At 46.7% G+C, this 144,179-nt stretch overlaps 1 protein-coding gene across 1 annotated transcript; it reads right to left on the bottom strand.

Annotated features, from left to right (window-relative positions):
* Positions 1–73,288: 73,288 nt before the first annotated feature.
* On the bottom strand, positions 73,289–137,528 carry LOC144773670 (uncharacterized). The gene is made up of 2 exons (XM_078658822.1): positions 137,399–137,528; positions 73,289–75,659 (listed from the first exon to the last, which is right to left on the bottom strand). Exon 2 carries the CDS (start codon positions 74,947–74,949, stop codon positions 73,414–73,416), a length of 1,536 nt encoding a protein of 511 aa, XP_078514948.1. The 5' UTR covers positions 74,950–75,659; positions 137,399–137,528; the 3' UTR covers positions 73,289–73,413.
* Positions 137,529–144,179: the final 6,651 nt, after the last annotated feature.

Here is a 144,179-nt window from a genome sequence, read left to right as displayed (position 1 = left end):
TTGCATTGATGTTGCGATACTTTCCATATGATGAATAGCGGCCAGCCTCCGGGTTGTGTGCAAGACGCTGTGTATAACTGAAACTTTAATAAACGTCTTTAAAAAAAAAAAAAAAAAAAGATCAAATCATCTTTATTCGGTTTCCGTTATTTTTTAAAGCCATAAAAGTACGTAAAAACACAATAAAAGTTATTTTAAAATTCACATTCTTTCTGATATCAAAGGGTATTATAAAAACATGTTATCAGTGCATTTTATTTCGGAAAGGCTATTCAGTAACTATTCAAAGGTTCATTCGGTGCCTGACACACAGTTTAAGAAACTGTACAATAGATTTTGCCATCAGGTTGTTTTCCAATAGCTGTAAGACCAGATAGGCCGGGCGGCATTTACGGATCTTTAGAACCTTTAATAGTGGTGTTATCCACCGCCTACGTAATGGTACATAAAATTTGCAGAAAAAGAGGACATGAATTGTGGACTGTAAAGACATTGAATCGCAAGGACACTCAGAAACATTGTGTGACCAATCATTTTGGTTGGGGAATAAAACCATGTAATGAAATAAATTAAACCTGAAACGGGTGAGAAGGTATCTTTCATATTGAGTTAGATTGTACTGAAGATATGGTTGGATAGTTGGGACAGACTGGATCAGTAAACATTGCTGGACTGATGGCTTCCCTATTTCGCCCAGCAACCGCAATTGAGATAGATGTGACAGACATAGTGTTTTTAGTTCTTTTTTTGATATGTCTGTCACCGATAAGGGGTCGTCAAAAAATCTCACATGTCCAATATCGGTAAGAAATGTCTTGACATAGACCAGCCATCTTATTTTTCTCGTGTTCTCAAGTTTCATACAGTCCAAGACTATTGTTCTTGTAAGCTGGCATTGATCCGTTGCCCAGATTCTGCGCCACAACATGATCGGTTGGATTTTAATAATGTCAGAGATATAATCCATGCCAAGTTCGAGATGGCACCCATATGTAGTTGTACTTTTCGGTACGGCCAACAGAAATCTTAGGAAATAATTTTCAACTTTTTGGAGCTGGTCTACATTTGCCCCTCCCCAAACCCCTGCACCAAAGGTTGCTGTACTGAGACATTTGGCATTGTATATTTTTATCATCTCGGTCGGAGGTCTTTTACCGAGCCGAAGGGAGAAAGCCTTTAGTGTACCGACAGTTCTTATGAAGGCCAGTTTACGGGCATTGATGGCTTCCTTCCATTTAAATGCCTCATCAATGATGATGCCAAGGTAAGGATAAGTATCTGTTCTTTCAAGGGGTAAGTTGTCCACGTAGATTTTCTTTGGTTTTTTCCCCTTTATGCCAGCGTGCATCACATATGTTTTCTTTATGTTGACTTTTAAGCTCAAACTGGTCATGAAGGAGCAGTAGTTGTTCAATACCCGTTGGAGCTGGATTGGGGTTCGGGCGAGGATTACCGCATCGTCGGCATATAATAATGCTGGAATCTGCCGACGACCGACTGCTGGAAGGTCTTTTACACCTTTTAACATTGTAGCCTCTAGCCCATTGGTGTAGAGCGTAAATAGGAAGGGGGCCAGCACGCACCCTTGTCTGACCCCCTTCTGTATTAAGAAACTCTCAGTTAACTGACCACCAGTCCCAAATCTAACCTTTCCCGTGGCTCCGGTATATAGTTCACGGAGAAAATCAACTATTGGTGGGTCAATCCCCATTTGCAGCATTATTGACCATAATTTCGAGTGTTTGACACAGTCGAACGCTGCTGTGAGGTCGACGTAAACCATATGTAGGGACGATCTTTTTGCGTCTAAGTACTTTCCGGCCAGTAGTGTTAAGTTTAAGGCCTGATCAACTGTGCTCAGTCCTGTCCTGAACCCATATTGTAGGTCCGAGATTGCCCCGTGTTCTAACGACCACTCCTGGAGACGATCAAGAAGGACGCGTCCTGCCATCTTTCCGATCGAATCCAGGAGGGAGATGGGCCGGTAACAGGAGGGGCTGTCTCTGTTACCTTTTTTGAAGATGGGGACGAGTATTGAAGTTGACCAGGATTCAGGAAGGCCAATCTCCTTCGCCGCGTTTAATACTTTAGTAAGCAGTGGGCACCAGAGGTCAGGTATGTATTTGTAAAGGTCCATAGGAACCGAATCTGGCCCAGGTGCTTTGCCTGATTTCGCAGTTTTTATGGCCTTCATCGTTTCATTAAATGTGAAATGGAGAGCTAGTGGGTATTTCACTGGCGGAAGGGGGTCCAGATGTTCCAAGTCTATAGATTTATCCTTACCAAAGACCCCTGAGAAATGTTGCACCCAGTCCCCAGCATTTATAGCAACGTCTAGTGAGGGGACATCGTTCTTTTCTGTTAGAAAGGGAGTTTTCAATATCTGCCAGAAAGCAGCGCTATCTTTTTGAGTGCTGCTTTTCTGTAATTCAGTCCATAAGTTTGCTTGGAGGTCCTTTTTTCTCTTTCGGATTGCAAGCGTGTAGGCCTTCCTTAGTTTAATCACCTCCTCTCTATTTCTTTCTTTTTTGGCTAGGGCCTTCTTTAAATTAGAATAAGCTTTTGTACATTCCGTGGTGAACCATCCCTTTCTTGTAGTCCTGTTTTGTGTATGGGGCTTAGTTAATTATTTTCTTATGTTTTCCACAATGTCGGTGTAGTTAGTCAAAATTTCATTTGGAGTTGTGGAAGGATCTAAGCACCTATCTATTTCATTTTTACATGTTTTAATTATTCTCGCATTTACAGTTTCCTGATCTAATTTGCCCCATTATAAGGTGTAACCGTTTAATCTGTCCAGTGTTAGTGCTTGCTGGTGTAAGAGGCTAGAGTGTACCCTGTCTAGCTTATTCTGATGTTTAGGTTCCAGGAACGTCATTCTGATGGGGGAATGATCGCTAAGTGCATTGTCGAGCACTTCAAAGGTCTTGATATTATCTGCTTTGTTTATGGATACTAAAATATAGTCTATTAGGGTTTTGAAACCTCTGCCGTGAAAGGTTGGAGTGAATTCAGTTGTGGGCATTTTTATCATATTGGCGAACCCTATGTCTAAGTCAGTCATCGTAGCCTATATGTTACTGCCCTCTGCGGTGTGAACAAAATGAGTTAGAGTGTTTCCTTCTTCGTCTGTGATCCCGCAAATGGGGGTATCGCATCTGTTACATAAATGGAGATTAAAATCTCCTCCCCAGATTACTGTGTGGAGATCCTTTGCGTGTTTTGCTTTGAGGTCGTTTACTAGGTGGAGAATTTCATTTAAGGCCTTAGTCAACTCTATTGAACTCATATTATTATAGAAATTAATGATAGTGTAGACCTCTTGTCTGGTTCCACGTATGTTAATAATCTGAAAGTTCTGACCTAACTTTACGGAAATTATTTCACGACAAGGCCAGAGATTGGAAATATATGTTATTAGGCCCCCTTTACTTCTGCCTGAATTGGATCTTATGGCTTGTGAGAAGTATGTTTTGTAGCCCAAGAGATGAATTGGGTCATTAAGCCATGTCTCCTGAAGGCAAATTACGTCGTTCGAGTTTACCAGGCTAAAAAAGCTTTTTTCAGTGTATTTTGTAACTAGCCCCGCCACATTCCAGAATAACAGCCTTTTGTCAGAGTTATCACCAGTTAGAATGGATGTCGTGCTCTGGGCACTAATTTCTTCGGATTGGCTTGATTGAAACTCAGGTGTCGGGTTTAAGACACTTTCCTGCGACTCTAAACCAGTTTGTGGTGAAGAGGGAGGACTCGTGGGGAGCTTGGAAGGGCGTTGCTGCTCTTGTGTCCGATCTGCCATTTTTTGAGTGTTTATCGTCACAGTTAGTTCGTATGACCAATTAGTTGATGTAAAAGAAACCTTGTTGGGTGTAATCTTTTCGGGATACTTGACTGATTTGTTGAGTAAAACTCTGTTATTAAGAAGGGGAGTAGTGACATGCTTCTGTGGTGGTGGTCAGTCGACCATCTCTAAGCAACTGTAGCTGTTGAAAGTTGGTATACCACCCCATGCATCCCTGTAGGGTAATTGTTGGCCTCTCCTACCATAGATATTCCAGTCACCCCGATCTTTGTTTTCGTGCCCTCATTCTCCATGGGACCAGCCCCTTTGGGTGTTTCCATTATACCAGTCTCCCTGGCTCCAGCCTCTTTGTCCGAGCTCGGGCTGGTTCCATGACCAGTTTGAAGACCAGTTAGGGCCTTCGGAATAATGACCTTGATGGGGGTAAAAAAAATGATAGTCGTTTAACATTTATTCCTCCGCTGCTACCTAGTGAGTCCCAGGAGCAGATGTAATCAACTGCACGGGGGTTCTCAAAATTGACTATTATGCAGTCGCCCGGGATAGTTTTTGGTTGATATCCTATCCATGGGGCCCTTCTTACTGTGGTAATTTTAGTAACGTAATTATGCTGATTTGGTCTGTTAGTATTCAGCCAGTGGCGAGTTTTATTTAATAAGGACCAAGTTGGTTCGTCTATGTCGTTAAATATAGCTTATATAGCATAAAATAGCTACGAAAGGGGCAGCCTCCGGTGGGAGGTTTACTGGTTTGGGCCATCTCTTCTTTGTACGTTCTGGCTTAGTATTATGCCTCTGGGGTTGTTCATTTAGGGGGGTGGTTATTACGAGTGGTCTGGAAGGGACATTTGCTGACAGCGCATTTTGTGGGTCTGGAACCTTTTTTGGGAGTACTTGGGGAGTCTTAGTTTTTGATGTATCTGATAGATTATTTGAGTTTTTCACAGGATCTCCTGACCTAACAATTGGAGTATTTGTTACAGTCGGGTTATTGTTAGATGATTGTACTGAATTGTTGGATGGTTGTGCTGAATTGTTGGTTGACTTTGCATTATTAGATAGGGGCTTAGGACCGCCCAAGTTTGGCAGCCCTTGACTTCGTGGGTTTGTGGGTTTTTTCGAGATGGCAACTAGTATCGCTACTTGCTTCTCGATAATTTCAAGGCTTTTTTGAATTGGTTGTAGCTGATGTTTAACTATTTCAGCTATCTCTTTCGCCAAGGTGTGTTGTGGCTCGAATTTTTTATTGCTCTTAACTGGAAGAGAAGCTGGATTTTCTAGATGAGTCTTGTTAGAAATAGCTACATTTGAATGATCGTCGGACATGACAACGTCAGAGTTAATATTCCTGTTAGCTTCTGTTATTTCGATGGATTTTTTGTTGTCCTGACTATGCTCATTAGTACTGTTGGACTCACGAGATTTTTTAGGGTGTGAATTATGTTGTAAGGATTCAGAGGTTACAGTGTCTTTGATTGCTTGTTTTTTTTAAATTGTTTTCTTATATTGCGGGTGTTTCGAGATTGCACCCTCCCTTAACCCCCTAGATTCGCTCTGTGTAGAGTCAATTTCCATTAACTGCGGGCTCGCAAAGATGTCAGGGGTATGCTCAAGGCCCTGAGTCAGTTGTGAATCCGATAATAGTGAGGATACTGACAAATCAATTGAATTGGGGATGACATGGATATCCGCACGTGTTCCCGGTGCGGATGTGTTTATTGATTGTTTAATTGGAGTTTGTGCTTGAGCCAATATTCCCATTGAGGAGCGTCTTGCTTGATCTAATTCATAAGAAACTCGTCGGTCAATCAGCATTACAGTTTGGTCGATAGTTCGATTGACTTTCGTAATAAATTGATCTATTGGACCTACAGATTTTGCCATGTTTTTGAGCGTTTTACTTCTAGAGCCCCTCGGTGACATTGTGTGTGCTTAAACAGGGCAGATGACGAATTTGAATTAGCTATGGACTATGCAGCAGGAATGGTGTTTATTCCCCTTCTAGTCGGTGTGTAAGGCCTTTAATAGAGAGGTACCTTATGTTAGTTGTTAGGGGATGGCCCCAGCCCGGTCTCCTCCGGTCTGTGACGGGCTAGGACGGGCCCGCCCTTGGCCCGGGCTTCGCCCGGCGTCCCGCGAGACGGTGATGGTGCCGTATTTATGCGCCTCCAGGCGCTTACAGATGAGGCGGACCCCAGTAGGGCTGCTGGGAGTTGTGGTCCTGCCCCTCGCCGGTCTCCTCCCGGCGGCTCCCGCTCCAGTTGGCAAAAGGGCGAGGGAGCGGCTGGAGACTGGCGGGCGGGTCCGCAGTGGGCTGCAATTCTTATCCCTGAATTATTAATGAATTCTATACTGCAACAGCGGCAACACGGGCAAGCAAAAGGGATTCCACTTGTTGTAGTGGTGGCGCCGTATTTATGCGCCTCCAGGCGCTTACAGATGAGGCGGACCCCAGTAGGGCTGCTGGGAGTTGTGGTCCTGCCCCTCGCCGGTCTCCTCCCGGCGGCTCCCGCTCCAGTTGGCAAAAGAGCGAGGGAGCGGCTGGAGACTGGCGGGCGGGTCCGCAGTGGGCTGCAATTCTTATCCCTGAATTATTAATGAATTCTATACTGCAACAGCGGCAACACGGGCAAGCAAAAGGGATTCCACTCGTTGTAGTGTTGGCGCCGTATTTATGCGCCTCCAGGCGCTTACAGATGAGGCGGACCCCAGTAGGGCTGCTGGGAGTTGTGGTCCTGCCCCTCGCCGGTCTCCTCCCGGCGGCTCCCGCTCCAGTTGGCAAAAGAGCGAGGGAGCGGCTGGAGACTGGCGGGCGGGTCCGCAGTGGGCTGCAATTCTTATCCCTGAATTATTAATGAATTCTATACTGCAACAGCGGCAACACGGGCAAGCAAAAGGGATTCCACTCGTTGTAGTGGTGGCGCCGTATTTATGCGCCTCCAGGCGCTTACGGATGAGGCGGACCCCAGTAGGGCTGCTGGGAGTTGTGGTCCTGCCCCTCGCCGGTCTCCTCCCGGCGGCTCCCGCTCCAGTTGGCAAAAGAGCGAGGGAGCGGCTGGAGACTGGCGGGCGGGTCCGCAGTGGGCTGCAATTCTTATCCCTGAATTATTAATGAATTCTATACTGCAACAGCGGCAACACGGGCAAGCAAAAGGGATTCCACTCGTTGTAGTGGTGGCGCCGTATTTATGCGCCTCCAGGCGCTTACAGATGAGGCGGACCCCAATAGGGCTGCTGGGAGTTGTGGTCCTGCCCCTCGCCGGTCTCCTCCCGGCGGCTCCCGCTCCAGTTGGCAAAAGAGCGAGGGAGCGGCTGGAGACTGGCGGGCGGGTCCGCAGTGGGCTGCAATTCTTATCCCTGAATTATTAATGAATTCTATACTGCAACAGCGGCAACACGGGCAAGCAAAAGGGATTCCCCAAATGAACCCCACTTTATCCCAGGGATCCTCAGGAAGAGGAACACGATTTAGAAGGGTAGAAAGAGTCTCCCTTTTTTTTTTTTAACATTTTAGTTTTCAGAACCAGATAAAACAGGTACAAACAAAAAAAAGTAGTCGAAATACGATAATATTGTACAATAAACAATTACTTCCATGTTTGATTTGTTTTCATTCTCATATTGAGAGGGAGAGTGAAATAAAAGTGAAGAAAACGATAAAAAAAAAGAAAGAAAAGAAATGAAAAGAAAAAGGGCAGTGAATAGACATATAAAACGACATATTAGAGTAAGTCATTATCATACTATCACACTGTGCTAAGCCTCCTCCTCCAATTAGTGATGGCTTGCCAGATCGCCATACCACGCATAGCAGATCTTAGCCCTCTGGTGGCATAGATGGCACTTTCCTGATTGAAGACCCCGAGAAGACGTGCTAACCACATTTGAAAACTCGGTGGATCTGAGTCTTTCCACCGTGCTGCTAGTATTACCCTGAGGACTGCCGAGCTTATAAAAAGCATGTCCTCTTCTTCCCTGCTCAGGTTTAGTGTATTATCAGTGCCTAGCAGATATAGAGTAGGGGAGTCGGGTATTTTATGGCCAAACACTTTCTCCCAGAATTCACAGATCATTTTTTTAATAAGTGCTAATTGGTCGCATTCACAGAGCATGTGAATAAGCGTTGCAGGACCTTTAAGATATCTGGGGCAATGATCGTTCTCTCTTTTGCCCCAGGCATATAATTTGGCCGGAGTATAGTATAGATTATAGATAGTTTTATAGGTCTGGGCTTTTAAACTAGCTGACATAAGTAGTCGTGATGATAGGCAGAGACTCATGTCAATATCTACATTCTGATTGTCAAGTCTGTCTGCCCACGCAATTTCTGTATGTTCTAGAGCATCTTGTACCTTATCCAGTAGTTGACCATAGATTGTACCTATTCTTGCTGTTCTTTTAGCGATGGTATCGATAATTTCAATTTTCTCCAAGTTAATATTAGGATCCTTATGTTTGAGCATAGTATGAATCTGCAAATACTTAAAGTAGTGCCCATTTGGAAGATGACATTTTTGTTGTAGATCTGTAAAGGTATAAGCCTCATTCGCACCTAGAAAGTCGCCAACTGAGGTAATTCCTACAGAATGCCATTTCTTTGCGATAACATCGCTCCCTAGTTCGGGAAGAAGGTTAGAATGCCATAGGGGAGAATACCTATTAAGCTTTGGGATGTGCATATACTTCGTAATCCTTAACCAGATTGTCCAGGCACTCGTGATAACTTTGAATTTATTTTTCTTGTAATAGCTTCTCTCTACTTGTCTCAGAAAAAGACCTTTAGCTTTTTCCCTAGGGATAGCTCGTATATAGATAGAATAGGTGCATCCTCCATGGTCTACGAGCTAGGATTCTCATAAAGAAGGGGGCCATCTGTTGGAGAAATGAAGCCCAGAGATATAGCAGATTGTTTGGAACTGCTAGTCCACCTTTGTTCTGTGGTAGTGACAGAAGCTTCAAGGATCTTCTGGTTTTGCCCTGTTGCCACATAAATTTGGACATAAGAGAGTCTAGAATTTTGAGGACCTTTTCTTCAGGCATCAATGGAATAGCCCGAAAAAGATAAAGCACCCTTGGCAAGATATTCATTTTTAAAAAGTTTCCTCTACCAATTATTGACAGCTGTAAACTATTAACCAGATCTAGGTCTTTCTTTACAGTGTTTAGTAATGGCTCATAATTGAGTTGAGAGATTTGTGTAACATCGGGCATATGCTAACACCTAGGTATGTAGCATTATTAGTTTTCCTTTGATCATTACAAATAATGTTATCCGTACATAGGATGATTGTTTTTTCTTTATTCAGAGAATATCCAGAGCAGCGTCCATAGGCTTGCATTACTGCCTCTATTTCTGATATTGCCACAGAAGGATTAGGTGTTAGTACTGCAATATCATCGGCATAGGCCAATACTTTGGTTTCAAATTTGTTAACAACTATAGGTGTGATTAGTGGGTTCTCTAAAAGTTTCAAAATTAAAGGGTTTATATACAGGGCAAATAATATTGGAGAACATGGACAGCCTTGGCGTGTGCCTCTGGATACTCTAATTATACTTGATTCAGAGCCCATTATTTGTAATTTTGCTATTGGTTTAGAATACATAGCCATTATCGACTTGACAAATTTGGGGCCGAAATTATACTGCGTCAGGGCAGCCCATAAGAAATTCCAGGACACCCGGTCAAAGGCCTTTTCGGCATCCAGAAGGATCATCGACATCTGGCCTCCTGTTGCAGACATTACATCAAACAGGGAGATTGCTCTCCGAGTATGGTCGGTCGTACCTTTGCCGGGAATACACCCGTGCTGCCATGAGGAGACCAGATGTTCGACGACCCGTCCAAGCCGGATGGCCATTATTTTAGCGTATAATTTGGAGTCAGAATTGATTATGGAAATTGGGCGATATGATGATAATTGATCCTGAGGTTTGCCCTTTTTTGGAAAGATAATTATATTTGTTTCTCTCCATGAGGTGGGTAGGATACCACTCCATTGGGTCCCTAAAAATAGATCATATAATAGTGGGCCCAGGGTATGACTGAGAATTTTATATAGTTCCAGAGGTATTTTATCGGGACCTGCCGCCTTCCCAGAAGCCAGTGAAGACAAAGCAAGCTGGACTTCTATAAGGGTAATTTCTTTCTCGAGCTCTTCTCTGGTATTATCATCTAAAGTCTTGTTTACCTCTGATTGCTCAAGAAGATCTTTCAAGAACAAGTCTGCGTCTGCACTGCTGGTTCTGTTATCATCCTGGTAGAGGGTCTGATAGTATTGTTGAAATGCACCAATTATTTCTGGTGTTTGTGTGAACGTCTGCCCTTGTGATTGTATCTTTGTGATGGCATTATGGAACATTTGCTGGCGTGTATGTAGTGCGAGATGTTTGCCAACTTTCTCCCCGTTCTCGTACACTTCTTTCCGGTGTGCTTTATATGTCTCAGCAGCTTTCTGAGTCAAGCCAGAGTTAAGCTCGGTTTTTAACACTAGCAGGCGGTGCATAGCTAGTTTCCCATTTTCGCCTTGAGCTATTTGTGCCATGTGCTCTTCCTCGGCTCTGGTCAGATCAGCCAATTGTTGATGATATCCCATATTGTTTTGCTTCTGTATTCTAGCTTGATAGCTCGTAGTGGGCCTGAAAAATTGAACCCCACTTTATCCCAGGGATCCTCAGGAAGAGGAACACGATTTAGAAGGGTAGAAAGAGTCTCCCAATGTTTGTCCGAAAGAAGACACTCAGCACAGGAATCAATCATCTTCCTGACCTGTGCGTCCATGGAGGGCCACCTATAATTTTTTTTTATCTTTGACACGTTTTCGGGACACCTAAATGACCTTGATAAGAAGTTTGAATAATGGTACTGCATAAAACCTCAGGTGGAACGAATAAGTCATGACGCATGTTATGAACCACAGATAATTCATCAGCTGCGTTTGCAAAGGACCTTAACTCAGGCGATAAAATCCTGCGTTCAGGCCATTTGTTAGAAATAATACTTTGGTAAGTGTAGTGTCATTGTCGTAGGCAGTGTTCCGCTCGCTTTCAGAAATGGGTGGACAAACAGAGATGGCATCAATAGCTGCAACCACACACTCAACATCATCAGCTTCCGCAGGAACCTCAATAAAAGACATTCTCGACAACGTCAACCCTGAAGTTTTTTCTGCCAGGAATGTGTTTGATAAAGTAGAACTCCTGAAGTTTAGAAAGTAGCCGGACAAGTCTGGCAGATGCGTTGTTAGAGGTGCTATTGGAAAGCATATGCATAAGTGGCTTATGATCTTTATAAATCTCAAACTCACGACCCCAAATGTAAGACTTGAATTTCTGAGTGGCCCAAACGCAAGCCAGAGCTTCCTGCTCAATGGTACTGTACCTGGTCTCAGCTCATTGAAGTGCCCTTGAGGCAAAAGCATCAGTGTGTCCTGTGCCTGCCACCCATTGCCCACCCACGGCTCCCAAGCCAGTAAGGCTAGCATCTATAGTGAGAAAACAATTATGACCATCTAAAAATGGATTTAAAGCTGGAGTCCTCAATGAGTTTCATAACCTGTTCAAAAACTTTCTGTAAATTCCCAGACCAAATAAACTTTACCCCTTTCCATAGAAGAGCTCTCAGAGGTTCCACAATATGTGTATAACCTTGCACAAATTTAGCATAATACTCTGCTAGACCAAGGAAAGAGCGCAAAGCATATCTGTCATTGGGAGGTGTAGCATGTCTGATGGCCTTTATAAGAGAGAACTTGGGTTTAATGCCATCAAGTGAAAGAGTATGACCTAAATACTCCAGTTCTGGAACAGCAAATGTACACTTATCTTTCCTAACAGTCATTCCAGCTTTCTCAAGTGCTTGCAAAACCTTGACCAGTGTTTTATCATGTTCCTTGGCATCACCAGCATACACTAGAATATCGTCTTGGTAGGCCTGTACTCAAGGAATGTCGAATAATATGGTGTCCATTAATTTTTTAAGACGCTGGCTGCAGAAGCTAGACCAAGGGGTAGCCTAAGATATTTGTAGGCACCAAATGGTGTAATGAATATAGTCAGCTCCTGAAATTTTAACGAAAAAGGAATCTGGTCATATGCCCATTTTAGGTCAAGTAGGGAGAAGTACCTTGCACCACCTAAATTAGCTAACAAATCATGGATCTAAAGTAGGGGATGACAATCCACAAAGATATTGTTATTGAGGGAGCGCAAGTCGGCACATAATCTGACCTCGCTTGACTTTTTGCGAGCTAGAACTATTGGAGAAACCCATTCAGAGGAGTTGCAAGATGTGATTATCTTTTCATCACATAAGTTCTTTAGTACCTTCTTAAATTCATCCCTTGCACTCAACGGAAGAAAACAAACATTATGTGACAGGTTAAGCATTAGATTTGAGGCAGAACTCTGCAACAAGAACACAATCACTTCAGAGAACCATACACGACTGCTTTAAAGTCAGCTTGAGGTGTGAATCCTTAAGGAAATGTACCAAACAAGAATATTCATAAGAATTTCGAGTGCATGTGAAGGGTCCTTGATCACTGACCCCCGTACTAAATCCAGAGCGCGTATCCTTTAGCCTCTGCACATGATTCTGAAATCCTTATCTGTCCTTAAAATTGCGTTATTTCTCATAGCTAGTCATTTTCCTTTAGCCAAGGCATTCCTATTAAAAATTAAATTGCTAGGGTGTACTTAAACAACTAGATGGTGATGGGCTTGCAAATCTTATTTGATAAATGTCTGGGTTTTTGGAGGGAGAGGAAACTGGTATTGGACACCTCAAAGATAAAATATATGGTGTTCGGTAAAGGAAGGGGTGGTCTACGGGAGATTAAAATCCTACAAGAACCTATGGAACGGGTAAAAAACTTTAATTATCTAGGCATAGGCCTGAACGAGACACTTAGCTGTGAATATCGATTGAGGAAGAGCTTCCTAACACTATGCCATAGATCTAAATCAATATTAAGATTTTTTAAACAATCATACACCCAACCCCTCTCTCCGGCTCTAGAAATTTATCATGCAAAAGCCCAAAGTGGTGCCCTGTATGGAGCAGAGATTTTGGGGTACACTTCCATTACCAACCTGTGAGAACACCTTTGCTGGGGCTCTCATTTCGCTACCTAGCACAACACCACTCACCCCACTTTTTTGCGACCTTGGGTTAAAGAGAATTGGCGACCTGGCTGCCTTGAGAACCCTAACCTATTGGTTGCGTCTATGGACGACTCCCCAATTAATTGATTATCGTAATTCCTTACGGGAGGTCCTGGTGATTAATGACGCAAAATATCTACCATGGTTTAAACAAACTACTGAATCTGTTGGGCTTATGGGAGCATCCAGATAGGGCCACCAGACGTGATACTTTTAGCCTCAAAGCTATGTATTAGAAGGTAGTGGGGGAGCATTATAACAATAATTAAACTAGTGGCCAGTTAACATCTAACTTTCTAATTATAAAATCATGTTCTCTATTTGAACCCTTCCTTGATTTGATCTTGCCCCCCTCGCCAAAAGTTTATATATTAGGTTCAGATATGGCAACTTGCTCCTGAAATTCCCAGGGAAAGAGGCGGTTGGCCTAGTTTTAGATTCTTTTCCTGCCTGCACCAAAGTTATTGAAACTGAAGAACATGACATGTTTTGTTCTTTAGTTCCAAGTATCGGCAGATACGTAGAAGGCGGATAAGACCAATTTGCCTCAACTTGGGTGCAAGGAGGTACCAGATTGCGCTTAAAATTTTAAAAACAGACACCTCAGGGACAATATTCTTTACTCTTATTCATTTCCTATTTTCCTCCTGGATAATCTTCGAAAAGCTTTTATCACAGCTGTGATGTTACATTTAGTTTTCTTATTCTGTATATGTATTTTCAATTTAAGTCTTGTAAATATGGTTTTGTATCTTATAAGCACTGGCAGCTGCTTCTATATACGATTAGGTCGACCATATTTTTGTCTTTTTAACTTAGACTTGGGATTGTCATCTGTACTAGTCAAGAGCCCCACTCATATAGGAGGTCATATGTTGGACCCGATTTTTACTAACATCGAGGTGTCCAACATTGCTGTGCCTACCCCTATAGCTTGGTCGGATCACTTCCTGGTCAATATGACTTTCTCTATTCCTACATCTATATCTTGTACTATTCAGCGCTCTGTTCTTAAAAGACCATGGCGTAAGCTTCGTCTAGAAGACTTTCATTCATTGCTGGGATCTGACCCTTTGGGTCCTGTTGGCAACGTCGAGACAGGCTATGATTCCTTCTGTGCATGGCTCACTCGGGCATTGGATATACTTATACCTGCTACCTGGGTTAAAGGTCGCACGCAGGATGCCAACCCCTGGTACAACGACACCTTAGCGGCACTAAAAAAGACCTGTAAAAGACATGAACGAGAGTGGAGGAAAGAATATTCCTCTGCAAAAAAAGCCTACTACTTATCAGAGCTTAAAGCCTATCATAGGGCTATTTGTAGGGCTAGGGCGGAGTATTATGCCGCCGAGATAAAACTTAGCTCTAATCCAGCGAAAGTCATTTTCAAGATTCTTAAGGAGCTGAACACTAAGAAATCTTCCAAACTTATTCCCACATCTGCAGCCCAATGTGAGGAACTTGCCTCCTTCTTCGTAGAGAAAATTCGAGGTATCTATCTGTTGGACCCGGCCTCGTGGCGTGGCCCGTCTCTGTCCCTCAGAACCCTGCGAGCATAGGCCTGCACCCTGAGCCCCTGCGCAGCGTCCCCGCGAGAATAGCCTGCACCCAGCAGCCTGGTCGCCTCACCCCCGATGAGCCCGAACCCCCGTAAAACCACAACCAGGCCGCCTGTCCCCGTCCCGCTCCCGGCTCCGAGCGCCTAACATTGCATGCCCCACAAGGCCCGGACGCCATCTTCCCTTCCCGACATCCCTGTCTCCCTGGGCCTAGCGGGACCCCGGCCCCAGTGAAACCCAGCCTCCAAAGGCGCGCCAGTCCCGGCTGGGGGGTAAAGGGCTCCCGAGTGAGATAAGCCAGGGAGTTTTGAGGGCACCTCCGGCCTCCACTGAGAGGCTGGTATCTGTCACACCTTTGGCCCTCCCCTGTGGCCCAATTTCGATCCCCCCTCTGGCCTCCCCGAGGGCGGGCTCCAGACCCGCTGGGCGTCTGGGAATTCCCGGACCCATCTTTCAAAGGGATCAAAGAGCCCACCGCCGGACCTCGCCAACGACCAGCCCCCTGGACTTGAGACCTCCGCCTGCGAGGGTCCGGAGATCAAAGAGCCGAAGGACTATAACTGGGCCCGCCCGACAACTAGCGGGCAGTTGTATCTTGGACCTAAAGCCCTGCTAATCTGATCGCGGCTGACCCTAAGAAGACTCATCCTGAACATCGGAGCCCTGCTGACGCTGTCGCGGCCCGAGCTGAACTAGTAACCATCGGAGCCCTGCTGACGCGGTCGCGGCTCAAGCTGAACTGAACCATCGGAGCCCTGCTGACGCTGTCGCGGCTCAAGCTGAACTGAACCATCCGAGCCCTGCTGACGCTGTCGCGGCTCAAGCTGAACTGAACCATCGGAGCCCTGCTGACGCTGTCGCGGCTCAAGCTGAACTGAACCATCCGAGCCCTGCTGACGCTGTCGCGGCTCAAGCTGAACTGAACCATCGGAGCCCTGCTGACGCTGTCGCGGCTCTTCACAAACTTCTCCAGATCGAGTCCTGCTGACCTCGTCGCGGCTCGAGGAGTACTCTGGTCCGGCCGGACCATCGAGAGCACTATCACGACCGAGCCGACTCGACGGAGGTGAAGCAGCCCGTACGACCATCATCCCGTACCCCCCGGCTCGAGGATTGAGAGCTGTGCGTAGGGTACGCCTCGTACTGTCCCAGAGACTAAAAGACTGTCCCGCTTCCCCCTTTCCGAATCCTCCAAGACTTTGTGGTCCCTTGACCCCTGTGTACATAAGAGTGCTATCTCGCTATTTGCTTATATAAAGATCTTGTTACTAAAACCCACCGGTGTGGTGTCTGTTCGTAGTGTGGTGTGAGCTCAGTGTGTACGATCCTAGACCCGAAGTCCTCCCCGGTGAGGACCTCACAATCAAGACTCGGCAAGTTCTGTGGGAGAGGTGGGTCCGGGTGTGGTCGGGTGAGCACAACCTGACCCTCGGGGATCGCCCTTCCTGCATTGGTGGCAGCGTCGCGATAAGAACCTACGTCTAGGGATCGTACAGTACTGACACACTACCCGAACGAAGAAGCAGCCATGAGCGTCACAGCCGACAAGACCACCTTCCAGATGGAACTTCTGGGAGACTATTCGCACCGTGAGCTCAAGCAATTCTGCAAGGATCTCCGTATCCCGTCAACGGGATTAAATACCAAAGAGGACTTCCAACAAGCTCTAACAGCCTGGGTGGAGGCCGGAGCACAACCTCCAGCACCGACAGAAGCCGATGGGGGGGGGGGCCCCTCTGACCGAAACCCACGCTCCAGAGCAAGAAAGAACAGAGTCCCCGACGCGGACTCCCAGCACGGAGAGAGGTCTATCTCCAGAAGAGATGGCCGACCGAGAACGCAACCGAAGCCACGAGCTAGAACTAGCCCGTTTGAAGATGGAGGGAGAACTCAAGCTGGCCGAGAAAAAGCTAGCCATCGAGCAGTTGCGGCTGCAAGGAGAACTGGAGGAGAAGAAGCTCCAACGAGAACATGACGGAAAGAAGCTCCAGCTGGAGCACGAGCGCAGCCTATTGGAAATAGAACTAAAAGCCCGGAACGAAGGCAGCAAAACAGCAGCGACCCGAGAGGCCATTCCCCCGGTGGAACCCAAGGTCCACATCCCCAAGGACGTGGTCAAAGAATATTATAAAAACGATGACATCCAGCAATGGTTCAAGGCCTACGAGGTCGCCATGACCTCCCACCGAGTTCCGCAGAAAGATTGGGGAGCCGGGCTGTGGGGTCGATTCCTGAGTGAGGGGAGAGACACCCTACTCGACCTACCGTCTGCCGAACAGACCTCCTACAGCCACATGAAAGAGGCCCTCCTCACAAGGTACGGGCTCACCCCAGAAATGTACCGCCAACGCTTCCGAGACTGCAAGAAGATCCCCGGCACCACCTGGGTAGAATATGTCAATTTCTACAGCCGGGCCCTGGAAGGGTGGATCAAGGGCAGCAAAGTATCCACCTTCGAGGGGCTCATGGACCTCATTGCCTACGAACATTAGTCCCTGAATTGCTTTGTAGAACTCCAACAGCACCTCCTGGACAGCAAGTTGGCTGACCCCCGGAAGCTGGCCGTCGAGGCCGATCGCTGGGTAAGCACCAGAGTACCCCGGGGGCCCGGGGGAGACTCTGGCCGAAATGAACAGGGGTCCTCCCGCCAGAGGAGAGGAGGGAACCAGAATAGACAGAGGGGTTCCCAGGTAGGGTCCCCGCGTAGTCCCCCCGGAAACCAGCCCGGCACCTCGCCTCCCACAGCGCGCGCAGGGTTTCCCCCAGCTAAGCCAGGGCCCGAGCCAGCCAAGCCTGCTACCATTGCCAGCAACCAGGGCACTATGCCAATGACCCCCGCTGCCCGTTGTTCAAAAAGCCTGCCGCTGCAGGCCCCCCAGCGCGCCACATCACCTCAGTAGCCCTAGAAGAAGAGGAGGGAGAAGAGGAGTTCGGGGGAGCTGACCCCGCAGCCATGATGTTAGTATCCCTGGGTGATAGAGAGATGGTCCCAGGAGCCCCCCTACCCGACAATACCGAGAAGTATCGACAGCAGGTGACTGTCAATGGCCATCACATAGGGGCGCTCCGAGACACGGGGGCCAGTATCACTGCGGTGAAACGGCATCTAGTAACTGAAGCCCAGATTGTCCCCCACATCTCCTGCAGGGTGATCGCAGCCGATAACTTCGTCCGCACCTGCCGGATAGCTCAAGTCCCGTTCGAGTGGGGGGGCGTCTCTGGGGAGTTACGAGTGGCAGTCCGCTCTGACATGCCCGTGGACTGCCTGCTCGGCAACGACCTAGAGAGCTCCCCATGGCAGCGAGTTGAGAAGAGGACCCACCTGGAGATGGTGGGCCTGCCCGAATTGGCCTGTGTGAGTACCCGGTCGATGACCGCCCGAAGAATCACCCCCGCAGGGGCGACCTTAGAGGCGGCCCCAACGACCCCTGCGGACCCCGAGGTCTCTGAACCCTCCGAAGCCCCTGAACTGTTCCCCGGGGAGAGCTTCCCCTCCGGCGCAGGTCCCCTCGGCCCTAGCGTCGAGTCGACCCCGAGTCTGGACGACCTTCCTGAGCTGGCCCAGTGGCGCCAGGAAGGGGGACCGTCCCGTGAAGAATTCTGCCTAGAGCAGACCTCCTGTCCCTCCTTGGTTGGGCCGCGGCAGCAGGCCGCCACCTAGGCCGCCGGTGACCAGTCCGGCTCCCACTTTGTCTATTGGGAAAACGGCCTATTGTATAGCGAACAAAAGTCCTCCGAACTAGGGTCCGGCCGATTGCTGGTGGTCCCCCTACGCTTCCGCGGCTTTCTCCTGAACCTGGCCCATGACGTACCCCTGGCGGGACACTTGGGACAAGACAAAATGTACCATCGCCTGGTCACCCACTTCTATTGGCTGGGCATGCGCTCCGATGTAGAAGGCGACTGCAAGTCCTGCCCCACGTGTCAGTCCAGCGGAAAGAGCGGAGGGAAGCGCAAGGCTCCTCTCCAACCCTTCCCCGTGGTCAGTACCCCCTTTGAGAGGGTGGGAATCGACATCGTGGGCCCCCTCGACCCCCAGACCTCCTTGGGGCACCGCTTTATCCTAGTGCTGGTGGACCATGCCACCCGCTACCCCGAAGCCATTCCCCTCCGGACGGTGACGGCCCCCATGGTGGGGCGGGCCCTCATGGCCATCTTCTCCCGGGTGGGATTCCCCCGGGAAGTTGTCAGCGACCGAGGGACAAACTTCATCTCAAAATACATGAAGTCCCTCTGGCAGCAATGTGGGGTGACGTACAAATTCACCACCCCATATCACCCCCAGGGGAACGGTCTGGTGGAACGCTTCAACCGGACCCTCAAAGGGATGATCATGGGTCTCGAAGAACCCCTGAGACGTAAGTGGGACGTCCTCCTCCCCTGTCTCCTCTTCGCGTACCGCGAAGTCCCCCAGAAGTCTCTGGGGTTCAGCCCCTTCGAGCTGCTCTACGGGCACCCCGTCCGGGGACCCCTCACCCTGGTCAAGGAGGGGTGGGAGGCGGCGGCCCCAGAGCCCCCTCCCAATGTGTTTCGATACATCTTGGCCCTCCGGAACCAGACGAGGAAGTTCCAAGAGCTGGCCGAGGCAAACCTCGAGGCCAGTCAAGAAGAAATGAAACGGTGGTATGACCAGAATGCCACTCTGGTCGAGTTTCAGCCCGGACAACAGGTCTGGGTGATGGCCCCCGTAGAGCCCTGTGCCCTGCAAGACAAGTGGACAGGGCCCTTCAAGGTGATCGAACGCAAGAGTCAAGTGACCTACCTCATCGATGTAGAGTCCCCCAGGAACCCCTTGCGGGTCCTTCACGTGAACCGCCTCAAGCCCCGGTCCGAGTTGAGTTTGCTCCTCGCCACGGACGATGGGGAAGAAGAAGAAACGGAGCCTCTCCCCGATCTCCTGTCCACGAAAGAGAAAGATGGCTCCGTAGAGGGAGTGAATCTCTCCCCCTCCCTCTCTCCAGAGCAGCGTGGGGACTGTCGCCAGTTGTTGGGACAGTTCTCAGACCTCTTCTCCCTCACCCCTGGCGTCACCAACTGGTGCGTCCACGACGTGGACACCGGGGACAGCCCTCCGGTACGGCACAGAGCCTACCGCGTCCCTGACCGAGTCCGGGCCTGTATCAAGGCAGAGGTATCGAAGATGTTGGCCCTCGGGTGGTCGAAGCCTCTGACAGCCCATGGGCTAGCCCCGTGGTCCTGGTTCCAAAGGCAGCCGCCCCCGATGCTGTTCCTGATCTGAGGTTCTGCGTTGACTACCGCGGGCTCAACGCAGTCACCCGAACCGATGCTCATCCCATCCCCCGAGCCGACGAGCTTATCGATCGCCTCGGGGCTGCTCGCTTCCTCAGCACATTCGACCTGACCAGTGGATACTGGCAGATCGCCCTCACCGAGGGAGCTAAGGAAAGGTCCGCTTTTTCCACCCCGGATGGTCACTACCATTTCCGGGTGATGCCCTTCAGGATGAAGAACGCCCCCGCCACCTTCCAGAGGCTGGTGAACCAGGTCCTGGCGGGGTTGGAAGAGTTCAGCGCTGCGTATCTGGACGATATCGCGGTGTACAGTTCCCACTGGCCCGAGCACCTCCGGCACCTCCGGGCGGTGCTGACCGCCCTGAGGGGGGCAGGTCTCACCATTAAGGCAAGCAAGTGCCAGATCGGACAAGGGTCCGTAATCTACCTTGGGCACCAGGTCGGAAGCGGCCTCGTAGCCCCCCTCCAGCCCAAGATCGATGCCATCGTGGCCTGGGAGGCCCCCACGACCCAGACGGAAGTGCGGGCGTTTCTAGGGCTCACGGGGTACTACCGCCGGTTCATCAAGAGTTACGGCAGCATCGTAGCCCCCCTCACGGAGCTAACCTCCAAGAACCAGCCGAAGAAAGTCAGCTGGACCTCCGCCTGCCAGGAGGCGTTCGAAACGCTGAAGGACGCCATGTGCACCGCCCCCATCCTACAGGCCCCCGACTACTCACGAGAGTTTGTAGTCCAGACGGACGCGTCCGAGCATGGCATCGGAGCGGTCCTGTCCCAGGTGAACGAGAGCGGCCTAGACCAACCCGTAGCATTCATTAGCCGGAGGCTACTCCCTCGAGAACAAAGGTGGAGCACCATCGAGCGAGAGGCCTTCGCGGTGGTTTGGGCCCTGAAGAAGCTGAGGCCCTACCTGTTCGGTACTCACTTCCGGGTCCAGACCGACCACCGACCCCTCCGGTGGCAAATGCAGATGAGAGGGGAGAATCCCAAATTGCTGCGCTGGTCCATCTCACTCCAGGGTATGGACTTCACTGTTGAGCACCGGCCTGGTGTTGACCACGCCAACGCAGACGGCCTGTCCCGATTCTTCCGCCTCAGCGAAGAGAACTCCCAAGAGGATGGGTAGTTCTCCTCGCCTTCAGCTGGGGGGGACGCGTGTTGGACCCGGCCTCGTGGCGTGGCCAGTCTCTGTCCCTCAGAACCCTGCGAGCGTAGGCCTGCACCCTGAGCCCCTGCGCAGCGTCCCCGCAAGAATAGCCTGCACCCAGCAGCCTGGTCGCCTCACCCCCGATGAGCCCGAACCCCCGTAAAACCACAACCAGGCCGCCTGTCCCCGTCCCGCTCCCGGCTCCGAGCGCCTAACATTGCATGCCCCACAAGGCCTGGACGCCATCTTCCCTTCCCGACATCCCTGTCTCCCTGGGCCTAGCGGGACCCCGGCCCCAGTGAAACCCAGCCTCCAAAGGCGCGCCAGTCCCGGCTGGGGGGTAAAGGGCTCCCGAGTGAGATAAGCCAGGGAGTTTCGAGGGCACCTCCGGCCTCCCCTGAGGGGCTGGTATCTGTCACACCTTTGGCCCTCCCCTGTGGCCCAATTTCGATCCCCCCTCTGGCCTCCCCGAGGGCGGGCTCCAGACCCGCTGGGCGTCTGGGAATTCCCGGACCCATCTTTCAAAGGGATCAAAGAGCCCACCGCCAGACCTCGCCAACGACCAGCCCCCTGGGCTTGAGACCTCCGCCTGCGAGGGTCCGGAGATCAAAGAGCCGAAGGACTATAACTGGGCCCGCCCGACAACTAGCGGGCAGTTGTATCTTGGACCTAAAGCCCTGCTGATCTGATCGCGGCTGACCCTAAGAAGACTCATCCTGAACATCGGAGCCCTGCTGACGCTGTCGCGGCCCGAGCTGAACTAGTAACCATCGGAGCCCTGCTGACGCGGTCGCGGCTCAAGCTGAACTGAACCATCGGACCCCTGCTGACGCTGTCGCGGCTCAAGCTGAACTGAACCATCCGAGCCCTGCTGACGCTGTCGCGGCTCAAGCTGAACTGAACCATCGGAGCCCTGCTGACGCTGTCGCGGCTCAAGCTGAACTGAACCATCCGAGCCCTGCTGACGCTGTCGCGGCTCTTCACGAACTTCTCCAGATCGAGTCCTGCTGACCTCGTCGCGGCTCGAGGAGTACTCTGGTCCGGCCGGACCATCGAGAGCACTATCACGACCGAGCCGACTCGACGGAGGTGAAGCAGCCCGTACGACCATCATCCCGTACCCCCCGGCTCGAGGATTGAGAGCTGTGCGTAGGGTACGCCTCGTACTGTCCCAGAGACTAAAAGACTGTCCCGCTTCCCCCTTTCCGAATCCTCCAAGACTTTGTGGTCCCTTGACCCCTGTGTACATAAGAGTGCTACCTCGCTATTTGCTTATATAAAGATCTTGTTACTAAAACCCACCGGTGTGGTGTCTGTTCGTAGTGTGGTGTGAGCTCAGTGTGTACGATCCTAGACCCGAAGTCCTCCCCGGTGAGGACCTCACAATCAAGACTCGGCAAGTTCTGTGGGAGAGGTGGGTCCGGGTGTGGTCGGGTGAGCACAACCTGACCCTCGGGGATCGCCCTTCCTACACTATCAATCTTTTATTCCTCAGAATGTGTCTGACTACAGCCCTTCTTCGAGGCTCAGCCCAGCTTTCCAACTGTCTGTTATCCCTGAAATCTCCCGGGAGGACTTTCACAAGCTTACTCTGCGCATTAAGTCCGGTTCTCCGGCTGATCCTCTCAAGCCGGCTCAGTTCAGAGATTCGTCTCTGTGTTGCCTGCCCTCGCTATATAATCTTATTAATGCCTCCTTTTCAACAGCTATTGTTCCAGTCAAATGGAAGCAGGCATGGGTCTCTCAAATACTAAAACAAAACACCTTAGACCCTTCAAAGCCTGAAAACTTTAGACCTATCTCCCTTCTTCCTTGGGTTGCGAAGATTGCGGAATCCCATGTTAATTTAATCCTTACCAACATATTGAGTGCCAATAAGATTCTGGATGAAACTCAACATGGGTTCCGCCCAGGTCATAGTACGGAGACGGCTCTCCTGGCCATGACGGAACATCTTCGCTCTACTCTTGACTTGGGTCAAACGGCGGCACTGATCCTATTGGATCTGAGTGCCGCCTTTGACACAGTCTCCCATCAGATCCTACTTCAACGGCTCGAGGAGGCAGGGATTACGGATAAGGCTCTGGCTTGGTTCAGATCGTTTCTGACGGAGAGGTCATTCCGTGTTTCCACTCCCCCTTTTCTCTCATGGGCGCATGCCATCGAACAGGGCGTTCCTCAGGGTTCAGCTGAGCCCCACCTTGTTCAATCTTTATGTGCAGCCACTGGCTGCGGTCGCCAAAAAATGGGACCTTACCATCGTCTCATATGCGGATGACACGCAGCTAGTGGTTGCCCTTAGGCATGGTATTGATTCGGATCTTACAAGATTCAAAGCTGGTTTGGCTGATGTGTCTAAATGGATGACTGCCAAATGTCTTCAATTGAATGCTTCTAAGACCGAGGCGCTACTAGTTGGTAAGAACACTCACCTGTGGGGAGATCATTGGTGACCTATTACCTTGGGCAAAGCTCCTACGCCTAAGACCGAAGTTAAAAACCTGGGGGTCTGGCTAGACTCTTCCCTCAGCTTCTGTATGCACGCCAATAAGGTTGCCGCCACATGTTTTGGCATTTTGGGCAGCCTGAAGCCTGTATTAAAATTCTTTGATCCTGTTACTAGGCAGTTAATTGTCCAGTCTACGGTTCTGTCCAGACTGGACTATGCTTGTTCGCTGTTGTTGGGAGCTAATCAAGCTGAAATCGTTCGTTTGCAACGTATCCAAAATGCGGTGGCCAGAGCCTTAGTTGGCCTCCCCTGGTTTAGCTCCATTTCAGCCACCATCTGGAGGCTTCATTGACTCCCGGTAGCCCAGCGAACATAATTTAAGACCTTATGTATTTCGTTTAAAATTCTGAGATTGTCTGCCCCCAAAATGCTTGGATCCTTGCTGACTTGGTATGCTCCCACTCGGACTCTACTCTCGGCGAACCAGAACCTAGTTACAGTGCCCAGGATCAAGCGCAGCCGTGCTGGCCAGCGCTCCTTCCGCTTTTTAGCAGCAAAACTTTGGAATGCCCTGCCAGCCCACATTTGTGAAGTGGAAGGGCTGTTAGAATTTAGGAAATTGATTAAGACCTACCTTTTTCCTCTTAGGTAATTTCTGTGTTTCTGTTGTCCCCTCTGCCTATTCTCCTTATCTGGAATCAGCGCCGGGACGCCCCTTTGCTGGGGCAGCTGAGCGCTCTACAAATTTATGTAACATAACATAACATAACTTGAGAATGTAATGTTTTAATACCTTTTTAAATGTAAATACACCAATGTTTTATTCTTGTATACTTTGATGGTTTTTGTACAAATGATCCAATAAAGTCACATGATGATGATGATGAGTGCACAGCAGTGCCGGCTGAATGACCAGGTTCCAAGGTTGTTGGAAGCGATAATGAAGGAACAAGTGGCCCCAAGCTCCCAAGGGCAGGTGTCTGTGTTACGTATGTCGCAGGCAGCAAGGCTTGGAAACCAAAGACGGCACTGATAGGAGGCACAGGTCTCTCTTCAGACAGATTGACAAAGCCAAGTAATGCACAGTGTTTGAAAGCAGTATTTATAGTCTGACCCTGTGCCTCATGGGAACAGTCCAGCCCGAACTGCCAAGCTGGTGAAGGATTCAACCCAGATCTTTTGACTGGGTGTGAGTGTTTGATTGGTTCAGATGCTCCGTCCATCACCACCTCTTTTTGTACCGCTTTGTTCGCCATAAGTTGGCAGGGTATGTATGCTCAGACGTGAGTCCCTTGCTCACTTTGCCACTGGATTCAAGCAAGCCGGGCTGAAGACGGCTGGAATGCCAGAAACCGGTCCTCGGAAGCTTGTTTCCGATACAGGGAAGGCATGGCTTGGCAGTTCGGGCTGGACTGTTCCCATGAGGCACAGGGTCAGACTGATTTGCATACGACCATGTCTGAACTGGGGTGGCAGAGTGGGCTAAAGAACGGTGATGGATTAAACCCAGATCTTTTGACTGGGTGTGAGTGTTTGATTGGTTCAGATGCTCCGTCCATCACCACCCCCTTTTGTACCGCTTTTGGCCACCATAAGTGTGGCAGGGTATGCTCAGACGTGTGTCCCTTGCTCACTTTGCCACTGGATTCAAGCAAGGCGGGCTGAAGACGGCTGAAATGCCAGAAGCCGGTTCTCAGAAGCTTGTTTCCGGTCCAGGGAAGGCATGGCTTGGCAGTTCGGGCTGGACTGTTCCCATGAGGCACAGGGTCAGACTGATTTGCATATGGCCATGTCTGAACTGGGGTGGCAGAGTGGGCTAAAGAACGGTGATGGATTAAACCCAGATCTTTTGACTGGGTGTGAGTGTTTGATTGGTTCAGATGCTCCGTCCATCACCACCCCTTTTTGTACCGCTTTGTTCACCATAAGTTGGCAGGGTATGCTCAGACGTGAGTCCCTTGCTCACTTTGCCACTGGATTCAAGCAAGCCTGGCTGAAGACGGCTGAAATGCCAGAAACCGGTCCTAGGAAGCTTGTTTCCGGTCCAGGGAAAGCATGGCTTGGCAGTTTGGGCTGGACTGTTCCCATGAGGCACAGGGTCAGACTGATTTGCATATGGCCATGTCTGAACTGGGGTGGCAGAGTGGGCTAAAGAACGGTGATGGATTAAACCCAGATCTTTTAACTGGGTGTGAGTGTTTGATTGGTTCAGATGCTCTGTCCATCATCACCCCTTTTTGTACCGCTTTGTCCCCCGTAGCGGCATGAACCCACATTGGTCGGGGTGGATCAAGTTGGTGAGGTTGGGCCTCAATCGTTGGGCGAGGACTGCAGCGAATATTTTAACCTCTGTATTTATGAATAGAATTGGGCGGTAGTCTGCACATTTGGAGTAAGGCAGTTGTGTTTTAGGGAGAACAACAATGGTGGCGACATCTGGTTCAGGAGGAAAGAGCCCTTTTCGCGGGCTTCAGCAAATAGATCAAAGAGGTGTGGGGCGATCGTCTCTCGGTAAGCAGCATAGTTCTCCTGTGGGAGATTGCAGAGGCCTGGGGTTTTACCAGGGGAGGTGCGTGTTATGGCATCATTGATTTCCTCACGGGTAATCGGGAGGTCTAGATCAGCAGATTCAGCTGCGCTGAGGCGAGGGATGCGAAGGTGACCCAAGTTCAGCAGGTCCGAGAGGGAGGTTTCAGGACGATGCGCAGAGTATAGCTCACAATAATATGAGGCAAATATCTGGGCCATTGCTAAGAGGGAACGATGGGCAAAGCCACCGGGTCCTTAATTGCCAGAATTATACGGTTAGCCATGGGATATGTAGCGAGTCTATGTAGGATGTTCCCCTTCTTATCCCCCCAGCCGTACTCCCTCGCTATAGAGGATCTCCACAAGAGCTTGCCAGCATCCAAGGAGAGTTGTCAAATTTTGCCACTCAGTTGTATAAGTTGTCTGAATCTAGTCTCAGGCTTTAGGAGGGCGCTTCTCGAGGACAAGCAATTGGGCCTCTCGCAGAGTGATCTGGTTAGTCTGATTATGACGCTTGAGCTTCAGTTGGTCCTTGGCGAAGCACAGATGGTGGCTTTGCCTGCCTCCCACAGGGTACCCGGGGATGGAACAGAGCCAGTGTTGGTGAGTCAGTCAGACAGTCAAATTCACTTTATTCGGTTAATTAAAACCATAAAAGCATACTACAAATGTACAATAAAAATATCCAAGAAGTGTTGTAAAATTCAATCCAATTCATCAATGCACACATTAAAAAGAAATCTCATCAAGTTTCTAACAGCAGACACGAATTATGATCACATCCTACTTTCCTCTTAATTCTAACAGCAGCAGGTAAAAAGCTAGCAATACTAAAAATTTCCCAAGCGTTATTTAACATTTGGAGATAAATTAAGGCCGGTCTTGCCTGGATAAATCCTTTACCTTTTGAAATAGGAATTATAAATCGATTTCGAATATGTAAAAAATGTTCATAAAATAAAACAAAGTGCATGTCCTGAGTGGACAAATTGTCACAAGTAAATACATTTAAATCCTCCAACTTTTTCCATCCCTGGGGTTCAGCAAGTAGCAAGTGCAATTGATTCGCTCTAAATCGAACCAGGAGAAAACGATGCTGCTGATTTGACACTATTGTCAAATAGAGCTCAATCGTTAATGTTTTGCATATCAACTGGTGTGCTCGCACAAGAAGCGTATTTAGTTCTTTCTGCTCTCTATTACTTTGGGATATTTGAACAAACATGTTTTTAGCCCACAATATGTCTCCCGTAACCATTTTTTCCGAAGAACTAAGCAACTCAGGGCTCCCTAAATATATAGCAATCTTTTTTACAAAATTCAACCATGGAATACAACTAACCATGTCAAGAGATAAACAATCACGGATAATATCACGATTCATCCCAAGCTCAGGGTTAATCCAAATACTAATCCACTTAAGCAGAGGAGCCACTTATATGGTATCTGAAATGAAACCAATGCCCAGCTCTTGATGAATGATATAAGTGGAATTCGAGGACGGAACAGATAGCAAATTTCTTAAAAAATTGTTTTCCACAATTTGGATATCCTTAGTATTCCTCTAACCCCAGAGGTCAGATCCATCACTCGCATAGCAAGACATTTGGCCTTATTGATGCTTAACATAGCTTTGATGGGTCGAGAGCCCAATCTACTCGCAAAATCTAAGACGGCAATAGTTGATCTTGCCATTATATTTCTTTTGGCCTGCATTTGTGGGATCGAAGACCCCCTTTCATCAAATAGCACCCCTAGATATAGGAATGACCTTACCAGAGTAAGTTCATTCCTCTCACAAGAGTGAGTCTTATATTTCTTGGGCTTGGACCCCATAATCATGATGTGAGATTTAAAAAATGTTTACGTCCAAGTCCAGGGACTACATAAAAGTGGTTAAAAGATGCTGTAAAACATTCGCCGTTCTAGCTAAAAGGTCAGTGTCATCCACATATTGGATGGCCGGAATAAATTTCTGTCTTAAACGAGGGATATCCATGCTAGCACCCGATAAACTTTCATCAAGATTGTTAATGTATGAAGTAAATGAAAGTGGGGCTAGAATACAGCCCTGTCTCACTCCCTTAATTATACGGATGTTGCGTGTTAAGTTACCTTTTTGATCAAATCTTACTGTGGCTCCAAGATCTTGATGAAGATCCGCTAAGAAATTTACAATGTTCTCATCTGCTTCAAGCTTCAACAGTAAGTGCCATAGCTTAGATCTATTTACTCGGTCAAAGGCCGAGGAGAGGTCCATAAATGCTAGATGTAAAGTACCCTTCTTCACGATAGTATATGTGAAGTGAAAAAGGCTTTATTTCGATACGTAAATATCTTAAAAGCAATACATTACAAAATGCAATTTCAAGAATTAAAAAAATTACATACAGTTATAATTTCATAAAACAGTCAGATAAAAATACAATAAATAATTAAAATAAGATTAAATTGAGATGGAAAGCCTTTTTGCTCGAATCATCCAAGCCCATTTTAGGAATTTGGAGACAGCGCAGACAATAAAAGGGGAAGTATCAGTTAATAAAATGCGGAGAGCCACCAAATGTTGTCTAGTGCCAAGGAGCCTGCATAGTGGTACCAGCCAGCGCTTCCTTGGGGCACGGTAGTCGGGACATTCACTGTCTCAACCCTTGTAAGACACCGCACAGAAAGCTGAGGGCTGAGCCGTTGGGGATCTCCACCTAGACACCAAGTCAGCCAGAGGTAAGGTGCCCACTCTGAGTTTAAAATAGAGAACCCTATCCAGGGGAATGGAGATTAAGTCCAGGTAGGGCTCAAGTGCTACAACGTCTTTAATTCGTAGAAATGCAGCGGTTGAATTGCAATGGCGGGGATAGCAAATGAGTTTGTTGGTTACCCAGTCCCAATATATCTTTTTTAGGGTGGCTTTTGGAGGGGCAGAGAGGGTAACCCAGCAGTTTTCCAAGCCCAGCTCCACCAGGAGGCTCTTGATGTCCCTTAACCATTTTATGCGATGCCATCCTTCCATTGCAATTACTTCGGACAGGCCAGCTGCGTAGGAGGCTAGCTCCGGTACCCTCCATAAACGGGCCCACAAGAGCAGAGGCCGCAATCGCGCCTGGTCCGTGATCGATTTGCAGCCCGTGTCGAGAAGCACTGGGACAGTAGGTGTGCTTGTTGGAAGTAGCAAAAGATCTTTCAAAAATTTGTTTTCTGCTTTACCCAGTGCCTCTAAGTTTGTGGAGCCCCACAACTCCGCCCCATACAAAGCCGCTGGAACCCCTCTGGCTTTGTAAATGTCTATTGCTGGGGAGATACAATGTTTAGAGGAAGAACGATGTTCCCTGAGTATGGCACCTGCCACCCTTTTATGGTTAAGTAACATCTTATTAATGTGTGGGGTCCAACTCATAGAGTTACTAAGGCGAATCCCCAAGTAATCAAACTCGAGGACCCTTTCCAGTGCGACAGAATTTAGAAACGGGGATGGCCCAGGGTTTTTTGGAGGGTTCATGGATAGAAATTTAGTCTTGTCCACATTAATTATGAGGCCCCAGAGGGAGCAAAACTCCTGGAAACGAGTGAGGAGCTTTTGGAGACCCTGCGGTGTTTTGGCGATGAGCAAGGTGTCGTCGGCAAAGAGCAAAGTTGGTATATTTCCCGGTCATCAGAAGCAAATTTAGGCATTGATCAGTGGTACCTCTCCCCTTCCTAAAGCCATACTGTAGATTGGAGAGAATGTTAGCGTGATCCAGCCACTCTGCCAGTACCGCTCTGCCTAAGACCTTCACGGCTGAACCAATCAAAGAAAAAGGGCGGTAACAGCGCAGATCACTTCTTAGTCCCTTTTTAAAAACTGGTACTATTACTGATAACGACCAGGACTGTGGTAAGCCAACTTTACAGGCACTATTAAAAAGATTAGCCAACAGTTTAGACCATAGAGGTATATTCGTTTTAAAGAGGTCAACAGGAACCCCATCCGGTCCTGGGGCTTTACTTTTAGACATTAGGGCCGTGGCTCTTGCTATTTCACTATCTGTAAAAGTGAGAGAATATTTTTTTGCTCGAATATATATAGGATCCTTAGATTCAGTATCTTCCTGGTCCCCATATATAATTTTAAAATTACTAACCTGTGGAATCCTTCACTATGGTGTGCCATCCCTGTGTATGTGTGACTTGCTGATTATAGAATGTTATGCTTAGAATCCTATGATGTAGTTATGTTGATATTCTAATTGAGGGCCAGTACTGAGTCAGTTACTGCCCGCCTGTGTCTCCTGTGGATGAGATCCTTACTTCTTGAGATATAAATAAAGAAACCTTATCATCATCCTGAATTTCCTGATTTACTGCTTCTTCACATAACCCAATCCTTTTTTTTATATTACATTCAAATGTAGTTCCTCTATCCTTTGAAAAAAATGGTCTATTAACAAGACTCCAAAAATGTACTATTTTTTAACACATCAATTGAGGTTAATTCGTTAAAAGCATCATTCTTCATGTCGGTTTTATGAGTCTTTATTTCCAGTTTATACTCAGCAATCTTGGTCTTATCTTGTGGACTAGATTTTAAAGAACCCATTAAATTCCGATGTGCCACTGGGCACCTGTGATCGAACCATCTTTCTTCTCCATGTGTGTGTTCTTTGCAGGAATACGAGAGATCCTTTGCTACCTGCTTACTAATTATGTCATAGCCTTTTAGGACCCTATTATCTCCTACCCCACTATCACAACACAACTCCATTTCCGGACCAACTTGATGGACTAATTCATTACAAAAATCTTCTGGAATGATCATACTCCATTTTAGTCTACGGCCCTGGTCTGTATTCTTAATTGCTGCTGAGGCAACCCATGTGTTGACTTTAGACTTAAGGGTGATACCCCTCCTCAAAATCTCTTATTCTGGCTTTAATAATGTAGTAAACAGTGCAACCAAACAAATTTCACAGTTAATGGATAAAACTGCATTCTCAAAGAAAAATCATGCTTGGGCAGTGATTCGATCTTATCAGACGCTTAAACCACAACCATACCCGTTAGAACCCTTTTCACAACATAAAAAGCATTATCTGACAATGTTACGGCTGGGGTCAATCCCCACGAAGGATTTAACCCCTAATTGGAAATATGCATGGCTAACAAAAGAATGCCGTCTGTGCGGACAAGGAGAAGAGTCTTTTACATCTCCTATGCATCTGCCCCTCACTTTTAGAAATTCGGAAAAAACAGATGCGGACATGCAGAGCCGCAGTCACACAATGCCTTGGAGTCCGCTCCATCGAACTATCTTGTAAAGCCATCACGCCCTGGAAAATGGCAGCCAAAGAATTAGATAACAAACATGAAGGAACTAGAGCGGCTCCGTCAAGACTGCCTGGACCTTTTTCTTCTTTTGCACTGATATCATTTCCCGTCTCCTTGCTCACAGTACCGCCTTGCACTGCTCAAAATCGCATTGACTATATATGTATAATTTGCGTACTATCTATTGATGATGATACAGTACATGACAGCATCGTGTTTTAATCTTTTATACCTTTTTAAACCCTCATTTTTAACATCTTTGTACTAATGTGCTTTATTCACTCTTTTATGATTTTTAACGACATCAAATAAAAGTATTTTTGACTGACCCTCCTCAAAATCAAATGTATGGGATTATGATCACTGAACTGAGACCATAGGGCTGTGTATTCCTTGACATATACTTCAAGGGTTGTATTTATAAAAATGTAGTCAATAGTTGTTGTGAGAGGTTAGCCTGGCATATGATGTCCACTAGTTCTAGTGGCACCTTGCACCAGTCTAATCGACCCTTATTTATGGTGGTTGTAAAGTCAACCTTATAGACAAGCTATCAAAGGGGTAGGACCAGCAGCCTTAGGCTAAGACTTCAGTAGGCGAGTTAAGCAAGTTGTTTTACCAATTATAATCCCTTGAATGATCAAATGAAAAGACACCACACAAGGTAGATATCAAATATATATGTATTTATTCTAAACACAACCCCTCTGGACTCTTTATGAGGTCAGAGGTAAAAATACAATACAAGTCACACAGTTATTACACAATAAGTTGCACAGTATACGTTATGCTCTAGGGGCCTCACTAACAATATACTAATAAAGTGGTATAAGTACCACATGAGAGTTAGAAAGCAGGCCTAGGGCCTGTAGAATCGCTGGGGCAACACTGAGCAACCAAAGGTTAAGAAGTAGGAGACCCACGGGAGACGTGTGCAGTGTCTAAACACAGGCACAGATACCCATTGACTTTCTATGAAGTTCGTGAAAGTTACAAAGTTACAAGTTAAGAACACTTCTGGATGGACTAGGACAGAACCCTTTTAGACTTAGACACTAGGAGGGCCAATACCCTCGAGACTACCGGAGAACTCGTGTTACCTCACCCACGGAAGCCTGGTGCATAGGTGTCTTTTGATGTCGGGTTTCGTCGTCGTATTCTATGGAGAGCTGCAAAGAAGTGCTGCAGGCGACCAGAGGAAAAGTGTCCGGGTGGATCGGAGATGTGAAGAACCTGAAAGCAGAGGGGACAGAGTCTGGGTCACTAGCCAGTGACCAGGAAGGAACCAGGCGATGTCGGGTGCTTTAAGGTGAAGAAGGTGAGTTTGTCTCTTCAGCCACGAGGTCCAGGAGGCATCGACGATGACCAGGAGCTGGATTCGAGCTGGCCCACGGTGGCTCTAGATAAATGCAGCGTCAGTATCTGGATTGGACCCAACAAGCCTTGGCAACCGCAACCCATGCAGGATGTCGAAATTGGCTCTGTTGCAGACCAGCAAGGTCTGTGGCGCTTCTCCTTTGCAGGGGAGCTGGGGCAAGCCTGGAGCAACCAGGATCGCAAGTCAGATTCAAGATGGCGTCTTCAGGGAGCTCACTAGCCAATGGGCAAGGAACTGGGAAAACACGTCGAGCACAAATATAAAGGCGGGGCCCACGGGACACCCGCAGAGTGTGGGGGCCTGGGCTTTGGGTCAAATGATGCTCGGTGCTGGGGCTTCTCGTACCCCAATGCAGAACTTACTGAGGCTTCAGGAAAGGAGGGCAGGTAGCAAAATGCAGGATGTCCAAGATGTCCGGTCCCACGTCTCTCGTGTCCGCCACGGGTCTCAGCTTTGCTGTGGATGTGGGTCAGGTTCAGGGAAGTCTGGAAGTCTAGTTCTTGAGTCACCTAGTCTTCAGATTCCGGCGGGAGCCTTGAAACTGCAGACCGGCAAAGTTGCTGTTGGTGCCTGTTTGAACAGGGTGGTCACTCCTTGACCACAAGGGAGATGTCTTCAATCTTCTAGTCAGAATAGAATGTCGAAGGTCCAAGAGTTCTGTATCAAAGTTTTGTTCCAGGATAATCTAAAGTCCTGGGGACACAGCTCCTATACTTATACTAAGGATGTGGGCTGGATTACCTGTCTAGGTCCCTCCTATGCGTGGACCTGAGAAGGGGGTGGTTACACCCCTTTCCCTTTGTCCAGTTTCACACCAGAGCTGGGGCTGGAGTGCCCCAGCAACTGATTTGAACCGGGCTATGCATGGAGCACCTTGTGTGCCCCAGGTAGTGTCTAGATACATTCACTGAATGCAGCCCTCCCTGCCCCAATACACAAAACCCCTGTCTGGGGAGGTGCTGGCACCTCCCTGGACAGGAAACCTATTGTCCAGGCCTCCCCTGCCGGAGTTTCGTCCAGCAGCAGGAGGTCAGACTCGTGTCTGTGGCAGCAGCATCCATTTTGTGATGCTGAGGCTCTGTTTAACTTTAACCGGGTAAAGCAGTAACTTACATGCCTTTTACCTCTAGAAGGGGGGTTAGTATTTCAAAGTGTTTGACACCTTACATGACATGTTTTGATAAAGCCAAACCAAAGTTAGCATTAACCGCGAAGATTATAATGCCCTTAAGAGTATATGGTATGGCTATATCATAGAACAGCTATAAGGAGATGGTTCCGAAAGCTGCAGAGGGGCTCAGCCCATGCTAGGGCACCCTTTCACATAAAACCAAGCACTCTGCCTCCAGGATTGTCGAGGCCTACCATAGGAGTGGCTTATAGGTGTATATGTGTATATGTAAAGGTAGATATAGGTATACTATATCAAAGGAAGGGGTGCTTACCCCACCTTACCCAGGCTGTGTGAACAAACCTGTGGTGTCAGTTTGGAAGGCAAACCAGGAGTGACACAATATATGCTGCAGCCCCTGGTAGGCCTAGGGTGCGCCTATGCCCTGGGTACCTAGGGTGCAGTATACAGGGGCTGACAAGGGTGACCCAGTAACTAATCAGGTATGTACCTAAAGTGCATGGTATCAATTTAAAAAGAGAACAGCTGGGCTGTGGATCTGATTAGCAGGCGCACAGCCACACTAAAGTCGAAAAAGCAGAGAATCACAGCAAAAAATGGGGGTGACCATAGGAAGCAGACCCTACTCTCCTACACAGCCCCCCCTCAAACGCAGGGACATTAAACTAACCTTGACCAGTTGAGTCTTCATGTTCTAAGTGGAAATATCTGGAGAGTCCATCTGCATTGGCATGGTCAGTCCCAGGTCTATGTTCCACTGTAAAGTCCATCCCCTGTAGGGAAATGGACCTCCTAAGCAGTTTTGGATTTTCACCCTTCATCTGATTTAGCCACAAGAGGGGCTTATGGTCTGTCTGAATCCTGAAGTGAGTACCAAACAAGTATGGCCTCACCTTCTTCAGGGCCAACACCACAGCAAAGGCCTCCCTCTCAATAGCTGACCAACGTTTCTCTCTGGGGGTCAGCCTTCTGCTAATAAAAGCTACTGGCTGGTCTTGACCATCTTTATTCAATTGTGAAAGCACAGCTCCCACTCCCAACTCAGAAGCATCTGTTTGAACAATGAATTCCTTGGAGTAGTCTGGACTTTGCAGAATAGGAGAAGTGCACATGGCCTGCTTCATGTCATCAAATGCCTTTTGACAGCTTACTGTCCACTGAACTTTCTTTGGCATTTTCTTGGAAGTTAAGTCATTAAGGGGTGTCACTATGGAACCGTACCCCTTGACAAGTTTCCTGTAGTACCCAGTCAGGCCCAGGTTAGCTCTGACCTGTGTCTGGGTGGTTGGAGCGGTCGAGTTCTTTATGGTCTGGATCTTGCTCTGCAATGGTTGAACCTGGCCTCCACCTACCAGGTGGCCGAGGTACACAACCTTGCTCTGCCCTATCTGGCACTTGGTAGCGTTGATAGTTAGGCCTGCCTTTTGCAGGGCCTCCAAAACATTCTTCAGGTGGATCAGGTGATCTTCCCAAGTGGAGCTAAAGACAGCAATATCATCAAGTTAAGCTGCACAGTAGTCATCCAGACCTGAGAGGACTTGGTTCACCAACCTTTGGAATGTGGCAGGTGCATTCTTCAAGCCAAGGGAATTACCACAAACTGATAATGTCCTCGTGGGGTTGAAAATGCTGTTTTAGCTTTTGCATCATCAGCTAGTCTGATCTACCAGTAACTGGGCGACATCTTACTACATACAATCCTGCCCACCCTCATGGCTACAGATAAGAGCTTAGCAGCTTCTCTAAATATTGTCTCGCTAATCGTTAAAGGGCTTAATCACCCAGTGAAACGTAAAAAATGTTTAGACTATCTGGTTAAAACTAAAGGTGATATAATTCTCCTACAGCAGACTAAGCTGTCCCAGGAGGATGCGGAATACTTTAAACACCACTGGACCTCCCACACATTATGCTCCCCGGCAGTTAACAAAATAAGAGGGGTGATCACGCTTATCGCTAAAAAATCAAACCTAGCCCTGATCTCTCACTCTATCGATTCTGAGGGCAGACTAAGCATTGCTCACCTTCAAAGAGATGAGGACCATATTTACGTGGCAAATATCTATGGGCCTAATGCAGACCTCCCTGAATTCTGGGAATACGTCTCAAAAGAATTAGAGAACATCCCCCATGATGAGCTCCTGGTGGTAGGGAGGGACCTTAACCTTCCACTTGATCCCCTACTAGACAGGCAGTCTAAGTGCGTGTATCATCCCTCACGCTCTCATGTGGCATTAGCAAGATTGTGCGCTAAATTCCACCTGCAGGATTCGTGGCGTCTCCAACATCCGGACGGACGTGACTACACCTTCTACTACCCACCCCACAACTCTTACTCGAGAATAGATTATTTATTGATTTCAGACCGATTTACGCACCTTATCGATGAAACAGGTATAGCCCCTATCCTGGTGTCAGACCATTCACGTATTCACATGAAACTTGCAGGCTCACACACACTAATCCCTCCAAAACTTTGGCGTCTCAACGAGGAGATATTGCTGGTTCCAGAGAATAAGAGACTTATTGAGACAGCCATACTAGAATACTTTGAAATAAACTCCCGACCGGAATCAGAGGTTGCAACAGTATGGGATGCATTTAAAGCCACAATAAGGGGTACTCTAATAGGAATCAGGGCTCGAATGAACAAGGAGTTAAATTCGGAATTAGACTCACTAGAAAAAGGAATCAAACAATTAGAGACGCAACACACCTCTAATTTAAATGATAAGGCGTCTGTTGACCGACTGACTAACCTGAAATATAAGTATAACGCCATACTAAGTAAACGTGCAGGGGTCTGGATTAATAAGTTCAAGGCACAGAAGCTCTGCGAAGGTAACAAGGCAGGGAAACTCCTGGCGTCCTATCTTAAATACAAAAGGAAACAATTCCACATAACCTCTATTAAAGATCAGTCCAATACCACCTTCACCAAACAGAAAGATATCCTTCGCACTTTCCAGTCCTTCTATGAGGATCTCTATGAAAACAAGAACCATTTTAACTTGGATGAATGCACTAAATATTTGAATTCAATCCATCTACTCCGTATATCCGAGGCTAACAAGACTAAATTAGGGGCCCCATTCACACTTAAAGAAATTTCGGCCGCGATCAAAACATTAAAGAACAACAAGGCCCCAGGGCCTGACGGCTTTACGGCTAACTTCTATAAGACCTTTGAAGACCAACTTAACCCCTTACTCCTAAACCTATTACAATCTTTCTCAATAAACAACAGAATCACCCCCACGATGAGTGAAGCAACAATAATAGTTATACCAAAGGACGGAATGGACCCACTGCTGCCAAAGAACTATAGACCGATCTCCCTCATAAACTTAGATTGTAAGATTTATGCGAAGATACTGGCCTGAAGACTGAATTCCATTTTACCAACCCTAATCAATAACTCACAGGTGGGGTTCTTAAAACACCGGTTATCCAATGACAACACTAGACTCCTATGCCATGTACTAGAGAAATCGAAACTTTCAGATGTCCCCGCTGTGGCAATCACACTTGACGTGGAGAAGGCATTTGATAGGGTGTCATGGCTCTATGACACCCTATCATAGGGCCATGGCCCTATGATAGGGCTATGATAGGGTGTCATGGCCAGTGCATGCAAATATTTAACCTAGGAGACGCATACATTGATATGGTTATGGCACGTTATGCCTGTCCTTCCGCAAGGATTGCCATAAACAGCTCGCTCTCGGAACCATTCCAACTTGAACAAGGAACTAGACAGGGCTGCCGCTTATCACCCGCTCTTTTCCTTCTGGCCTTAGAGCCATTCCTTCGCGGTATACAGCAAAATAACAACATCAGCGGAATTGCTTTTGGTGACACGAAAGTCAAGCTTGCAGCCTACGCAGACGACATTTTGGTGGTCACTGAACAGCCAGATACCTCTATAGCTGCTCTGATGGAATCTATAGAATCGTACTCCACACATTCGGGGTATAAGCTAAGTTAAACCTCTCAACATTTTCACCAACAAAGAGTTGCTAGGCACATCGGGACTGGCTTGGCAAAGTAGTCACATCAAGTACTGAGGAATAGAATTTGGCAGCTCCATTGTCGAGACCCTCCAGCACAATGAAACCCTGACCCTAGAAAAAATTTAAAAACAACTGGATGGTTGGTCACCCCGCTTCATCACTTGGTGGGGCTGACTTGAGACTGTCAAGATGATGGTTACACCACTAGTAAACTAGCTAGTCACTATGCTCCCTCTGATGCTGTCCCAAGAGTTCCATCATAAATTAGACAAGGCTCTTACCAACTTTATCTGGAAAGGGAAAAAAGCGCGTATCAGCCTTCAGAAGCTTAGACTAGATAAGTCCTTAGGCGGAGTCAATCTTCCTGACTTAAAGAGATACCAAATAGCCTTCTTAGCTAAACAAGGCTCATACTGGCTGTCCCCCCCCCGTGGACTACTCGCCTGTGTGGTTAGACATAGAAAGAGCTCTCCTGGAAGATATCCATCCCATCTCGATCCTATCAATGAGGGCGAACCCAATCCCTTGCTCGAAACACATATTTATTAACACCAAGCTAGCCTTACTTAGAATTGACAGACTGCTAGACACGTCAATAAGAAAATCTAGATGGGAATCGCTCTGGAAGAACCCTATCATCACATACAAAATCAAACCACTGTATAACCAATCCTGGATTAAGAGTGGTATACTATTCCCCCCCAACTCTTCGATTGTGCCTACCCGCTGCCCTTTACAGGAATTCAATCAAAATTTGGGATTACATTTTCCGATTTCTATATAATCCTAAATATAAAATCAGCCGTTACAAAAGCTGGACTGTCCCCCACACCTTCAGCCCTTCTAACATTTTTCTCCAGCCTAAATAGAATAGGCCACCAGGTTTCAAGATTATACAAGCTACTGAGCCCACAGGCCTCCAAATTGAACGAAGCATCTACACAGTTCTGGTCCTCTCTCGCCTCTTTTACCATCTCTGAGCCGGAGTGGTCCACGACATGGAGATCCTGTATGAGCCATAAAATAAGCCCTACGCTATCACAAACCAAGTTCTGGCTCTTACACAGGGTCTTCTGGACACCCGCTCGCCTCTATGCCCACAAACTCAGCCCCGACGCATTCTGCTGGAATTGCAAGTACGCTGAAGGATATTTAGACCATCTCGTCCTCCAATGCGACTGCGTCTCAACCTATTGGGACAAAGTATTTGACTTCATTCACAAGGTCTTTAATATCACGCCTACCAAGGAACTCCCTTACCTTGCTTTTGGCTTTGTGAAAGAAACACAACTCCCGGAACCTGAAAGAGCCCTACTAGACCTCCTACTCATGGCGGCGGTTAAGGTCGTCCTAAATAACTGGAAAGACACCAAAAAAGCTAGCTATGCTTGTTGGTTGAACTAGGTGATTAACCTCCCAGGGGGGGGGCAGACAACATCACTCTCCAAACCACACCCTGGCAACCCTCACAAAGAAGAATGTGGAACTCACTTGATCTGTACTTTGAAACCCATAAACCTTCGTGAACTTACCAACTCCCCAAGCCTCCCGTACTTCCCGGGTTCCCAGTCAATCTTGCACAACACGCACTTCTCGGGATACACTGATAAGGTCGAACCTGCTCTGCTTCATCGTGGCACACCACCATCCTTTTCTCCTTACCTCTTTCTTTTTCTTAACTACGACTATCCTCGCTTTCCTTTCCTCTCCTTCTTTCTCTCTCCTCTTAGGGCTACATCTCATTTAGGCTTCTTAGTTGAGTTATGATACTCGTATAATACCCAGACTCTTCTGAATGATAACAATCGCCATCATGGTTAACCATTCATTTGCCGCTGACCGTCACCTTTTTATTATATGTTCTTACTTTTGTTCTGATGTACGCTCACCTGCATATGTAATGTATACACAGCATAATTGGTTGTACTGACATTTCCAATAAAACCTTTTGAAATCAAATGTACTCAAAAACTTGGCAGATGCCAATCTGTCAATGAGTTCATATGCTCTTAGTATTGGATGGGCATCTGTCCTAGTGACAGCATTGAAGCCTCTGTAATCCACGTAAAACCTCATCTCTCTCTTACCATCTTGGGTGTGAGGTTTAGGCACCAGGACTACTGGACTGCCCCAAGGGCTCTCTGAGGGCTCAATGACTCCCAACTCCAACATCTTTTGGACCTCTGTCCTGATACAGTCCCTGACATGATCAGGTTGCCTGTAGATTTTACTCTTGACGGGTAGACTGTCCCCAGTGTCCACTTCATGAGTGCACCAGGTAGTCTGACTTGGAGTCAAAGAAAACATATGTCTGTAGGACTGTAGAACTTGTCTGCAGTCCTGCTAGTGTTGGTCAGTGAGGCTGCCAGCTAAGGCCACACCATCAACTGAACCATTATCAGGGTTCTGAGTCAACAGGTCTGGGAGAGGAACATATGGTTTCAATCTGTTGACATGAAGCACCCTGTGGGGGCTCCTGGGAGTTCCAAGGTCAACCAAGTAGGTGACTTCTCCCTTCTGCTCAACAATAGTGTGGGATCCACTCCACTTGTCTTGGAGAGATGCTGGGGCCGCAGGCTCCAACACCCACACTTTCTGTTCTGACTGGTAAACAGTCAGCACAGCATTTTGGTCATGCCAGGCCTTTTGCAATTCCTGACTAGCCTCAAGGTTTTTGGATGCCTTTTTCATGTACTCGGCCATCCTGGAGCGGAGACCAAGTACATAGTCCACAATGTCTTGTTTGGGAGGTTTGAGAGGTAACTCCCATCCCTCCTTCACCAGCCACAGGGGTCCTCTACAGGATGCCCAAATAGAAGTTCAAAAGGGCTGTAGCCAACCCCCTTCTGTGGGACCTCTCTGTAAGCAAACAAAAGGCAGGGCAGTAGAATGTCCCATCTTCGCCTAAGCTTTTCAGGTAGACCCTTAATTATGCCCTTTAAGGTCTTGTTGAATCTCTCCACCAGACCATTGCACTGTGGATGATAGGGTGTGGTGAACTTGTAGTTCACTCCACACCCCTTCCACATAGCAGTCAAATATCCAGACATAAAGTTTGCACCTCTGTCTGAGACAACCTCATTTGGAAAACCCACTCTTGAGAAAACTCCGAGGAGGGCTCTTGCCACAACAGGTGCTGTTGTGGTCCTTAGGGGAATAGCTTCTGGGTATCTGGTGGCATGATCCACTACTACCAGAATAAACCTGTGCCCAGAGGCTGTTTGGGGATCCAGTGGTCCAACAATGTCAATCGCTACACGTTCAAAGTGAACCCCCACCACAGGTAGTGGTATTAGGGGGGCCTTTGTGGTGCCACCTGATTTGCCACTGGCTTGGCAGGTGACACAGGAGCGACAAAACTCCTTGGTGTCTTCTGACATGTGAGGCCAGTGAAAGTGAGGGACAAGCCTGTCCCAAGTCTTGCTCTGGCCAAGATGTCCTGCAAGGGGAATATCATGGGCTAGTGTGAGAAGGAAGCCCCTGAATGCCAAAGGTATGACCAACATCCTGGAAGCACCAGGCTTGGGGTCTCTAGCCTCTGAATACAGGGGCCCGTCATCCCAATAGACTTTGTGGGTCCCACTAGCATACTCAGCAGCAGCTTTCTGTCTGAGGGGTTCAAGAGAAGGGCAGTCTAACTGCGCCTGCCTCAGATCTGCCCTAGAGGGCCCCCCGTCCCAAGAAACTCAACATGATCAGGCTCAAGCTCTTCTAGGACAGTTTCCTCCTGGGTCTCACAATCAGCTTCCTGTGAAGTTTGACTCTCTTCCTGAGGCAAGGGGTAAGGCACTGCCTTAACCCTACTGCTTCTCCTCCTGATAGGCAACTGGTCCATTGTTCCAGAATCCAGTGCCAGTTCAGTGTTGCTATTTCTGACCTGTGACCTAGTCACAGCAAGGACATGTGCAGATATTCCTAACATCCCTGCATGGGTCCTATACTCCACTTCAAACCAAGCTGAAGTCTCCAGGTCATTGCCAAGCAAGCATTCCACAGGGAGGTCTGAGCTAACAACAACCTTTTTGTGGCCAGTTATCCCTCCCCAAGAGAAATTAACAATTGCCATACTGTGAGTGGTAGTGACATTGCTAGCATTGGTCACTAGGTACTTTTCACCTAGTATGATATGTCCAGGGTCCACAAAGCCAGGTGTCACCATTGTGACCTTAGCACATGTGTCCCTGTAGGCCTGAAAAATGTTGTCATTAATTAAAGGAGTCTGTCTGTACTTGCCCAAGTTATTGGGACTCACAGTAGAGGGCATAGCCATGTCCACATCACACACAAGAACAGTTTGAGTTGGTATTCTGACTAGGCCAGAACCCATCTCAGTTCCCAGGGTTAACCCTACTACACCCTTCTGTTGAGAACCACCACTATTAGCTGTACTAGGGGAAACAGTTGCCGTAGGGACAATGGTGGCTAGAGCTGCCTCCTTCTTGGTGCAATCACTGGTCCAGTTAGTATTTACCTTACATACTTTGCACCATTGTTTCTTAGGACATTCTTTCTTTTTAGGTTGTTGGGGACCCCCATCATTAGAAGCTTTTTGGGGACCTTGAGAAAACTTCTGGTCTTTTGCTTTCTCCCCACCCTTTTGGTCTTGCTTCTTATGATCACCACCTTGGTTCTGTACCTTCTGCTTCACCCTGGTTCTGACCCATGTGTCTGCCTTCTTTCCCAATTCATGGGGAGAGGTCAGAACAGAGTCAACCAGTTGCTGATGCAATAACTGGTTCTGACAGTTGTTAAGAATGTGTTCTCTCATAATCAAATTATACAATCCTGTATAGTCATTGACCTTACTGCCCAGTAACCAGCCTTCCAGATCCTTAGTAGCACAATCAACAAAGTCAGTCCAGTCCTGAGTCTGTGCCTTCTGGGTATCTCTGAACAGCAACCGGTACTGCTCAGTGGTTAAGCCAAACCCATCTATCTGAGCACTCTTCAGGACAGTGTAGTTGTCAACATCCTCATCACTAACTGTCAGGAGCTTATCTCTACCTTTGTCTGCAAAGGCGAGCCACAAAATTGCTGCCCACTGACTCTGGGGTACCTGCTGTACTTTGCAAGCCCACTCCAAAGCAGTTATCCACTTGTGGATGGCATCCCCACACTTGTAGGGATGGACAAATTTGTTCAGGTTTTTATGGTCATGAGACCTTTCCCTATCTCTAGGAATTATGCTGCCACCAGTGGGTTCTAACCCACTCACTTTTTTCTCTCTCTCCAGAGCTAGGGTCTCTTTTGCAAGGGCAACTTCTTGACTCTTGATCCTAAGCTTGGCCTCTCTCATCCTAGGTTTATGCTCCCTCCTCTGAGGTGAAGGCATTCTCCTCAGAGCAGAGGCATCAGACCCCACTGATGAATCAGAATGACCAGATGCACTGGAAAGTGATCTGGGTCTTTTGTACTCACAATTAGGCCTACTTGGGGGTCTGGATTGGATCCTTCCTTCTCCAGTCCCATGTAGTCCTAGGTTATAGTTCCCTGACCTACCTGGTTAGCATCCACATCATCATCAGAATCCCCTGGGTTCTCACCAGTGGGATCTTCTGTTGAGGGCTGGCCCCCCTCTGTACTACCTGGGTGATCTGGGTTGGATGCCTTTTCTGCATCATACTCCACTAAAATATCTACCAGGTGGTTAAAGGCTGGACTCTGTCCTTGTCTCCGTCTTCTGACTGAACACAGGCTTCTCAGTTCATGAAAAGTGAATGTGTCATACTTAGAAGGCACCCTCTGCGTTTCTTCTTGAAGAGGTCCACTAGGGCCTGCTTCCAAGGACATTTTTTAGTGAGGAGTGGTGTGTGCACCTACCTACACTAAATGGTTTCCTACTAGAACCTCTCTAGGAGTTGTAGTCAGGATGTGCTAGGCCCTTACCACCTACAACTACTAAGTTCAGTAGAACTTATGTATATCTAAGACTTGATTTATATGTACCTACAGGTTCCTTGATATGATCTTTCAGATGATATTACAAGATCATTTGGTAAAACAAATTGCAAGCTCTTATCCCAACCGCTGCACACCAATGTGAGACGTTAGCCTGGCATATGATGTCCACTAGTTCTAGTGGGCAACTTGCACCAGTCTAATTGACCCTTATTGATGGTGGTTGTAAAGTCAACCTTATAGAATGCTATCCTAGTGGTAGCATGAATCCGCAGTCTTCAGACTAAGACTTCAGTAGGCGAGTTAAGCAAGTTGTTTTACCATATATAATCCCTTGAATACCAAATGAAATGACACCACACAAGGTATATATCAAATATATATGTATTTAATCTAAACACAACCCCTCTGCACTTGTAATGAGGTCAGAGGTAAAAATACAAATACAAGTCACACAGTTAATACACAATATGTTGCACAGTATACGTTATGCCCTAGGGGCCTCACTAACCATATACTAAGAAAGTAGTATAAGAACAACGGGAGAGTTAGCAAGCAGGCCTAGGGCCTGTAGAATCTCTGGGGTATACTAAGCAACCAAAGGTTAAGAAGTAGGAGACCCACAGGAGTCACGTGCAGTGGTATGTGAATGTCACCGTCCTGAGGCGAAAAGCCGGGACTTGCTGTGCGAGACTTTTGTTGGAATTGTTTATTTTGCTTTGAACCTTACTAAAATTGTATCTTTATTTAGCGCCGAAATTGTTTTTAAACTTTTAAAACTCACTTGTTGCCTATCGTTAGATACAGCGTGTCTCTCCCCTTGGTTTCAGACTCAGGTCCGCCCACTTTGCTCGTGAGTCTTGCCAGTACCGCCCCCTTGCAGCCGAGTAAGCGCTGTTTAGGGTCCCGCCATCTTGGGTGAGGAGCAAGGTGAGGGATAGCAGACTAGTGCTAAGCCCCTCCCGCCCTCACGCCCTGGCCAGTACAAAAGCGCCACAGCCCATGCCCCACAATGATTGCTATTGTGAGTGGTATGTGAATGTCACCGTCCTGAGGCGAAAAGCCGGGACTTGCTGTGCAAGAATTTTGTTGGAATTGTTTATTTTGCTTTGAACCTTACTAAAATTGTATCTTTATTTAGCGCCGAAATTGTTTTTAAACCTTTAAAACTCACTTGTTGCCTATCGCTAGATACAGCGTGTCTCTCCCCTTGGTTTCAAACTCAGGTCCGCCCACTTTGCTCGTGAGTCTTGCCAGGACCGCCCCCTTGCAGCCGAGTAAGCGCTGTTTAGGGTCCCGCCATCTTGGGTGAGGAGCAAGGTGAGGGATAGCAGACTAGTGCTAAGCCCATCCTGCCCTCACGCCCTGGCGAGTACAAAAGCGCCACAGCCCATGCCCCCCAATGATTGCTATTGTGAGTGGTATGTGAATGTCACCGTCCTGAGGCGAAAAGCCGGGACTTGCTGTGCGAGACTTTTGTTGGAATTGTTTATTTTGCTTTGAACCTTACTAAAATTGTATCTTTATTTAGCGCCGAAATTGTTTTTAAACTTTTAAAACTCACTTGTTGCCTATCGCTAGATACAGCGTGTCTCTCCCCTTGGTTTCAGACTCAGGTCCGCCCACTTTGCTCGTGAGTCTTGCCAGGACCGCCCCCTTGCAGCCGAGTAAGCGCTGTTTAGGGTCCCGCCATCTTGGGTGAGGAGCAAGGTGAGGGATAGCAGACTAGTGCTAAGCCCCTCCCGCCCTCACGCCCTGGCCAGTACAAAAGCGCCACAGCCCATGCCCCCCAATGATTGCTATTGTGAGTGGTATGTGAATGTCACCGTCCTGAGGCGAAAAGCCGGGACTTGTTGTGCAAGACTTTTGTTGGAATTGTTTATTTTGCTTTGAACCTTACTAAAATTGTATCTTTATTTAGCGCCGAAATTGTTTTTAAACTTTTAAAACTCACTTGTTGCCTATCGCTAGATACAGCGTGTCTCTCCCCTTGGTTTCAGACTCAGGTCCGCCCACTTTGCTCGTGAGTCTTGCCAGGACCGCCCCCTTGCAGCAGAGTAAGCGCTGTTTAGGGTCCCGACATCTTGGGTGAGGAGCAAGGTGAGGGATAGCAGACTAGTGCTAAGCCCCTCCCGCCCTCACGCCCTGGCCAGTGCAAAAGCGCCACAGCCCATGCCCCCCAATGATTGCTATTGTGAGTGGTATGTGAATGTCACCGTCCTGAGGCGAAAAGCCGGGACTTGCTGTGCGAGACTTTTGTTGGAATTGTTTATTTTGCTTTGAACCTGACTAAAATTGTATCTTTATTTAGCGCCGAAATTGTTTTTAAACTTTTAAAACTCACTTGTTGCCTATCGCTAGATACAGAGTGTCTCTCCCCTTGGTTTCAGACTCAGGTCCGCCCACTTTGCTCGTGAGTCTTGCCAGGACCGCCCCCTTGCAGCCGAGTAAGCGCTGTTTAGGGTCCCGCCATCTTGGGTGAGGAGCAAGGTGAGGGATAGCAGACTAGTGATAAGCCCATCCCGCCCTCACGCCCTGGCGAGTACAAAAGCGCCACAGCCCATGCCCCCCAATGATTGCTATTGTGAGTGGTATGTGAATGTCACCGTCCTGAGGCGAAAAGCCGGGACTTGCTGTGCGAGGCTTTTGTTGGAATTGTTTATTTTGCTTTGAACCTTACTAAAATTGTATCTTTATTTAGCGCCGAAATTGTTTTTAAACTTTTAAAACTCACTTGTTGCCTATCTCTAGAAACAGCGTGTCTCTCCCCTTGGTTTCAGACTCAGGTCCGCCCACTTTGCTCGTGAGTCTTGCCAGGACAGCCCCCTTGCAGCCGAGTAAGCGCTGTTTAGGGTCCCGCCATCTTGGGTGAGGAGCAAGGTGAGGGATAGCAGACTAGTGCTAAGCCCCTCACGCCCTGGCCAGTACAAAAGCGCCACAGCCCATGCCCCCCAATGATTGCTATTGTGAGTGGTATGTGAATGTCACCGTCCTGAGGCGAAAAGCCGGGACTTGCTGTGCGAGACTTTTGTTGGAATTGTTAATTTTGCTTTGAACCTTACTAAAATTGTATCTTTATTTAGCGCCGAAATTGTTTTTAAACTTTTAAAACTCACTTGTTGCCTATCGCTAGATACAGCGTGTCTCTCCTCTTGGTTTCAGACTCAGATCCGCCCACTTTGCTCGTGAGTCTTGCCAGGACCGCCCCCTTGCAGCCGAGTAAGCGCTGTTTAGGGTCCCGCCATCTTGGGTGAGGAGCAAGGTGAGGGATAGCAGACTAGTGCTAAGCCCCTCCCGCCCTCACGCCCTGGCCAGTGCAAAAGCGCCACAGCCCATGCCCCCCAATGATTGCTATTGTGAGTGGTATGTGAATGTCACCGTCCTGAGGCGAAAAGCCGGGACTTGCTGTGCGAGACTTTTGTTGGAATTGTTAATTTTGCTTTGAACCTTACTAAAATTGTATCTTTATTTAGCGCCGAAATTGTTTTTAAACTTTTAAAACTCACTTGTTGCCTATCGCTAGATACAGCGTGTCTCTCCCCTTGGTTTCAGACTCAGGTCCGCCCACTTTGCTTGTGAGTCTTGCCAGGGCCGCCCCCTTGCAGCCGAGTAAGCACTGTTTAGGGTCCCGCCATCTTGGGTGAGGAGCAAGGTGAGGGATAGCAGACTAGTGCTAAGCCCCTCCTGCCCTCACGCCCTCGCCAGTACAAAATGGAGCTCTTACCCCGGAGGCGCAGCGGGCGCGCCGGCGGCGCGCCAAAGGCAAGCCCGTCTGCGCCCGTCCGCAACCGCACGGGACCAGGGGCCACAACCCCTGCCCCTCTACCAGGAAATCTAAAGGGATATAGCTCCAGTGAACTGTTCTATCTAAGACCACCTGCTAAGACAGTATGTAACCACCTTTATCATCCTTTGAATCTGCCTACCCAATGTCCACATTGTCACTCTCATCTCAAAGTCACTTCCACCACTAGGACTCAGCATACCTTTAAGATGTTTCTTCTTAATTGTAGGTCCTTACCTAAGCACCAAACTGAACTATCTCTGCTATTTGACGAGTTTACCCCAGATATAGTTTTTCTCACCGAGACATGGTTAACCCCGTCTTCGGAGCCTGACATAATACAAGCTCTGCCTCAAGGATATCAAATAGCAAGGCTAGATCGCTCTTCCGGGAAAGGAGGCGTTCTAGCAATAATATTTAAAGACATCTATTCTTGCCGCTGCCTCCCCAGTCCCTTTCTAGACTGTGAAAGTATGTCCTTCAGTCTGGAGCTCTCGCCTAATATTAATTTTGCTGGAGCACTGATCTATCGCCCCCCGGGTCCGCTCAGACAGTTTGTATATTCTTTACCCTCAGCTGTTGCAGGCCTAGCCTCCACCTCTGCCAATTATACACTATTGGGCGACCTAAACATGCATTTTGAAGATATCGGTGATCATATGGCCCAAGAGCTTATCGCTGACCAGTCCGCATTGCAGTTATCGCAGCTTGTCCGATCTTCCACACACATGAAAGGGCACTTGCTCAACCCCATATTTAGTAATTGCCCCCATTTAGAGGCAAAACACCCTATCGTGCTCCCGTGGACGGACCATTGGTTAGTCCCTTTAACCTGGCACACGCTCAAACCCACTGCTCTGGTGCCAGGATCACGGGACGCTCGAAACTGGTCCAAACTCCCATTAGATAAATGGGCCGACGAGCTACTAGCCGCATTACCATCTATTAATGCAGATCCCTTGTCAGCTAATGAAGAATTTAACAACTGTATAACAAGAGCACTGAATACCATACTTCCTTCCAAGATAACCCGGGCAAAGAGATCTAGGACTTCGGCCCCTTGGTATTCTGATGAGCTTAGGGATTTTAAACGCAAGTGCAAAAGGCTAGAGAGGAAATGGCGTCTGGGATACACTGACCCAGACAAAATTGTGTATCGGAAATCCATCAGGGAATATAAGACATAAATAAAGAAAGCACAAACCCAATATTATACACAAAAGATTTCTGAAGCCAGCTCCAATTCCAAGGAGATCTATTGGATTGTAAAATGCCTCACTAAACTTCCCCAGCCCCCTGTAAACAGTGATGACTTACAAGTCCGATGTAATGAGTTAGCCGATTTCTTTTATAACAAAGTGGATCTTATCTACTCATCCTTCCCTACCATTCTCTCAAATGCCTCAGCTGACATCCTGGAGCATCCCAAGCAGGATATAACAGACAATTTGCCATTTGTGCTGGATGAGTTCCCGTTGCTACACTCGGACCTTCTGGCAACTTTAATGGCACAGGTCAAATCGGGCTCTCCTAGTGACCCCGCTCCACCAAGCTCCTTAAAGGCAGTTAATTACATTATTCTCCCTGTTATGCTGGAGGTACTTAATGCCTCAATTTCCACCAACACCGTTCCACCTGCATGGAAACAGGCTAGGGTGAGGGCACTCATGAAGAAACCTAATATGGACATGAAGAATTTTAACAACTACCGTCCTATCTCCCTGCTCCCCTGGATCAGCAAAATACTGGAAAAATACATTAACAACCTTTTAACTCATTTTCTAGAAAATCATCATCTGCTTGACCCGTCACAAACCGGTTTCCGCCCCAAACATGGGACAGAATCGGCCTTGTTGTCAGTTCTGGAAGAGACAAGAGGCATCTTGGATCGGGGAGGATCAGTGGCAGTCATCCTCCTCGATCTGAGTGCCGCTTTTGACACTGTGAATCACGAAATCTTTTTGCAGCGTCTCCATGAGATCGGGATTCAAGGGGGAGCACTGAAATGGTTCAGGTCATTTTTGACCAATAGAACTTTTCAGGTTTTTGAGGGAAACACCATCTCCACCAGCAGACCGTTGGGCTGTGGAGTCCCGCAGGGCTCCTCGCTCAGCCCGACGCTGTTTAATGTCTATATGAGACCGCTGGCAGGTATCGTCCGTCCGTATGGTATTAAGATCGTTACCTAAGCGGACGATGCCCAGTTGGTGGTCTCTCTGACTCGGGCTGAGGGCCCTACGTCCTCGGTGGATTTTGCTGGTTGCCTGAGCGAAGTGAACAGCTGGATGACCCTGTCGTGTCTTAAACTCAACGGGGACAAGACAGAGGTCATGATGCTGAGTCGCTCGCCCCCGTCCTCGCTGGCTTCCATCTGGCCGGCCTGCCTGGCCCCCCCCAGTCCCAAAGGATGCCATTAAGAGCGTGGGCATTTGGTTGGACAGGTCCCTAACGCTAGACCACCAGGCTGTCAAGCTGTCTGCCACCTGTTTCGGCCTTATCAGAATGTTGAGGAAGATTTTCCCCCTGTTACCATTCCAAGCTAAACAAATTGTTGTACAGGGATTGATCCACTCTAGGCTGGACTTTGGAAATGCACTCTATTTGGCTGCCCCTGATTTCACATTGCGGAAATTGCAAGTGATCCAAAATTGTGCAGTCCGGACCCTACTTCAAATTCCCCATAGGTCCTCGGCTAAACCTGGATTAACAAGACAGCACTGGCTTCCTGTCAGGGACAGGATTACTTTCAAATCCCTTTGTATCGCCCATCAGTCATTCTGGGCAACTGGCCCATTAATTAATCGCTCCTTAATCACCCCCTACCTTCCCAGTAGACAGTTGCGCTCTGCTAGCACGTTTCTTGCTACGGTGCCCAAAGTTAACCGGGCTAGATCTGGAGGCCGTTCTTTTACCCTTAATGCTGCTAGGTTGTGGAACAGCCTACCCCTTCAATTGAGGTCTAACCCAGATCTGACCTCCTTTAGGAAGCATTTGAAAACTTTTTTGTTCAATAAATAAATAAAACTTTCCTTTCCTCTGTGTCAATCGCCTTGCAGTTTGGAACATCTCGCAATCTCAGCGCTTGGACGCCTCCGGGCAACTATTTCGCGCTATACAAAACTCATTTTCATTTCATTCATTTCATTCTAAACACAGGCGCTGCTCCCATTGACTTTCTATGGAGTTCGTAAAAGTTACAAAGTTACAAGTTAAGGACATTTCCGGATGGACTAGGACGGAACCCTTTTAGACTTAGACCCTAGGAGGGCCAATACCCTCGAGACTACCAGAGTACTCGTGTTACCTCACCCACGGAAGCCTGGTGCATAGGTGTCTTTTGATGTTGGGTTTTGTCGTCGTTTTCTATGGAGAGCTGCAAAGAAGTGCTGCAGGCAACCAGAGGAGAAGTGTCCGGGTGGATCCAAGGGTGGATCATAGATGTGAAGAAACTGAAAGCAGAGGGGACAGAGTCTGGGTCACTATCCAGTGACCAGGAAGGAACCAGGCGATGTCGGGTGCTTTAAGGTGAAGAAGGTGAGTTTGTCTGCCACGAGGTCCAGGAGGCATCGATGATGACCAGGAGCTGGATTTGAGCTGTCCCACTATGGATCTAGATGACTGCAGCGTCAGTATCCGGATTGGACCCAACAAACCTTGGCAACCGCAACCCACGCAGGATGTCGAGATTGGCTCTGTTGCGGACCAGCAAGGTCTGTGACGCTTCTCCTTTGCAGGGAAGCTGGGGCAAGCCTGGAGCAACCTGGATCGCAAGTCAGATTCAAGATGGCGTCTTCAGGGGGCTTACTAGCCAACTGGCAAGGAACTGGGAAGACACGTCGAGCACAAATGTAAAGGCAGGGCTCATAGGACACTCGCGGAGTGTGGGGGCCTGGGCTTCGGGTCAAATGATGCTTGGGGCTGGGGCTTCTCGTACCCCAATGCACAACTTACTGAGGCTTCAGGAAAGGAGTGCAGGTAGCAAAATACAGGATGTCCAAGATGTCTGGTCCCACGTCTCTTGTGTCCGCCACGGGTCTCAACTTTACTGTGGATGTGGGTCGGGGTCAGAGAAGTCTGGAAATCTAGTTCTTGAGTCACCTAGTTTTCAAGTTCCGGCAGGAGCCTTGAAACTGCAGACCGGCAAAGTTGCTGTTGGTGCCTGTTTGAACAGGGTGGTCACTCCTTGACCACAAGGGAGATGTCTTCCATCTTCTAGTCAGAATAGAATGTTGAAGGTCCAAGAGTTCTGTATCAAAGTTTCGTTCCAGGATAATCTAAAGTCCTGGGGACACAGCTCCTATACTTATACTAAGGATGGGGGCTGGATTACCTGCCTAGGTCCCTCCTATGGGTGGACCTGAGAAGGGGGTGGTTACACCCCTTTCCCTTTGTCCAGTTTCGCGCCAGAGCTGGGGCTGGAGTGCCCCAGCAACTGGTTTGAACCGGCCTATGCATGGAGAACCTTGTGTGCCCCAGGCAGTGTCTAGATGCATTCACTGAATGCAGCCCTCCCTGCCCCAACACACAAAACCCCTGTCTGGGGTGGTGGTGGCACCTCCCTGGACAGGAAACCTATTGTCCAGGCCGCCCTTGCTGGAGTTGCCCCCAGCAACAGGAGGTCAGACTCTTGTCTGTCGCAGCAGCATCCATTTTGTGATGCTGAGGTTATGTTTAACTTTAACCGGGTAAAGCAGTAACTTACATGTCTTTTCCCTCTAGAAGGGTGGAATGCTAACCCCACCGCCAGGACTGGCGGCGGGGGGTTAGTATTCCAAAGTGTTTGACACCTTACACGAAATGTTTGGATAAAGCCAAACCAAAGTTAGCATTAACCGCGAGGATTATATTGCACTTAAGAGTATATGGTATGGCTATATCATAGAACAGCTATAAGGAGATGGTTCCGAAAGCTGCAAAGGGGCTCAGTTCATGCTAGGGCACCCTCTCACATAAAACCAAGCACTCTGCCTCCAGGATTGTCGAGGCCTACATATAGTTGTATATGTGTCTATATGTAAAGGTAGATATAGGTATACTATATCTAAGTAAGAGGTGCTTACACCACCTTACCCAGGCTGTGTGAACAGACCTGTGGTGTCAGTTTGGAAGGCAAACCAGGGGTGGCATAATACATGCTGCATCCCCCGGTAGTTCTAGGGTATACCTATGCCCTGGGTACCTATGGTACACTATACAGGGGCTCACAAGTGTGACCCAGTAACCAATCTGGTATGTACCTAAAGTGCATTGTATCAATTTAGAGAGAAAACAGCTGGGCTGTGGGTCTGATTAGCAGGCCCACAGCCACACTAAAGTCGAAAAACCAGAGAATCACAGCAAAAAGTGGGGGTGACCATAGGAAGCAGACCCTACTCTCTTACAGTTGTGTGGTTTCCCCATCCTTTAAAGGTAGGGATAGTATGTGTCTCACTTAGATTAGTTGGGTAAGAGTCCCAAATCGGCCATGATTTGCTCCAGACATACACCTTGTGGGGTATGCTCATAGTGGCTCTCTGAAAACTTATCAGGCCCCAAACAGTCCGAAACACAGCAATGCGTTTGACATAAATGTATATTAAAATCTCCTAAAATTATAACCAAACAAGGTGAATAAGTCTCCTTATAACCCTCGAAGTAGGTCTTTTGATTAACCAAATGTTCTATGACTGTGATTCTATCAAAAGAATGATAAAACTTCACAATTAAAACTCTAGTTGAATTTGTAGATGTAACCTCAACAACTAACTTACGAAAGTTCCCGGCAATTTTGAGGGAAATCAGAGTAATCAAACCCCCTTTCGGCCTACCCATAGTGGATGGTCTGAAAGGTTCAAAATAAGAGGTAAAACCATCCATCCATAATGAATTAGACTTCCCAGGATTCCTGGAGGCCAATAATATCGTATTTTTAAAAAAGGTAATCCAATTTACGTCCTCCACTTTGTTTCTCAAACCCGCAATATTCCAACTAAGTATTAATTAAACCTTCATGAGGTGATAGTAATGGTGAATCAATAATCTGCGTGTTTAATATCTTCGTCTCCCGCCCTTGAGAAGATGAAACGGAAACGGTGGTTAGTCAATAATTTTTGTCTAATTAAGAAAATACATCGCACCTATTTGATATTTCTGCCCCTCTAATCATCATACTAGCTCCACTAGTATCGCTCAAGGGTGGGGGGGGGTTGTGGGGATATCACCCCATAAACGATGGTCCGCTACGGGAATAAATCGCTATGCTTTGCTTATTTGTATCCAAGAATAGACCAGTGGATGTTACTAAGTTACAGGATCTTTCAGGTATCCTCGGTGTGTAAAATGCTCCCAGCGGAAGAGCTCTAATTCCCTACAGACCACCAAGCTTATTATCTTCAAAAAGCCAGCCTGCTACATTATTTCTGTTAAAATTGATTACCACAAAATCCCCCTCAATACTCTTAGGACCATGGCCAACCCAGCCAACGCGTCTTGCCATTATAATGTGGTTAGACGCCAATAAACCTCCCTCGGAGTGTCTCGTGAACCAGAATCTTACTTTGCGTATTAGCTCTTCTGTGGTTTCATTGCTATTTATCTTAAGCTGTGGAACCCTAGTGAGAACCACCACTATTGGTGTCGCTTCCGGGGGAAAATGAAGACTAGTCTGGCTCATCGCACTGCACAACCTAGGCAAATTATCCTTCATGTTTATAACCTCTCTCTCACTAGATTCTATGTTACCCTGCAGAATTAAGTTACCACTAGTACTCCCTTCCTTGATACGAGATATGGGTTTCCGGGGGTCGGTACCAGAGCCAGAAGTAATAGGATAAGGTGCTCACTACCCACATTTGATCTATTTGGGTTACTAATTCCAGAAAGTTGTTCACACTGACTTTTCTGACCCTTATCTCTCTCATTTTGTTGGGTGGTATTCCGGCAGACCCACCCCCCAAACCATGTTTTCTCAAGAGATGACAATTTGTTCATAATGCCATCTACCCCGTATTTCATACATTTAACTAGTTCAAGTCTTAACGTCTCAAACAAAATGTCAATATGAGTCAATATTATGTCCATCGCTCCAGAAGTGGCAGAAGGCTGTACTGCGGCATTTAAATCACAGTCAAGCGTCACTTGAGTGACAAGAGCTTTTTTTTAATAGAGCCACCCTTAGTTCCCTTGACACCTTTCTTTCTTTTTGCTTTTGCTAAAGTCCAGGGCTGTTCAACTAGGGAGGTCAGTGGCATTTTATTAGTAGTAGTCCCCGATGTATGCTCCAAAGAGGGAGGCGGCACAAAGGCTTCTCCTGGCATACCATCATCTTTTGGAGGGCCCCCTCCAAAAGATTGTTAAGAACGGCGACCCAATAGTGCAAGGGGTCAACAAGGAAGAAGTACCAACTGACTTAATCCCATCTCCCATCCCCAATTGGGCTTCTACATTGTGGATCTCCGTCGTAATAGCCCCAACAGCATCCGTTAAATATGACATTATAGATGTAGAATTTAGACTTTCGCTTACCCATACTGGTATCCACAGGTCAGCGGGATTGCCCAACCCAGTCTCTGTCTGCCGCTGACGGGCGCAGACAAGCCCGCCCTTGGCCCGGTCTTCACCCAGGCGAGCACTTGCGAGTCTTTATCGGCGCCTCCTGGCAATCTGGTGATGGTGGCAGGTGCGCGACGACGGAAAGGTCCCTGAGAGCGTTAGTCTTGCTCTCTCTGCGATACACCGGGTCATGTCCTTGGCCCCAAACAGTAACTCCACAACAAGCAACAGGCTGGATAAGTAGTATGAGGGCGTCCCGCGCTACAGGAGCCCCTGCGAGTCTTTAACGGCGCCTCCTGGCGCTCCGATGATGGTGGCAGTGTTGTAATTTGGCAGCGAAAGGGGTTAGCATCTAGCTGAAGCCATCTTGGATTTGGCAGCCATTTTGTATGCTTTGTGCTACCACGTGCTCACCATGTGCTCGGTCCTACCTTTCTGTCGTCTGCTCTTATATTCAGCCTAATGACAAGGTATATTTAACCTCCTCTGCTTTACACATGCTCAAGTCGAGCTTGCAGCTGTCTTTGCAGCTGTTATAGTCTGTAATTGTAACCTTCAGAAGAAGCAACAAGAAAAGCATAAGGTTAAAAGGTATGAAACATTGAAAACATTGTAAACCAAATCAATCCTCAATATCCCTCAAGGGAGGGACGGGAGGGATAATGTTAGCCTCCGTGTCTTTAATGAAACCCAGATTCTCTGGTCATGTTAATAGGAGAATCGCAATTGTCAGGATGTGTTTACTAGAAATAGCAACTGTTAGCTCCTCCCACTTGTTGATTGTACATTTTCTGTTTGACCTTATATGTACCTAAAACTTTCTACTTGTACTTGTACCGCCTTCTTTTGAGACCCTGTGTGGGTACAAAAGGACCATGCTCCTTCAGTTCAGTGTGCTACTTCATACACTACTGAAGGGTGTTGTGATAATGTAGTTCCACCTCATGAGGTTAATAAAGTACTCTGTTTTATATTCCAGTTTCCGTGCCAACTTCTTCCTATTGGTCTAAGGACTTTGTGCAGAGCAGGGCGAACCCTTAGCACTGGTAGGCCTAGCTGAGGCTCACCATGACAAATTGGTGCCCAACCAGTGGGGCTCATCGGCGACTCGGATGCACAAAGGAGTGGTCGAAACAAAGGATTGGAATCTCGCTACGGACGATCATTGCCCGAGGAGACCCACGTCTTGGCAAACCACAGCGTTTTTCCTCTCTTTCTGATCTGACCATCCAGGTGGCGCCGGCCCTCGACTGAGATCTCTTCTGTTGATTCGCCATGCAATGACCGTTTGGTCGATTTAAGAACTTGGCAGTTGGAATCTGGACACCAAGTGATTGGTAAGCGTTGTGTTAATGGAACACTTGATGTTGGTTTGACGCCTGTGATTGGTAAGGTCGTTTTTGCGACGCTTGCTGTGGCTTTGTGGAATAGTATTGGCCAATTTGGATTTGTAAGTGATTGATATATGAATTGCAATTTATATAGGCAGGTAATGAGGAGAAGTTTTTCTGTTTTTAATTGATTTGAACGGCACGTCATACGAGAGTACCTTAAGTGCTACTTTGGATATAATACTGCATATTCTGCACTATTTTTGCCATGCCTGTTTCTAATACACTTCGTAGGATGTGTTGCTTTTGTAGTGGTACCAGTTTGAGACTCGATGAAGCACAACCGGCTCCCCCGGAAGGGACGCATAATAGGGACATGTATATTAAGTATGGTATTTCTTCTATAATGTACAGTATGTTATGGTAAATGGCCAATACGCTGTTCGTAGACCTCTTTATCCTATTCTTAATAAACCCCAAGATGATTCTCTTTTGTTAGATCATTCTCCACCTCCATATACCTTTCCTTCTGCTCCTCATGAGTCAGATGAGGACTCTCCTACAGAGCAGGAGAAAGCACGAGAAACTAGCTCTATGTCGTCCACTGAGCATGCATCTGACATTAGATCTGCTGCTCGTAAAGCCGTTCGTAGTGTTGCCCCTGCTTCTGAACTTTTAGATAGCATGAAAGACTGGCTTGAAAGGGAGCAAATATATTTTACTGAAGTTTTTGCTGCAGAGGTCATGGAGCGGTTTAGGAAATATTCTGGGGAATTGGATCCCAATGATGTAGCAAGTGATTGTAAGCAAATGCGTGAGGGTCTTTTTGTCTTCTTCCAGGTGGATGACACAATCAGACGTTTGGTTAAACAGCGTGCTGATGCAGTCCGCTTGCGAGAGGAGAAAAAGGCAGCAGAAGCAGCTGCACAAACATCCCGGATTAACATGGCACGAGCTTCTACTTCTGAGACAGATAAGAATGTTGTAGTTCATGTGAGACCTATGCGAAAAACCGCACCTTTGAATGTTCCTCCTAGAGGTACAGGAACCAGTCATGATAAAAATTCTACTGATGCAAAAGGTTATTTTCTTTATAATTGGGTTTACACTCCTTGGAATAGAGCTGATGTCATGGCCCTTAAAACTGCATTACCTGATCCACAAAAGAATCCATCAGCCTTTTATGAGGAAGTTGAGGGAGCCATTAGCTCTTGTACTATGACTCTGCCTGATATTGACCTGTTATTAGGTTTGATATTACCTCCTGATATGTGGAGAACTGTGAGTAAAGTTGATGATCATGTGACTTTTGGGGCATTATGGAAAGATTTAGAACAATTAGCCAAAGAAAGAGAACCTGCACAGAAACCGAGTCAGTTAATTTTAGGTCTTCCCGCAGTTATTATAGTAACTTTAAAAAAAATGATTCCTCCTAAAAAGATGAGACTGGACAGCATGAGCATCTTGCAAGCAAGAGGCAGATGAATCGGTTTCTGATTTCTTCACGTGCTTTGAAGAGGCATTCCACGATTTTAGTGGGCAGTCATTGACAGATGACACAGGCAGGCATTTGTTCGTCGATAAATATGTCTCAAACCTGTTGCCAGGAATAGCTAGTCGCCTAAAGGCCAGTGAGAGTTCATGGACTACCTCTTCTCCGGTTTCTCTTTTAACTATGGCTCAGTATTACGAACGACAGGAGTTGGAAACAAAGGGCAGGGAGGATAAAAAGACTAAAGAATTAAAAATGAAGTTTATGTTGGCTCAGGCTTATGGTCCACCTTCTAGAGGTAATGATAGAGATGGACGTGGATCCTATGGTCTGTCTTTTCCTTCTTATACTCATTCGAATTTGTCTTTCGACCAGTGTGCGTACTGTAGGAAATTTGGACATTGGGCTTCCGACTGTCTGGCACTATGTGCTCATCAGTATCCACGTGGTCGGGGACAAACGCAAAATTGTTCAGGATATCCAGGACCTAGAGGGAGCACGGATGATCGTGCTAGGTTTGATTTTAATATGCAAGGACAGGATGGGTTTAACGCTTTTGACAGACAAATCAATATCAAATGTCCGATTATGTGCCATCTGATTTCAAAGACTCAGTTTATGCATAGGATTCCCTAGGATGGGGTAAGGAATCAGTTGAAGTTCCAGTAGATCAGTAGGGTCCCTATGTTACAGCACATGTTTTGGGTTGTAACTGATCAGTTACTGGTTGATAGGGGAGCTATTCGTAGCACTTTATCTAAACACTTGGTTCCAAGGGCTCCCCTGCCTGGCTTAACTATTACATCGATAGGTTTTGATGGAACACCTTTCTTTAGCCCACTATCACAGCCGCTTGCATTTCATGTTGATAAGTTTACTGCTCCATGTCCATTTTTGCTTTCTCCATACACGCCTGACAATATTGTGGGTCTTGATATGCTCAAATATTTCAGGGCTACGATACGATGCTCTCCGGAAGGAGTACGTGTCATTTTGAATGACAACTACCCCGTGATGGAGAGATCCTGTATTATTAAAGAGGACATTGCATTAGCTTCTCTTCCTAGTACTTTGTGGGCTACTTCAGACACCGATGGATGTAGGGCAAATGGTTATTCCGCCAGTGCATATTAGTGTCAAGGAGGGTGCTTCATTGCCACAATTGCCTCAATATAAAATTTCTCAAGGCGAAGAAGCACTTATACGTATTGTCCATAATTTGATTACAGTGGGGGTTGTGGAAGAAGTTCCTTATCATGTTTGCAGCAGTCCTATTCTTCCTATTTCGAAAAAAGATACTGACACCAGGATTTACAGATTCATTATTGATTTGCGAGAAGTCAACAAGATCGTAGTACCTCAATACCCTGTGGGCCCATTGCTTACCCTAGTTCCTCCAACAGCAACTACATTCTCTGTGATCGATTTGAAGAATGCTTTCTTCTCAATTCCTATTCATCCTGACATCCGATATTTTTTCGGTTTTACTTTGAATAATCAATCGTACAGATTTTGTAGAATTCCTCAAGGGTACACTGAGAGTCCTAGCATTTATAGTCAAGCCCTGAAATGACAACTTGACTCCTTTACTTTGTCTGAAGGAGTGGCTCCCATACAATATGTTGATGACATCTTGTTGGCAGGCGATACGCCTGAGCAGTGAGAAAAGTGTACTTTGTCCTCACTTTCTTTTCTTGCTACACACAACCATAAAGTGTCACGGACGAAATTGCAATATTGTAGACCAGTGGTTCCCAAACCTTTGACTTTTGAGGACCCCCACTGAATCACTACTGGAAGCCGGGGACCCCAAAGCAACTTGTATAATTTACATTTCTTTTTTAAAACGCCTTTTGAAGCAGAGGCAATTTCAAGAGGGAGACAGCCTGAATCGGGTCTATTGGCATGGACATGCATGCATACAACATTGTATTATTTAGTGATACCCAAGGGCTTGTGGAAAGTGAGCAATAAGACAGCAGCACGAAAATCCCACAGCTGATCCTGGCTGCATCTATTTTTACCTTTCTGCCAAGTAACGGTAACCTATACACATGTGCCTCTCAACGTTTTATTGCTTTTATTGTATTGCCTGTATTTTCATTGCGTCTGTGACTGCTGTTGTCTGTCTTCCCCCGCTGCCTGTACATGGCCCGTGCCCCTTTATCTCCCTCTGTTCCCCTCGTTGTCCCCGTGCTCTCTCTGCCTGGTCTTTCCTTCTGTACCCATCGCTGCCCCGTGTCTCTGCCCGGTTTTCCCTTCTGTTCCCCTCGCTGCCCCCGTGCCTCTCTGCCCGTTCTGCCTTCTGTTCTTAGCTGCCTATATTTCTGTATTTTGCCTCTGTGCCATTCGTTTTTCGTGCCCGTCTGCCCTGTGCCACTCGTTTTTCCCTCATTTGTGTGCCCCTTTTGCCTTCTGTTCCACTCATTTTCCCCTAGTTTTTTGTGCCTCTCTGCCCTCTGTTCCAATCGTTTTTGTGCCTTTCTGCCCTCTGTTCAAATCGTTTTCCCCTTGTTTTTTGTGCCCCACTGCCCTCTGTTCCAATCGTTTTTTGTGCCTTTCTGCCTACTGTTCCACTCGTTTTTTGTGCCTTTCTGCCCTCTGTTCCACTTGTTTTTCCCTTGTTTTTTGTGCTTTTCTGTCCTATGTTCCACTCATTTTTTGTGCCTTTCTACCCTCTGTTCCATTTCGTTTCTCCCTCGTTTTTTGTGCCCTTCTGCCCTGTTCTACTTATGTTTTGTGCCTTTGTGACCTCTGTTCCACTCGTTTTCATTTTTTGTGCCCTTCTGCCCTCTGTTCCACTCGTTTTTTTGTGCCCTGCCCTCTGTGCCACTCATTTTTCCCTTGTTTTTTGTTCCTTTCTGACCTCTGTTCCACTCCTTTTTCGTGCCTTTCTGCCCTCTGTGCCACTTGTTTTTCCCTCGTTTTTTGTGCCTTTCTGCTCTCTGTTCCACTTGCTTTGTGTGCCTGTCTGCCCTCTGTTCCACTCGTTTTTTGTGCCTTTCTGCCCTCTGTTCAACTCGTTTTTCCCTCGTTTTTGTTCCAATTGTTTTTTGTGCCTTTCTGCCCTCGGTTCCACTCGTTTTTCCATTGTTTTTTGTGTCCTTCTGCCCTATGTTCCACTCATTTTTTGTGCCTTTCTGCCCTCTGTTCCACTTTGTTTTCCCCTCGTTTTGTGTGCCCTTCTGCCCTCTGTTCCACTCGTTTTTTGTGCCTTTCTGCCCTCTGTTCCACTCATTTTTCCCTCGTTTTTGTGCCCTTCTGCCCTCTGTTCCACTCGTTTCTTGTGCCTTTCTGCCCTCTGTTCCGCTTCATTTTCCCCTCGTTTTTTGTGTCCTTCTGCCCTCTGTTTCACTGGTTTTTTGTGCCTTTCTGCCCTCTGTTCCACTCATTTTCCCCAAGTTTTTTGTGCCCTTCTGCCCTCTGTTGCACTCGTTTTTTTGTGCCCATCTGCCGTGTTCCACTCGTTTTTTGTGCCTTTCTGCCCTCTGTTCCACTCGTTTTCTGTGCCCTTCTGCCTTCTGTGTCACAACTCTTGTGTGCTGTGAAAACGCATGGACGTTTAATTTTTCACTACGACAAGCACTCGAGTCCTGCAGACCCCCTGGGAATGTCTCACGGACCCCCGCGGACCACAGTTTGGAAAACGCTGTTGTAGACCAAAGGTTACCTATTTAGGTCACCTTCTGTCTAAGGAGGGTCGTGCACTTACACCAGATAGGATACAAGCAATTTTAGACACACCAGTACCTTCTACCCAGAAAGAGGTCCTTGCATTCATTGGTTTGATTTAGTTTTGCAGACAATGGATATTAGGTTTTTTACACATTGTTAAACCCTTGCTAGCGGTTTTGACTAAAGACACTCCAATACCTCTTCCATGGACAGATGAATGCCAGGATGCTTTTCGTCAGTTACGTCAAGCTCTTTGTTCTGCACCAGTGTTAGGCACTCCAGATTACATGAAGGCTTTTACACTCTATGTACACGAGAAAGATGGGTGTGCATTGTCAGTTTTAGTACAGACACACGGTAATATGCAGCCTCCCTGTGCATATTTTTCAGCGGTTCTTGACCCTGTTGCTCGTGCATTGCCTAGATGCTTCCGTTCAGTTGCAGCAACAGCTGTGTCTATACGTCAGAGTGAAGGGATAGTTTTGTCACATAAACTGTTGGTGCTAGTACCCCATGCGGTTGATGCCCTTTTGAATCAGACTACAACGCAACATTTGACTAGTGCTCGCTTGACAGGATACGAGTTGACACTGTTAGCCCCTCACATTACATTGAAGAGATGTGCAACACTGAACCCAGCTACTTTATTGCCATATCCAGTGACTCAGGCTCAGTCACAGGAGTCTCACGATTGTGTCTGCCTTACTGAGGAACAGACAAAGGGTCGCATTGATTTTCAAGATATTCCCCTTTCAGTTGTAGATGGGGAACTGTAGGTTGATGGGTCCTGTTTGAAGTTACCAGATGGTACGACTTCAGCTGCATATGCAATCACGACACTTGAGACAATAGTGGAGACAGCTCGTATACTACAGAAGTTGGCCCAGGCAGCTGAGTTAATAGCTTTGACACAAGCGTGTGAACTTAGCACTCATTTGTGTGTGAACATCTATACAGATAGCCGCTATGCTTTTGGAGTGGCTCATGATTTTGTCCTACTCTGGAAGGAAAGAGGCTTTTCTTACATCCCACGGGATGCAGATAATGCACGGAGAATTAGTGCATAATCTTTTGACTGCACTTGCATATCCAAAGAAAATAGCTATTGTAAAGTGTAGCACGCACAAGAAAGTCAAGATAGGACAAGGTAACGCCTTTGCACATCGCGTAGCGCCTGAGACTGCGATGCAACGAAGCACTACATCGATGTATGTAGTGAAATCATAAGCTGAGTATTGGCATGATGCTAGAGAGGAAGTATTAGATATACAGAGATCTGCCTCTGTAGAAGAACTTGAGCAATTGTCTAAAGAAGGAATGTTGGCGCAACAAAGAGATGAATAAGTGGAAATTGCCTGCTGCTTATTTACAGCCTATGGTTCAAATGGCACATGGGCCGGCACATGTTGGAGCTCTAGAGATAACGAAATTGCTCACACATGCTTGGGAGCATTCAGAGATTGCCGGTACAGCAAAAAGAATAGTACAATCCTGTTTGTTCTGTGGGCAGTATAATACTGGAAAAGGGACACGGACTCCTACAGGAGGGTTTGCTACACCAACTGCACCTTTTGAAGTTTTGCCAATGGATCACATCCAACTTGAACGCTGTAATAACTTAAAGTATGTTCTAGTGGTGGTATGTCCATAAGATCTGTGCCACATTCACGATCTGGTCTTACTCCATATGAAGTGGAACTTGGAAGACCGATGAACATTTGGGGAGTTCCAAAGCCACGCCCCGTACATGATGTACCATGTGTTTTGATGAATGATTATTTGGAACAGTTAACTGATAGTTTGATCTCTATTCATCAACAGGTTTGAGAAGCTCTTCCAGATAGATTTGCAGGTGAGGCCCACAAACTCTGACCTGGTGACCATGTAATGGTCAAGGTCTTCAAGAGGTCGAACAGCTTGGAACCGAGGTGGCGAGGACCGGAGCAGGCGCTTCTAGCAACAAAGACAGCAGTTCGAGTGACGAACAGGAAGCACTGTGCCCATAGCACTCACTGTAAGCGAGTGTCGCCTGCCTTGGTGGAACCAGCTGTGCTGACTGATCATCGAGAGATCTTGGAAACGGAGAAGGGCAACGCTATCTCACCTGATGAATCTGAGTCTTCCCGGACCACACGATTCCTGGAGTATCATGATATCAACTGAGGCAGAGGAAAGAAGCGGCAGTGCTGAAAAAGACTGTTTGAGCAACCGCCCTGGGTTGGTGAAACAGAGTGCCGATGTGGCAAAGGGGGGGATCAGTCCTGCGAAGTGACACCCGTCTTGATCCTCGCTGAAGAAATCAACGGCTGCCCAGTGATAAGAGCTACAACGATTGTTTTTCAACAACGAAGCAATTATGCCTACTGAAAGATCAACTGTTGCTAAGGTCTGTAATAAGAAGATCATTTGTGATGTAGGATTTGTTGTTGATATGGTGGCTATAGCAGCAATACCTTGGTTTGTTGAGAAAGTGGCTCCTGCTCAACAATTGCTGATTGCCACTACTCCTGCACCGTTTGAGCATCATTATTTTACGCTTCCCTACCATGAGCAGAAGCATCGACAATCCTACCTAAATAACACCTTCATCCCGATGTTGCATCATACGCATAATGCCACAAATACCACCGATTGTTGGGTGTGTGGGATGATACCTGCTCACCAAAAGAAAGGGGTACACCTTTTATTCCTCTTCCCTTTTCCCACAATGGTTCTTGTTATGCTTGGTTTGCGCTTTTGATTGCTTCAAAGAAAGTGACAGTTGGAAGGATTAACTAACATCTTAATAAAGTTTGTTACCCTGATGAAGATGGTTACCCGCAAGCTAATGGAATTGAATGGGAAGAGTATCGACCAGACAATAATTCTGCACCATATGTTTTCACGAACACTAGAACTATAAAGAACACTGGACCATTTGTAATTTCTGTGACCAGAGCTAAAGCAGATTTATGTATAGAGAGTATTGGGAAAATTCCAATGGGAAGGAGTGAATGTACTGTGACATTAACTATTGAAGGTGCTAGTAGTTTTACATCGTCACATAATACATATTTTGTATGTGGTAATAAGGGATATTATCAACTCCCCATTGGATGGTCTGGGGTGTGTTATCCATCATTTCTGTTACCCCCAGTGTTCCTGTCCCCTCCATCGTATCACCGAGATTTCAAACTGTATAACGATATTTCCAAGAACAGATACAAAAGAACAATAAGTACAGGTGAGGTTGATCAGACTGACACCACTTTGCAACAATATGTCGACTTTAATTTAGGCCTAATTTTCTTTGTGGATGCTGCATTGAACAGTAGAAAAATAAGGAGATTGACTCGTGTTGTGGAAGTTATCACCAATCAGACAGCCATGGCCCTTTTGAACATTACAGAAGAACTGCAGATTGGAAAGATCGTAGCACTCCAAATTCGTAAGGTTCTTGATGTGATTTTGGCTGATCGAGGTGGTGCATTCAGCATCCTCGGTAGCAGCTGTTGTGTGTTCATACCGGATCACTCACCTTCGGTATATGATGCAATATCAAAACTGCATAAAATTGCTGCAGAGATTCACCCAGAGACTGTGAAATGGAGTTTTTCGACCTGGTTCTGGATACTTGTGGCTGGAAACTATTGACTATTTTATGTAAACTGTTGGTGTTCCTATTTACGTGCTGTGCATGTATATAATACGGTCCCATGCTTTGCTCTGTGCATCACTGTTTGTAACCCTGCTAAGAGAAATATTGCAGAAATGAAAACACAACAACTGTTAAATAAAGAGGTCACTGAGATGATGAATATCAATGTACAGGATATGAACCAAGATTACCCCAAATGAACAAATGTCTTCAGCTAATGCTAAAAGGGTCGTCTGTTGTAATTTGGCAGCAATCGGGGTTAGTATCTAGCTGAAGCCATCTTGGATTTGGCAGCCATTTTGTATGCCATGTGCTACCACGTGCTCCACCATGTGCTCTGTCCTACCTTTCTGTCGTCTGCTCTTATATTCTGCCTAGTGAAAAGGTATATTTTACCTCCTCTGCTTTGCGCATGCTCAAGTTGAGCTTGTAGCTGTCTTTGCAGCTGTTATAGTCTGTAAATGTCAGGATGTGTTTACTAGAAATAGCTACTGTTAGCTCCTCCCACTTGTTGATTGTACATTTTCTGTTTGACCTTATATGTACCTAAAACCTTCTTCTTGTACCGCCTTCTTTTGAGCCCCTGTGTAGGTATAAAAGAACCATGCTCCTTCAGTTCAGTGTGCTACTTCCTACACTACCGAAGGGTGTTGTGTGAATGTTGTTCCACCTCATGAGGTTAATAAAGTACTCTGTTTTATATTCCAGTTTCCGTGCCAACTTCTTCCTACTGGTCTAAGGACTTTGTGCAGAGAAGGGTGAACCCTTAGCACTGGTAGGCCTAGCTGAGGCTCACCACGACAGCAGGTGTGCGACGGCACAAAGGAGCCTGGGAGCGGTAGTCTTGCTCACTCTGCGATACACCGGGTCCAGTCCTTGGCCCCAAACAGTAACTCCACAAAAAGCAACGGGCAGGATAAGCAGTATGAGGGCGTGTTGGTGAGGAAGTACTGTTGAAGCCCCGCCCAAATCGCTTCTTTAAACTCCTCGTCCTGGAGGAACCATGCGTTCATCCTCCAAGTTGGGAGATTCAAGCTAGAGGGTTCCCTAGTGCACAGAAGGACGGGTGAGTGGTCCAAGATGCCCCTGGAAGAATAGTGATATCTTGGCAGTCAGTGGGCATGGGGGGGGGCAAATATGATGTCTATACATGCATGGGTGTGGTATGCAGATGACGTATGAGTGAATTGCCTAGTCTGTGGATGACAAATTTCCAAGCGCCGCACAGGCCCAGGGAGTCTGCCCAGTTAGTCAATTGATAGGCGTGCGTGGCCCTTGCAGTAGAAGGTGTGCATGCAGTGTCTAGGTGGGGTTTTAAAAATCACCTCAGACATTTGTCACACCTAGCGGTAGGGATGAAGTTAGGTCAGTGGTGTGCTCCAGGGTCTTTGCGAGCATCAGTGGAGCGGAGTAGATAGAGATTAGGTTGATAGGGTTTCCTCCCAACAGTCAACTCCGAGCTACAAAACTTCCCTGGTGGTCGCTAGTGGCCTGCGTGAGCACAAAGGGAAGATTGCGCCGCATGAGGATTGCTACCCCCATGAGCCCCAGATAAACCTGAGTGCCAGACTATCATAACCATATATCGCTAGGAAGGGGCAGTGGTTTCCCATGAGGTGGGTCTCTTGGAGTAGGAGGATGTCAGATTCCTGGCACTGGGCGTAGGGTAAGACTGACGTTCGTTTGAACCTATTGAGGAGCCTGTTGACATTCCAAGATAGTACAAGGAGGGAAGGTCCGACATTGGTTGTGTCCGTCATGGTGGGTGCAAGTGGGATCGAAAGTCTGCAAGACCCTGGTTGGCTGCAGAAATACTGGGGTCGGGTTTGAGTGTATGACAGCAAACATGACTGCGAGTAGAAAACAGTACGTGGGACTGTTTTAGTGTACCAAGGGAATGCTGGCAAAAAAAAAAGAGGATATAAAACTACAACAGCCGGACAACTGCCCCTTCTCGATTCCCTCCGGAAATCCCACTAGGCAGAGTTTTATGCGGTGTGAGCGGTTTTCGGCATACTCTGCATTTCTGTGTAATTCCTTAGTAAGGCATTGCAAGCGGGTCACTTGCTCCTTCAATTGGTGGAAGTCCTCCACCGTGGAGAGGCGGGATTTGGCCTCCGAGGTGCAGGCCGTGGCGTTGCGCATGTCTTGCCAGATAAGGTACATATCAACTCGGAACTCTCCAATCTTCCCCTCCACCAAGGCCTGGGACGCGCTAATCGCTTGCAGGATGGCGGCCAAGTCTTTACCCTGGAGAGAAGGGCCGCTCCCATCCTGCCCCGGGAGTTCATGTTGAGCCGCGGTGTATTGATTTATTTTCATCAACGTGTGGGTGGTAGAGTGTTTAGGGCCCGTTCTTTTCCCATGGCTGGGGAGAGTTCCAGCAGGGGGCCGGAGTCAGAGTGTTTCTAGGGCAGATCCTCGCAAGCAAAGTTGCAGCATCTTCAACCTCGGACCGGAAAGCCTAAGTTGCAGCCTCTTCAGTCTCAGGCCGGAAAGCCTGTAGGTGTCGGAGGTCCGGGCCCAGGAGTATGGGCCTTCTCCAGGGGACACGGGTGTGGATGCGGCGGTAGATGCAGACCCCCCAAGAGCGGGTGGTTGCTCCCGGAGTCAAGCAGGGGAAGGCAGAGCCCCGCTGAATCAAGGCAACACACTGTGGGCGGGGGTCATACCCACCGCGCTGTGCCCACCAGCAGTAAGATGAGGATGGTGATGGGGGAAAGGATCTGTGGACTCCAGCGCAGGTCGTTGCTCCCAACCCCAGGGGCGCAATCCACTGGTTTCCCAGATCCAGGCGGCAGGCTCCAGGCTCCACTGCAGCCAGAGCAACAGGGGCAGAACTCCAGGCGAGCCCGGCATCAAGGGCCCAGTGGCCCCCCAGGAGGCATGCAGGGATCACTGCAGCGAGACAGGGCCCAAGTCAGGAGACCTTCACAGCAGCATGGGCCGAGCAGCCTCTGCGCCACACACAAGACAACGTACCCAAGGTGGGCCCTCCGTCGGACACGCTGCCAGGGAGCACCTGCTGCTAGGCTCAGGGATAGCGAGAGACAGCAGGTCAGAGCAGAGGCGGTTACCCCCAGACCTCCACCCCACGCCTCTGTATGTCAGGGGCGAATCAGGCCTCCTGGGCGCAGTCTCCTCAATCCTACCCCCCTTGGGGGTCCGATGCACAGTCGGGACCCAGGGACAGTCACACAGCTTAGATGGGGCGGGCACTCACCACCTCATCAGGGGGCCGACTGTTCTCGGCAGCTCTCGTGTCACTCGTCCCGGCTGCCAAATCCCTCGCCTCCGGAGTCTTCAGCGCAGGGGGGCCTCCCTGGGGTCAAACAGGTGCCACACACACGTAGTCACCAAGTGCCGCCAGTGATGTCTCCTCACCTTCAGCTGGATACGCAGCCTTGTTTTGCTGCGGCAGCTCGGGAAGGGGCCGCGAAGAAGGCCGAGGTCAGTCCAGCGTACCGGTTGTGCTACGTCGAGTTCCCCCAGGTGCTCACCAGGGGTCCGAAGCGCCGCTAGCCAGTGTCGGGAGATTTGGCGGCAAATCTCTTCCTCCAGGGACTCTAAACCTCAGCAGGCGTTCCCAGGCCTCTTTGCAGCCAGCTATAGAAGGGCCGGGTCCGCCATCTTGATCGCCGCGCTGTTGGCCTGTCACTGACGGCTCTTTAGATGGCTCTCTGGCGGATTCAGGCAGCTCATCAGACCTCCCAGGGCTTCCTTGCCCAGATGTGGATAAGGTGCCGATGGCAGTGGATCTTGAAGCGGCTGACGGAGGGGTCCGGAGCACTCTTTGAGTGTGACCGCCATCTTGATGCACCAAGCCACGCCCAGGTGCAGTGGCATACTATTTTTAAACAAACAAGTCTTTTATTCAAACACTACCTTTCTTGTCTCCTCCACTCGGAGAGTATAATGCTACTGCAGACAGATAACTGAATCTCATTCCAAACAGAATTACAAAAATCAAATATGCCTCAAATAACATGGGACATACTTATCCCAAAACAATAGAGGAAGTGCAGAGGTGTTGACAGAATCACCCTCCAAACTGATATACATAAACAAGGAGATTCTATCAATGTGTGGTGATATATTTTATTTGTTTGTTTTATAGTGATGAGAATGTAGTGAAAATACTCTCTCTTAGGGTGGTAAAGATGAGAGCGCAATGTGCTTTTTAAAATACCCCTCACACACTAAAAAAATCCAGTAGTGTCATGCTTCATCATTGGGGTCTTCCCGTCCCTCTACGGGGCGGGGCGTGCTACGACCTGACCGACTACGCGGGAGCACTTAAGTGGTGACAGGACTATGTGATGGTGCAAAGTGGATGGTGTCAGTGAAAGTGTAGGGACCTAACAATGTGTGGGAATACAAAAGTTAAAAATCCTCTGGCTAGTAGAAAAAAACGATTTATTCACTTCTCTAGCTGGGGACGTTAAGAAGGGGGTTTTTGGGGTTGAGCCGATTGCTACAACCTGGTCTACATGTTTCGTAGGCAGTCCCCTACTGCCTACTCATCAGGACCTTCTACTGGTCCCTACTAAATTAAGCTCAGTTGCTAAGTGTTGTCAGCCTGTCTTCCTAAAAACTAACAGTAAAAATCCACTGTTAGTTTGTGCTTCAGGGCATGAGCTGGCCCACGTGGAAGCAAAAAAATCTCAAAAATTGTGACCTAAATATGGTCTTGCTGTGGCAAGCGTGTGATGCCCCATGAGCTGACAATCGGTAGGAATTCACCGCGGCGCTATTGTCCGCAAAGTCCCTAAATCTTACTTCTACCCGTGTTGCCGCTCTGCAGAGCGGCAACACGGGTAGAAGTAAGACTCATCACTATAAAACAAACAAATAAAATATATCACCACACATTGATAGAATCTCCTTGTTTATGTACATACTTATCCCAACCAGATGTGAAATTAAAAGTAAACTCACGAATACGGCTACTGTTAAGGGGATGTCAGTCCTCAGTCAACACTTTGTTAAGCTATACATTAAAAGGACATATGACCTCAGGAGAATAGGCCTTCTTGGCACAATGCAAGCATCATGTTAGAAATGGGATTTCTGGTTGGCGAAGGTTTGCACCAAAGCCAGGCAGAAACCACCACTCTAGTCAGGATAAGGGGGTTACACTCCTAAAATAACCCCTTTGGTAGCTTGACTGAACAGTCAGGCTTATCTCAGAGGCAGTGTGTAAAGCATTTGCACATAACCAACGGTAAAACTGTGTAAGCACTACAAAAGGACATCACACCAGTTCAGAAAAATATCCAATATTTTTATATACTGAAGACATGACCAAATACGATAAAAATCCACAATACAGTACTTTAAAAATAGTTGATTCGCAAGAGGTCTTTAAATTGCAAAGATAAGTTGAAAACACAGTTCGTACGAGTCGGTAGCTAGGTTCGAGCCTACTGCAATGCTGAAAACAACAGTCTTGCAGTTCCAGTTGACAGCGTTGGTACGGGCCAGCAACAGCGGGATAGACTCGTTAACAGTACCTTTCTTAGTGCGGCTCACACGGAGGTGCGAGTCGGTTTTGGCATCCGTCGCGGTTGTGATGGTAAGTGGAAGCGGTGCGGTGCCTCTCGATGCGGTAAGAGCAGCGGCTCGGTGACGATCGTCCAGACAGCATCGGTGAGACAAAGGCTTGCAGTGCAGGGCGACACGGTGCTCTATGCGGTGCTGGCAGGTTGCGTTGCAGGTGAAAGAGTTGTTCGTGGCGTCCGCCGCGGTTACGGTGCAAAGTGGAAGCGGTGCTGGGCGCGGTGCCTCTCGATGCGGTGCAGGAAGCGGCTCAGTGACGATCGTGCGGACGGCGTCGGCGAGACGAAGGCGTGCGGTGCAGGGCAAGACGGTGCTCAATGCGGTGCAGGCGACAGAGTCGGTTGGCGGGAATTGGTGCTGGCCGAGCCAGACAGCTGTGCGTGACGAGGCGGTCACGGGTGTCAAGCCAGCGGCGATCGTGTCGGTGAGACCACGCCTGCAAAGTGAAGCAAGGCGGTGAGGGTTGCGGTGCCTCTCGATGTGGTGCAGGCAACAACTCGGTGACGATCGTGCAGACGGCGTCGGTGAGACCAAGGAGTGCGGTGCAGGGCATGGTGGTGCGGCCTGCGGTGCCATCAGGACACAAGGTCAGCGACGGAGTTGGTGACGGAGTCGGTCACGGTTTCCTCTTCTCTGTGGCAACTGAAACAGCGGTTCCAGGAGTGGTACCCAGAGGTTGGTGTAGTCTTTGCAGTACCTGAGACTTCTTAACAGGAGGCCAGCTCAGTTTCAGGCCCTTGGAGATACTCAGCACAAGTAGAGAAAGTTCAGTCCAGTCCTTTCACTGCCCAAGGCAGCAGCTGCAGGCCAACCCAACAAAGCTACAACACAACAAAGGGGCAGTACTCCTCCTGGCAGCACTTCTTCTTGGCAGGTTCCTCGATTCCAGCCAGTTCTCTGAAGTCTTTTCTATCCCTGAGACTTCCAACAGGAGGCAAGCTCTACTTCAAGCCCTTGGAGAAAATTCTAACAGCAGGATGATGAAAGCACAGTCCAGTCCTTTCCCTACTCAAGACAGAAGCAACCACTGCAGGCCAATTCCTCAACAAGCAGCACAGGGGCAGTATTCTTCCTCCAGCTTTCCCGGTCCTTCTTCCTGGCAGGTTCCTTAGCTCAGAAGTAATCTAAATCTCTGGGGTCTGGGACCCAATATTTATACCAGCAAATCCTTTGTCCTCTGAAGACAGAGGGGCCTTTTTTATTGGCAGAGTTTTATATAGCGCGAACTAGACCCGAACCGAATCGGGTATCAGAGCGCTTTACATAGCACCAGTTACGTTACATCAGGACACACATTCATTTTTGTTAGGCACGGGGAGATTAAGTGATTTGCCCAGAATCACAGGAAGTTTGGTAGGCCAACTCCTCCCCCCCCTCGCCTTTGCCTAGTCCAAACCAGTTCTGGTCATTCTTGAAACCAGTTCTGGTCAGTCTTGGAGCACTTTGTTGACAAGACTCCTCCTTTACTTCACAGTGTAGGCCAGGGACATCAGACGCACAACAGGAGGTGGAGCCAGCAGTGTGGAGGTAAGGCATATCCCTATTCAGGTCCAGATGTGAATCTTCCCACCCATCTATGTGTAGATGTGTCTTTTCAGTCCTGTGCTGATTCGCCCTGTCTCCTGGAGGGAACCAGACAGCTAACACACAAGCTAGCAGAGACAGGCTTGGATGGTTAGACAAGAATATACCTACTTTCTGAAAATGGTATTTTCAAACCCAGAATGTTAAAATCAACTTCACTAAAAGATGTATTTTATCATTCTGAGTTCAGGCATACTAAACTCGAACTTCTACCATGTTCCCTGAGTCAGTTAGGATTATAGGATGTCATAATCAAACTGCCCACTCTGGCCTACGGGGAACAAGTAGCCTTGCAATAGTGAAAAACAACGTAGGCAGTAGTTCACTATCAGGACATGCCACACACACTAGGGTATGTCTTACCTTTCACACATAATGCACCCTGCCCATGGGGGTACCTTGGGCCTACCTTAGGGGCGACTCACATGTAGAAAAGGGAAAGTTTAGGGACTTGCAAGTGTGTGCACTTGCCAAGTCGACATGGCAGCCCCCAGGCTGCCCACAGACTCTACAATGGCAGCCCAGAGTTACACTTTACGGGCTGTTTGAGTGGGTGGCACAATCTAGTGTTGCAGCCCACCAACAGCTACTGATTTATAGGCCCTGGCACTCGCAGTGCACTTTACTAGGGACTGACACATACATCAAATAAGCCAATCTTGCAAATACCAATCCATAACACATTTTACACAGAGAGCATATGCACTTTAGCACTGATTAGCAGTGGTAAAATGCCCAGAGTCCTAAAACCAACACGCACAGGTCAGGGAAGAATAGGAGGGAAAAAACAAAAGTTTGGGGATAACCCAGCAAAAATAGCCGTTTCCAACACATCGCAAACAGTACATGCAAATATGAGAAACAGACTTCAACCTTATGCACCATCACCTGCTTCAGAATAGGGTTGCATTTTTCATGAGAAGTAAATAAAAGAATAAATAACTTGAAGATCTGATGAACACTAATGCCACCAGTCAATGTAGAAAACCAAACACTGACAAAGCCAATATGCCTGGCATTTAATGTGTATATGGAGAAAAATATAAAAAAAATGCTAAGAAAGAAAGTGTTAGCACAGAGTGATTTTTTAATGTTTACTTTATGACAGAATCAAGGCATAAACATAAAACATAACATAACATGTGTATTTGTATGCCAAACCTAACTGCAATGGAGTAACTTGTGTTTCTACTGTCAGTTGGATTTTTTCCTGTCACTGATATGGATTCTTTGGTGTATCTTAAGCTTTCCTTTTATACGAAAAGCTTTGCCACAGTCATCACATGTATGTGGTTTCTCGCCGGTATGGATGCGAAGGTGTAGCATTAGATGACTTTTTTTAAAGAAAGCTTTGTCACATTCGGTACATTCATATGATTTTAGACCACCATGCACTGCTTCGTGTTCTTTTAGATAGCTTCTCATAGTGAAAGCCTTGTCACAATTAATACATTTATATGGTTTCTCACCAGTATGCACTCTCTGATGTATAGTCAGATATGCCTTTATAGTATAAGCTTTATCACATACAGTGCATTTATATGGTCTAAACCCAGTGTGGTGAGAGTAATGATTATTAAGGGTGCTACAACTTCTAAAAGATCTGTTACATTCAGAACATGTATACGGTTTTTCGCCTGTGTGAGTTCTCTGGTGCATCAGCAGATGTCCCTTTGAAATGAAAGCCTTGTTACATTCAGAACATGTGTGTGGTTTCTCCCCTGTGTGGCATTTCTGATGTATCGATAACTGAGACAAATGCTTGAAAGTCTTATCACATTCAGAACAGTTAAATGGTTTTTCTCCTGTGTGATTTCTGTGGTGTGCCTCCAGTTCTGCTTTTGTAATGAAAGCCTTGTCACATTCAGTACATTCATATGGCTTCTCTCCAGTGTGGGTTTTCAGATGCACTGTCAGATGCCCCTTCTGTCTATAAGCTGCGCTACATTCAGTGCATTTAAAGGGCTTTTCCCCAGTATGAAATCGGTGATGTCTCAACAGATCTTCTTTTGTAATGCACGTCTTGTCGCATTCAGAACATTTATATGGTCTTAGTCCTGTGTGGCATGCCTGATGTCTTTTTAGACTCCATTTTCTAAGGAAACATCTGTCGCATTCAGTGCATTTGTATGGTTTCTCCCTAGTATGTACTTTCTTATGTCGAGATAGCCGACCCATCAACTTGAAAGCTTTGCCACATTCAGTACATTTATGTGGGTTCTTGCAGGTGCCAGTTCTCTGATGAACCTTAAGCTGCTTCTTTTTAATGAAAGCCTTGTGACACCCGGCACATTCATACGGTATGATTCCTGTGTGGCTTATCTGGTGAATCTTTAGACAACCTTTTGTACTGTATGCTTTTTCACATTCAGAACATTTATATGGCTTATCAGTGACGTGTCGTTTCCGATGAGTCACCAGCAGCCACTCTGTAAGAAAGGCCTTGTCACATTCAGTACATTTATATGGTTTAAGTCTCCTGTGTACGGCTCTATGTCTGCTTAGGATATCATTTGTACTGAAGTCTTTGAAACACTCAAGACATGTATGTCTTTTCTTACCCATATGGATTTGGTTGGGTAGCAGTGCTTGGCTCGATCCATCAAACGTCTTATCACACTGCTTACAAGTGCACGTAGATTGAGTAGTGTGGCATGACTGAGGCTGTTTTTGGTGGGCCTTTCCAAATAAAGTTTTGCCACCTTTAGAACATATAGAATTTGTTTCCATTATGTATTTCCAAATATATTTTTTGCTTGCAAGTATATTCCTCTTACAATTAGATTATGCATTCAGTATCTCCTTTTTCCACATGTTTTGGAATGCCAAAGAGCAATGATTTAGGATGAAGATGGGGTCTGGGCTAGTTTCACAAGTCAGTGACTCCTGAGGAGGTTTTAGATGCTCTTGCATTGCCTTCAAAATATTACGCTGCTTTCCTGCCTAGTTGTCGGATTAAGTCCATGATATGATATAGAAATCCGAACAGTATCTTGTACATTTACTGGTGCAGGAAGGTTGTTTCACATGCCTCTCTTTTTGAAAATAGTGTCTTGGAGATGTTCTGAAGTTCTGCTTAGAATTGTCTTTTATTAAATCCAGCTGCATGTAGTACAACAGTGTGGAACATTCATTGTATATTTTCTCTGATGATTTAAAGTATCTTTTCACTGTAGTGTCATCACGTTCATTACATGTAAATATCTTTGGTACAAAATACTTGCTTTGCAAAGAAGGGAAACGATTGCACTATCTCCAAGTTTTCTTTTTTCCTGTAGCATCTTTAAGTTGGGACTGGATTTTCATGTACGCAAGAAGACTTTTCTCAGCCAATTGTTGCAATAGGTAGGACTATGGTGAGCATATCATTGCTAGTGCTTGTTAGGACTTTTCCGAAATGTCTGAATGTCCTTTCTTTCTTACGGGAATTCGTTAAGCAGCTGTGAAGAAAAAGACACATGTAATGAATAGTGTTCTCTGTGCTGCAAAAAACCCTCCCTTAAATCACAATTTCATTTCTGTATGTGAAACTTACAAAGGTTCCACTATCATACCATACGAATAAAAAACAAATATTATTGAAATGTGTTTATTAGACTAATATAACACAGAGGTATGGTCAGCTTGGTATTTCCTCTCTCTTTCCTTCCCATCTCTCACTCAGTTTGAACTGATAAAGGCCACTAGATTTTTGAGACCGAAGGAGCACACCCTCTGCAGAGTAACATATAACGATTCATACCATATACCTAATCACTCAGTGTGCTCGCGTGTACACACGTAATAATACACATGGAGTTACTTTATGATACTTTGTAAAGAATTGGGGCAGGACCTTTGAATCTTTCAGCTACTTAATATTTGTACACTTTGAACAAGTGTCAGTAAACACTTGATACCTCCAGGCTACAGCATTTTTATTCCACGCACATTTTGGCTGAAACCTCTGTTACAACTCCTAACATTTTTGAAGGCTCAATAAATTATATTGGTCTGTGCTAAGATTTCTGCAATTTAAATTGTGGTGATATATATGAAAAGGTCATACAATTTCCAACATATATTTAATAGACAATACTTACAAATGTATAAATATCCTTAATACCATTTGTGCTATCAGTTAAAATGTATTATTGTTGAATTAAAATCTATATAATAATATTTGTACCAATAATACCCTTTTTACTGCTGGGCCTCCACCCCTCCCTCCTCCATTTTAACGAAGGCTTGTTTTTATTATTTGGAGTAGTTCGCGCTTAGGCCTCCATCCTTTGTCCACATAAGCTATCCCAGCCAATTTTGTGTCATTTTTTCCAACATCCTGGGGATTCTAAAGGTACCCAGGGTCTGGGGATTGCCCAGTAGGGGACCAAGAAAATAGCCAAAATATATCTACATTTGAGTTTTTGTGTAAAAATAAAAAAAAGGTGCTCTGGATAAGAGTCTGGTCTTTTTTCATAAAAATGGCATCAACAAACGGTTTGATGTGCTAAAGTCACCATCTTCCCAGCTTTCAGGAACATGCAGAGCGAAGTATAAAAGCCACATTTTTTACTAAAGTTTTGGCCTTTTTCATACAGGTAGATAATTTTTCCTATTTTTGGTTTCTCCCAGAACTCGAGGTACCCAGAGCCAAAAACTGAGCCGCACCATACAATGGTTTATCATTTTGTATTCAGTATAGACCAATTCATATGGTGAAGCGTGTAGTGTAAAAGAAGAGGCATCAAGGTCACCTATGTTTTTCTGAAATTAGCACAAGATATGGAGTTTAGGAGCAGTGGTTATTTGTACATCTCTGAATTTGTGGGCACTTGAACAAGCATATCATTTAGATGGCATTTTTTTAATGTCTAACTTCTCACCAGATGGGAAACATTTTGAAGACACAAATGCAATTGGTAATAATCGAGCCGCAACTTCAGCCATCATATTGTCTCTGCCACTCATGTCAAGGGACACATATTGGACCAGGTGTGGAGAACCAATCTTATTATCTCCTCACCCATCATATTCTTGTATATGGTCGGATCCTTTTATTAATTTCAGCATCTCTATTCCGACGCATAGTAAGCAGGGGGGTCTCATTAGGAAATGGGGCACCCTCGACAAACAAGCATGCCTGGAAAGTCTTGAGAGGTCTATACCAGCCAATAACACAGATCTTGACCAGGCCGAGGCAAACATCTCAAACTGGCTATTAGCAGCAAGTAACACATATGCCCCATTAAAAAAAAACTCAAAACAGCCCGCCGCTCGGACGCTCAAAAATGGTTTTCCCACGACCTAAGGGTCCAAAAACTAGACATCCGCCAAAAGGAGGGGAAATGGAGGAGAGCTTATGATCCTCATGAAAAAACCCTCTACCTGGCTGACCGAGCAGACAATATGAAAGCCATCACCCAAGCCAAAGCTTCTTATTTATCGGGCATAATAGAACACTCAGAAAACAAATCAAAGAACGCCTTCGCTATTGTCAACAAGCTTTCCAATTGAGAGAGAATCCTGCCCAAACCTTTGGTCACCTAAGACCTGTGCAATTCTCTCAATCAATATTTTCTCGATAAAATCACCATCATCAAAGCCAGCATCCCTGTCATGGTTCCTAAATCGATCTCCCCCGCATGCGCCCCTAGCACCTGCTCCCTTGATCATTTCCCACTTCTCGATGCACATTTCTTACAAGCCCTTCTGACCAGGGTAAAATCTGGCTCCCCCAGGGACTGTTGCCCTACTTATATCCTAAAAAATGTATTCTCTGCGCTATCCCCTCCGATCCTGACCTTCCTCGATGCATCACTGTCCCAAGGCGTGGTCCCTAAAATCTTCAAAGAGGCAGTCGTTGTACCCCTCTTAAAAAAAACAGGGGCAGACCCCTCAATCCTCTCCAACTGTAGGCTGATCTCCCTCCTTCCCTATTTAGCAAAGGTTCTAGAGGCCCACGTAACCACAAACCTCTCGAACTTTATCGAGCAAGACAACTTTATGTATCCCTATCAAGCTGGATTTCGACCCGCCCATTTCACGAGACAGTCATCACTGCAGTCATGGACTCTCTCTGCAATAATGCAGACAGAGGAATCCCACAGGCTCTGGTCCTACTGGACCTCTCGGCAGCGTTTGACACGGTCGATCACTACATTCTCCTCGACCGTGTCAAACAGGCCGGCATCTGTAACTCAGCCTACAGCTGGATCAGGTCCTTTCTCAGTGACCGCACCCTAGCTGTCTGCCTAGCCTAGCCCCCTTCTCAGCCCCCAAACTTCACACTTCCTGCGGGGTCCCCCAGGGTTCCTCGCTGTCTCCCCTCTTGTTGAACCTATATATGGTCCCCCTGATTCAGTCCCTCAAAGCATTCAAGGCCGTCACATTCAACTATGCTGACGATCTTCAACTCATCTTTACCATTGATAACTCCCCTGAATCCATCCAGGAATTCCAGAGCACTATGCTACACATCCGTCAATGGATGGACTCTAACCAGTTGAAATTAAACCCCGGCAAGACCGAACTAGTCCTCAATGGCAAAAGTCAATTATTCTGGGGCCCACACTTTTGTCCACCAGAACTTGGCTCCCCTCCTACTCCCTCCACCTCGGTCAAAAGCCTGGGGGTGTCTTTTGACAAAGATCTGTCACTGAAAACCCAAGTAAGCACGGTAGTGTCCTCCTGCTTCTTCCAGCTCTGCAGGATCAGGAAGATCAGCCTGATGCTAACCCAGCCAGCCTTGATCCAGGTGGTGATAGCTCTCGTACTGTCACACCTGGATTACGCTAATTCAATCTATCTGGGTCTCCCTCTCGCTCTCAGTAAGCGACTCCAGATGGCCCAAAACCAGGCCGCCAGGCTGATTCATCGACTGCCACGCTGGCAGTCAGCAAGGCCCCTGTTAAAACAACTTCACTGGCTCCCCATCACCCAACGAGTTACATTCAAAACGGCCTGCATCACCTTCAAGTCCCTCCACGCCCGTAGCCCCCAATTCATCAATAATCTTCTGCCCAGATACACTCCCTCTCGCAATCTCCGGTCTGCCAACCAAAATCTCCTGATCATTCCCCCTTACAAACTCCAATGCCAGGGAGGACGCAGGTTTGCCACTCTTAACGCCAAACTATGGAACTCCCTCCCCTTGGAAATCCGCTCCTGCACCAATCTCCTAATATTCAGGAGACGGCTTAAAACCTGGTTGTTCACTCAGGCTCATGCATAACTTTCCTACCACCAAAGCATCTGTCAGTCAGCGCCATGAAACCTCTGGGTGTACGAGCGCTATACAAAATATTGTTAACATAACATAACAATAATAAATATCCTATTCTATGCTTTCACATGTCTTCTGCTAAAAATGGTACATCACCTGTTCTGTTAGGCCTAGTGCCCACAACAGGAAACAGCCCAAAATACAACATGGATACATCACATTTTTACAATCAAAACTACCCCCCCCCCCCCCCACTTTTTTTAAAAAAAGTGGGTAGCTGAGAATTTTGGTACCAAGCTCAGTTGGCACGTAGGAAGACCTAGCAAACCTGTACATTTTTAAAAACTAAACACTTAGGGCGATCCAGAATGGGGTGACTTGAATAGATCTCACTAGGTTGTTTTACCCAGAATCCATTGCAAACCTCAAACTTTGACCAAAAAAAAAACCAAATGTTCCTCACATTTCTGTGATGGTAAGTTGTAGAATCTGTGGAGAGCCACAAACTTCCCCCGACCCAGGATTAACATATTCTCCTGATAAGAATGGCACTTCACTTATGTGGGTAGACCTGGTGCCCGCGACAGGATACAAACAAAAACACAACATAGCTACAATCATAGATTTCCTACCACCTCCCGTTCCCCCACTTGTCCCGTGGCGGGTCCAACTACACGAGGTAGGCAAGCAGCAAACCATGGTCAATAGGAGTCTCGCGGAGTGACTCATTGACCCTGGTTTGATTTGTGCCTGTCGGGGGAAGAGGCCAAATCACATAAGTGAGGTAGCATTTTTATTGGAACAAGTGGGAGGAAAACTGGGTGGGATGAATTTTGTGGATTTCTGTCAATTCCTGAATTTTACGTCCGAAATGCAAGGTAAATCTGCAATTTTTGGCAAAGTTTAAGGCTTGCAGGGCACTGTGGATAAGAAAACATTATGGAATGCACACACAAGGCATACTATCCCAGACTCCCCTGGTGTCTAGTTTTCAGACATATATGGGTTTGGTAGGTTCTCCCCGGTGGCAGCTGGCTCACTGAAGCCCGCAAAGTGGAGCAATTCAGCAAAGAAGTAGGACGATATTTGGGCGCATTAACCCAATGCCTGGGGAACAGCTTTCCCCTCCCAATATAATCCCTGGTGGTCTAATGGGCGCTATGCCCCCACCAGGGACAGATTGGAGGAAAACACCTCCTATCTGCCCCCAATGGGTAGAGGGGCAGAAACAATGCTGGGGGTTATATGGATGGGTGAGAACTAAGCCCGATGCTTGGGCGGTCCGGCCGCCAGCTATTCTATTTTAAAAATAAATACCTTGGGTCTAGTGGCCTTTCTGCGCCCCCCTTGCCCAGGCGAACTGGGGGTAAGAACCGCAAATCTGCCACCGGAGGAACAGGTGGGGGGCGCTCACCACCCTCAAATATAGTCCCTCGTGGTCTAGAGGGCTTTAGAGGAAGACATCTCCAATAGGCCCCTGATGGGGTAGGAGGACTGCTGGAGTTATTTAAAAAGGGTGGGGGCTAAGCCATGTGTCTGGGTGCGCCACCCCACTATTTATGCCCCCATTAAATAAACCTTGCTGTCTAGTGGGCTTTCTGCACCTGGTGGTAGGGAGGCAGTAAGACTTTAGGGATCGGGGGAGCACTACCCCATTGCTGGGGAAGGAGGGGGGTCCTGCTCCCCCTCACAAAAGAGCCGCTAGGGACAGGTGGAGTGGATTCCTGATTGGGGATCGCCGTCAAGTGGCAATACCCAAGCAGGGATCCACTAGGTAAAGGTACACTGGAAAGGAGAAAGTTTCCCCTTTCCAACGATACCTCTTCTGTGTGCTTCGGTGCTCATTTAACTTATCTCCGGTGTGAGGACGGCCTAGAGCCGTCCTCAGCACACAAGGACTGGTGCGAAGGACGGCACAGACCCGCCCTCCCAGTACTGCATTTGTTGTAATAAAAAAAATGTATCAGGGCTATCATCCGGGGGCCACTGGAGCTTGTACCACACATTACCTCAGCCATGCCGCTAATAAAGGTAACAAAAAACAATTGACAAAGTTGCCAATACTGATATTTTCTTTTGAAAAAGACTAATTCAAAAACATGCATAGACTTTAATTAATGTCACCGAAATCTATTTTTATCAGAAATAGTATTTTATTAAATTTCATAAGAGGGAACACATTTATCTTTTCATTAAAAATGTGGCTCTCTTTTTGAACAACACACGCAAAAAAAACATTGATTTAACATTTATACAATACAAACAATGAATGAATGAAAAACCTATTGACAAAACACCTAAATAAAACATTCATTTGACAACAGTCAGACAAACTAAGACGACATAAAACAAATGACATAAAACAGATCGACATTCATAAAATAAACATTGGTTTGATTGCATACATATGTCCCGTCCATATTTAGTATTCCGGTCTCAAACCAGTTTGCCCCCTAGAGGAAGTAGACTGACTAAATGCTGTGGAAGTCCATAATATTTTTAATTCTGGACCTAGAGCGTCCAAACCATTATTTGACCTAACCCAGGCGTAGAGACAGGCTGTAATAGATAGGGGGAAGGGCTTGTACCTCCAACGACAGGATAGTACTTATATGATTAGCGGGCCCAACGAGTCTACAGCGAGGGGCAATGTTGTGTCTGTTATGCATGGCACAATACTACAACAAGGAATCATGGAGGTGGCACAGATAGTACTGTCCAGGAAGACAAATTGCGGCTCCATAGAGGAAATACCCAGTACAACTGTGGGAGATTTTTCCCCTATATCAACCCTAGACGACAGTATGGTAGTTAACACAAACACCAGCGGAAAGGGAAGTTGTAACTTTATGTTCTGGAATTTGGCGGGGCTAAAATCTAAGTTGAGCAATGTAATGTGGTATAAATTTATAGAACAATTTGATGTTTTCAGTGTACAGGAATCATGGACACTGGAACCAATTCACGTTAATGGATATAAGACCCTGCACACCACTGCCATAGCCTCTAACTATGGTCGAGCTAAAGGGGGGCTATGTACTATGTCTCAAATCTATCAAATTTAGTAAAAACAGACATGGTAGTTGAGGATTGTTTTTTCCAGATCATCAGGCTAGTGGTAGATGCGTCTTGTGTAGTATTACTGGTGAATTATTATAATAATATCCCGCATAACTTGGTTGGGGAGGTGGTGAAAATATTAAGGGGACATTTACTTAAGTTATAGGACTCCGGTAATAAAGATTCAATTATAGTCGGGGGGGGGGATTTTAATATTGCTAGGTGTCAACATTCAGACTATGTGAATTGTGGACTCTCATATGATCTAGAGTCCACTATTGCCCACTTTCCGTATACTGGGTATTGTGATTCCCTGAACAAGTTAATATTTGAATTTGATATGGGGTTCGCAAATGTTCTGTGTGATCCTCATGTACCCTTCTGCTCCACATTTAATGGGCCTGGTGCTCTTACCACAATAGATAACATCTTGGTATCTAACCGTTAAAGATCATTTGTTGAGGACTTCCGTTGCCATGAAATTGTGCTAGGGGATCACTTTGCTCAAAGTATGTGCTTGTTGTTGTTTAAAGAAAACGCATGTAAGCTGAGGTGCCCTTATAAGATGTTGGAGAATATTTCATTGTCCAGACAAAATGGCTATGCCCTAAGTTGGGATAAAATGGCACCCGAAATTTTTTTGCCAGGTGTCATTTCAAATTGTCACGACAACTTAAAAGTATGTCTGGAAGAACATACTCCCTCTAATGAAATCATTGTTAGTTTCAACAAAATTACAGACTATATTAAGAGGGCACTGACAATCTGTATAAACCCCAAAAATAAGCATAAAGGAAAAAAGGGGTGGTTTGGCTCTAACTGCACTAAGGCCCATAGTAATCTGAAGCTTGCACTACACATTGACTCCATAGATAGGAATAAGATAAGAGAGGCAAGAAGGGACTATAATCATGCCCTAAAGTGTAGAAGAGTAAGTCTGAAGGCCGAAGCCTATACAGCCCTCCATGATGCCTCTATTATTAAAGACTCAAGTTCATTTTGGAGAGCAGTGAATCTACCCTTCCTTAGAGATAAGGATGTTGCACTGTAAAACTGGCCATCCCGAACATAGATGGGTTGAGTATTTCTCGACCTTATATGAAGAACATTATTATTTAGTCAGCCAGAAAGGGAGGGTCACACGGTGGATGTCGGTACTCTGGGCGAGGGTGCCGAAGGGGACTTCGCCCTAGTCCTAAGGAATCAACAGGAGCCACTTGTATTTGAGCTAAGTGAGGTTAATATGGCAATTGCGGCAAGCCGGGGAGGAAAGGCTGCAGGCCCGGACGGCGTCCCAGTCGATATTTTCAAAGCCAACATCTCTTTATGGGGCCCCCTTTTGACCCAAGTATTTAATGCAACTACTTCTGGGGGCCTGATTGAAACATGCTATAAGTCCATCGTTGTGCCGATTTATAAGAAAGGCGATAGAAACGAACCAGCCTGTTATCGTCCAATATCTTTATTGAATTCGACTGTGAAAATGGTGGGTCGGGTCATTTTAAATAGACTACAGGAATGGGCAGAGGAACACTCAGTCATAAGCGATCTCCAGTTTGGATTTCGCAAAAAGTTGGGCACAATCGAGCAGGGCCTCAACTTAAGTATTTTGCTGAGTAAGTATATCTCAGCAAAAAAAGGAGCCCTGTATTTAGCTTTTGTCGACCTTTCGTCGGCGTTCGATTGTGTGAGACAATAATCTATGGATGATTAGGGGCTAGGGCACGGGTACGGTTCGGGCTGGGTGGGGAATGCACTGGGCATTTTAAAGTAAAACGGGGCGTGAGGCAAGGCTGTGTCCTTGCCCCATTTCTTTTCATGTTGTATATAAATAATCTCGAAAGGGTCCTGGTGAATGAATGTAAGGATTTTCCTGCGGCCGGCAAGCGCCCTATCCCAGCATTGTTGTATGCGGACGATGGTGTCCTAATGGCCCGAACCCCCATGGGACTGCAAAGGGTGGTAACCAGTTTTGCAAATTTTATGACCGAAAGAGGTCTTGCTATCAACTCATCTAAAACCTTTGTAATGAATTGTGTCCCAGGCTGTAAAAAGATTAAATCCATATTTATTGGTGAAAAACAAATAGAAAATACCAAGACTTTCTCGTATCTTGGAATACTGTTTGAGCGTACAGGGACATGGGTGCAGGCTGTTAAGACCAGGAGATTGTTGTATATTAAGACTCTTACAGCATTACCTAACTTTAGTAGGAGACTAGGTAGGCGTCCCACTATTGAGTTACTAGACATCTACAAGGCAAAATCTGTCACTGTCACTACATACGGGGCTGGCATATTGGGCTATGCGGACGTAAGCTGAAAATATTTTCTTACGATTTTTGTTGATGGCTTCAAACAGTACCTCTTTTATTTGCCACACTGAACTGGGACTTGCTTATCTGGAAGACCTTATAAAGATTCAACCGGTTCTATTGTGGCATAGGATATGGATAACTGATGAAACTTAGCCGGAGCATTCTTGCCGACTCCAGGGCCATGGAAGGGGTCAATCGTATCCAATGGTTACTGTATGTTAAATCATTTTTATATAAGATAGGCCACCAAGAATTTTACGACGACCCAATGACCATGACCTCTAATTCCAGGAAAGATCTTGTCTGAATGAGCGGAGATTGTCCATTGAAATGAGTAAAAGCACGGTACAGGCACACAACCTATCATTAACGACTCTCAGTATCCAGCCATATCTACGATTAATAAAAAGTGATTATGACAGATTCCTATTAATTCGCTTTAGATTGAATACCCTGCACAGATTACTCAGTTTCCCTACAATAAATGACTGGGCAAAACAGCTGTGTAAAGGTCCCTGTGACGACACCTCTGAACAAACTTCTATACACGTTGAGTTTTTCTGTAAATGTTACTCTGTACAGAGAAAGATATGTCTTGTACCAATTTTAAAATCATTAAGTATAAGGCGGTGCCGGCCAGCTTATGTCCGTCTACAACAATTAGAGTCTGTCTACGTTGTAGCCTCTGTATCAGCTTTTTTTTAAATGTCTGTAGATGTAGGAAAACAATCACCATGTGACAACCGCTTCATATGAATTTTCATCTCCATTTAGGGCACCATCCTTTTGTACAGTGTACAGTGTATATCTTTTTATTGTTCTTAATCTTTTTGACTTACTGTTTTTTTTATAATGTGCTTTTATGGTTATATACACTCTGTAACCGAATAAAGTATTGAATTGAATTGATTGCATACATGTTTTGAAAGATCCAGCAATTTGGTCAACAAACAGTGTGAATTTTTTAAAAGAACGGATTTCTGCACTAAAAAGATGTAATAGTTTTGAATAATTTCATAGATCAAGCATAAATCTCGAACATAAATTTATAGCAACACTTGTTTGTAAAGAAATAGTCGACGTGTTTCGAACCCCACGTGTATCAGATGGGAGTTCTCTTCAGGACCACATACTGAAATAGTAAAAACAAAGGAGGGGATGGTTTAATCTCAAATAACTCAAAAGAGAAAAGGAAAGAAAAAACCTCCAAGGATCAGTTTTTAAAAAATGCACCAGGGTGCTTACCTATTAATAGAGATCAGCCGATCTCACATTCAACTCAAAAGAAGTCTTCTAATCATAATTCTGATTATAAAAGAAGAAAGACCAAACGTCAGGGTGGTAGAAACAAATCTAAAGTGTGATGTCTAAGATTTATTAAAAACTTGCAACTAAGTTCAAATGAACTTACTAAATGTCCGGCAGTTAATGTCCGGTGGAGTTTGTTTAAAGAAAGCTTTATAGATTGGTGAGACCTGGTAATGGTAAAGGACAGCCTGTCATCAAAGGGCAGAAAGACGCTTACGTTTTTTAGAGAACTGTTCTACATTCGATGAGCACATACCTTTCGTGTGTAGGTATTTACGGGACGCTCTCATCAATGTCCATTATTCGTTGAATCTGTAGACAAAAAATTATTGGTATTAAAGCAGGGGTCGAAAAATGTACTCGACCGCTCGCAAATGCGAGTGAATTTCCTGAAGGGCGATTCAGTTTGAAGGCCTACTTGACCGGCCTGGCGAGTGCTATCTGGCAGGGCACTGCAGTAGCAGGTGAAGGCTCTAGGGGGTAGCATGATACGAGGGCGGCAACGAGTGCACGCACCACCTAGTATAGTGGTGGTGTTCCGGTGTATGGTGAAGGCTCTAGGGGGCAGCATGCACACACCACCTCTCTTCGGTGGAGTCGGGACGCAGTGCAGGGCGATTTGGCTTACAGAGGTGAGTTGGTTTTTTACACTAATATATCGTTTTGATGCACATGAAAGACTGCGCAGTCAGCGGGGCTACTCTGGACAGCTGGGGGATGTTTGGGAACCCCACGGGGTTTGGAGGCTACTGTTTAACTTACCCTTCACTCGAGGGTTCAAGTTATCATAGATATGCGCATGTCAAATGAGGCGGCGGGGAGAACGGGCTTCAATGGAGAGACAGGGGTCTATTTACAAGCTGAACTGAAGTTCACTTAAAACAATACATGCATTTATAAATACTTTCCTCTTTGAGGTAGTCTCAACTTTTCGAGTAATCTATGTGGGACAGCAATGTGCCGTTAATTACGATCATGTCGACATTTCTAGCCCAATGTTGCTGATTCATTGGCACTCCACTAGCCTCCCGCTCACCCTCAGTTGCAGGGAAGGGGGGGCATTCCTTGGGCTATGCATCACCCCAAAGCAAGGCAGATGTCTCTTGTATACCTCAGTGGGTTTCCCCGCTGTACAACCCACACTCATCTCACGGCCCCTAAACTTCATAGATTTTAAGGGTGAAAACCTTCAAAACAGTTTACTTCAACCTCCCTCCTCAGAAATTAAATAGGTTGTAAGGTATGTCTGTGTCAGCCTGACCTTTGTTTATTTTTTTTTTAAACATATTTTTTTGTTTTATCATGGTATATCAGCTGGTTATGGGTGCCTTTTTATTAACATACCAAATGGCTCTGAATAATTGTTAAACTACATGTTATGTTACTTGACTTCCAGTGATGGCGTACTACATGTGGTCAGTAATGTATCCTCCACCCCCGGTGTGGTTTTGGTGAAGCAAAGAACTGTAATTTTCACATTTATGCGTCACCTTGTGAAGTCACTTGAGCACCTAAGTAGAATTAGGCAGTTAAAAAGCTTGTTTAACCAGGTAACTTTATGCTATTTATTCAAAACATAACAATTGAATTACTGACATTTAATATTGAACCAGGAAGGTGAAAATGAGGTCTGAGCAAATCTGCTCTGGTGGGGAATTCACGAAAGCGCTACCAATGACGGCCCTTCGGTAATATGGAATGACTGCTGCTGCATAAATTCAAAGTTGCGAATGCATCTCTTATTCATTAAAAATGCGAGAGGTAATGTTTCTAAGGTGTTAAAATTGGAAACTTTACGTGTACACAGTGTGCATCAGAATCGTGGGAGCCCACAAGGATTTGCATTTAAGATAAGCCATGGCTGTTAAAAAAAATCTTTCCAGATGTCATAAAAGTATTGAAAACTCAGTATTTATATATATATTTTCTACGGGGTGCTGGAATAATGTTCAGAGTGGTGGTGCTGCACTCACTGAACTCATACGGATTCTGAAAATGTTTAATTAACAGGTGTCGCAAATGAGCCAGGCCCACTCAGATGAAGAGTCCTAAAAGGGTGTTTTTTTCTTTCTCAGAGTTTTATATAGCTCGAACTTGACCGAAGGTATCAGCGCGATTTACAGGAGCACCAGTTGCGTTTCATTATAGACAGAGGGGCAGATTTACAATGACCTTGCGCCACTTTTGCGTCACTATTAACATGGGAAAAGTGATGCAAAAGTGGCGCATTGGGCTTGTAAATCTGCCCCAGATTATTTTGGGCAAGGGGAGATTAAGTGATTTACCCAGAATCACAGGATGTTAAGCTTCCCTGCCGAGACTCGAACCCGGTTCTGTAGTCGGAGGTGTATTTAGGCGCACACTGTCACATAATATTATACACTACTGAAGCATGGTGAGGAAGCACACTCGTTTACAGACTCTAAATCATCTATTGAAATGCACGCTCATTTTGCACATATATACAGTTTTAAAGATACAACTATGTAGCGCACAAACGATAATGTGTGGAACTAGGGTTTCATTGATTGCCCTCTGTTTCCGTCACACTTAGAATTTTAAAAGAAGTGCGGTATTGGTGCTATCCTGTCTATTTGTATTTTAACATATTGTAGGAATTAAAATGTTTTTGTATGACAGTTAGAAGGAAACAACACCCTACAGCCTTTCCTTTCTCAGCAAGACTGTCACTAGGTCACTTATCAGAACCACCAGGCTTTTCTCAGTAAGTGAAAGAAAAGTAGACACCAGTCTCCACGTTGAAAGATAAAAGAGCAATGATATACAGCGCCACGAAGCCCACATTTCTTACGTGCACCAGTTACAAAACAAGTAAAAATAAGAAATGTTATATAGTTGTGTTTTGTATCATTTTTACTGTACAGTGATCTGCAAGACAATCATGGCCAGGTGGGCGCTGAGCACAACATGAAATAAATAAATTAGTGGATATTATGTTAGTATAAGGCAGTATTACTCTTAAATCCATTTGATCAGTAAATGATGGACTCCACCTAAGTAAAATGGAAATCATGCATTTTCATTTTTCCCATGGTGAAGTTTGAGAATTTTACCAACTTCATTACTTTACTTTTGCGATCAATTTGTGGGTCGAGTGAATTGCTCGTAGGTCGAGTAGAAAAGTCTACTCACTCGACCTGCAGGTCAAGTAAGATTTTTAAGATTTGTCGACCCCTGTAAAGTCCTATTAAATAATGTGCCAGTTGATCCTGATCGTGCCTGGTCTATTTATGGAAGGCCGAAGCGGGCACTTCTAAAAAGCAAGCCTGAGCAACTCTACTTGTGAGGCAGCAGGCTCGTGCGAATCTAATGCGCTAAAATTAAATAAAGTTGAAACGGGGACTTAATATGTAACTAGACCAAATACCTTGTACTGAAAAGTTTGACATCCGTCCGGTGTCCCTCTTTGGCTCGCTTTCAAATTTGTCGCAGTTGCGATTCTTGTGGTGAATCACTTCCGTTTTAAAAGGAGAAAGCTTCCGGGTTGCTTGGACGTGTGTAAGGTTCAGAATAATTTGGCTTACAGAATTCTGAGAGTTGTAGTTCCCAATGTCCAGATCGCTTATTTGAAAACCATTTAGAGTTCAGAGGGCTTGAGCATAAAATTAAGACCTCATGGCAACTAAAGATGTTACGTTGTCACACGCCTTATTACCATATTAAAGCCTGTAAATTTCAGATAGTTAATTCATGCCGTCCACTGCTGTGTTGAACTAAATTATAAGTAACGCTTCACGTTGGGTTAGTTTTAGGTCTAAATCACCACCACGGGGGTCTTGTTCTATTTTTGAATGACAGTCCACTTCAAATCTTTTTCCAAATAGTTGTTAGTTTTCCAATGGTTCACCAGGGGAGCGGATTGTAAATTTTTCCTAGTTCTAGACTTATGTTGGGAGATCCTTTGTCTCACTTCTTGGTTTGTTTTTCCAACGTAAAGTTTGGAGCAAGGGCATAAAATGCTGTAAACGTTTCTAGTTTTGCAGTTAGAGTAAGACTCATGTTTCCAATTTATGGTCTTGTGAGAAAACAAGTACCCTTCTAAAGTTGATTCACAACATATACAAGTACCACACTTGTGATGTCCTTTGATCGCGGGCAATCCCAAATGGTCTCTCAATGTCGTTTTTAATGTCACTTTCGGTAATGCCACCCAAATATCTGATTAGAAATGCTTTTTCCTTACTTCAATGCGAAGAGGGGTTATGTTGCAAAAATTGGATCAAGATTTTGGATCAGATGGCAGTTCTGATTGATAGTTTTTTTAATAAGTTGGAATTGGGGCAAAAAGTCACGCAAACCATTCTGGTTAGTGGCTGTTTTTCTCTTTTTTGGAGTAATTACTCACGCGGTGTCCACCACGCTCACTTTAAAGCGTTCTTTAGCAGTATCTTTGGATAGCGTCGCTCAAGTAATCTTCCCTTTAAATTATTTGCATGGTGCATGTACTCCTCTTTTACTGAGCAATCGCGTTTAATCCTTAAAAATTGACCATAAGGTAAATTCTCGCACGAACTATGTGGATGGTTGCAGGAAAATGGAGTGTTTTGTTTCTATCCGTTGTTTTTTTTAAAGCGTGTTTTAACAAGTTACATTTTCTGAGGCATAAACGTCCACGTCTAGAAACTTCATTCTTTGTAAAGCATAATTCAAGCTGAATTTTATGTCTGCCAGAGGCGATGGTGATGGTTAATGGAGAGAACTCAAAAGTATTACAAATCTCGAGAGGAACACGGCAGGGATGCCCCTGCTCCCCGCTGCTGTTCGCTCTCTATATTGATCCCTTCATTAGGAGACTACAAAATATTAGTACTATAACTCCCATTCGGACAAATAAATATTTAACAAAAATTCTCGCCTACGCAGACGATATTGCTATTGTCACTGCTAACCCAAACTTGGCTATACCAATTATCGAACAGGAAGCACTATTATTTGGCATTATTTCAGGATACGCTTTGAATCGAGGGAAAACTCAAATAATTATTAACAACAAATGTGCTATGATAGATTCACGTATAACAAATTCAGCCATTTACCTAGGGGTCACAATAACTTCTGAACTTCATTTCCTGTCCATACCAAAAATATGTTGTCTATATAGCGAACCCAATTCGAAATGAATTGGAAGAATGGGTTGCTATTATAGATGTACTTCTCTTCAAATTTAGCCATTAAACGAACTGCCAATTCTGGGGCGAAAGGACACCCCATTGCTACTCCTTTGATTTGGTAGAAAAGAAATCATTCCCAAACTTGAAATAATTTTTCTTTAAAGCAAACTTGGCCAATGGCAACATTAAATCTGTAGGGACTCGTTCTGGTTTGACCATCTCATTCAGAAAACATTCAAATGCTGAGTCCATCTTCCTGGGGTATCTGGGTGTAGAGTGATATTACATCCAGTGTGACTAAAAAATTGTTTCCTGAGTCAAAATCCATCAATTCAACTTTATTGATGAAATCGGTAGTATCCCAAAGGTACGACAGGGCATCTTTCAGAAATGGTTTTAAAAAATGATCAACATATTTGGCGATGGGCTCCATTAAGGAGTCACATCCCGACACAATCAGCCTACCTGGAGGGTGGGTTTCATTTTTATATATCTTGGGAAAGATGTTTAGGATCGGAATTCTAGGATGTTTATGATTTAAATATTCGAACTCCTTTTTACCCCAAATTTCTTGATCATAACCCTCTTTAAGGGTGTTGGCCAGTTCCCCTTGTAGTTCCGCCGTGGGATCCTTATTAATTGTAGGGTAGCATTTCTGATCTTCTAGTTGTCTCATTACTTCTGCGGTGTAGTCCGGGGTACTCAATACAACAATAATTGAGCCCCCTTTATCTGCTTGTTTTATAACTATTGAAGAGTCATTTTTAAGGTCCATGATTGCTGTCCTTAGTAGTTTCGAAATATTGTGTTTGACAAATTTTTTCTTTCTTTCCATATTTGTTACATAACCAAAATTACCTGAAGGTACAAAGTGTTCATATCAATAGTTATGAATGTCTTCGATCATAAATCACACGTAACAGAATATGTGATAAGTGTGTAATCTGTTGAGTAATAACGAACACGTTATTGGATGAGAAGTGTACCATGAATCAATACACTGTGTAAAATGTGTTACCAAAATAAAACAAGGAATAAGATTTCCAAGCATCACCCACATGACTTCATCAAAATTCTCAGATAAAGCAGCTTAAAATCATAACGTTCATTGAGCCCCCTGGGGCTAATGGTGTCCATGCGATTAATCCAATTAATCTCTCTCTGTAATATGAATTGTGTGTTGTTGCGTCCTTTTAAAACAGGAATCTGTTCAAGAATCAGAAAACGGAGTTGACTTATATTGTGACACATGGTGTTGAAGTGCACTGCCACCGTGGATTTGGCGTTATGGGTGCGGATGTTACTTTTGTGTTTGTTCAATCTTATACTGATTTTGCGTTCAGTCTTGCTGACGTAAGAAAATCCACATGGACATTTGAGCATATAAATTACATTCTGGCTGTTGCATGTTGCATTTACTTTCAATTTAATGCTTGTTCCTTTGCTCGGATGTCTGATCATGTTCCCTTTCATAATGGAATCAAAATTGCCACAGTTGAGGCATGCTGTGGTTCCCTTAAAGTTTGGTTCTGTGTGACTCATGGTCGTTAACATTTGTTTCAGATTCCTGGATCACTTGTACGCGAATCTTGGGGGTGTATTGAGTATGTTCTTGAAGTCAATTTCCGTGCTCAGCATAGGCCAGTTATTTAAGAAGATTTCTTCTTGATCTGGTGACTTTGAATTGAGATTTTTAATACAAACACACATCTCTTTTAACCTTTATCTTGGGATTTGCTTGTCAGTAAACTCGCTCTTGATCTCTTTTCCGCTTTAATGACTGTGGTTTTGAGAATGGAATCCGGGAAATTCCGTTTCTTGAATTTATCTATGCATCTCTCCATGCTTTCTTGATACAACTGGTCACTGGACGATATTCTTTTAAGTCAGAGTAACTGAATATGGCAAGTGCTCTTTCAAAGATGGCTGGTGGAAACTGTGAAAATGTAGTAGGTTATTTCGGTCTGTAGGTTTGGAGTATACTTGGGTTGTTAGTGTTCCATTATTGTTGATAATGCAGATACCTAGGAAAGTAATTTGTTCCTTACTGATAGTTGAGGTGAATTCAATGCGTAGATCGACCCTGTTAAGAGTCTTGATGGCCCTTTGTAAATCCCTGCCATAATACAAATATATCGTCTATGTATCTCTTATATCAAATCAAGTGCTGTACCCACTCATTCTGATTGAGTATGGGATATTTTTCAAAGTGATACATAAACAGATTTGCGTAAGTTGGTGCAGCACAATTACCCATAGATGTTCCGGAACATTGGATGTAGTATTTGTCAGATCACTTGAAATAACTGTGGTATAGTGTGAAGTGAATAAATTCCATGATAAAGATCTTTAGAGATTCTGGTTTGTCACTGTTAACTAGGAAAGATCAGTCTAACACTTAAAGGAATAAATAATCATTTTGCTCAATATTCATTACCTATATTTTTGGCAATTTTTCACTGTACTAGATATGAGATACTTACACTTCACTCCAAAAATGGATGTCCGTATAGGGAAAAGGAGCGAGTTGCTGCTCTTTGTGGTCAGGACGCTTCTGCTGCAGATAGCAGAAGCAGTGTCAATCAGCAGCCTATGGTGGGGTGGTTGTTCCTTCTGCTGCGATTACTACTGTAGCCAAGGGGGGGTCAATCACAGCGAGGAGCTTACCGGCCAGTACACCAACGCCGACAGCAGCTCCAGCGCCAGCTCCTGGGTGGGGAACGCTGTGGTCTCGCCGCCTTAGCTCCAACAACGCGGCTGGAGACTACAGCTCCCAGCGAGCTTTGCGGGCACTTCCTGCCTCCCGCACTCTTTGCGCCCGGAGGCGCTACAAAGAGCAGACGCTCCCTCGGTGGAGCGGAGGGTCAATCACAGCGAGGAGCTTACCGGCCAGTACACCAACGCCGACAGCAGCTCCAGCGCCAGCTCCTGGGTGGGGAACGCTGTGGTCTCGCCGCCTTAGCTCCAACAACGCGGCTGGAGACTACAGCTCCCAGCGAGCTTTGCAGGCACTTCCTGCCTCCTGCACTCTTCGCGCCCGGAGGCGCTACAAAGAGCAGACGCTCCCTCGGTGGAGCGGGGGGTCAATCACAGCGAGGAGCTTACCGGCCAGTACACCAACGCCGACAGCAGCTCCAGCGCCAGCTCCTGGGTGGGGAGCGCTGTGATCTCGCCGCCTTAGCTCCAACAACGCGGCTGGAGACTACAGCTCCCAGCGAGCTTTGCGGGCACTTCCTGCCTCCCGCACTCTTCGCGGCCGGAGGCGCTACAAAGAGCAGACGCTCCCTCCGCGTCGCGGGACGTGCGGGCGACGCCGGGCGGAGCCCGGACAGAGGGCGGGCCGTCTAAGGCCGTCCAAGGACGATCAGGGACGGGACGGGCCACATCCCTTTCATCATGGGTAAGCGTAAACTTGTAACATCGGCGGTAGGCGAAGCGAAAGCTAAGGTGCCTAAGTACACCACCAGCATTATTACGTACCTGACAACGAAAGTGGGTGAACTATCTACACAGATTGCAGAGTCAGAGCGTGAGCTGGGTCTTGAAACTATCCCAGTGGGCGCTGATACACCTAATACTTCCATCATTAACTGTATCCCGCTGGAACCTAGGGTCATTATCGAGTCCTGCAGACCCATCCTGCCACAATCTCCTACTGTTCTCCCGTTCCCGGCACTGTCTGAAACAGTGATACCGTCAATACCGGTGGCCACGGGTGATTTAGGAAGTATAGCAAGCAGCCAGCCTGGGGCTCAACGTGCAATGTATGTTACTGAGGAGGGCATCTCGTCTTTATTAGAAAAACTTTTTTCGGATAGGCTTGAATCCGCCCTAATCCAGATTGCCACTGACATTACTGAAACTCTGAAGGATTGTGTCAAGGACCTTGTGGCGAAATGTGAGCGCATCAATGATGTTTTAAATACCCGGGCCCCTTCTTCTTCTATACCTATGGCGCAATGTCCAACAGTTGTGCAGGTTTCTGCCCCCAAGGTTGGCGGTCTTCTAACTAACATAGCCTCCATGGCTACTAAAGTGGCCATTGATAACCCTGCCCAAAACAAAGGGAAAGTTGACAAGGGTATATATATTCCTATGCAGGAGGCTGTACCTAGTGTAACTCCCACAGTAAGGCCCAGAGGTACACAGGGGGGTCGGGTGGGAAGGGTGCCCCCAGTGAATTTACCTCCTGATGCAACACCATTTGTAGCAATTCTGGTTAATGTGCCCAAACTAGCTGGTGGGGAGGTAGAACATCACGAAACCCTTCTTAAGCATATTAAAAAATGGTGTAATGCGAACTGTACGGGAGAAAGTAACATCGCAGACAACATTTTGACAGGAAGAAGGGTTAACTGGGTGGGCACAACCAAGAAAGATGTAGCAGGAGACTGTGTAATAGTTAATTTTAAATCTAGAAATGTCTCCAGCCGTCTCTTTTGGGATGGTTCCCCAGTGGACCCAGTATGTAAGGGTGTTCGCGCGATGCCCCTCGGCTTTTTCTATCCCCGAGTACATAAGCCAGGTGGTGGAGAGAATACCATGTCACATCATATTGAAAAAGTTTGGGCTGAAGACAAACTTATCTCACCTTTACATGTTAATCAATGGGTGACAAAGCAACCCAGGGCTGGTGGCTCAGCTAATTTTGTAAGGAACATCCCTACCAACGACCTATTCCTGTCCAATAGGTTTTCGGCTCTAGCTAATCATATAGATATTGATTGACTAGAGCATAAGCATAAAAGCCTGAATGCCCCTTGTAGCGATAATGTTTTTATTGATTTATCATGTAACAAAGTAAGCGCAGCCGTAATTGATCCTTTAGACCTGGGCAGGGAGAACATCAGGCTACTTTCATGGAATATTGCGGGCCTACGGGCTAAGCAGGAGGACCTGATTTGGTTACAAAAGTTAAAAGAACATGATATAGTTGCCTTACAGGAAACCTGGGCAAGAGACAATGCTTTCTGGGTGGATGGCTATACATCGTTCTTTGTCAAAGCTCAGAGTTCCACGGCGGGAAGGGATAGAGGGGGTCTGTTGTTTTTAGTTTCAGTTAAAGTAGCAGGCACTGTTAAGAAAATCCCCAGCTCCTCATATTATTTTCAGTTGGTGGAAATCCTCCTGGCAGATAAGAACAAGATTGTACTAATAAACTGTTATAATTCTATGCAGGGGGCCCCCCCAAATTTTGTCTTAGAAGGTTTATTTTCCTTTTTAACTAATTACATGTCAAAACAAACCACTTTTGTTCAACTCATTTTGATGGGAGATTTTAATGTTCATTTGTGTGGGCTACATTGTCAGATTGAGGATGATACTGGCCCAGATCATACGTCTTTGCCACATTTTGAGCACAGCCCTAAGGGTGTGGCATTGGAAAATTTGCTAGCATCTAACGATTTATTCGAACCAGGGTTTTCAGACTTAAAGGATCGTGTGGTCACATACAACGCAAGGGGAAGTGAATTGATCATTGATTATATTTTTATGTCCCCGGGTCTTCTCCGCTATGTACTGTTTTATAATGCCATTGTTAGTGGGTTCAGTGACCATAACCCGGTGCTGCTAGTCATGGACGCTTCCACTGGGCTAAGCAAAGAGGCCTTGAGGGCCACCTCTGTGAAGGATGTAAGGAGTACAGACCAGGGAAGGCGTCTTAAATGGTGTAAAGTTTGCCCTGAGGACTTTCTAGGACTAATTGAGCAAGAAATGGCAGTAGAACTTGTGAAATGTAGGGATTTAGATAGGGGGGGGAAAGAGGTAGTCCGTGCTTTTGAGGCTATCTGTGCCAGAGTGGAAGAAGAGCTTACAGCTAGACCCAAGAGGGGTCCTGCCCCAGCTTTTGGCTGGTTTGATCACACATGCTCCAAGGCACACTCCGCTCTCCTGAAAGCCCTTAAACATTCCCCCAGAGACAAGCCACAGGTGGCACAATTGAGGAAGAAATATGCTATGGCGGTCAAGAATCGGAAAAAGGTCATTAAAGAGGAAGCCTGGGACTCTTTAATGGATTCCAACACCCTTAAACAAAGTTCCAAATTCTGGTCCATTATTAACAATCCTTTATTTGCTCAATCAAATAACATAGATCTAGAAGTAAATATCCCTGAAGCAGAGTGGCTCAAACATTTCTCTAATATATATGGGTCAAATGAAATGGTTGAGACATCCGCCATGCCTTGTTTCCCAACTTCTCTTCCCAAGCTCAAATTCAGTAAAACCGAAGTGGAGGTTGCGATAAAAGGCTCAGCTGCAAATAAAGCCTCCGGCCCAGACGGGGTCCCTTTGGATCTCTATAAACTAAACCCAGGGTTGTGGGCTGAGATATTAGCCAATGTTTTTAATTGCGTACTTGAGGGGGGTTTGCCAGAAACTTGGGCATGCTCAATCATAGTACCTATTTTTAAAAAGGGCCAAAGAAGCGACCCTAAGTGTTTGCGACCTATATCCTTGTTGGATTCCTCTATGAAGGTCCTGGGCAAAGTCTTGCTGGCAAGAATTAACAATTGGTCTTTGGAAAATGACATTTTAACAGATGCACAGTACGGGTTCTGTTCAGGTAGAGGTACAGAGGACCAATGTTTAAATCTTCATTTGATAATTTCAAAATATTCAACGGCAACAAAGGGGTCAATTTTTGTTGCTTTTATGGACCTATCCACGGCCTTTGATTTAGTCAACCGAGCTCGGCTGTGGTCTTTGTTGTTAAATTTGGGACTCGATCCTCCTCTTGTGCACTTTCTGGCCGAACTCCACAAGGACTTAAAAGCATCGATTAGAATGGACCAAGAAGGAAATCGTACAGCCTGGTTTAAATCGAGCAGGGGTGTACGGCAGGGCTGCATCCTTGCTCCCATGCTGTTCACTCTTTACATAAATTCATTAGAGAAAAACCTTCTAACTGCTACCTTGGACACACCGCGTGCAGGGGATACTCGCATTCCCGTTCTCCTGTACGCGGATGACGCTGCTCTGATAGCTCGGACACACTTAGGCTTGCAGAGACTTTTAAATGCTTTTAGCGATTTTATGTCTTCACTTGACTTATTGGTAAACAATTCCAAATCTCATGTTATGGCATTCGGGGATGTTAAAAACAATACCAAACAGTTTTATTGTAATGGTGAAGTGATCACTAATGTCAAAATATTTACTTACCTTGGAGTAATTTATGATACTAAGGGCAGCTGGGCTCCCCAAATTACAGCCAAAACTAAAGCGGTTAGGAGCTCAGCAAATGCAATTTTAAGTTTTTCTAGGAGACTTGGTGGGAAGCCGACTGGTGCTTTATTAAGCTTGTACAGGGCAAAAACTGTGGCAATAGCTAGGTATGGTTCAGGTCTGTGGGGATATGTGAACAGTGAAACCATTCAAAGGGAAGAAAATAAGTTCCTTCGATCTATACTAGGGCTCCCCCAATCGACAGCCACGTTCTCAGTTCATCAGGAGCTGGGTCTAGGGTATATTACCGATATCCTTTCAATGGCACCTATTCTTTTATGGATTAGGACTTGGACCAATAACAACCTTGGTTTAAATCATAAAATACTGAGGGACTGTTTAAAACTGGACAAATTCAAAGAAATTGCTTGGCTGTCATACATTCAAAAGTGTTCTTTGGAACTTGGTCGTCCCGAGATTTTTTCCGCCCCTCTGGGTTTAAAGAAATCTGATTTAGATTGGGTTAAGCTTAATTTCTCTAAATTGAAAACCTTGGAGAGAGAGGAATGCCAACTTACAAAGCCCACGGTTAGAGCCCATTTTTTGACTATTACCTGCCTAGCTATACAACCGTATCTTGCCATAGTTACCATCCCTTTTCATAGGTGGCTTCTGGTAAAACTTCGGTTCAACCAGATTTATACGGTTCTTTGTGACAGCCAAGGCTGGTACAAGCAGGAGGATGCACCTGTGTGTAACTGTGACAATTTTTCACTGCAAGATAATATGCACCTTATGCTGTTCTGCCATTTTTACATTATGCCCAGACAGAAATATCTGGTGCCTCTATTGAAGGTCAAAGCTTTTCATCAGGCAAAACCAGCCCTCCTGTATCTCCAAATGTTGGACTCACCTTTAGTTATGTTTAGCGTGGCTAACTATCTTGTTGCTGCTGTTAGGATTAGGAGGAGGCGAATGCAAATGTAACATAGGGGTTTGCTCTGGAGGATGAAATGTGTTTTTTTGTTTTTTTTTACCTGTAATTTTTAGCTAATAATTACCTATTTTTTTAGCTGTTTTTAAACTGTGTATAGAATTGTTATTGCTGTATGTAACTTTTCATGAAATCGATTTGCCCTATTTAAATTGATTGTAGAATGCTTTTATGATTTTTAACTAAATCGAATAAAGTGGCTTTTGAATTGAAAAAAAAAAATACTGTAGCCAAGAGAGGCTTTGCTGGTGACTTTCCTTACTGAAGCAATAGAGATACTTGTGAAATACATTTTTGTGGTCAAACTGCCTCTTCTTCACCCTCTTCATCACATCTGCATGGTGGCTATTGCTGAATTAGAAAAAATCTCACATCTCTAGTCCTGGTTCTGCGTTGTAAGAATTTTTAGAAATGTAATGAACGCTTGAAGAATTCCTACAGACCCTGGAACACTTTTTTGTATCGTTTTCTGACATAGAAACAGAATATCCTTATCTACGAGTTCATACACAGATCTGGGTATGAGGAAATCCTAATAGAGGCTCCATTATTTCCTAAATGCTTGAAATAACTCTCCAGATTATCCCCATAGAACGGCATTGCAGCCTTCAATTGCAGGAAACACACACCCTTTCACAGGAGAATATGAAAGTAAAAGAGCAATCCGTTTGGCTTGCACGGAACACAGAAGAACAAAAAAAGAACGAACAAGCCCGGAAGTTGTGTGCGCACACTAAAAGGAAATTTTTAAAAAGCAAGCGAGTGGTGCACCCGCGCGTGGCGGCAAAAGTGAAAGCCGCTGCGTCCCGCGAGTGTAAGGGTGGAAAGCCAGATGGTGCCTATGCGCGTAACCGCATGCTTTAGGCCACATAAAAAGCGTGTGGTCAGCTTTTTGAAGCCCACTTACTAAAAGTCTCGCCAGAGCAGCGCATGCGCTGGCTCAGACGAGACCTAAAAAGGCTGGATTCCATGGGTGTTTGAGGAGGTTGATGGACACACTTTCTCCAGTCCATGTTGTTCATGTGTTAACTGTGGTAAACTACTTTGTTGTGCACCTTCAGAGGTTGATCTGTATTGTTCCTGGCTACGTGGTGGTCTGCTTCTTTGTTGTGTGTCATCAGACGATGATGCATCTGTGTCTAAGAACCAGCCTGTATTGCGCCTCTGTTGTTTTCTTTGGGCGTATACATCAGCCCAAGTATACACTTCGCCCAACTTATAATCATCGGTATCCCGTTTGAATTTCCGTATTTTTCTCTCGTTGAATTCTTTGGTATAAGTGTTGAGTTGTTTGTTGTGGTCCAAGAGCGTTCCATTCCAATTTTCAACGGCCATGTTATCAGAAAGTTCATGTTTGAGTATCTCTTTGTTAAGGTCATCTAATAGTTTCGATAGTTCCTCGATGATGACTAGGATTAAGTGCAATGAACATTTGTGGAGGACAGCCTCCCATTTTTCAGTGAATCTTGTATTGCTTTTGCACAATGTAGACTTTAGTGAAATCCTAAGTCCCCTTGGTATTCTCTGAACTTTGTGGTACTTAATTAAAGTGCTAGCGTGGAGTCTTTGATTGATAGCTTTCTCTGAGATGTACAAGACTTGTTTGATGGGATTGAACTGGTGTTTGTGTCGATACCTTCAGTTTCCTCAATGAGAGCGTAGATCATCTGAGTTTCATCCAGAGTGTAACAAAAATTTCTGCTCCTTGATCTGTGATCTTTGCGAGGTCTTCAAACGCCATGTCTGTGGGTGCGTCTGCTGTGGTACTCAGAAAGGGAAAAGTAGTTTAGGAACAGAAGGGTGCACTCCTGTGGGTTGATTCAGGTAATAGAAGGTGAGAAGGTAGGTGGTGCAATCGGGTTGGTCCTCCTGAGTACGAGGAATGTATAAGCAGTTGAGAAAAGCACTCCACTTAGGACAAGAAGAGCATCTCCCTTTTGCACTCAATGCAATGTTCAATTCTTTATTCCACTAGTAAAAAAACACTTCTTTTCAAACTTCAGGTGTAGTCAATTGTTTTAGGTCTGGTCCGCAGTACCAAGTTTAGCAGTCTACCAGGAATGTTACGTGAGTTATGCTACGATTAAGACCCAGTTCCACGCATGTCATTATCATCTTTGCACTAGACACGTGAACTCTGTCTATATAATGTCTCTACACAATTCATGCTCCCATTTTTATTCACGGGAAAACCGGTTTAATGCAGACGTTGTTCTTAAGCGCTAGACCATGACAGCAATACAAATTTTACTATGAGCACGTTTAATTGTCAGGCATGTACTAGGCACCATTACCATTACGTTTGTCGCATGAACCCTGTCCAGATCACATATCAGCACATCTCCGGTCCTTATTTGTTAACGACGGTCACGCTGACTCAACGCATATGTTGATTTATTTTTTTGCGCCCTATTAACCGCTGTTGTATATGAATTTAGGACCCTAGTGTATTTTCCCGATTCATGCCCATATATAGGCTTAGAAATCATAACCATATTTAGACTTGGCCCATGCAGTCCAAATACGGCATGGCTACTTCCACTAGTTCTGAAAATCCATAACGATTTCTTGGAAAAACTCGCCTTCAGCAGTCAGGGACTTCCCCTTGCTTGAATATTAATTTATCCAAGAAATCATGAAGTTTTCAAAGAACTGAGTCTTTGATGACGTTATTATGTTCAACCTTACGTCAAACTCAGCACCTTCAAGGTATAAATATGCCCGCACTTGCCCAGGCAAACACAGTGGTTTGGAGCAGTTCGACTATCTACCTACACGACACAGCTCGCAGCAGTAAGTGCCGAAGGAAGCCGACCCTCCAGCTGACGCACTGAGAGACGCTGTCTTTTCTCTTGCCGAGAAATCCAGCTCCAGTGTTTCCAGGCTACCCTTGCGGCTTGCTGGGAAATCGAGTCCTGAGAGAGAGATACAAGACCTCCTTCATTCTAAACCAAGGTACGGAGCTGATTAGACCCTTAGAGAATTCTTGGATAGATTCTTGGCAAAGAATACTAAACTTAAGCTACCCCTCACTAACTTCTTCCCTTGTACTAGACTTAGGTTAGGTACACCGGGGTAGGCGTATTTTAGAAGCACCAGTTGAGTACTTTTAGTCATTATTTATTAATGTATGTATTTTATGTTATTTTATATGGCTTAGAAACCATACCATGCTTTTACACTATTACTTTATAATACTCTTCGTACTGTATGCATTGTACTTTGCAACCAGTATTACGAGTGTAGCAGTTCATTTTCTCTGCATGAGAAAGACTGTTCAATAAATACTTTTATTAAAAACACCAGTCTCTCAATTTCTCTGCACCTCTGGTGAAATGAAGCATGCACAATTGACTTGGGTGAAATAGTTATCTATTGTTTCCGCGACTCTAGAGATACATTTCTTATTCTTGGGAAACAAAGTTGTCATGTTTTGAGCGGTTGTCAGAAACGAATCCCTTCTTGTTTATTCGAGAAAGTTTCTAGTGACCTCTGAGCTAGCTGGCACTCACAATTAAGTTTAATATATTCGATAGAGATGTAGTAGACCTCAGTCCTACGTCTAACCTATAGGATATATTATTCCAATGCGCAGAGCCTATTGGGAATATAGGAACTACACTACACCGCCACCCAGCAGGGTATACCACAGATACCTACAGTACACTCAGCATCCTTGCACACCACCTGGTGATTGTCACCCATATCAACCTTTGTCATTACCATTCAGTGTTTTGTGCGGATACCTAGTTTCTTCTACTTTCCAGTGTACAGCCCCTGAAGAAGGGCATCTGTACCCAAAATGCATTGGGCATAAAGAATTTGTTTGGTTTACTCGTTCAGTTATTATGATGTAATAATAACAGAGTTGATGAATATCCAAAGAATAACTTGAAAAGAAAAACAATTGACTACACCTGAAGTTTGAAAAGAAAAGTGTTTTTTTACCAGTGGAATAAAGAATGGAATATAACTTTTGCTGCCCCGTCCAAAGAAATGTTATGCATTAGAAAGCTACTGAAAACTGTCATAAAGCACAAAAGGACAAAAGAATGAACACAATATAATGAACCAGCACATAGAACTACAAAAAACTACCACAAAAGAGATCTTTCAGGTGCCCCACATTTACGCAACATAAAACACTGCTACAAAGCAGAAGTAGCACACTGTAGCTTCTGGTTTAGTGTGGCGGGTGGGTACTCCCATCAGAAACATGACGGCATCCTGCCTGCCAGATCACAAGTGCATACTATTTTACAGTAGTAAGGAGGATGTTTGTGACGGACTACCATTCTACTAACTTTAAATCTGGTCCTTAATTTAACAGATATTAATCGATCAATCAAGGGCATGTACAGCGTAGCTACTCACCAGTGAGCATCTCAAGGCGCTGGAGGGGTTGGGGAGTGCCCTAAGGTGCTGGAGTCATCTTAAGAGCTAGGTATTACGGTCCCTTCTGAATTGGAGCAGTGTAGTGATGGAGCTCGTGTGAGGAGGAGCCGCGATCCAGCCACCTCACCACTGTTGCATGCTGGGAAAATCTTGATGCTTGGCGATCATCGCACAGACAAGCCTGACAGCTGGAGAACGGCCGTGGATGCACAAGCTGGAGCAAGAGCTCGACCGTGATCGAGACCGTGGGGGCGAGAATGGTGTTCAGAGGAGCCAGACTGCCCAGATACATGACAAAGAAAACATCACAAAGACGATCGGAGTTCTGGGCAGAGCTCTATCTGGTTATTTTCTCAGTGCCCCGCAAGCGAGTTCTGTGGTCAGCCGTGGTGTCTGCTACATTTGACGCACAACCAGGAGCCATAAAGTGGCAAGCGGCACAGGCAAACAGGAGCCGGCAGCCTACGGGGAGGATGACGACGAGGGGTCAGAAGATTAAGACGAAGCTGCCCCCATCGCAGACAAACGGAGAAAAAGAGGGAGAAAAGCCAGACCTGTCTGTGAAAGGTAAAAGGGATTTGGGGGCTATAAAAAAACACTGTTAAATCGAACCTTACTAGGGATGCAGTTTCAACCAATACCGGCCGCTCCCCCTCAATTAGCAGGCATTTTCCTGTGCTAAAGACAGGCCTAATAACAGCTAGTGGGGGTAGCACGGGTAGTAACACTCAACCCAATATTAGCCCCCAAGCATCCCCGCCAGAGATGGAGGCAGACATGGAGTCACAGACGCCGCAGGACTCACAAGAGGTGAACTTAGAGACTGGGCAAACTGAAGAAGAAGGAGATAAGGAGCCTCAGATAACCCCCTGAAGCGCGACCATGGTTGGAACCAAAGAGCATGGAGAGACTTTGAACGAGGCAAATAACTCCGGGGCCCCACAGCCTCAGACCCCTGACCCTAATGCCAAAAATATCTATTCTGTTTCCGATGGGTCTTTAACAGATACGGGCAAACAAGACTTCTCTTTTACTGATGGCTCACTGTCAGAAGGAAATCGCAGTGAGGATGAGTTGGCACAAAACAAAACAGCCAACACTGTTATGCGGAAGAGACAGCCCAGACGGAAGAGGAGACAGCTAAAATGGGACTATTCGATTCCCCTGGCTTACCCTCACTTGGAAATACACCCGGTGCACCTCAGCCTGAGGTAGCCTCTTCAATCACGGAAAGGAGTAGGGGTGAAGTAGAAGCTCCCTCTTTAACCTCAATCCTAAACTCTATTAAGCAATTCCAAGAGGAGGTACGCTTAGATAGTCTCTCGGCAAGAGCTGCCGCCAAAAAACTGCAAAGTGGCATGAGGAAGCTCAATAAAGCTTGTACAGATATTGGGGATCGGGTAGCAATGGTGGAGGCCAGGACTGAGACACTCAAAGTGGAGGCTGCAAAGGCTAAAGAACAGGGGAGCTCGCATGAGGCCTGCCTAGTGGACTTAATGACCAAACTAGAGGATTAGGAGAACAGACAACGCCATAACAACCTCCGACTACTGGGTATCCCGGAGAGAGTTGAAGGAGAGGATCCCAGAGGGTTCATAGTCAAACTTTTAAGAGCGGCATTCCCCACTGAAACTAATTGGAATTGGGACTTGGAAGTACATAGGGCCCATAGATTTCCTTTTAATATCAAGGCTAGACGGGGCGAGAACCACACTAATGATAAACCTAGGGTCTTTCTAGTCTTTTTTGGAAACGTCCTACTGAGACAGTTGATCTACGACAAAGCAAGACCAAACGCACAGAAAGAGGCGAATGGAGTTAAGTTTTTTGCGAAACCTGACGTCTGCCACGCAAAAGTTGAACGAAGATGGAGGTTGCGCCAGTTAATCTCTCCATTCCAACAGCAAGGGGCGCAGGTTTATCTGATGAATCCGGCCAGACTGAAGGTGATACATGAGGGAAAAACGCGAGTCTTCCTATCAGAAGTTAAGGCTGGAGAATATTTCAAGGAGATCACGGAACGGAAGCGATGAAATGACTAATACTTTGGACTAAAACTTTAAGCATTAAAGATACCCAGACCTCTGGTGTTCCTTCTTTGTTTCTGTGAGGGTGGCTTGATGGCTGGAACTCACACTTGACATCCATCATGCAAGGTCATCTTGACTGGTCAATAAGGGTAGTGGGCAGAGGGGTGGGGGCACCAAAAGGATGTAGAGGAATGGACACAAAGGGTCAGTTTGAAATAAGGCACAGGTCACAAAATCTCTTCATTCAAAGAAGCTAAAAAAAGAAAAACAAGCATTTACAATGCAACGGTTTGGCCTTTGTAAAAGTTTGAGCTATTGGCATTGTAAATGACAAATTTTGAATTTATGTGTTGAAAGCAGATAAATAAATGGCATTGTCATTTACAATGACAATAGCTTAATCTCTCTGGCTGCAGGGCCCGCATTCACCAACATTGCGTGCATTATTACTGCAGATGTTTTAACGTATCCAGATTATTGGAGATTAAGGGAAACTACTCACTTAAGTAACAGCCAACATGGGGAACTAGCTTATTTAGTTAAGCATGTGTGGAAATAACATCCTCTTAACGATGTTGCCAACGAAACAGGGGCACAAAGTAAACTACTCAGCATTACCCAACCAAGGGGCTTCCAGGTCGATAAACCTGGATATCTTAATACTCCACACACTTGTTGGCAGGGTATACCCGAAGTGGGTCCCTTGCTCACTTTGCCACTGGATTCAAGCTAGCCTTGCTGATTAGGGGTGTTACCCGAAAGCGGCCCCAGGATGCTTGTGTCCGGTTCAGGGAAGACCTGGATTGGCAATTTGGGCTGGACTGTTCCCATGAGGCATGGGGTCAAGACTGATTTGCATATAGCTGGGTCTGAACTGAGGTGTCAAAGTGAACTAAAGAACGATGATTGATTCAACCCTGATCTGTGACTTGGGGCAAGTGTCTGAAAAGTTTCAGCAATTCATCTCCTTGTGTTTGCTATTTAATACTCTAGTCTACACTTAACTCTAACATCTATCCATGTCTGTGGATAAACTAGCTGACATTCAGAATCTCATTGCTCACTAGTCAAGTGGTGTTCTTACTACAGTTATGTGACAAAATAACACTTTCCCTTGACATCCAGACGCTCGTGCAATCATCTGCAGGATAGAGCAGCGGATATCAAAAGCACTTGTGGTACACAAAACACTCCAATCCTTAAAGCGAGATGTGACCTACTATAGGCTTCATAAGGTGGGATAGCCCCATTGATGTAAAAAAATAACTGACAGAGCCAACCCTCTTCTGCAATCTCCACCTTAGCCACAGGGACGAGTCAGACATACTGCAAGGGACCAGGAGTTGAAGTGACTAAACATGCCTTCTTGCCATTGTGCCGGCATGCGTGAAAAAAAAACCAGAAAAAAGTGTGAGCAACCTCGAACAAGCATTTACAATGCAACGGTTTCGCCTTTGGAAAAGTTTGAGCTATTGGCATTGTAAATGACAACATTTGTATTTATGTGTTGGTTTTGAAAACAGATAAATGGCATTGTCCTTTACATTGCCAATAGCTCTAACTTTTCCAAAGGCGAAACCGTTGCATTGTAAATGCTTGTTTGTTATGTCTGGGGCAACACTGACAACAGAGGAGGTAACACGGACAACAGGTGCAACATGGACAACAGGTGCAACATGGACAACTGGGGGAGGCCGGCGAGGGGGACAATACTGACAATATAGGGAAGTAGGGAGGAGCTTGAAGCAAGCACCCAGACCATGGCCAGTGAGAGAGAGGTACTGGTGGCAAGTATACAAACACCAGACGATGCAACAGAGATACTGGGGCAAGCAGATTTAAAGGAAAAAAATGTGTCACAATTTAGAATATTTTAAAAAAACAATGCATTTTGCAAACAAGCATGTACTGGCAACAATGTGTGACTACCTAGGCTGTAGCTCATCAAAAGCGGTTTTGTAACATTGATGTCCGTTTAGCAAAATGATAGGTTAAAAGTGTAAATGTTTATGGGATCCTGCTCACAAAATTGCATCATTGTCCGTAAAACATTATATATATATATATATATATATATATATATATATATATATATATATATATATATATATACACACACACACACATATACATACACACATGTGCCACAGAAGTCATTAAAGCGACCAATTATATATTTTATATAAAATGAAGAGGTTCCACCAAGTCACTGCATGAAATTATGCACAACCATGACTCAAATCACCGGGCTAAGAGAAATCTGAGCAGGGTCTTGTGGTTTAAGGTGTGTCCACTCCTAATTAACAGATTTGTTCTATTGCCTTTACAGGGCCTTTACAAATGCATAGGACTACCCTGGAAGTCCATGTTTTTAAACCACTTGTGGAACAGAGCACAACAATCTACATAAATTCATGGACCAGGCCAAGATCCAACCGTTGAGGAGAAAATGCCACCTTCACTTGTAAAAGAAATTACAGCTGTGAATATTAACGGTTTCAAATTAAAGCGGTGTTCGATGAAAGCATGGATACGCAGAAAGCTACAGCTCGAACCACCGTGGCCCCTTTCAACCACAGGTCTCTGTGCTGCCTCAACACTACCGACCATCGCAGTTTAGAAAGGAACGACAGAAACAGAATACATCTCATACCTTCATGAGGTACACGCTCTGCACCTACTAATGAACTCAATATGACAGGCAGGAGTTCCCCCCAAAAATATTTAAAATGAAGCAACCAGAAGCTCGGTGAGCTGTTTGGACTTATACTGTGTTTATGCAATTCTGGGTAAGAAATCTCGATTCACACCTTTTTAGGAATTGGGCGTGAAAGTTGTGCACACTCCATAAACAACTGGTTTAGTTTATAACCATGTCCCCATAAAAGTGAATTCTGCGCAAAAGATTAAAAAAGACAAACATTTTTTTTCGTTTTCTGACACAAAGCCCTTAGTACTCAGAGAAAAAATACAGGTTACGCTGGAACTAGACAGATCCAGCATGCGTTTGTTGTCAAGACAGCGCCTACCCCTAGCATCTTCTCGCACATTATGCTCTCTCACCTGGAGTGACGTCCGTCGCTGCGAGATTGAGGCGTGCGGTACATGACAGCAGAAGCAGCACGAGTCGTAGAGCCAGGTATGAGCAGCTCGCTGCCCGGTGGCGGCGATGCATGATGCGGGGGTATCTCTGCACGGGGCCAGTACACCAGCACTGACCGCTGTGAGGAAAGAGGAGGCAGCGGGGGATAGCTGGGGGAGCAATACTGGGCGAGGTGCGCTCTCATGGCAAGAGCACCCCTCGCTCTGGCTGCAATGACAACAGCACCCCAGTCCGGCAGCAGCTCGACCCCATTTCTAAACTTCCTATGCCTGCAGCTGAAGCACAGCAAGCCCCTCCCACTTCTGCCTGACTCCTTAACCCTTTCACAGTCTCTGCGGGAACGCCTGCTACCGCAACTCGCTATCACGAGACCGCTTCCCCTTGGAGAACTGACGGCGGCTCCTCTCCCAACCTCAACATAATCTACCACAGCACCAAGCTGCTCTGAAACACGCAACACTCATTTCAATTCGATGTGATCAGAACACGAGGCGTTCTGCAGGCGTCTCTCGGGGTCACAATAGTTTCCGGTTTTAAGGCTATAATCCACTGTTTGAGCAAGATGACGCATTTCATCTTTCCCTTCCTAACAGATTTGTGTTCCAGAGTTCTCACATGACTAATAATGCCCCCACCACCGAATACGTTTCGCAAGGTGGTAACCCAGTGCGCCCAAGAGCACTACTACTGCCAATGTTTTTTTCACTTGTGCTATCCAAAAAATGTGACTAGTACTTTTCACATACATTTAAGACATTCCTCATCCGATGTACGCATTTTGAAAAGGTTGGACGCTTGTTACGAACATCTAACGTTGCACAACAACACAAAAAGCCAGTTTTCTTTTCAGGAAAAGGGTATTCTTATCCCTACGTTTCAATATGAAAGAATATGCATGGATTGCATTTATTGAGAAATTGAGGCCATCTTAATAGGAGTAGTGTACACAGAGAATTGTGTGTATTTAATCATCTGTTCATATGCACTAAGCAACCAGACCAGAAAACAAGTCAGGTCCCGGGCCGTGCTGTGATTGGCCGACGTCACGGGGGTGCCCGGGCCGGCAGCCAATCACAGCGCGGCCCGGGAATGACGTCACGGGGGTGTCCCGGGCCGGCAGCCAATCACAGCGCGGCCCGGGACAAAGGGGCGGGGCTTAAAAAAGCACCAGAAACGCCCCCGAATCGCGTTTGAGAGAAAGCGCGATTGACAGCCTCTGTCTCCCAATGGCTAGTCTCCATTTATGGAGCTAGCCAATTGGAAACAGAGGCGGTCCGAAACTCACTACTGAAAACAAAAGATTTCGATCTGGGAGGGGCTTCGCCCCTCGCCAAGTCGAAACCTAAAAAGGGTGCTTGGAAGCCGTTATTCGGATTAGTTGATGGAATGGCTTGAAGCTTCCTAACAACATGTATTCTTTGAGCAGTTGAGTTTTTAAAAACAATAGCACTGTTTACTTACATTGCTAAAATCTACATTTTGGAAGCAGGTTTTATCAAAAACTTTTTCCGCATTTTGTAGCGGCCTATTAGACTCTTTGTAATTTTAAGAACTTAGTCAAAAATGCTTTATGTTAAAGACTCGGACCCCGTATCACTAAACATACGCAAGTCACTATTCACCCTGCAACAACCTCGTCTACAATGCCATTTCTGTGTTGGCTAAGTACCAGATCAAACCATACAGGGTTCAAGAAAGTAGAGAAGAAAAAAAAACTTTCAAAAGTTCCGACTATTGTGTTTTACGCAGGGAGCCTCAATCAAGGAACATCAAACAAGCATCTACTCCACTGGTCGGAATAGAAGTGATTTTCCATTTTCAACATTCGGAAAGAACCGGCAGTAGACAGGAAGCGTTTAAAACGTGCACAGGTAACTAACACCGGCCTTCAGACGGACTCTTAGGAGGCCCCCATTAATTCGTTACTTCTTCTCAACTTCTTAGGCTACAGGCTACCTACTTTGCAGTGGCGTGAGCTCCTCACAAGGTTCATAAACCAGCAGCATAACAGTGAACAAATTGGCCTACTGAAAAGATATTGCTTGTGGTTAAGAAACAGTTACTACATAAGGCCACTTAAACCTGTGCAACTGCCCGAAATCTGTATCTGGAAGGAAATGGGGGGAGGGGGGCTGAGGGGGGGTTCAAATGTAACAGCATTTTTTATTTCATGTATATGCTAAGGTTCTAGTGAGTGCGTTGGGGTAATAATGGCCGAACTATACAATAAGGCTACTTTGCGAGAATAAAGTTAGTTAACGAAACCGCGCTTAATATGGCAACTTTACCTGACTATAGTGATAACAGGCAACAAACTCTGAAAGGGTGCAGTTTACAGTGAAACCGGTAATAAGGAAAAACATAAAAAGACGGTCTAACACGCAGTTAGTACAAACTTTCCAGCATAAGACACCATTGCACTTTCCACGAAACAAGGAATACATTATAGGGCAGCGTCTAGTCAACGCCAGGTGGTTACCGTGAATTATAGTAGCGAGGCATCCTCAGCCTCCCGCAGACGGTAACGCATACCACGCTCAGCAGGTTCAACTGACACAGGCGATGTCTAAGGCGGAGAGCAAAACACCGCCACCAGCCGCAATCCGACGCAATCCATAGCTATCAAAGCACGATACAAGAACAACTGCAGGGCCATAGCGATCTGCCGAATCACGGGAACACCCTCCCAGTGTTATTAGAGGGCTTTCTTAAACCAGAAGTTACAGTTTCAACATTAAACACGGCTCACCTTCCTCTTCTTGGAAATTTGGACCGCCATCTTGCATCTTGCATCTTGCCATTTGTAACATTGTAGCCACGGAGACGACAATCGCGCAGCCCACCCCTGCAAAAGACACGTCCAAAATGGCAAAAACATGCCGAGACAACAAAAAAACATCCGCCCACCGCCGCATGACGTTCTAAAAGGGGCGGGATGCGAAAAAATCTACGGAACGCCCACGAATCTGGTCCGACAATTACAGACATATCTCTCTTCCAATGGCTAGCCTCCATTTATGGAGCTAGCCAATGGAAGAGAGAGGTGGGACAAAGCCCCGTACTGGTAAACATAAGATTTCGCCTGCGTGAACACTGCTGCGCAGTGCTACGCCAGGCAAAACCTAAAAAGGCGGAGAAGCAGGCAGGAAGTAGGAGAGCTGAGAGTACCTTTAGTCCAAGATGACTGACACAAATAAAATTAAAATAGTATCTGTCCATATCTGTGGACTTAATGATGTGGCAAAAAGACAGAAAGTAGCACAAGAGCTGCGGACACTGGGTCCGGATTTAATTTGTTTGCAAGAGACACATGTCGAAGGCCCCCAAACAACTTCTTAACTCACTAGGGTATACGCTATGGAGCTACAACACAGGGTGCTAGAGTGAAAGGGGTAGGGGTGTTAGCTAATCACAGGCTTGCTTTACGAATAGATAGGGTCAAATCTGATAGTCTCGGGAGATGGGTAATTGTGGGCTGTTCAGTGGCAGCAAACAGCGCTTTTACATTATGCTCTATATATGGGAGCAACAAAGACGATCCAGGAGTAATTGACTGGGTAACAGGGGAGCTAGCACATTGGCAAACTCACATTATATTATGTGGAGATTTGAACTTGAACATACCTAGCGTCTGGCAATCAGACAGGAATTGGAGATACATTGGGAGAAAACCAAGGGTATTTAAAGCCATGCTAAACCTGATTGAGACACATGATTTAGTGGATGTCTGGGCAGAACTGAGGCCCAAGCAAGAAGGATTTACTTTCTTTTCAGCGCCCCATGTGTCACTTACAAGAATAGATTATTTTTTTGTTTCCTCTTCACTGATCACTATTTCTCACATTGATATCTTACCCCGGTTTTTGTCAGACCACAACCCATTATTACTAACCCTCCATGGTTTAAAACCCAAAAGCACAAATATAACCTGGACCTTTGAAAAAGCGCTGCTGTACGATGTCAAAAATATTAAGCATATGTAGAGGTGGATTCAGAAGTTTTTTTAAAGCAAACCTGGGATCGGCCCCTCTTATGATAGTGTGGGACACATTCAAGGCCGGGGTCAGGGGCGAGACTCTCAGCTTTTCCATAAGGAGAAGCAAAATTGAAAAAGAACAGGTGCAGAAACTACAGGACAAACTGACAGTAGAGGAAACAAGACTAGCTCAGGCAATTAAAACAGGGGGAGGAATAGAGGCAATTCAACACGTGGTAGCGGCAGTTAAGGCAGAGATAGGTTCAATCTTCGCAGAAAGAACGGCCACAAAATGGGCTGCGACCCAGGGGAGAATCTACGAATGTGGGGAACAAATAGGGCACCAGCTAGCGTTAGCAATCAGGCAACAGTCAACAATGAATATAATAGCCACAATTAATACCAACCTGGAAGGGGCTACAAAGGACCCGGGTAAAATACATAAAGCTTTTGAAGGATTTTATAGGGACCTCTACACCGAGGAGGATGTTAGATCTGCAGAAGACAAAAGTATAGACATTGCGGAATATTTAGATCCTATACCCATGGCCAAACTCACCCCACAAGAACGAGAACAGATGGAGCACCCTCCAACGTGGCAAGAAATATTAAGCGCAATTAAGACCCTGCCGGATGGTAAGGCAACCGGCTTAGACTGTATTCCTGCAGAATTTTACACGGTCTTTGAACTACAGATTAAAGAAGTTTTTACTTTAGTGATTATCTTAATTTTTGGTGGTGCCTCCCCTCCTCTGTCATGGTCCCTGGCAAAGATTGTAATTTTTGCAAAGAAAGACAAATCTCCACTTGAAATGTCATTCTACAGGCCAATTACCTTAATAAATACGGACTCAAAGATATTTTCAAAAATATTGGCCAGCAGAATCTCCCAAAATATACAGAGTTTAGTCTCTGACTGGCAGCATGGGTTCATCCCTAAAAAAAGGAACAACCGAGCATGTACGAAGAACGATTAAGCTGCTTGAAGCAGCAAAGATAGCAGGAGACCCGATCGCCTTAATACTTTTAGACGCCGAAAAGGCCTTTGATCGGGTCTCCTGGTTCTTTTTATGAGAAGTTTTAAAATGGGCAGGTTTTGGCCCAATTATGCTGCAGGCGATTCAGGCTTTATATAAAACACATAGGGCCAGAATAATGGTTAATGGAAACCTAACTGAACCAATAGAAATTTCACATGGGACGAGACAGGGATGCCCCTGTTCCCCACTACTGTTTGCCCTATCTATAAACCCACTCATCAATAGAATAGAAGCAAATCCAAAAAAACCAGCAGATGTTAGGCACGACATGAGTATAAAAATCATGGCATATGCCGATGATTTGGCAATCATCACTCCTGATCCTAAAAGCGCCATTAAAGCTCTTGAGAGTGAGGCTCAGGAATTTGAGAAACTTTCAGGGTATGCTTTAAATAAAACAAAGACACAGATATTACTGAATGAAAATATAACCTGTCTCGATACCCGAGTTGTCCCCAAAGCGAAATATTTGGGTGTGACCATTATGGCCAACATAGACTCAATTGTGGAAGAAAACATGATCCCACTATCTTTAGACACTAAAAAAGCACTTAAGAAAATCGATAATCTACATTTAACCATAATTGGTCGATGTAATGTAGTAAAGATGACTTACTTCCCCAAGTTGCTATATTTCTTCAGAACAATCCCCCTGGAATTCAATAACACAATCCTTCATTTATTTGAACAAATATTTTGTCAATTTATATGGGCCTACTCAAATACAAGGAGATCATACAAACTACTTTCCCTACCCAAGGAGAGAGGAGGCTGGGCGCTGACAAATCTTAAGTTATATTGCTGGACTACTGTGTTGCAGTATAGCTCGTTTTTACTACATGATAACATAGGCCAGACACATTCCTTTTTAACATCCCCTTACAGAGTACTACTTGAGGAAGACAGCAAGGGATGTTTGTGAAGGCAGCTTGAATTTGGGTATTACAAACGCGTTCGCTTTAAGTCTCTAAGAATCGCATACCGGGTCTTTTCGAATTTCCGAAAATACTTTGGCCTAGGTAGACTGAATTATTACACCCCTACTAAGACTAACCCAATGCTCCCTTCAATATTTGACAACTCATACTTACAGAAATGGTATAATGCAGGCATAACTAACCTGGGGGACCTGGTCACACTGAATGGGATCCAGTCCTTCTCGGATCTCAAAACTCAGTTCATGATTGAGGAAAATCAGGTCTTTCACTATTATGCTGTTAAAAACTTTTTGAATCAGAAGACTGGCGGCCTAGCTGGTTTTGATAAAATAGAAATGATTGATAGGATTCAGGAAAATAAACCGCTCCGGATTGGGGCGATCTATTCTATCTTGAATGCCAAGATGCCTGATGATCTGGGGAAAATAGATACAAAGTGGCAAACAAAGTTAAATGTTAATCAGAATGTCTTTTGTGCAGCCCTGAAACTAGCCCATAACTATTTATTATCTACTAAGCTGCAAGCCCAATTCTACAAAACAGGGTTTTTCTTTATATCACTCCTAACAAAATAGCGAAGTGGGGAAGCGGAAGGGGAACCATATGCCCAAGATGTCTTGAATTTTCAGCAGACCAGATTCACATCTTCGGCACTTGCCCAGACCCAACACCGCTGTTACAACAAATACAGCATTTTATGGGAGTAGTGCCGGGGCAAAATATACAATTAACTCCGTCAGTCATTCTACTGGGGCTGGACAATATCACCCAAGTCGGGGGGCCTTTGATTTTTGTTGCCATGACCATCTATAGGATTTGTATTGCGGCCCATTGGAAAGACCCGAATCCCCCTTCATTTGCACAGTGGCAGGCCAGATTATTGGCGACATGTAAATTGGAGAAGGCTATTTACGCAAAAAAAGGCAAACGAGCCAAAAAAATTGGACTGGCGGTATGGGTGCACTTAGGTAAATGGATAGATGGAGTGCAAGACTAAAACTCCTGTCTGCCTACATACGCTGTTCCAAGCCAAGTTAGTGGCTTTAGATAGTGGAAGTTTATTTAACTGCCGACCTAGATTATGCTCCTATTTATTTATTTTATTTTTTTTCCCTTCCTTTTTTTCTTTTCCCTTTCGTTTCTTTTCTTGTCTTATTCTTTCTTTGGGCTGGATTATTTACTTTGTACTGTGTAGCTGCTCTGGTTTGCTTTTGTGTCCTGATTTAAAAATGGTGGAATGTATCGAATGGTGTCCGGTTTGGGGGGTGGGGGCTCTGGTTAAAAACAAGTGATGGATTCAATGTATTTTGGTTATTGTTTGTGATGAAAAAGAAGAAAAAAAAAGAAAAAATGAATAGGAGCAGTGTAGGGCTTTGCCGAGGTTGGAGGGCAATGTCGTTCTAGTTCTTGGCTGGAGGGTAGGAGGACGCTCCACCCGTTCTGGTCCTGTAGATGCGTGGCATGGTGGCCAGAGAGAGAGACATCGGCTGATCGGAAGTTCCTCTTGAAAGGAGAGGCGGTTGTTTAGGTATGCCGGTCCGATCTTGTGGAGGGCATTGTATGCATGCGTGAGGAGCTTGAAGTTTATTCTTCTTTTGATGGGAAACCAGAGGAGTTTGCGGAGGTGATGCGAGATGCAGTTGTGGTGGCAGTTGTCTAGGATCATTCTGGCTGCAGCGCTCTTGACGGTCTAGAGCTTGCAAAGGAGTTTGTTGTTGATTACGGCATTGCGGACGTTGCCGTAGTCCATTCTGCTAGTGATGAGGGCGTGTTTAACCGTTTTTCTGTATTCAGAGTGGATCCATCTGAATACTTTGCGGAGTATGCGGAGGGTGTTGATGGAGGCCGAGGACACAGCGTTGATCAGGCGGTTCATAGTGAGCGAGGAGTCCAGTATGAATCTGGAGGTCTTGTACACGGTCTGTCGGGCGAGGGGGGGGGGGGGGGGGTTACCGAGGGCAGGGGGCCACCAAATCATCTCATGCAGAGGGGGTGGAGCCAAGAATGAGGACCTCTGTTTTCTCAGAGTTGAGTTTCAGGCAGATGTCTTTCATCCAGGTGGCGACAGCTTTCAGCCCTTCTTGGAAGATGTGCCAAGTTATGTTGGGTTCCTTGGTGAGGGAGAGGATCAGCTGGGTGTCGTTGGCATATGAGACTATGTTGAGCCCTTGGTTTCTGACGATGGTATCGAGGGTGGGGCCATGTAGATGCTGAAGGAGGTGTGGCTGAGAGAGGTTCCCTGGGGTACTCCACATCTGGTATTTGTTGGTTCTGAGAGGTAGGGCTGGAGTCTGACTTGCTGAGTTCAGCCTGTGAGAAATGATTGTATCCAGTCATGGGCCTTTCCTCAGATGATAGCGTTGTGGAGCCTGGTGGCTAGCGTGCGGTGGGAGACAGTGTTTAAGGCAGCTGAGAGGTCCACGAAGATGAGGGATGCCGCTTGGCCCTGGTCGAGGGCGCAGATGTCTTCGGTGGCGGCGAGGAGGAGGGTGGTTTCTGTGATGTGGTTGCTGCAGAATCTGGGTTCGGAGATGTCCAGTACATTCGCTTTGATTAAGTTTGTTGGATGGGTGTTGATGGCCTTTTCGATTACCTTGGCTGCGAATGCAAACAGTGAGATGGCCTGAAATGCCTACGGTCTGTTTGGTCTGCAGAGGGTTTCTTCAGGAGGGGGTTGACATTGGCGTGTTTCCAGTCGTCGGGGAATGTGGCCATCTCGAGGGAGCAGTTAATCGTCCAGCGTAGTTCGGGTGCCATGGCGGTGGCGGCTCTGCGGAAGATGGGGTAGGCAGGGGTCTGAGGGTGCTCTGAAGTGGATGCTCTTTAGGGTGTCTTCTGTCATGAGCAGCATCCAAGTGAGCAGGGTCTGTTGTGTGGCGTCGCTGGGGGTGGGAGCTGGAGCGATGCGGAGGTCTTGGTTGTCGAAGTTGTTGTTGATCATCTTAATCTTGAGGTGAAAAAGGTGCTTAGTCTGTTGCAGAGGTCTTGGGAGGGAGAAACGTCTGTATGATGGAGAAGAAATCTTTGGCGTTGTGGGCGTAGGTGAGGATTCTGTCTTGGAGGAAGCTCTTTGTGGATTTGATGTGTTGGTGTGTGCTGTGTTGGCTGTCCTGTAGGAAGTGCGCGTTTCTGGGGTTTCGCTGTTCCTCCATTTCTTTTCTAGTCGTTATCAGGATCGCTTGGAATTTTGGCGTGCAAGGGTGAACCCGCTTGCTTTCTTGTTGTATCATATCTGACACTTTCAAAATTCTTCTATGAAAAGCAAATCTAGCATGGCCCTCCAGATGTCCACTCTACTGCTTCTTCTGTTCAATATGTGCATTACCCCATCTCATGGGAAAGAGTATGGTCAACTGTGGGGGCGTGGCCAAGCAACGTGGCTGACAAGACATGAGCCTCTGAGCCCCCGGGCAGCCTGCCCAATAATCCTGCATCGCTGATTTTAGGACCAGCATATATTTCCCCCGGCAATGTCAGACCGCCGTGCTGCACTTGCTGAGCGGTCCAGGGCAGGCTGCAGAGGCCAGAGAGCATGAGAACTGGCGACTGTCCCTTAGGCACACCGTTGCTTGGTGGGCGATTGGCCGCAAGTCTAGAGGCCGTGGCAGGTGGTAGCCGCGCATCTGGCTGCACAGCCCATAGTGGGGCGTAGTTGGCCCGGAACTCTGCTTGGGCAGGGAGGTGATCCCCACATACAGGAAGACCCCAGGAGTAGTGTGGAACAGACTGTGGCCCCGGCCTAAGCATTGAGAGAGGTGCCATCTGGGGCCCAGCGGCACTGGGTGGGGCTGCCCGTGCCTTGCCGGAATCTGAGTGGTGGACTGCTGGGGATGCGGGCTGCACTTGAGTGGCGACCCAAAGCCTTGAGGAGAGCGCCCCCTGCCGGAGCGGAGGAGTGGTTTCGCTGTGAACTGCTGGGGCTTTGCAGGTACCTGGCTCGTTTTGAGTAAAAGAGTAAATGCCATTGGGGAGGCCCTGTGCCCCTGCACTGTGACAGAATCTGCAGGGCGGTAGAGGTCCCTGGAGGGACGTCTCCCAGTGGTGAGGCCCCATGCTCCATCCTGTGACCCAACCCGAAATGCCTTGGACGGTGCACTACTTTGCTACTGGAAGCTCTGATGGATGGGTGAGAGACCTGTACTTAAGCGTCAAAAAGCCCTGGAGAACAGTAATGAAGTACTGGTGCACGTGTGTCTGCTGAGGGATTAGGCGAACCCCAGGCTTGGGGAACATCAGGATTGTCAGTTAGTTAGGGAGGAGCCTGTTTGTGAACTCTGACTGCCTGGTAAACAGTGAGGTGGTCAAAGTGATGCGTTTCCCCCCAGAGGAATAAATGTCCCCTCCAGCACTCGCACAAATAATGAATTTTTAAAGTTTGTAACGTTTGTCAATGTAATGGAATAGCTATTCTTTAAAATCCATATAGACACAAACGTAGATAATTTGTTCCTTTCATTCAGGTCATTGGTGTAAGCTTCATCAATATAAGGAGATCACACTATACATTCATCATTGGTTTTCAATTATCCATGAGTGTATGTCGGGACTTGCCTTCCATCAGGGGATAGGTCTAAAATATAACGGTTATAACGGTTCACATTACTAAAATGATATACAATACTACTCGACAAGCACAGACAAGTCCATTTCAGGAATGTGAATTCGGTACAATGTGATTGTGGGAATTCTAAAAACGGTGGATAAACAATTCAATGGAAATAAAATAGAGTAAAGTTCGCAAACCAATGTATAGTGCTCGTCGCCGTGGTCAACTCAAGGAGGCGAAATTAAAAAAAGGAAGAATGTGTCCTGGGTGCCACCGTAAAGAATCGTGAACACAAATTAGAAATATAAAGTGATGGGAGTGTTATTTAGAAGTACATGCATGTGGGCAGTACCCCGTGATGCGAATAATAATAAAGATGATTGCTTAAGTAATAAACAACCAGGTACGTGAACGTATAGATACATTCAGTGCAGCATGCATGGACACATGGTGCATCAAACAAATTATGCCGGCTCTTCTTAAAAAAAAAACTTCTGAGACATTGTTACATATACTATTTCATATCGACGTGTATACGATCCGTGCAAAATGCACAAAAGATCTTAAGACTTTTGTGACTCTGTATTATATACAATCTCGTCACAGCATGTGGAACCTCATCTGAACATGTGTACGTTCCGTGCAACATGTGTGAATGATATTCAGACAGTAAACCAATGAACCATAGTGTGTCATGTCCCAACATACCGTCTATTTCTATAAAATATTTCCATGATACTCTTGTATTAAATGTCTAATCTCAGCGTGTCGAACCTTACCTAAAGACGTACCTCCCAAAAAGTAGTAGCTCTGTTCTACGGGGTAAACACCCTGTAATCTGCCATGAATCGTGCAATTTAAATGCACGCTAAGGATAGTGATAGTAAAAATAGGCGACGGGTAACAAGAGGTTCTGCAGCAAGTGAAAAAGAGAGAGCATACTGAACGGCAAGACTCCCAAATTAAGCTGTGGTGAACAAAGCTGCATGTATAATTGTGAGAAGTTGGCCTGATGTGCAGTGTTCACTATTCTAGTGATCACTATATATCAGTCCAAACAACCCTTATTGATGATTGGTTGTAAGTCAACCTTATAGACCAGCTATCCTAGTAGCATGGATACGAGCAGTCTAAGGCTAAGTCTCTAGAGGGCGTGTTAAGCCAGCTGTTTTACCATCACATTACCCCTTGAACACCCAGTGAAAGGACACCACACAAGTGTTATGAAAATAAACAGTGTATTTATTAGAATCACAACAACCCTGTACTCTTTATGAGGACAGGATGCTAGGCACACAACAAAACTCTTACGAAAATACTTAAGTTAGCAGGTTATACACAAATGCCCGAGGGGCACGAAAAACCATATACTCTAAAAGTGGAATGCGAATTACTAGCAGGTAAGTAACGATTTTCAGAGGCTTTGGGATCGCTAGGACTGGACTACTGAACCTTTAGATTACTAGCAGGAGGCCTAGGGAACTCGGGTGCAGAGTGTGCACTCTCACGCGGGATGCGGGACAAAGTCTATGGAAGCTAGAATTCACAAAGTTAGTGTTCACGGGCGAACCCGACCTGGTAGGGAGAAAACGACAGTGGATCCTGACCCTTGAATAGTGAGGCTATGCTGGGACACCGAAGTGCCGAAGTTACCTAGCCATGGGGCTGCAGCTGCATAGGTCTGAAAAGACGTCGGGAATCCTCGGGCCGGACCAGGAGCCTGGAAGAAGGAAGTTGCTGGCAGGCGACCAGTGAAGGAAAGTTCGAGGGATCCAAGCCTGGATCAAGGAAGAAGGAAACCTGAAAGCAGAGGGGACCAAGTTCTTGAATCACTAGCCAGTGATTAAGTGGGCACCAGGATGGCACCGGGCGAAGTCACCGCAGTCAGGTGAGTGGGCGCTGCTGGGCTCTGCAGTCTCTCGGACCAGGAGGCGTTGTCGGCGACCAGGATGGAGGTGCGAGCTGTCCCACGAAGGTTCTTGCTGTCGACGTCGCTGGACCCAGGATTGGGCAACAAGTCTTGGCAAATGCAAGGCCCACGCGGTGGACCTAAAATGGCGTCTTAGCCGGACCAGGAGGGTCCAGGGTACTTCTCCGATGGAGGGAAGCAAGGGCCAGTCTGGAGCAACCAGACTAGCAGCAGTGTTGTCGTTGGGCGTCGTTCGGAAGGCCACAAGCCAGCGGGCTAGTAGCCAAACAACGCGGTGAGCAGCAAAAAGCAGAAGGGCCCCACGCCGATCGTGGAGATGCTGGGGGGCTGCTCTTCAGTGCTGGAGCTGCTCAGGGTGGGGGCTTCTCGGACCCCAAAGCACTCACCAGGAAATTACTCGGTGGGCTTGCTGTGCAGAAGTCGTGCAGTCTTGGCGATGGCCGGTCCCTCGAGGTCTCGTCGCACCCACGGTTCTCAGCTGTGCTGTAGAGGTGGGTAGAGGTCAGAGGTGCAGTGTTCTTAGATGGTGCCTGCGGATGCAGGGTGACTACTCCTTAGCCACAAGGGAGAATCTTGAAGAAGAAATCGTGAAGTCCTTTCGTGGAAAGTGGTATCTTGATTCCAAAGATGATCTGATTTGGAAGGGGGCCAGTCCCTACCTTTATCTTGGAAAAGGGGGCTGGCACGCGACTAAGTCCTGCCCTATGGGTGGGACCAGGAGGGGGGTGGTTACACCCCTCTCCTTTGGCGGGCTTTCCCCAGGCCAGGGTCTGGTGTGCCCCTGGAACTGGTTCAGGCCGGCCTATGCACAGTGAGCACCGGGGTGCCAAGTGCAGTCACCTTCCTCTGAAGCCCTGCCTACCTAGAATACACAAAATCCTGTCTGGGACGGTGCTGGCACCGCCCCTGGCAGGAAACCCTTTGTCCTTATCTCCTGCTCTGGGAGGACTCCCAGCAGCAGGAGGGCAGACTTGTGTCTCGGTGGCAGCATCCATTTTGTGGAGCTGAGGCTCTGTTTGACTTTAACCGGGGTTACAGGCTACATGCATGTCGTGTCCCTCTAGAAGGGTGGAATGCTAACCCCGTCGCCAGAATTGGCGAGGGGTTAGTATTCCAATTCGTATGACACCTTACTCGACATGTTTTGATAAAGCGATACCAGAGTTGGCATATAACCGCGAGGATTATAATGCACTTAAGAGTATATGGTATGCGATATCATGGAAACGGCTAAGGGATGGATCCCGAAAGCCGCAGACAGGCTCAGCTCATGCCAGAGCACCATCTCACACGATTCCAAGCACTCTGCCTTCAGGATTGTCAAGGCCTGCCATAGGAGTGACTGATAGGAGATCTGTGTGCCCATTTAGGTTTAGATATAGGAATACTATATCTATAGCAAAGGGTGATTACACCACCTTGCCCCAGCTGTCGTGCAGCCAGTTGTGTCAGATTTAGTTAGTCAGCCCAGGGGTGGCATAATACATGCTGCAGCCCCTGGGAGACTTCTGGGTGCACCTCAGCCCTGGGTACAGGGACTTGGAGAGGGCCCAGTGCCAGTTGGATATGTACCTAGGGTACATGGAATCCATTTTAACAGAGAGAGCAGTGGGCCTGGGGTCCTGATTAGCAGGGCCCCAGGTCAACTAAGTCAGAAAACCAGCAAAACACCAGGCAAAAAGTTGGGGGCAACCATAGTCAGGGGTCTACCTTCCTACAATAATGTATCCCAAATGCGCTCAAGATGACTAGAAAATGGGTTGGAAAAAAAGGAGTGAAGAAATATGAGTATGTGAATAAAATTAAAGACAGAAAAAAACGAGTGAAAAAAATATCAAAATAAAAACAGATAAGGGACAAAGTGATGCCTAAGTGCAGAGAATGGTCTGGGGCAATTACAAAGTAACAACAATAATTCCTGTATATATGCAGAGTGCTTGGGTGTTCTTGGATTAAGTACTGTTTGTCTATTTCTGTAATGGTCCCCATTGATTTTGCATTATTGTTGATGGCAAGAAGTGTCTTTCTAAATTCTTCTGTTGGGTTAGGTCATTGGGTCCTGAACAGTATTGTTGACACTTTGTTGATAAAAATCCGAATCCACGATTACTAAGGCTCTGCCCTTATCAGCCCTAAAGCTAGTGATGGTTTTGTTCCAAGCTATTTGTTCAATAAACTTTTACAAATTCATGAGGAATTTGAAATTATGACTTTTTGTTGAGAATATTGTTGACTCCCGACCTGATAGATAGGAAGGCACATTATTTGGACTAAGAAGTAAGAGCTCATTTATTGCTCCTGTCAGCCACAAAATCATAGCTTCTTTTGAAACAGTTGTACAAAAAGAACTACATGATGAATTCAAAACTAAATATCCTAAAATCACTAATCTGAAAAAAATGTCGATGTAAGATCACTATATACCTCGTTCCCCAATGATTTATGGATACAAGCTGTGGAGTCTTTTCAGGTTTACACCCAGATGGACGAAGATTTTTAAAAAATCATACTAGAATTGCTACACTTTATACTATACCATAGCTAATTCGAGTGGAACAATGAATACTATATTCAAGTGCCCGGAACATCCATGGGAAATTACACTGCACCTTGTTCTGCAAACTTCTTCGTGCATCGGTTCGAATTGGACATCTTTTCTAGACAAAAATGGGTTGAAATTCTAATCTTGTTTCAGAGATAGAGAGCTTGAATTTTCCTAATATGGAAGCGTGATCAATCAGATTTAGAACCTGCTATTGATGTCTTGAACACCACTGATGAGAGGATTGGGTTCACCCAAAATATTAGCACAAACAAAATCACATTTCTCGATGTCGAAATAACCATACAAGAGCAACAAATAATCAGTAGTGTGTTCTTGAAACCCACCAACGGCAATAATATATTGCATTACAACAGTTTCCACCTAATGCCACTCAAGACATTTACCGTATTCTCAACTACTCAAATTGAAAAGGATCTCAACAAATGAGGAACAGTACAGAGACAGTGAAGAAAAGATGATTACAGGATTTAAACAAAGAGGTTATCCAAATAGCATATTGCAAACAGCGGTTGAGATAGTAGAAACCAAAGACAGGATAAAACTACTTGAGCGAAGACAAGTGATATGGGCAACAGACCTGTTTGTATCGAAATATTTTACCAGAAAGTCAAAAATATCATCTTAAAGTATTGGCTAATGTTGCAAACAGAAACTGATCTCAAAAGCATTTTCACCCACCAGCCTCTTTTTGCTTACCAAAGAACACAAAATATTAAAGAACTTTTATCAAAAACTATGAGCACACAGGCCAGACACATAAAGGCACTACCCTAGGTCTTAATTGTTCAAGTTGTAACAACATTATTAAAGACACAACCATTACGCACCCGACTTGCGTGACCCCTTTCAAACTATAAACCATGGCAACCAGCAATTCTATGAACGTTGTTTACTTGATAAAATGTACCTATGTACTGGCATATGTAGGCAACCCAGAGGGGGAAATAAAAGTAAGACATAAAAGCAACATAAGTACAAAAGAATCCTAAATCAACTATCGCTGTGCATTTTAACAACCACAATTATAATTTGAGCCAATTATGGTTATTCATACTTTAAAAAGTACCCGTAAAGGAAGGTAGGACCAACCATAAACATCTTCTCCAAAGAGAAATTTACTGGATAAAACATTTAGACTCTGTTAGCCCCAAGGGGTTAAATGAACGAATTACATGAACTTCTATATAACACTCCCTTCACTTTATATTTCAGATTTTTTATCATAATTATTTATGGTGGCACCTAGGACACATTGTTTTCTTCTTCCTTTTTTTTTATTTCACCGCCTTAAGTTAACAACGACTACAAGCACGATACATTTGTCACGTGGTTGCTAGAGTCATTGTCAACACCTATAAGTTAGCATGAGTCCGGTAGCCTTGATGGTGCTATTGAGCACGACACCACGTCTTTATTTTAACAAAACTCTGATTATGCCTCTCACACAAGAACACTCTGCTGTGCTCATCGCTCTGCCTGTTGCTGAAGTTTAGTCTGAACATTGTGAGCAAGGTTGATAAACTCTGACTTGTTATTTTGGTCAGGCGCTAGCACTTAAGACACTAGCACTTAAGACAAAAAATATCAATACAGCTGTTTTTGCTGGAAGTTCATACTTTGATATTATGGGAATGCATGTTAAGGTTACACACAGTTGGAGAGGGACCGTTCCAGGGAGAAGAGTAACACCCACCTGTGATGTGGAAATACGATCTATGGCCTGAGGTATGGGGTCTGCTGACAAAGCCCAGCGATCTTCGATTATATAACAATACTTCTGCTTACCAAGGGGAGGATAGTTAGGACTTATAGTCCTTTATCCACTGTCTTTAGATAAAATGACATCTCCCTTTATGATATATGGCCTTGCTGCAATGCTAACTAATGAGATTATTCATTTTGCTGCTGGTTGTGCCACTTATACTGCATTTCAGAGCACGTTAGTTAAAATAAATATTTTAAACTATCTTCGTGTCTCGGTGAGATCTTATTGTGGACAAGTACGAGAGTGTGAGCGAAAAGGTGTGTCTTGTTACAGCTATTCCTGAGAGATCCGGGAGTGTTGTGTTCTGGGTTGTCTAATCACTGGTGTTGGACTTTGGCCCTTAGGACAGGTTCACCCCTAGACTTTTTGCGTGAAATGGTGACCTGGCAATGATGATTTTTGGGATTCTGCGCACTTTCACTGTGTCCCAGTGGAAAGTGCGTGCGCACTCTGAGTGCATGTGCTGAGCTAGGCCTGCCCGCCCATAGGAATGCATGGGGAATGTATGTGTCCCTGGTAGTTCCTGATGCGTGGGGTGTACAGGCTTGAGTCTGGTATGTGTGAACTCGTGAGAGTGAATGCTGCGAGATGGTGTATGCAGCATGTATGTGTCTAGTAGGGAAGCGCCATTTCTAGACATGACTGTACGTGTGCTGTGAGGGTGCTGGCGTGTGATTGGCTGGAGCTGGCTGGCATGCCAGGCTCCAGGAAGTCTGGATGGGTCTGCCCGGTGGTGAGTGGGAGATTAGCATGAGTGATGTGTGGGAGGAGTGTACCTGTGTCCTGGATGGGCTGGGTTTTCCCCACACAATGCTGGCTCCGCCCCCCTGTGGTGTGTCTAATGACCCAAGCCCTGCCAGTGAATAGAGAGGGTGGTTGAGGTAAACAGAGTACTCAAGAACCAGCTGCGACTGGTTCCGCCCCCACTCTGCACCCTCAGACAAAGGAATGCACTGTATAAAAATGGGGCTGTGTCCCCACTGAAGTTGTTCTCTTCCAGGATCCTGAGGGGGCTGTTGCTGCTGATGGGCCAGAGGACCGCCACTTGGGGTGTCTCCCTGCCTGGAGACCCAGTGTGCTGGCTCTGGGCCCAGCCTTGCCCCCCCTGCCTTGCTGAAGGACTCTGCTGGACCTCTATTTTATTTATAGCGCCTGAGAGCGCTCTAGTTTGGTCCTCTAGCGCTTGGGAGCGCTTGACTTCCCCTGTAGAGCTGGGGGAGCGCTTTGTTGGGCATCTAGCGCAGGAAGCGCCGTATTGGTACCTCCCTAGCGCTTGGAAGCGCTTTATGGTGTGCTAGCGCTTGAGAGCGCGATCTATTTCCTGCGAGCGCCTCGGGGCGCTTTATTGTTCAGAGCCGGTGCCCACCCGGCATTTGCCCCGATCGCTACTTCATTTGCGAGTGCCCACCTCGACTTCGTGCCTGGGAGCGTCACCGCCGCAGCCCGGAGTGTTTTCAAAACGTTGCCGGGCCGCTGCCAAGTGCGACCCGGAAGTGGTTGGACGGCCAACCAGTCGCTGCGCGGCCCAAGGGAGGGTGACCCGGAAGTCCCGCCCCCGCAGCCGAGCAGCAAGAAGTGACGCAGCCGGCCGGGTCCCCGAGGCTCCCCGAGTGGAGCCCCGGGAGAAGGAGCAGAGCCTGCCACGTCTGGTCGAGGCCCCGGAGAGGGAGAGGAGCCCGCCCGCGGCACCAGAGCCGCCGCCAGACAGCCGGTGAGTGTGGAAGTGCCGGTAGCGCGAGATAGCGCTAAGTGACAGATTGAAGCCACGAGGGCTTCAAGAGAGCATTTGTGCGTTGAGCCCGTAGAGGCTCTGGAGACGGCGCATTTTGTGTTGAGCCCTGAGAGGCTCAGAGGGGGCATCTTCTTCCCGAGCCAGGAGGCTCAAAGGGGCCCGTCATTTGTTTAGAGCCAGAGAGGCTCTACCTTGTCGGGGCACATTGTCGGTGCCCGCGCCCCCCCCCCCCCCCCGGTGTTCAGAGCCTGCGAGGCTCAAGGGGGCAATTATTTCACGAGCCCTGAGAGGCTCAAGGCGCCCCAGTGTTAAGGAGCCCAGAGAGGCTCAGGGGCAGTCCATGTGTATAGAGCCCAGTGAGGCTCTTTGGGTGCCATGTGTGTTTAGAGCCCAGAGGAGGCTCCAGGGGGCATTTCCTTTCGCCCCACCAGTGTTCTGAGAGCCCAGCGAGGTTCCCACATTGGCCCCCTTGTTGTTCTTGAGCCCTGGAAGGCTCAAACCTCAATTGCACCAGTTGCCCAGCACTTTGTGGGCAACTGCTACGTTTAGGACCCTGACACTGGACACAGGGCGTCCTAGCCCCAACAAGGCCAGAGGGCCTAGGGACAGTCACAGAGGGTGACTTACGTGAGTTTGGCGCAATTGTACTTTCTGCACCTCTGAATGTATTGTGATGCATCATGTGTTTTCCTCCCTTACACCTCTGAATGAATGTTATGCATTGCATCATGTGTTGTGTTCTTACACCCCTACAGGTATTGTGATACATAGGTGGTTGTTTTCTCCCTAGTACAGGTGGTGCTAGTGAGATCCTGGTTACCAGTGATTACTGGTTGTGTGCTATTTTGTGCTATATTCTATGTACTAAGTGCTATTTCTGAAAGTGCTACTTCTGATTCCTGACAGTGGCCCAGGTGGCCCTGTCTTGTAATAATCCCTTGTAAATTCTGCCCGTGCCTCTGGCACATTGTAAAGTGTGTGTTTTATCTAATGTGTTTTGGTGTAATACAAAGGCTATTTTTATATAACCTTGTGTGGAGTTTCCTTTGTGGTGGGCCCTGGGAGTTGTTGCTGGGGTGCGTGCGCAAATACTTAACTTACATCGCCTCCAAGTTTAGCCTTGCTGCTCGCGCCACGTTACCTAGAGGGTGAGTAGGGGTTATCTTGGCGTGTAACTCCCTTGCCCTGACTTGGGGGTGGTGGTCTCTGACTGACTTTGGCGAAAGCCCTGGCCAGCCAGGGATCCCATTTCCAACATTGGCGGCAAGCGGTGGGATAAAGATTTGTGTTTGCGTTGTACCACAGTGGTAACTGGCCACACCACAAAGCTCTGCATTTTAGATGACCACATTTTAGGGGGTTGTTTTTTTTTGGAAGTTTCATATTTTCTTCTCCTGAAGGTATCATTGTGCAATTGTGTCAGTACATTTGTCCCCCACCCCGCGCCCAGAGTCTGGTACCTGTGTCACATGTGGTCAGGTTGAGAAGTCAGGGGTGGTAGAAACTGCCTTACTAGTCCGAGGGGGGGGTTGTGTGTGGATGAATGGTGTGTGGCACTAGGCAAGTGAGTGTGAGTTCTCTGGGGTAGAGAGCTTGCTGATACCTTGTGTAATTGTGTACTCCTGTGTAAGCTCAGACCCCTAGGTTCCCTGTGTGATCTCTTCTCTAGAACGTCCGCCAGAATGGAGCCTGCTTTTGATTTCTGTGTTCTGTTTAGATACAGTATGGGAGAGTTGGTAAGGTTCTGTGAAGAGAGAGACATAGGGGTGGATGAGTCAGACACTCAGTCCGAACTTAGGAGCAGCCTGATCCTGTGGCAAAAGGGTCAGTGGGATCTTGAGCGCAGTGAGGAAAGGGCCCGGGCTTCACACCAGGAGGGTGGTGGGTCTGTGGGGAGCCCTGAAGATTCAGAAGAGGAGGAAGAAGATGATAGCACAGGGACGCCAGTAGAGAGTAGAGACCCCATAGATAGGGAGTCCCTTGCTGGGTCCAGCGTAGGAGGCAGCGGCTCATCCTTTTACCTGTCCCCAGAGGAGCTGGAAGATAGGAGGAGAGAAAGGGAGCACCAGCTGGCTTTAGAAAAGCTCAAGTTGGAGCATGCCCAGGCTATGGCACAGCTAGGCATTAGAAAGCAACAGCTGGAGGTTAAGAAGCAACAGCTGGAGACCGCGAGGGTCTTAGCGCAGGACAGGATAGAGGAGGCTGAGAGGGCCGCCACCAGAGGCAAAGTAGCTCTGGAGGGTAGACTATCCCCTGCGCGCAGTGTTGAGTGTCTGGATCCCCCAGGGAGGGTTGGGTCCAGTGGTGGCAGCTATTTAAATCACAGTGTAGAAAGTCCCAGTTCCCAGAGTATGGTTCCTGTTTCCCCAGAGGAGGAGAATAGGTTGAGGTTTAGGAACCTTAGGAAACCGTCTCATCAGTCTTGGGAAGATTTTGTGGATGACTGTTGTGTAGCCCTGTGTGATTGGGTACGGGAGCCCACGAAATGTGATTGGGGCATATTGTTCGACATGGTTCTCAGAGAGCAGTTCCTTGGTGTTTGTTGTCTAGAGTTGCGCCAGCACCTGTTGAGTTTGGAATGCGCTGATCCTGATGAGCTGGCGGAGGAAGCAGACCGCTGGGAAAGGGCCAGAGGTTCTGCAGAATCATTGGTGAGGGATTCCGAAAGTAGTGGTTCAGGGATCTTCCAGCCCAGCGTGGTGGAAGAGGCTCAGCGTAGCCCAGCTAGGTCCCAGTATAGTGAGACGGGTGTAGGGGCTGACTACCTGGCTCAGTGGAGCAGGAGTCAGTGGGTGGCTGAGAGCCCCCAGAGGCCTGAAGCCCTGTCTCAGAACCCGGGTGGTTTCTTGAGGGAACCCCAGGTTGGGGACCTAGGCTGTCCTGTTAGTCCATTTGAGGAGGATCTCCCAGTGAGTAGAGGACCTGGAGCGTCTGTAACCAGAGCTCCTATGGTTCTAGAGGCTAGCAGTACCGCTCCGGTAGGGAGGGTACAGGAGTCCAGAGTGAGGAGTGATTGGGGGAGTTCCCCAGTGGAAGGACCAGTGGGTCAGGGACTACCCAGTTGGGCTAGGTTCCCGTGTAGTGACCATGGTAACAACACTTCTGGTCTGGGGGATCGTCACGCACTGTCAGGTGGACAGAGGGCGGGAGATCTGCGCCAGACAGACAGTCACACAACCGATGTGTCATTTGTTAGCCTCAGGGGGATTGTGTGTGAATCCCCAGAAGTCCTGGAGTGCCAGGCAATTGTTCCACCGAAGGTTTTAGACCAGAGGTTGGAAGGCCAGGTTCAGGATCAGCCTGACCTGAAGGGTAGGACGACTGTAACCAGTGTCCTGACCGGATCTTCTTCCAGAGGAACTTCTCCAGGTGGGAGAGGGCAGACCTCTGGAAGGGGGTGCAGAGGGTGGGAGAGCCCACCTCTGACCCCGGTGCAACCTGAGTGGATAAGCCCTGGGTTGGAATGGCGTTCTAGGTGTACCCCTCGCCGGAGGAGGAGGAACCCTAGAAGAAGAGGTAGGGGGAGGAGAGCCTTCCCCGAGACTCCTGGTCCGCCTGAGGTTGTAGGCCCTAGGCTGGAGAACCAGTGGCAGTCTAGTCCTGTCTTGCAGACAGGAAGAGTGGAGAATGGCTCCTATGTGCCAGGGGTTACTACCCCCCGCTCTGCGAATTGGCATGGACCAGTGGCACCTGGGTGGCCCAGGGCCTGGTCCTGGCCGCGGACAACTTGGGAGTACCAGTGGGGTAGCCCAGTTGGTCCAGACAGTGGTTTGAGATGGAATCCCATGGGTTCACCGTGGCGTAGAACAGGAGGGTGTCCCTGCAGTTGCGGGCCCGCGTCCGTGTTCTATCGCCCCAAGCAGGGAAGTCCATCACGGTGGTGATTGGCCTACCCTGCGTTTTGGCTGGAAGGGGGTTGTGTTGGACTTTGGCCCTTAGGACAGGTTCACCCCTAGACTTTTTGCGTGAAATGGTGACCTGGCAATGATGATTTTTGGGATTCTGCGCACTTTCACTGTGTCCCAGTGGAAAGTGCGTGCGCACTCTGAGTGCATGTGCTGAGCTAGGCCTGCCCGCCCATAGGAATGCATGGGGAATGTATGTGTCCCTGGTAGTTCCTGATGCGTGGGGTGTACAGGCTTGAGTCTGGTATGTGTGAACTCGTGAGAGTGAATGCTGCGAGATGGTGTATGCAGCATGTATGTGTCTAGTAGGGAAGCGCCATTTCTAGACATGACTGTACGTGTGCTGTGAGGGTGCTGGCGTGTGATTGGCTGGAGCTGGCTGGCATGCCAGGCTCCAGGAAGTCTGGATGGGTCTGCCCGGTGGTGAGTGGGAGATTAGCATGAGTGATGTGTGGGAGGAGTGTACCTGTGTCCTGGATGGGCTGGGTTTTCCCCACACAATCCTGGCTCCGCCCCCCTGTGGTGTGTCTAATGACCCAAGCCCTGCCAGTGAATAGAGAGGGTGGTTGAGGTAAACAGAGTACTCAAGAACCAGCTGCGACTGGTTCCGCCCCCACTCTGCACCCTCAGACAAAGGAATGCACTGTATAAAAATGGGGCTGTGTCCCCACTGAAGTTGTTCTCTTCCAGGATCCTGAGGGGGCTGTTGCTGCTGCTGGGCCAGAGGACCGCCACTTGGGGTGTCTCCCTGCCTGGAGACCCAGTGTGCTGGCTCTGGGCCCAGCCTTGCCCCCCCTGCCTTGCTGAAGGACTCTGCTGGACCTCTATTTTATTTATAGCGCCTGAGAGCGCTCTAGTTTGGTCCTCTAGCGCTTGGGAGCGCTTGACTTCCCCTGTAGAGCTGGGGGAGCGCTTTGTTGGGCATCTAGCGCAGGAAGCGCCGTATTGGTACCTCCCTAGCGCTTGGAAGCGCTTTATGGTGTGCTAGCGCTTGAGAGCGCGATCTATTTCCTGCGAGCGCCTCGGGCGCTTTATTGTTCAGAGCCGGTGCCCACCCGGCATTTGCCCCGATCGCTACTTCATTTGCGAGTGCCCACCTCGACTTCGTGCCTGGGAGCGTCACCGCCGCAGCCCGGAGTGTTTTCAAAACGTTGCCGGGCCGCTGCCAAGTGCGACCCGGAAGTGGTTGGACGGCCAACCAGTCGCTGCGCGGCCCGAGGGAGGGTGACCCGGAAGTCCCGCCCCCGCAGCCGAGCAGCAAGAAGTGACGCAGCCGGCCGGGTCCCCGATGCTCCCCGAGTGGAGAGAGGAGCCCCGGGAGAAGGAGCAGAGCCTGCCACGTCTGGTCGAGGCCCCGGAGAGGGAGAGGAGCCCGCCCGCGGCACCAGAGCCGCCGCCAGACAGCCGGTGAGTGTGGAAGTGCCGGTAGCGCGAGATAGCGCTAAGTGACAGATTGAAGCCACGAGGGCTTCAAGAGAGCATTTGTGCGTTGAGCCCGTAGAGGCTCTGGAGACGGCGCATTTTGTGTTGAGCCCTGAGAGGCTCAGAGGGGGCATCTTCTTCCCGAGCCAGGAGGCTCAAAGGGGCCCGGCATTTGTTTAGAGCCAGAGAGGCTCTACCTTGTCGGGGCACATTGTCGGTGCCCGCGCCCCCCCCCCCCGGTGTTCAGAGCCTGCGAGGCTCAAGGGGGCAATTATTTCACGAGCCCTGAGAGGCTCAAGGCGCCCCAGTGTTAAGGAGCCCAGAGAGGCTCAGGGGCAGTCCATGTGTTTAGAGCCCAGTGGGGCTCTTTGGGTGCCATGTGTGTTTAGAGCCCAGAGGAGGCTCCAGGGGGCATTTCCTTTTGCCCCACCAGTGTTCTGAGAGCCCAGTGAGGTTCCCACATTGGCCCCCTTGTTGTTCTTGAGCCCTGGAAGGCTCAAACCTCAATTGCACCAGTTGCCCAGCACTTTGTGGGCAACTGCTACGTTTAGGACCCTGACACTGGACACAGGGCGTCCTAGCCCCAACAAGGCCAGAGGGCCTAGGGACAGTCACAGAGGGTGACTTACGTGAGTTTGGCGCAATTGTACTTTCTGCACCTCTGAATGTATTGTGATGCATCATGTGTTTTCCTCCCTTACACCTCTGAATGAATGTTATGCATTGCATCATGTGTTGTGTTCTTACACCCCTACAGGTATTGTGATACATAGGTGGTTGTTTTCTCCCTAGTACAGGTGGTGCTAGTGAGATCCTGGTTACCAGTGATTACTGGTTGTGTGCTATTTTGTGCTATATTCTATGTACTAAGTGCTATTTCTGAAAGTGCTACTTCTGATTCCTGACAGTGGCCCAGGTGGCCCTGTCTTGTAATAATCCCTTGTAAATTCTGCCCGTGCCTCTGGCACATTGTAAAGTGTGTGTTTTATCTAATGTGTTTTGGTGTAATACAAAGGCTATTTTTATATAACCTTGTGTGGAGTTTCCTTTGTGGTGGGCCCTGGGAGTTGTTGCTGGGGTGCGTGCGCAAATACTTAACTTACATCGCCTCCAAGTTTAGCCTTGCTGCTCGCGCCACGTTACCTAGAGGGTGAGTAGGGGTTATCTTGGCGTGTAACTCCCTTGCCCTGACTTGGGGGTGGTGGTCTCTGACTGACTTTGGCGAAAGCCCTGGCCAGCCAGGGATCCCATTTCCAACAACTGGTTTCTCCGTTTGCGAGTAGGACAGCGAGTGAGACACTATAGCTAGTCGATCCTGGGCTCGTGGGCACAAAGGCGGTAGGAAGGCTTAGCCCCTATACACGGATGTTCCATAACCCTGCGCATAGTTCTGTGAACATGCAGAATTCCGGCAACATGGTGCCACCAACGTTTGGTCTGGTACTTATTCGAGAGACCCCTCAGCAATTACCGGAGACGTTCGTGGTGCGAGGGCTTTACCACCTATAGTAGAGATTACAGGTTTGTAAAGCTTGGATTTTAAAAGGTTTTGTTTTTTCTTCCTAAGACCCAGTGTTGAGATACAGTTTTCCTTCTTTTCCTCTCTGTTCAGATAATGGAGACTGATAGCGCTGGTCATAATCGCGTGGCGTTAACTGCTCATTTGACTCAACACAGAGACCCGGCAACGGTGGCAAACATTATCTTTGTGGTTGAAGCGTAGGCAGCTTTTTATTCTTGGGTTAAGTTCTCGGCGGTGGATGGGAATGGTGATTTATTTTGCGACTACGAACATGCTGCGGTTCCCCGGGATTATAGACCTTATTGGACACTTGAGGTTCCGTTGGCAGCTTGGGAGCACACTACCTGGTTTAATGGCAGCCTACCTCACCCTGTTACAATGGTCTGTGTAGGCCCTTTATTGACTCGTCAGATCAACATTCCGGTGGAAGTGAACGGCGGGATCGTAGACAGGGCGAGACCACTGACGACGTGATCCGCCACACCAGTTTGACATAAAGGTCAAAACGGACGGACAATTGCCATTTCGTACCCCTTTTCAAAAGAAAACAGTTTTGGCTTTAACAGCTAAATATGCCTCAGATGGTGAGGACCCTGCTCCTCGATTGGAGAGGAGCTGTGACACTCCTCGACAGAGCGGCGGAAGTTACCATAGTACAGGAGGTTCTCCGTCCTTGTCTGGAGGCAAAAGCAACTGACGTATTTATTACACTGGAAATAGCTGATAAAAAAGTTGCACCCCGATAGACTTTATAAAATAGTCCCCCAAATTGAAGGTGATATACAACGTACAATCAAGGGTATCCTTGGGGATAACCTTACCTCGTTAATACGACATTTTACTGGCGGAGGCAGATTGACCCCCCCTCCATTTGTTTTGGCTTCTTCTCGAGGTGAAGAAGTGATACTTCCGAGTTTTTTACGTTACGTCCCGGATGAGACTAAGTCACACACAGTCCATCCCTCCCACGGTGAAGTCACATACAGTCCATCCCTCCCATGGTAAAGTCACACAGTCCATCCCTTCCACGGTGACGTTACACACAGTCCATCCCTCCCACGGTGACGTTACACACAGTCCATCCCTCTCACAGTGACGTTACACACAGTCCATCCCTCCCACGGTGTCGTTACACAAAGCCCATCCCTCCCACGGTGTCCTTACACACAGCCCATCCCTCCCACGGTGACGTTACACACAGCCCATCCCTCCCATGGTGACGTTACACACAGCCCATCCCTCCCATGGTGACGTTACACACAGCCCATCCCTCCCACGGTGACGTTACACACAGCCCATCCCTCCCACGGTGACGTTACACACAGCCCATCCCTCCCACTGTGACGTTACACACAGCCCATCCCTCCCACGGTTTAGTTACACACAGTCCATCCCTCCCACGGTGACGTTACACACAGTACATCCCTCCCATGGTGAAGTTACACAGTCCCTACCTCCCACAGTGAAGTTACACACAGTCCCTTCCTCCCACAGTGAAGTTACACGCAGTCCATCCCTCCCACAGTAAAGTTACACAAAGCCGATCCCTCCGACTGTGAAGTTACACACAGTTCTTCGCTCCGACAGTCCATCCCTCCGACGGTTAATCCCTCCGACAGCGGAGTTACACACAGCCCATCCCTCTGACGAAGTAACACATAGTCTATAAAATTCAAACCAGAACAGGGGATTAAGGCTGCTCTGCCAGCACTGGTGACGAAGTCCCTATGGTATGCAAGTGTGTAGGTGCAGGAGGTCTGGGACACAATCCCCTAGATCCCAATAATAGAAAGCCAAGAACCTAGGTTTTCAAATCAAATCGCACATGGTGACCCCGCACACTTCAACAAAAAATATGATAATAATACAGTATCAATAATGATGTACACATAGTTCTATTAGCTTTCCAGTCGTTCTCCCAAGAATTCCAAAGTCAGATTCTTCAGTAAACAAATTCTTTATTCACAAAGGATGCTTAAAACCAATACCCAACGCGTTTCGTCCGTGACCGGACTTCTTCAGGGCTTGTTTAAAGTTCTCTATATAATAAGACTTCACAATGGTCTTCACACTTGAGGTTCGGACAATTTCAAAAGACAATAAGTAATCATGATTCCATAGTGTAAGAAGTTCCCATTTTTCGATGATATAAAAGCAGTAAAGGCCATTTTCCCTGAGAAATGTCCACTCCTGGGTACCCCCAAGGTGAAGCCAGGCATCCCAGTGCTGTTGGGGCCGTTGTATAGATTAAGCAAGCTATTACCCAGAGTTGCAGAGTGGGGCCCATGATTAGAATAGGCACCGAGGCGAGAATTATCAGGTCCGAGGAAATTGAGCCCAAGACTCGCCTAGGCAGGAATTGAACCCTGGTCCCGGGCTAGACCTCTGCATCAGGGTCTGCCGCTCTAACCATTGAGCCACACTTCTCCACAATGCACATTCACATCAAAGCAATCTTTGCTATGGGTGATACAAAGATTACAAAAGCTAGTTGATCTGGCTGCTCCCTCCTCCCCTCGCCCACCTATCCTAACCTGTGTCCAGCTGGGCCTGGAAACAAAGGGGCCTTCTGTCAGCAGCAACAAAATGCTGAAAGGGCGCCTAGAATGGTCGGTGCTTAACAGAGGCGCTGCCTCGCTCCTGACACTGAGCCAACACATTTGCTGCCCAGCAGCTGTACCGGCCCCAATCTGTCTGCTCCCCACCCCGTACTCCAGGAATGCCACCACGCCCTGACCAGCCAAGACATGGCCCATGTGTGTTGTGATTGGGCCCTGGAGTGGCAGGGGGGCCTGGAGTGGCAGGGGGGCCTGGAGTGGCAGGGGGGCCTGGAGTGGCAGGGGGCCCTGGAGTGGGGGGTCAGGGGGCCCTGGAGTGGGGGGGTCAGGGGGCCCTGGAGGGGCAGGTGGGCTCCTGTGAAAGTGTGGCCTTTCACAGTGACGCGGGCCCCGCCCGCACTGCCCCTGCCTGGGCCTTCAGGCGGCTCTCAGGCCTGGCTCCAGGGGGGTTGGGGGCCTCGGTGACCCCACACAGGCTGAGAGTATCTTCCTGGGGGCAGGGAGGGCCCCGTGGGGCCCCGGGGGCGCTGAGCGCCGCAGACGCCTCATTGAACGTGTTCGGGGCCTACCTGGACAGACGCCTCCGCAGCCGCCATCTTGGGAAGGTCACCGAGGCCGGATATCCGGTCCGCGCGTGCTTACACGTTCAGGGCCGCGACACTGCCCGGCCTGCACTGCGCATGCTCCCTGAGCCTCTTCGGACGGGCTAGCAGGGAGATGCAATGTCTGCGCATGCGCATCAGTAGTGGTACGGCCGAGGACTGAAGTATCTCTGGTCTGCGCATGCGCATCTGGTGTGATAAGGATAAGAATGCACTATCTTCGATGTACGCATGCGCATCCGTTGTGGTAGTGACACCAGACTGCAGTATCTCTGTTCTGCGCATGCTCAGTGAGCTCTAATACAATCGTTTGTGAGGGGATTGTTCATGGTGATGCACTCGTGTTTCCTGTTCCGGGTCACTGAGCACAGGGGCAGCACCTGAAGCACTCGCTGCCCATGAAGGGGCCGAGCTCCTCTTGTTTGCCTTCAATTCAATGAAAACAAGCACTGGCAAAGCCAATAGGTCTCGCCTTGTGAAGTGATGGCTTTGCCAATGGTATTCGCTCCTCTGTATAGCATCCCTGATGCCCTGCAGCACGGCTGAAGAAGAAACCTTTGAAGTGGCCGCCTGCATTATTTTGCAGGCCCGCGCACCACGTATGCACATGCTTACAACATGATTAAAATAAATTAACAAGCATTTGCAATGCAACAGGTCTCGCATTTATACGAGTTTGACCTTTTGACATTGCAAATAACAATGCTTTTATTTTTGTTTTTAAAAGATAAACAAAGAGGCATTGTCATTTAGAATGCCAATAGCTTAAACTCGCATAAATGCCAGACCTATTGCATTGCAAATGCTTATAGTGTTGAGGCTCTAGTTTGGGTGACTGTTTTGGTCACTGGTTTAAATGTATTAAGGATTTTGTTTGCGACCCATCGCTCTGTGTAAGGTAGGTCTATCCCCATTCCTCTGCCCAGAGAGATGGATAAAGTCGTAAAGGTAATAAGTGCGATCCATCGCTCTCCATCAAAAGTAGGTAAGGGATGGACACTGCCTGACGGCACGATGGGTGCCTCACAGACATCAACGTTTTATTGGCATACTGAAAGAAGATTATTGGAAGATTACTGTGTGGCATGTTATGTGCACACCAAATCATCGAAAACGTATTTTGTTACACGCCAATCTGTTTAAAAGCAGGCCCCTGATTATTAACGGGCTGGCATCTTTAGGTACAGGTTGGCAGGTTTAAATTTGTACCCTTAAACTTGGGAGTTTGTGGGGGGTTTCAACCCGTCCAGGGAATCCATGCAATAAAATGCCCACTTCCCTCCCCTAATAAGGATTTACTCAAGCAGTGATGTTACACATGTGTAAATGGACTTACATATGTTAGTTCCCCTTTGTGAATTGCTCGCATTAGTAAAAATAGCCATTTGTGCGCAGAAGTTGTACTTCCACAGATGGCTTTGTGAATTGGCCCCCAGTGAACCTGCCCTGAGCATGTCTATACAGCCAGCAGTTAACCTGAACATCTGGCATGGAGCTGGCCCTCCTGGACCGACATAGGGCTCCCCAGCTGAAATCCATCCTCTCTCACACCCTCTGTCCCGCTCTGTGCATAGACATGGACGGGGCGGAGGAGACCCTCAAAGGCCACCATAAATTATTACACAAACCGGTCAGTTCCCAGAAGGAGAGAGGCCTCATTCAAACACCGATTTTATTCCCCCGCTGAAACAACTGAACTGAATTAAATTCTAGAAAGCCCGGCCCTACAACGGGAGAGGCGAGGCTTGGATTGGGGCATAAATACATAAATCAGATTAGAGTGACACGGAGTGGAACATTAAAAAAACCAAACTGCTATTCAACAAATCTTTCCCTTTGTGTCTCAAACCACATAAATATCTAAAATTCCCTCATACTAGTGTTGCTGTGAAAGGGCTCACACACAAGGCTGGCTGGCCGGGGTCTGAGGTCCAGCCGGCTCACAGGGCCTGGCACTGCCCGGTGATGTCCGCCAGGCCAGCTCGGGCTGGTGCTGACATATGTGCCAACACTTAAAACAGATGCCACCGTTTAATTGACAGCAAACGGGCTTCGCCTTCGCGAACTGCAAAATGATGCAAGGGGCTCCATTAATAAGAGAATGACTGTAGGAGGGTGGATACCTGACTATGGTTACCCTAGATTTTTTGCCTAGTGTTTAGCTGGTTTTCGACTTAGTTGGCCTGGGATCCTGCTAATCAGGGTCCCAGGCTATCTGCTCTCTCTTTAAATGGACTCCATGTACCCTAGGTACATCACCAATTTGGTACTGGACACCTTATCAGCCCCTGTACGATGCACTATAGGTGTTCAGGGCATAGGTGCATCCAAGGCCTACCAGGGACTGCAGCATATCTTTTTGCCACCCCTGGCTGGTACTTAAATCGACACAACTGGCTGATCACTCCTATGGCAGGCCTTAACAATCCTGGAGGCAGAGTGCTTGGTTTTATGTGAGATGGTGCTCTAGCATGAGCTGAGCCTGTCTGCAGTGGTCGGAACCATTTCCTTACTGCTGTCTAGGATATTGCCATACCATATACTCTTAAGTGCATTATAATCCTCGCGGTTATTGCTAACTTTGGTTTGGCTTTATCAAAACATGTCGTGTTTGGTGTCATACACTTTGGAATACTACCCCCTCACCAGTTCTGGTGACGGGGGTAGCATTCCACCCTTCTAGAGGGAGAAGACATGTTACTTTACTTAAAAAGCGGTTAATCCTAACCAGAGCCTCAGCATCACAAAATGGATGCTGCTGCCCCGACACAAGTCTGACCTCCTGCTGCTGACCGAAACTTGGCAGGGGAGGCCTGGACAAAGGGTTTTCTGTCACAGGGAGGTGCTGCACCACCCCAGACAGGAGATAGTGGATTGGAGCAGGGAGGGTTGAAAGAAACTAGACACTGCCTGGGGCACACAAGGTGTCCCATGCAAAATCCAGTCAAACCGGTTCTGGGGCACTCCAGCCCCAGTCCTGGCGTGAAACTGGACTAAGGGAAAGGGGTGTAACCATCCCCTTCCTGGGTCCCACCCATAGGAGGGACCTAGCAGGTAATCCAGCCCCCAAATTTGGAATAAAGGTGGGAGCAGTGCCAATGCACATCAGATTATCCTGACTGAAACTTATGAAACAAAACTCTGGACCCTTCGACATCCTACTCGACGTAGAAGACGGAAGAATCTCCCTTGTGGTCAAGGAGTGACCACCCTGTGCAAACAGGTACCATCCAGCGCCTCACTGTTTGCTTTGTTGTAGTTCCCGCCGTAACTTGAGCAACAGAGATCAACAAGACCCAGCTTTTCTGCTTTTCAACAGCCCGATCCACAGTCCCAGTGAATCTGAGACCCGTGGATGCGACCTGAAGCGTGGGGCCGGCCATCTTGGAATAACCACGAAGTGCTGACCGTGCAGCTCCCGAGGCTCCCTCGATGCTGTGCATTGGGGTTTGAGAAGCAGCAGCCTGAGCAGTTTTTGCACCAAAGCTCACCCCTCCACACTCCTCGAGTGCTGTGTGGGGCCCTTTTGCATTTTCCTGCTCGACGCGTTGGTCCGGTCGCTTGCCCATTGGCTAGCGGCCCCAGTACCGACAAACCTTTAAATTTGCTCTGCTAGTCTGGTTGCTCCAGACTGGCCCTCGCTCCCCTGAAAAGGAGCACCCGATCTGACCTTGCTGGTCCGGTCAAGAAGCGATCTTTGAAACCTTAGTGGGTTGCCCTTGCCAAGGCTTGTTAACTCCGATCCAGAAGCCGACACCGCTGACAGCGAGAGCCTTTGTAGGACAGCTCGTGATCCACTCCTGGACATCCTCGGTGCAACAGAGTCTACGTGGCAGCGGAGACAAGCTTCATGTCAACCACCTGATTGCGCCCGACATCGCCTGGTTCCTTCCTGGTCCCTTCCTGGTCACTGGCTAGTGACCCAGACTCTGTCCCCTCTGCTTTCAGGTTCTCTACATCTTCGATCCACCCTTGGATCACACGGACACTTCTCTTTTGTTCGCCTGCAGCATCTTCACCTCCAGGCTCCATAGATCTACACAATGAAACCCGACACGCTTTTGCACCTGTGCACCCGCTTCCTGTGGGTGAGGTAACTCTTGAACGCCGGTGCTCCTGTAGTGGTTTACACCTCTAGTGTCTAAGTCTAAAGTTTTGCACTTCTAGTCCAGTCCTAAAACTGTAACTCGATAACTTTTAAGCACCACTGACTTTGCATTGGTGCATGCTTGTGCTTTTAGCACTGCACCCGAATCCCGCGGGCTACTCCCGCCCTAACTGCTGTTAGCCCAGTGTAGTCCAAGCGATTCCCAAGGCTCTAGGCCTTACCACTGATCGATTAGTGATACTTATACCACTTTTTGATATATGGTTTGAGTGGCCACCTATCTCATCCATAAACGTGCAACTTTCATATGTTATATTGTGCTTTTGTTTAAACGCTTGTGCTTCTATACTCATAAAGAGTACAGGGGATTATTCTGAGAATAAATACATATATTTTTATAATATGTAACTTGTGTGGTGTCCTTTCATTTGATATTACAGGATTGCATCTGGTAAAACAGCTTGCTTCACATGCCCTCTTGAGTTTAGCCTGAAGGCTGCTTAGTCCATGCTACCCCTAGGATAGCTTGTCTATAAGGTTGACTTACAACCACTACCATAAGGGATTGTTTGGACTGATACAAGGTGCCCACAGAACTGTGGACATCATACATCAGGCCAACTTCTCACAATGACGGATCACAAAAACCCGGTCTGGGATTTCACCCAATAATTAGCAGAGACGAGTCTGTGTCTGGCTGGTGACTCTCAGCATGAAGTGCCTTCAGAACAAAGCGCACGTGTGGCGCAGTGACATGAAGTCACCACTAGACCGTGACGGGTAAAGCTATCTTTTGCACAAAAACAAGCAGCCGTCCCTAATTTAATACACACTCCACGGATGGAAATAAGGAACTCTGCCTGCCAGGGCCCGGGGCCCCCAGAGCCTCAATCACAGGACAGGCTGGGGGGAGGTAACATTGCAACAGCGAGGGAAGGCTCTGTAAATACCCCTTCCTACATAATGGTCCCTCAGCTCAGCATTTATATAATCAATGCCGGGAGTATAATTGGTTGTGTGCAATGCCTGAATGACCAGTTGCACAGGAAAACAAACTTAACACGCATTTGCCATGCAAACGCTACACTCACGCTTTAACTGTAAACATCTTAAGCTAAAGTGCGGGTGCCCTGTTGAAGCAATCAGCGCACCCGCGCTTTAGCTTGAGATGTTTACAGCCAAAGCGCGAGTGCCGCAATTGAAAGCAAAGTAAATAAAGTGAAATAATGGCGGACACACGTTTTTCCCCTCTTTATTTACTTTAGTTTTATTGCCACACTCGCGCTTTAAGTGTAAAGATCTTAAGCTAAAGTGGGTGCCGCGAATGGTTCAAAAGTAAAGAAATTGAAAAATGTTTTTTTCTATTTCTTTACTTTTTGAGCAATCGTGGCACCGCGCTTTATCTTAAGATCTTTACAGTTAAAGCACGAGTGACGCGATTGAAACCAAGATAAATAAAGAGAAAAAAAGGCATGTTTGGCAATGCAACTAGGCATAAACAACTAAAGAGTGACAATACCTGCAGGACACACAAAGTAAAAGCAGAAATTCCAAACCAAAACAAAGGTGAAACAACAGAAAAGAAGAAACATATTTTTTCTTTAAAAGAACCCTCACTTACCACCTAGTGGTGACATGCTTCATCATAGGGTTCCCACTGGGGAGACCGAATGTCCCCCCAGTGTACTACAACGCCTGTGTTACAGCGGAGCGGGTTTTCTTAGGGAAAAAAGTGTCGTGATTAGTGATGGTGTGTGTGAATTTAAAAGAAACAGCGTGTGCCCACTACAACATTTTAATAAAGGGCCAAACTGTTTCACTAAAAACTGATGGACAAAATAGAGTTTAAATTATCAAAACTCGTTGTCCTGTGAATCATAAAGTCAACATGTTTCTGCTTTCAATAGTGTATTTCACTTAGCATTCGTCAGGACCAAAAAATGTGACTCCTCCGGTGGTATGCGTGCGCTAAGACGCACCCTCCCATGAGGAAATGTGTTAAAAAGGTTTAACTCAAGGAATTACCGTGGTGGCTCCACCGGATATCACCAGGGCCCACAATCTGTAAGGAAAAGAAAATAATAGTAAGGAATGCCAATACAGATAACAAGACAATACATCACAAAGTCATGGTTTTCTTCCCAGTGTGCCCATCATTGCCAGAACTGTATCGCACTCCACACCTCTTTATCATTTCACCTTCATGTGACCGCATGTGTAATAACTTAAATGCTGCGGTAATAAATGAGTGAAGAGAGCCCCCCAGTTAATTAAGGGGTTTAGTATTCATAACGCTCTCCCCTATACAACGCAGAGTTAACTTCTCATGCGTTGCTATTATTGCCATCTTAATTTTTAGAGGTCTGTAAAAAATAGCATGAACCATCAACTTGTACTAGTTGTATGTGTACATATAAGCCAGCCGGAAATATTAGTTAGTTTCTGTACTCAATCCGTGCGGGCATATCGTGCCGATAAATATACTCGTAGAAATGGAAGATAAAAGACCTTGAAAAACTCACCATAGCTGGTGAATTTTAAAGCTACATGGGCAGTGCGGCAGGGGAGTTCTTCACGTCGCGCTGCAACTATTAAAACAAAGTGTCAATTGCAAAGCATCCTAATCACCTTGTTTTTAGC

This window comes from Lissotriton helveticus, chromosome 8 (genome assembly GCF_964261635.1).
Source record: "Lissotriton helveticus chromosome 8, aLisHel1.1, whole genome shotgun sequence".
NCBI classification, from domain to species: domain Eukaryota; kingdom Metazoa; phylum Chordata; class Amphibia; order Caudata; family Salamandridae; genus Lissotriton; species Lissotriton helveticus.
This window is presented reverse-complemented; position numbering and strand designations above follow the sequence as displayed.

Coding starts and splice junctions, on each gene's coding strand:
- LOC144773670 (XM_078658822.1), bottom strand. CDS start 74,949: ATGGAAACAAATTCTATATGTTCTAAAGGTGGCAAAACTTTATTTGGA.